At 38.3% G+C, this 144,179-nt stretch overlaps 2 protein-coding genes and 2 pseudogenes across 3 annotated transcripts in view; 3 read left to right on the top strand and 1 right to left on the bottom strand.

Annotated features, from left to right (window-relative positions):
* htatsf1 (HIV-1 Tat specific factor 1) overlaps positions 1-1,818 on the top strand; it is an 80,313-nt gene extending 78,495 nt beyond the window's left edge. For both annotated transcript variants that reach the window (XM_039766182.1, XM_039766183.1), the window contains exon 10: positions 513-1,818. In XM_039766182.1, the coding sequence (XP_039622116.1) occupies positions 513-827 (315 nt within the window). In that variant the 3' untranslated portion in view covers positions 828-1,818. The remainder of the gene's footprint in view (positions 1-512) is intronic.
* An 11,178-nt stretch (positions 1,819-12,996) lies between these two features.
* Positions 12,997-28,074, top strand: LOC120537317 (transcription cofactor vestigial-like protein 3). Its single transcript, XM_039766181.1, has 4 exons — positions 12,997-13,136; positions 17,649-17,917; positions 19,837-20,250; positions 27,242-28,074. The coding sequence occupies exons 2-4, from the start codon at positions 17,707-17,709 to the stop codon at positions 27,283-27,285; spliced, it is 669 nt and encodes a 222-aa protein (XP_039622115.1). The 5' UTR covers positions 12,997-13,136; positions 17,649-17,706; the 3' UTR covers positions 27,286-28,074.
* Positions 28,075-70,547: 42,473 nt separating this feature from the next.
* On the bottom strand, positions 70,548-100,151 carry LOC120538206 (annotated as a pseudogene).
* An 8,969-nt stretch (positions 100,152-109,120) lies between these two features.
* Positions 109,121-110,275, top strand: LOC120538205 (annotated as a pseudogene).
* Positions 110,276-144,179: the final 33,904 nt, after the last annotated feature.

Here is a 144,179-nt window from a genome sequence, read left to right as displayed (position 1 = left end):
GATTCATGAGGCTCCCAAACAAGAGTGGGAGCGGGAAGCCAACCTGCACCGTCACATTGAGTTACTGGGGATGTTATACCCGCAACTTATTCTCATAGGCTTGTGTGGCAATTGCCCATGACTTGTTAAGTTTATGCAAAATAAACGCTACAAATGATATTCTCTAGAAATGTCTTGTAATATGATGCTGGCTTTATGAGCATTGATAATACTGAGTGAGAGAGATCATTTTTCTTTGGTTCACCAAATGTGATTTTCATTTATGGGTGTTATCAGCATTGGAACAATATGAGGCCAAGTTGTTAGATTAGGCAACTCAATAAAGCATGAAATCCTTGCACAAAAGATTGAAAGAAACTGAAACCAATCAGAAGTGCTCTGTAATAGAAAAATTCTAATGCTAAACCTATAGATTTGTTGAAACATTGTACAGTATTAATCTATGCAGAAACTCAGTTTAGGCTTTAAGCATTTATACATCTCTTTATATTTTTCTATGATCTTTTATGCAGGTTGAAGAAACAACTAGAGAGAGAGAGGAGCGACTGAAAGGTTGGACATCATTCCTTGAAAGTGACGTTAAAGAATCTAGTACAGATAGTTCCCATACGTCTAAAGTAGAAACCCTGGCTACACCCATGAAAAGTGAAGAATTACATACCAACAAGAAGGATCCATCATTATTAAAAGGTTCAGATCTGGACAATGGTAACAAAGAAGAAAAAGCACAAGGAAATGGTGAAAATATTTTGTTAACACATGGTGCAGATTCTACAGATAGCAGTCTGGCTGGGAGTGAGGATGAGCCAGATGAGGAAACATCTTAAGACCTAAAGGAATATTTAAGAAGGATTATTAGTACCTGGCTTGAAGAAAAAGGTGATAGAAATGTCTTAAGGAGATTGTTGTTCTTAATTTAATATTGCAAAGCAATGAACTGCTAAACTAGGAAAACAGCTGCAGTTAAAAGTGAAGCCTAAAGTGCGCTGCAGAACAGAAATGCACTTCTCTGTTTCTGTGGGTGTTATTTCTTTTGCTGTTAATGAGCAATTTGATCATTGTAGTTAACATTGTAATGTTATCAATTGGAGTTTGAGTTGTATTTTATACATTTCTAAAAGTGTCAGTGGGAATTGAAATATATTTCCTGTGTCTAAGGAGGCTACTGAAAAGACCACATCAGTCTCTCTTTTTGATCATTGGGTAAGTATCATAAACTAGAAGTCGAAGGAACCATTTTATTTTTTAATTAACCTGATTCAACAAAGCATTGAGGCTTAAACTACTTCCTGAGAGTATACAGTTTATACTATTATTTTTTTTCTTTGTTGTTTTAATATGTCAATTATAAATCCACATGCTGGGTTTTATTAAAAAAAAAAATTAACATAAATGAATAACTTCACATCACTTCTAGGTCATGTGTGACAAAGGCTCAGTAAATATACATCATGAAATACCATAGTGTTTTTTAACTTTTATGGTAGCTATTAAAAACTTAGCCAGTACTTGAATTGTTTTCCATTGTTAGATTATTTTCACAGTGTTGTAACAGTGCATTAGATTAACAAAATGCTTTATATATCTAATGTTTTGCGTATTTTAAAAATGTATGCTCAACAAATTAGCTAGACCAGTACAGTGGTGCAGTTCTTAGAGCTGTTGCTTCACAAAGTTAGGTGACTGGCTTCAAATCCCCTCTTGGACATTATTTATGTCAAATTTACATGTTATCCTCATGTGTACATTGTTTTTTCCTGGGTATTTCATTTTTCTTTTTATATGCTGAAAGGTGCATAATACATTAATTGCCCTACATTTTTCAGATGTGAGTGAGTTTATGAGTATATGAGAGCATATCCTTATGCTGTACATATACCCTTGTCCATGACCATCTCCTGAATTGTTTGTGATGCTTCTTTGGATAGGTTTTAGTGGTGGTGACGCTAAGATGCACACACACAATCACAGGTTTGAGTTAATTTATATACCAGTCATATGTAGTTCATTTATGTTGTGAGCACCTTTTGCTTTGCACTCCTGCATTGGGTTTATGTGCACACAGGTAATCGGATTAATGTGAATAACCTGATAAGGGCAGAAACCTGGATTCTTAATAATCCATGTTTACATATGCAAGTAATCAACTAGAGTTCTCCTCTGGAAAAACATTGCAAAGTTATTGAACTGTGCAAAAAACAGTTAAAATGTCATTCTTGGCCACTGTGAATCTGAAAATAAGCTTGATGCTTGTGATAATTTTCTTGTGTTTAAGTATGTCATCATATTAATGCTTTATTCATAGGTTTCTGTTACCAGATTACATGTAGCAAACTCTTTTTTGCTTGACTGTACAGTGGAGCCCTACAAAGGACCTAGTATGTCAGTTTCTTCCCTTACACACAGTGCTGCTGCAAAAATAATAATAGTAATGCTGCAAGTATTTTTACTTTAATGCAATAAGTGTTAGTTTTCCTCTTTCTTGAAAAGCTAATTGGACTACTTAACGCGAATTACTTTTAATGTGAGATTGAGATTTTACTGCTGAGCTTAAGCAGTGTATTCTCTGCTCATCAACCCATAATACTGAGACTTCTTATTTGTGCCAGGAGAAGGAATAACACAATCACCTGAAGATTTGCCTCTGGGAATGTATTTTGTGGATGCTTCTACCTGTGGCTGCTGAAAGCACATGCAAACAAATACATGTGCAAGCCTGACAGAGAAAAATGGACATGCACAGACCACAAAATCCCTTAACAGTAACCCAGTTATGGGTTTACCTCTTGCAATCAGGTTTTTCAGAGACCAATAACACAATTTCTCTAATCAGAATAAGCAGTTTGCAGTGTCTTGAATGTACTCTTACCAGAGTTGTATTTTTCAGTGCTTGAATGCTTTTCCTCCACATTGGTAATAGTGCAGTGGCAACATTTTTGCACTAGGTCAGAATTGCATGGCTTGAGGCGTTTTTTTTCTAATGTAACCAACACTTCCTGAGCAATGTGTATTGCATAACACCAATATGGTTCTGTGCTTGTAAAATTACAAGTTGGTGGAGTGGATATTTTCAAATGAAAATCTGAATTATGCTGATATTTTTAGAAGTGCACAATAAGAATTTTTTGGCAGCAACAATTACAACTTTTGTTGGATAAGTCAATCTTGCATCCTTGAGAGTGACAGAATAGTTGACTGCTTTGAATGAAAAAGTATTTCAAGACTTGAAGACTATGATTATCATTTATAAAGAATCTTGGTGGATTTACCACAAAAAACTGCTACAGCTCCTCTGACAAGAGTGTGTGTCCTTTCTTTGTCTCTTAAAGCGGTATGGCCTTATCCTTCCACTATTCAAGCAAGTTTACTTTTTTCTTGTGCATCTTTATACATCATTTATCCAAGTGTTATATGGATCACTTCAGACAGTCTCTTCATTTAATAAAAAAGCAGTTCATTTATGCAGTTAGGTAATTAAATTGTGATAGTAGCATTTTTTTTTTTTTAATTATTTGTTCTTTCTTATTAGACCTTTGAAGCTCCCGATATACAGTGTCGTCTTCCTGCAACCCAGAGATCTGCATGTTAGGGTTAATTGATGAATCTGCTTTGGCCCTGTATGAGTGCATGTGAGGGCAGGCATACGTGCACCCTGAAGTGTACTGGTGTCCCATCCTAGACATATCCATACCTTATACCTGATGCAACTGAAATAGGCTTGTTTCATTATGAGTGGATTTTATTGAAAATGAAATGTAGGGATAAATAAAAACACATATGAATGATCATAATAAATGTTGAAAGTCAATAGTTGCTGATAACAAATAAGCAGGAGAACAAGGGTTGGTATTTTTTTTTAATCAGTACATTTTTCACCTTTATATTCCAAGGTAACTGTTCCTTTATGTTGATATTCTGAAAGAGATTTTAAAACATTGAAAATTATTTAAAATGTTGCTTTTATTTTAACCAAGCTTTAATGTTAACATTATGAGCTGCAGGAATCTGACAGAATTCTGCATATGTATTGTATGCATTGCACAGAGCTGCAGTGAGAAGGTTCTCTACAATTTAGAATTGCCAGACATCTTAAAGGCGAGTCTTTCTACTGTGGGTGGGAGATGCTGTGAGATTTAAGGAGAGCCAGGATTTACCAGCATGGAACCAGAATACAGCATTATATTGCTGAATATGTATAAATTCCAGGTAATGATTTTTCAGGGTAAAAAGCTACTATTTGGTATTTAAAAGAAAAATAAAAAACTCAAACACACTTAATCTATTTCAGGATTTCAAGGGGCTAGAGTTTATCCTGGCAGGAACGAGCCTTGTATAAGTTATGAATTCATTACAGATGCTTTGAGTGTGTATTAGTAAAATACTAATATTGATACAAGATTTAAAAATTCGAATACCCTGATTTTTTTACACTTATGTAGTGATGTGTAAAGGACATGCAGAAAGTGAATGGCCAAATATCAGTTTTTTTATACATGTAAAAAAATTGAGATAATCAACTTTCAGTTTTTGTATGTTAAAAAGTTACACATAAATCCTAAGATTTTATTAGCTCCCAAATTATACAGTTTAAGGTGGAAAGAAGAATACAATTTAAGAACACTATTCAGGTACTTTTTATTTTATGTGTCCTTGCTCATATACATTTAGTACTTTTTCAGATTCTGCTCAACACATCCATATTGTCAGTGTGAAAAAGCACATTATTGAAGCATTACTCAGTCAGACAGCCAGGAGTAATTTTAGAAAATGTCTTCCATCTTTGCATATTTCTTACCAAGAAGGATTTTGACAATTCTTTATGGCAAGTCACATGAAGATTGTTTGGATTTGTCTACTGCACTTTTATGTCTTGTCACAGATTCATTCATTTTTATAATTTAGTACCATGAGTTTTAGTACATTTTCAGTTAGTGTCAAATTATCAAGATGTCTATCAATGGCACTAGTACATTTTTGTTGCCAATGATGTTCCACCAAGTGGCATTTATCTTCAGTTATTGCTAATGGAACAACAGAATAAGGAATTTTAATTAGCATTGTGGATTTCACAAAATTGTTTTTAAAAAAACGTATACATATAGTACAGTGTTTTCCTCTTCTGTGGTACTTCTGTTACTGCACATTTATGATGGTATGTTTCAGATCTTTAGACAAAATGACATGCAAGTGAATGAATCACACTTTTCTTTTACTTCTGTCATTTCTTGAAATACTAAATTTATCCATCACCAACTATCACTGTATAATAAAGTGATTGCACCATCTTTAGCTGAAGTTTCTTCAACCATAAGCTTAATATACTTTGAAGTCAGTCTTTCAAATCAGTGTGGAGGAGTTTTAGCCTCCCAGTTCTCCTTGAAGAACTGTTTTAAATTACAAACACTAGTGTAGTGGCTGAGCATGAACTGGTTCAGACCCCGTTGCAGCACACGTCTATTGGATTTAGGTCTGCACTTCGACTAGGATAAACCAAAACTTCAATTTTGCCTTTTTTCAGGCATTTTTCTGTTGGCTTGCTTTTGATTTTTGGATTATTATCTTGTGGTTTGACCCAATCACGGTTAAACTTCAGGTTGGTTTCTTTACTTACTGTAAGTCAAACTCCTCACACTAACATCACCATGTTTGACTTTTGATTTGATATTCCTAATGTAGTGTGCTGTGTTTGTTTCATGGTAAGGCTTAATGGGACTCGTGTTATCCAAAGAATTCCACTTTTATCTAATCTGTACAAAAGCATTTTTTCTGAAATCTTTGGAGTTACCCAGGTGCTACTTGGCAAATGAGAGACGAGCATTTAAGATCTTAGCAGTGATTTTCATTTTGCTTCTTTCCAGCTAAATCGTTCTGATTACGGAGTCATGAACATTGACATTTGCTGAAGCAAGACATGCATTAAGATCTTTGGATATATTTTGGAATCCTTCAAGATGGTCTTGGAAGATTTTACTTTTTGCTATTTGAATTAATTTGGCAGGCCGCCCACTCTTGGGAAGATTCGTTGCTGTTCCCAGTGTGTTTCGTTTGGAGATCATGCCTGTCACTATGGTTTGGAGGATTCTTAGAGCCTTAGAAATGACTGGCTGATGCTTTTTGAACTTTTGGACTGGTCACCCTTACTGTGGTGACATTTATATTAAGCAGAGCTGTCTGTAATCAATCAGCTGATTCAATGTATCCCTTTCACTAGGGTCATTTAAATGGGGGCAGTTAGTTTTTCACACAGTGTAAGTTGGTGTTCGATAGGATGTGTCATTAAGTGAATTAAACAATTTAAAACTGTTTGATCAGTAGGGTGCCCTTTGTCTAATATTAGATTTGGTGGAAGACCAGAACATACTTGGTTTCAAAAATTTGCAAGAATCGGGGAAATCAGGAAGGAGAAAATACTTTTTCACAGAGTTGGACTTCTACTGCATATCTCAGACGTAAAAATCTAGCAGTGTTAAGTGAGGAAGCGTCTCGTTCTAATTGTGTATCACTGCAGATTGTCAAAATCGATGTTGGAAACCCACACAACATGCAGATCCTACACAAAGGGAATGTGAATGTGAGGTGGCCATGTTTCCATGACAAATACCTCATTGCTTGTTGTTTATAACCAGAATCTGCCAATGAATTGGGGGTGTGCAAGATGGCAGATAGTATGGGAGTCGTATCCTGCTCAGGGCACACAGCAAGCATTGGCATTTGAGGAGCTGTGCCATTCTGCCACTGGATACATTTTTCGCTAAACAGAAAGCCAGCTAAGAATGTCAAACTAAACTTGTTCTGTAAACATTAACAACAGTGTGATGTAGCAGCACTACCAGCTGCTCCACCATCTCTCTTCTGATAAGAAATATATAAAATATCAAGTAATTCAATTAAGATTTCTGAATTTCACGGTTAGTCCATTTTAGTAATTTGTCTTTTCTTTTGCTCATCCATTTACATTAATTTCATAGACCTGCAGATATTATATATCTTCTTTCTGTGCACTTTGAATATTCAATTCCACATAAGCACAGCCCATTTTCTTCAATTATACACACTTACAATTTTTATAATGCACATTAAATTGCTTAGTGCAGAAAACCATTTAGCGAGATCTATGTATGGCTAAAAAGTATAAGGAAGTCCTAAAAGCGAAGCCCACAATAGATGTTTTTATAAGGTTCCTTAGAGAAATCATGCTGAAGAGAAAGGGGATCGTTTTTTGGATATTTTGAAAGTGCTGCAAATAGAAATAGGTAACAAAGAGCTTCTTGTAATAAAAGTATTAAACATGATGGAATATTATTATTATTATTAAGACTCTAAACTGAAGGTCTATTTGCTCTTCTTAATGCAGCACGTCTCTTCTGCGCTTTGCTCACCGGTTGCTCTTGCTGACTTGGACATTCCTCACGTGGTAATGGCTGGGCCATTATCATAAAATTAATTCAGTACTTTTTGTGTTTATAAGCTCTGTAAGGTTTGAGGCCTTTTATTTCCTCATATGTATACACAATTAAGAATGCTAACAATTCTAAACATCTCAAACTTGTCAAAATGCTATTACTATAGTTACGGCTACAGAAAACACAAATAACCTGAGCTGTTCTTAGGAAGCACTTGAGTGTAAAGTCTAATGACGAGTCAGCCTTGTTATCGGTCCATGCTTGGTCTGAGAAAATGATCCTTTTTAATTCTGATGCAAATAGGACTACTCAATTTCATTTAAAACATTTCCTGGGGTCCCACATGCATTTTATCATCTTGCTTAAAATGTTTACATTTTTATGTAGTTTGCACATCACACCATTAGATACACAAATTATACCCTCACCTTAATCTTACATACAGTACGGGCCCTCCTAGACAACAGGAAAGAGAATTGTGTGTAAATGCTAATTATGGACTGTAGTTCTGCATTTAACACAATAAACTCCTCTGAGCTCATCATCATGCTGAGGGACCTGCGTCTGCGCACTTCATTGTGCAGCTGCGTTTCTAACGTCTTGACAGGCAGACTCCAGGTGGTTTGAGTGTGTTGGCCCCACTTCATCATTCCTCACCCTTAACATGGGGCCTCCACAGGGCTGTGTACTGAGTTCTCTACTGTGCTCCCTCTACACGTATGATGGCATGGCTGCACGTGACTCTAACATCATCAAGTTTGCTGGCGATTCAGCTGTTGGTGGACCAAATCTCGAATAACAATGAGCAGGCTTACATCTAGGTAATGGAGAGTCTGACACACTGGTGTCAGGACATCAGCCTACTCCTTAATGTCAGCAAGACAAGGGAGCTGATTTTGAACTTTGGGGGAGAAAAACTGCAGAGACACTCCCGCTCCCTCAGAATTAACTGATCAAATGGTGAGGATGGACAGTTTTAGCTACCTTGGTGTCCCAACAACAGAGGATCTGACCTGGTCCAAGCACATCAGCAACTTAGTGAAGAAGGCAGACAACATCTTTGCCACCTTAGGGATTTCAGGTTGCCCTCCCAATTACTTCTACACTTCCACCGTTGGAAATATCCTGACAGGAAGTACTATTGCCTCGTTTGGGAGCGCTGCAAGACTGCTGCAGTGAGCTGAACACATCGCTGAATGTGCAATCTCAGACATCCAGGTCATCTACACCAAGTGATGTTGGACCAGGACAGAGAAAATTACCAGAAATCCCAGCCATCCCTACAATGGCCTCTTCTCTGTGCTGTGTTCAGGGAAATGGCACTGCTGCCTAAAGACCAGGCCAGAGAAACAGAGGAGGATCTTCTTTCTACAGTCTATCTGCATCCTAAATGAGGACCGTGCCTAGCACTTCATGATGTCCTATTGTTATCTCTCTTGCTTTAAGTTATGCATTATTTATTTAGTTATTAGTCAATCAGTCAGTCGTTTTCCAACCCACTGTATCCTAACACAGAGTCACGGGGGTCTGCTGGAGCCAATCCCAGCCAGCACAGGGCGTAAGGTAGGAACAAAGCCCACCACAGGGCACACAAATACACCCAATCACACACTAGGGACAATTCAGAATTGCCAGTGCACCTGACCTGCATGTCTTTGGACTGTGGGAGGAAACCCACACAGACACCGGGAGAACCTGGGAAGTGAACCCAGGCCTCCTTACTGCGAGGCAGCAGCTCTACCACTGTGCCACCATGCCGCCCTATTTAGTTATTATTTATCACATCTTTTATATAGCGGTGCAGTGCTAGCGCTGCTGCCTCACAGTAAAAACACTCGGGTTTACATCCTGTGTCCTCCCTGTGTGGAGTTTGCATGCTCCCCCTGTGTCTGTGTGGGTTTCCACCCACTGTCCAAAGACACGCAGGTCAAGTGAATTGGCACTGCTAAACTGGCCCTAATGTGTGTGTGGTGTGTGCAAATGTGTTTGCCCTGTGATGGACTGGCAGGCTCCAGCCCCAAATGACCCTGGTGTGGATTAAGTGGGGTAGAAAAAGGCATGACTTATTTTAGAGTTCTGTTATAATGCATACTATTGAACTCATTTATCATAATCATTTTTACTGATGTAAGTCATGTACATGTTATTCTTTTACTTTCTTCTTACAGTCTTGTAGTTTAGCAACTAAGCATTTCACTACATGTTGTACTGTATGTATAATTTGTATATGTTAAATAAAAATGGACTTTTCACATTGTTGTATATGTATGTGACAACAAATGTTTTAATAGTGTGAATACACTATCTATTTCCCTTTGACTATCCAACACAATCTTTTTCATTATTTTTACATGCATTTATTTATTTTCTGTGTCTTATTATCTGATGTTTCAGGTGAAGAGGATACAAGTTTCACAATTATGAGGTAATACTCGCATGTAGCGACATGTCACATATTGAATTGGCACATGGAAGTAGACATTTCCCTAACACGTGACAATAAGGACCTTATAAATCTATCTAAATAGCTGTCTTGTACAACACTACTGGCACAAAATAATAGACACTGATTTTGCCATCATCCAGCAATAATAAAAAAAGTAAAGATTGTGCATCTTGGTTTAAAATCCTGTACCACAGAGTTGGCACGTTTTCCTAGAATTTTTTTTTTTTCTTTGTCCTCACGTTTTCCTCCACCGGGAGGGGAGCAGAAATGTACAGATTAGTTTCATTATTCTAAATTGCGACATAATAGCTTTTGAAAACTCCAGGAGGTACTTTTAATAAGCACAACAGTTAAGTATGTGTGTATTTGCATGTAGTTCTGCGTACTACTCTTCTGCAAGGCAGCACGGTACATGGATGTTGCATTTGTATATGGTGGAGAGCACTTCCATTCTTGAATAAAGAAAGCCTCATGGTTTTTTTTTTTTTTTTAAAGGTCACTTTTTATATAAATGTAAGTATTAGTAAATCTTAATATAATAATATAGACCTGTTTCCATACATACAGTATTTCACAAAAGTGAGTACACCCCACACATTTTTGTAAATATTTTATTCTCTCTTTTCATGGGATAACACTGAAGATATGACACTTTGACACAATGTAAAGTAGTCCGTGTACAACTTGTATAACTGTCCCTTCAAATTAACTCAACACACAGCCATTAATGTCTGAATTGCTGGCAACAAAAGTGAGTACACCCCTGAGTGAAAAATGTCCCAATTGTGCTCAAAGTGTTAATATTTTGTGTGGCCACCATTATTTTCCAGCACTGCCTTAACTCTCTTGGGCATGGAGTTCACTAGAGCTTCACAGGTTGCTACTGGAATCCTGTTCCACTCCTCCATGACGACATCACGGAGCTGGTGGATGTTAGAGACCTTGCGCTCCTCCACCTTCCATTTGAGGATGCCCCACAGATGCTCAATAGGGTTTAAGTCTGGAGACATGCTTGGCCAGTTCAGCACCCTTACCCTCGGTTTCTTTAGCAAGGCAGTGGTCGTCTTGGAGGTGTGTTTGGAGTTGTTATCATGTTGGAATACTGCCCTGTGGCCCAGGGAGGGGATCATGCTCTGCTTCAGTATGTCACAGTACATGTTGGCATTCATGGTTCCCTCAATGAACTGTAGCTCCCCAGTGCCGGCAGCACTCATGCAGCCCCAAATCATGACACTCCCACCACCATGCTTGACTGTAGGCAAGACAAACTTGTCTTTGTACTATTCACCTGGTTGCTGTCACACACACTTGACACCATCTGAACCAAATGAGTTTATCTTGGTCTCAACAGACCACAGGACATGGTTCCAGTAATCAATGTCCTTAGTCTGCTTATCTTCAGCAAACTGTTTCCGGGCTTTCTTGTGCATCATCTTTAGAGGAGGCTTCCTTCTGGGACGACAGCCATGCAGACCACTTTGATGCAGTGTGCGGAGTATGGTCTGAGCGCTGACAGGCTGACCCCCCACCCCTTCCACCTCTGCAGCAACGCTGGCAGCACTCATAAGTCTATTTTCAAAAGACAGCCTCTGGATATGATGCTGAGCACATGCACTCAACTTCATTGGTCAACCATGGCGAGAGCTGTTCTGAGAGGAACCTGTCCTGTAAAATCGCTGTATGGTCTTGGCCACCGTGCTGCAGCTCAGCTTCAGGGTGTTGGCAATCTTCTTATAGCCTCGGCCATCTTTATGGAGAGCAACAATTCTTTTTTTTTAGATCCTCAGAGTGGTCTTTGCCATGAGGTGCCATGTTGAACTTCCAGTGTCCAGTATGAGAGAGTGTGAGAGCGATAGCACCAAATTTAACACACTTGCTCCCCATTCACACCTGAGACCTTGTAACACTAACAAGTCACAAGACACCAGGGAGGGAAAATTTGTAATTGGGCACAATTTGAACATTTTTCACTTAGAGGTGTACTCACTTTTGTTGCCTGCGGTTTAGACATTAATGGCTGTGTGTTGAGTTATTTTGAGGGGACGGCAAATTTACACTGTTATACAAGCTGTACACTAACTACTTTACATTGTCTTAAAGTGTCATATCTTCAGTGTTGTCTCATAAAAAGACAGAATAAAATATTTACAAAAATGTGAGGGGTGCACTCACTTTTGTGAAATACTGTATATTTACTAAGACATGTAGTCGTGCAGTTCTCAGTGTATGCATTAATTTCTGAAACAACAAAAATCACTGAAACTTCACAGATTTGTATAATCTTGAAAGGGAATAAAATTCCCCCTAAATAATAATTAAAAGGGGGGTATACCATACAATGCTTTTACCAGCAAACACCATCCCAGACACTTTTATAATTAAAGTACATGGTCAAAAATAGATGCTTTATTTGAATAGAGTTATGCATTTATTTAGCATAACGGGGAACTGAACCTTTCCAGGTTTCCAGTGTACGTCCAGTGTATGGAGATCATATTGCATTTACTGCTGACATTCAAAACAAATCCAGAATGGATAACATCTTATTGGCATCTAGTTGCATACAGATGCATGTATTGGTGCAGTCGTTAATAAATATCTATCTATCTATCTATCTATCTATCTATCTATCTATCTATCTATCTATCTATGTATGATGTGTGTTTTGCACTGTTTTTTTTTTCATTTTGCAACTTTGTATGTGGCAGAAATGTATAGCAGTTTTTAAAATGCATACCGAATAATGCCAGTTGTCCTTTGATAATAAATAAAAACCTGGGATTAATATAAAAGATTATCAGGTCATTCAAACGGAATACTAAGTTGAACCGAAGGTGCTAAAAGAGCTCCAGTATGTATTCTTGGTTTTTTCTCGTGATTCCTTCAAAGACAAACTGACTCTTTTACGGAGATTTATCTAACTCCAGCGCTTAAGGCGTGACTCCGGTTTGTCTTGACACCGCCGCAGCCTGACCGACCTGTCCGAGTGCATTCTGTTCATACCTGTCTGCAGGTTGAGGGGAGGAGCTATAGTGAGCGGAGATAACAGATTGGCTCGGAGAGAAAGGAATCGGCGTCCTCTGGCTTCCCGTCCAATAGAAAAGGAGCTTTCGGATGCTCTCCAAACTGTCCTGAGAAACTAGAAATTCGACAGGTAGTGTGCAGAGGAAGACGCTTAACCGTGTCTGTACCTAATGTCGCAGGATGGCTAACGACGTTATGGGACAAATTTCAGCAGTGTGAGCAGAGAGAAGAAAGATTACCAGATAAGTGGCGAGTAAGCGCATGTAAGTTCATATTTTGTCACTTTGTTAGCTATTAGGATTTAGGTACAGTAAGGCTGACTACCACGTTCAGTTGGTATTTTTCATTTATGTTAAAATAAATAAATAAACATTTTCTATGCTTTCTTCCAGAAGCTCAATTACTAAAGAAAATTCGATTAAAATGACACGGCAAGTGAAGCGCGAGAAAATAAACGTGTACTGAAAATGCATTGCAACGATCTAGCAGTGTAACCAGTATATTTAACTGGGCTTGAGGAAACACCAGCTCTTACGACGGGACTGTAAATCACGACATGTCTAAAAAGAGAACAAGCATAATTTGTGATGAGACTTGTCGCTTGATTGACTTTTGCGTAGTGCGGTAAAGCCCGCATTTAAACTAATCTAACATCCTGGAAAAAATAAGCCCGGTAAATTTCCTGTTGGTAATTCACTATGGTTGTCAAAGCCATGCACCTTGTTATACAAGCCTAGCGACTTTTCAGATGTACTTTTAGTCTTAAGCGTTATTTTAGATTCACTTTTAGTCTTAGCGTTATAGTGTTGAATGAATAAAATGACTATTTAATGGCAAGAATGAGTGTAAAGCAGGAGTCCGTCCTAGCCGGGACGCCTGGTTATTCTGGCGACACAATCGCGCCTCTCAAGCTAACAAGCACTTTTTTAGGAAATCGGAGTGTGCGACAGGCACTACAAGAACACGCGGAGAATGGGCAAATGCCACACAAGCATTGACCCATCAAGGAGTCCAATCTGTGTTCCATTAGCTCTTTGGCTGTATAATCAATAAAGGTGTCGTCTATTTCCCATTTACATATTCGGAGTCAGTCAGTTTCACATTGCCATATTTGTAAGAATAACAACTCAGAGGAAATAAAATCCATCCACTTGTCCACAGATTTCACAATAATTTAACCAAAGATTAAGGCGGCCGTGTATCAGATGTGCTAAGGCGAACTACAGAATTCTTTATTTCAATAGTAAGTCCATTATCAGCTGAACATTTGGGAATGTTTATCCATTCACTTTGCCAATCCAGAGGTGCCTTAAGACGAATCATTAGGAAGGGAAAACCCATCCTTTACGGGGCAGCAGGGCATCTGAACGGAGACATACCCTAATTTACACACATGAATTCTGACATTCACCCTGCTACAGAGCCTTGTGACCACCTATACTCTGTCCTAAAACACGACTTTCGTTTTGCTCTGAACGCTGCACGACCATTCTTCAAATTGTAAATGATATCATTCACTGCTGCGAAACGGCTGTTTTATTATACTGCAATGTAGACTGACATTTCTTATTTCAATACTTAGTTCGACTACCATACATCAAGAACCTTTACCTCCTATATGGAGTAATTTGTCAAAAAGATTAAAAGCGGAGATGATTAAGTAGGCAATTGTGTCCTTTTGACACGCGCTGGTTCTCTTATTTTCTTATTCTCACTTATTTGAAACACTCAATGAAGCCAGTTATGTTTTTAATTGCACAATATCAGCTTGACAGGTCAGCTTTTATTATTATTTCCAGATTTCTTTTTAAATTTCCACTTATTTTCAAAGTAACAGTAAAAACAAATTTAATAATCATATATAATATTATTTAAAAAATCTCATCCAGATTATGAGGGTCAACCAAGCAGATGGCTTGATTTTAGTAATTATAACATGTATTTATTTCAACAGGTTTAGTTCTAGACACATATCAGCACTGTTAGGTTCTTCTAATTTAGCAGAAGTAAATATTTCAACATAAACAAGTATAACTGTCATTTACAACAATCTTATGAATATTATAGACAATGTAACCATTAAATAATATAATAAAGCACCATTTTGCAATGACTCATCAGAGGCAGCGTACTACAGCGATTAATATTGCTGCCTGACAGCTCCGGGGTGGTAAGTTCAGTTCTTACCCTGAAGTTGACATGTTTTCTCTGTAGGTGTGCTCTTTGTTTCCTAGTTTTTCATTCCACGCTCTGAAGGTGTGCTTGTAAACTGGTGGCTCAAAACTGGAGTGGCTAATTGTATTTGAGTGCCCACTGCAATTGACTGGTGCCAGTTGCAGGACTGTTTACTGCTGTGCCTTCATTAGGCTTTCCACAACACTTTAATTTAAAAATGTGGGTTCCAAAAGAGGATGGATGTCATTTAAATGGGCTAATGGGGAAGAAGATATATTATGAATATGAAAGGGGGAAAGCAATATTAGCAATCTCATGCATATTTTGTTTTCAAAGACACTGGGTCTAATCATTGACTAGAGCTAACATGGAGTGCTCACTTCATTACATACACATTGCAGCTACCAATCAGTTTAATACATCTGAATATGAAAGTAAAATACACACAAACACAGGGAGAACATACAAACAGATAATAGCCAGGCTAGGGTTTCAGCTCAGTCTCGTAATATTGTCAGGTAGACATATTAGCCACTATACTAAAAAAACAATATGACATGTCATTGTAATGTTTTAGCAGAGAAAAATGACAAACTCTGCAGTTTGGATTTGTGTCCAGCTGATTTGGGTGCATAAAGTGACATGCACTTGGACGGTCACTATAAATTTGGAATAATATTTCTAAACTTTTATGCAATAGTACAAAAACCTAATAGATGGATAGATGGCAGCATCAGTTAAAATGGCATAATGCTAATAATAATATTATAAATAGAATATGAAATGTTTTACTTAATTTGTACAGTTCTAAACTCAGACAACAGTGAAATATGAATGATCTCTATAATTGCTTTGTCATACTGAATGGTACAAAACTATAACCTTTCTGGCATAAACGGATTTATGGAAGTTGGTGAATTAGCAGAGTGTTTGTCAGCTTGCACTCTACATTACTGGAATGCTTCTTCAATGAAAGTTAAATATATAAATAATCATTGGGGTGACTGGGTCAGCAGACCCTCCATAGTAAGAGAAGGCCCTTTAAGCATCGGGTCCAGATAAGGCCTTGACATCCAGCTTGAGGGAGCCATAAGTTTAAATTTTAAAACATTTCCATAAAAGCTGTAAAATGATCTCTGATTCAACTTTGAGGAGGTACAGTAGTTTGAACTCCAGTTTTCATTCCACTTTATTAGCAAGTGGATGGCTCTCGTAACATTTTGTACTTCATTCTGTTGTTCTGTGCACTAACAGGGCGTACAATGGGCTGATACACACTAATTTAATATTGTTTCTTTGTATCAGTATACTGCTGCTGGATTATGTGAATTTCCCCTTGGGATTAATAAAGTATCTATCTATCTATCTATCTATCTATCTATCTATCTATCTATCTATCTATCTATCTATCTATCTATCTATCTATCTATCTATCTATCTATCTATCTATCTAGTACTTAGTACTGGCATTTCTGCACTTTTCACAGCAGTCTTTGTTTGTTATTGGCAGTGGTTCTTAGCTTATTAACATGCATCCCAGATATTTTGGTGCCGGCACTAATCTCAGATGAAATATAGTGGTACAAACTATAAGAGAGACCACATATGTTAGCATATTTCTGGTCTTAAAACTCCTAGGGTCTCCCCACCCTGCTCTCCAATTGAACTGAAGTATATATCGGCCGTCAAAATTCTAAGGGAACCAAATCTCCCCCTCCAACACTTATGTTTCTCTAAATTGCAACCATTAAGATACTTTCTAATATAGTTATGATATTATTTAGCAGTTGACAGGCACTACCATACAGAACATGAGCCTATGACCCCTGAAGGTGGAGGAGTATGAAATGTTGCCTTCTCTGAGTCAGCTTTAGAGGGAGTGAACAATGACTTTGTGACAGAAAGAAGATAATAAAATAAGATCAGATAGTACAAGGAGAGCTTGGAACAGAGAATTAAACTTCATTGAAAGACTGTTGCAGTCAGGGTACCAGGAGCCTCTTCATTCATATATTAACAGAACAAGATTGATATTTACTGGCTTCATGTGAAGACTGCTTGTATTCCTTTCTTTCCCTTTCTGTATGTGCTTTGGTTTGCAGTCACATGTGCATTTGGAAAAAGTGAAAAGGCGTAGGTACTGAAACTCGTATCTCGATATCATCCTAAAAGACGTGCAGGTTAGGTGAATGAGTGTGTCTTTTTAGCCTATGACTTAGACCCTGTCAATGGTTCAAATTCAGATTTATTGTCAGAGAGCCACTGGGTTAGGCTGTGGACACCAACCCTAAATTAGATTTAGCATGTTTGAAAATATATGTGTATATTTATTTTCAGTTTATGCATTTTAAAAGATGTAAAGGACACAATGGACACATTTATAAAGCAGTCTTATTTTGAATGCAGGGACACTATTTTATTTGTCTTTGGTATCTTGAGGCCACCTAAAGCACAAATGCAAGTTGCCCGTTTTGAATAACTGAATAGAGCTCTCCCAATGCAATCGTGTCATACTGAAGTTAAGGAAATGTTACTTTTTACAGTGTGAATGTGCAAAATGAAAATTCTATGGAAGATTATTTTCTTTGTTTTTATCCCAGGAACAGCAGCATCAGTATACTTGAGTAACCGACAGAGACTTCATAAAGAGTTACTGTGATGGAGGAAGACCTGCGACCATCTCCTAGTGGAGTTGAACAACTGGCAGACGCCAGTGGACAGTCCCGCAGTGTCCTCTTCACCTATTTCCAGGGAGACATCAATAGTGTGGTGGATGAACATTTCTCCCGTGCGCTCAACAAAGTCAACAAGCCCAAAGACCTCAGTATCAAGGGCAAAAACAGCAAGATGCCAGGAAAGGAAAGTACAAGTATGTGACATTTTCTCTTCTCCTGCTTTTCACTGAGTGGAAAATAATAATGGAGTGTTGGTTCTTAATTGACCTCCTTCTGGCCCTAAATGTGTTTCTAAAGATTTTGAGGCATTTTTCTAAACACAATTCTGTCCTCACATTATTTATCATAGCTTTAGAAAAAACAAAGCATTTACTTATAATATTTGTTTTACATTTAAACACATATTTTTAACAGGAAGAGGGGAAAACAACAGTGTCAAACAGAATAATTTATTTAGGAATAAGGTGTTTAAAAGGGAACATTCCTTCTTTTTTGATGTATGGCTCCTTCGGACACTCTACAGGACCAGTATCATTATTAAAATATGTTTATATATCTGCTCCTTGTCTAAAAAGATATGTTTTATGCTTATATACCCCTACCTTCTTCATGATCTTCCTTTCCGTTAAATGGAGTTGCCCTGGTGGAAGTGTCTATCTCTTTTCTCCACTGCATTCTGTTTCTGGACATTTCCTTATTACATCCTACCTCTTGCAGATCGTCCTCTGGCACATTATTCCATCTGTGTTTTTGTCTTACTCTCTTCTTCTTTTACCTGGCAACTCTCATCTCTATTACACTTCTTAGCACGCTGCTTTTCTCTTGTCCTTAAACATGTCTGATTGGAATTTCCTTCAACAGTATCCATTTTACTTTTAGGTTTCCCCTAATATGCCAGTTTTGTACCTAATTTTGTTAGGTTCACTCCTGCATAACCATTGCAGCATTTTCAGCTCTTGAACTTCCATTCTTTCAATCTTTCGTCTAGCAGTCCCCCAAGTGTCTGCACTAGGCAACATTTTTGGTCTCACTTCTGTCTTGTATATTTATTTTTCTTTTGTCACAGATTATTTTGCTACATGTTGTTAATTTTTTTACCCTGCTTGGATTGTCTACTTTCTTCCACTAATTCTCTGCCCCCTTGAATCATTGATCTTAAGTACCAAAAGACCTCCACTTCTTCCACATCATCTGCTCCAAACTTCACTCTCCTGTTCTTCTTTTCACCAGCGTAGGAGCAGAATGTATATTGAGTTACTGATATGGCTTCCTTCATCCTAGCCTCTTCTAATCTACAGCACGAGTTTCCTTAAATTAGCTGAGTAGCTCAAAATGTTTTAGTAATATCTAATATCTACATTTTTGAAAATCGGAAGTAATGCAATGTCACATTCAAAAGCGGGAGAGTTATTGAACGAATACACTTTAACAATCTGATTCTTATTTAATTTACTATGTAAATAAAATAAACAATATGGCCTTTGCTGGCCTCCTCTGAGTATGATAGTGAAATACAGAAATCTGATAGACTTGTGCAACCAAAAATTGGTCACTGTCTTAAAAATAAATCAATTGGGAGCATAATTTCAAAATTTCAGCCACTAATAGTGACATGATAAATTATAGACCTTTTTATTACATTTAAAGCCCTTTTGGGGTTTTGGAGGAAAAATTCAGATGATCAAATATTCAAGCAACAGGTATGAAAACTATATGAATTACAGACACAAGCATCCATAAAAATGAGTGATAATATCAAAAATTGCCCCTTTAAAGACTAGAACTAATTTAAATGGGCTTCATTTTTATTCTTATGATTTTTATTATAAAAATCAAAATAAGACAATAAAATCGACTCTTTTCGAATTGGTACTTTTTTTGGCTGTGCTAATACACTTTTAATGAGTCAGTTGGATATAGAGAATTTTCAAGTGTTAAAGGAAGTTGTCCTATTGTAATTTTTCTTATTACTGGGCCAGACATTTAGCGTCAGTTACAGTATCTTTGGTTTCTGTCATGTGTAACACCTTCTAGAGCATAAGACAGTCAAAAGAAAAACATGTAAAATATGTAAATAAGAATAACAAACATCAAATGATACTTTATCTTCTAGGTGACCCCTCAGTACCTGTCCCTTGGAGCTTCCCTGTACAATCTTGGATGGATAATTCTTACCCACCTCCCAGCTCTTCTCGAATTCACTTTTCATCCCCAGCCAATCTGCATCCACATTCAGAAGGGTTGCCCAGCACTCCTAATCCACCCCCAGGCCTGTGGGCCTTGCCTGGCAGGAGTAGCAGCAACAGTACCTTTGGAGTCCCACCAAGTGTGTATGCACAGGCCATTGGGCAAGACCACTCTGCGGTAGTCTCTGAGCGACAGTACGCTAGCTCCTTCCTCAATCTTCTTCATGGTGAGAAGGTGCCAGTGGCAAACAATCTCGACGCAGCTTCTAAGTCACAGGTTTTACCATCCTGGGAAGGAAACAAATCATCTGCTCTTGGGTCTAGCTTGACCCTTGATTCAGGTAGTAATAAATATTTTACTGTTCTGGGGGGAAATCTGCTAATGCTATAAAATATGCATCTCAGATAAGTGGTTCTTTACTGTTATACTGTAGTATTTAAAGAATTTATAAACAACAGTCTGTAGAATTGTATCTGATATGCCCAAAGTTTTTGCATTTGACACCATGATAAATGGGTGCATTTTTCAAAATAATGTAAAACAGTAAAGTTATGGTACGTATTTGAGTTATAATTTGATTTTTTTGTTAGTGTGAGTGCAGGAATGAATGTGTGGATGGTGGAAACTAGCACACTGTCAAGGGATGTATCCTGCCTTATGTCAGATGTTACCACGATTCTCGCTCAGAGTATGTAGGTTTGACTGAGTTCTTTTATATCTAATTTGATGCTTTCTGCAGTCTGACAGCAGCATTCTTTAATGATCATCACTCATTATATACAGTATTTACTTTCTTCTGATAATGTTTTGTCTTTCGCACTTAAAAATTCCTAACTTTTGTGGAAGGTAAGTGCATTCTTGGTCAAGAAAGCTGTTAAAATTACAAGTTACATATAAATATATTTGGAGCTTTGTAATATTTCTTTGAACAAAAAGTACTATGATGATGTTATAAATGGAGTTTTATGAAAAAAAAAATATAACCAGCTAGTTGATAAGCAATCAATCACAAGTTAACGTTGCACCATTAATATCATAGAATATCCATCCATCCATTATCCAACCCACTATATCCTAACACAGGGTCACAGGGTTCTGCTGGAGCCAATCCCAACCAGCACAGGGCGCAAGGCAGGAACAAACCCCGGGCAGGGCGCCAGCCAACCGCAGATCAGAGAATATTACAGTTCAATATCAATTATTTTAAATGAGCAATACAATAAAAACAAAACAAGAAAATTGAGGAGGTGCACCATTGGGAGAAGCTAGCAGGACCATGAAAGTGTTCTGATAGATTTCAAAAAGCAAGTTTGGAAAGGAGCTATACAAGTTGAGGACAGCAGTAATACAAGAAGAATCACAAACAAGAAGAGAGCATTTAGTCTGTTGAGCATGGTTGTTTTCTAATAGCCAAGTAGTCTCTATATCTATTTCTGGTATTAGTATAACATTACCAAATGAGAATCACAGCAACATTGATAAACAAAAAGGGTTTTACAAAAAGAAAAAGGATTGTACTTATCAAGCCCAACTACAATATTAAAGAACAAACATGGTACAAAAATAATCAAGGTAGGAGCAGCAACGGTGAAATAAATTCAGCTGAGATATTCAAAACTTGGTTTATGAACAATAGGAACGTAAGTTTTGGATGTCAATTATGTGATTAGATTCAGAGGTCTGCATTAATAGAGACCACTTAACTAACTCTTTTGCATTTGTTATCATATATAATCTAATCTAATATATGTAGCAAAGTTGAAGTGGAGTGAAACCAGGTAATTACAAATGTACTGTGCATTATTTTATATAAAATACTTATTCTATTGTATGAGTAAACTGTTTTATGTGCCAGCCGGTTTCTAATTCATTATTCTGTTTCTTGCCTGCCATAAAAAGCATGACTTCTTCTATTTTTGTGTAAACTGTTTCTTAAAACCTTTAGTTTTTTTTTCCAATATTTTTAAAGTGTCCACTTTGTTATAAACATACACCATTACAATTGATTCTCAATTAGCTGCTTCTCTATAAGATTCATTGTTATCTCCACCAAAGCATTCATTGTAAGAATATAATATATCAAAATCTCATACAATGAATGCCTTGTGCACAAAAAGCCCAGACAACAATAAACAACAGCGCTCATTTGTTTAGAAATGTAGAGAACTGTTAGGTGTTCCTGAATCTACAGAGTAAATTCAAGGACTAGGAAACATGATGCTTAATAAATAATAATGTTTATTTAAAGGCATCAGCTAGGGCAAGCAAAAAAATGGAAGGTCAAGAGCAGGGTTCCCCTTGATCGTGGATGGTTAACCCAGCATATGTCTTCAAAGCTCAGCACAACAGGGCATGCTAAACACGTACCCAATTTGGACTGGCAGACAGCTCTCTGTTAAATACGGGTCAAGGGTTCAGTGCTGGTCTAGATGGAGACTAAAATAAGCACCATTTGAGACAGCTGAGTAGTGTGTTGCTGCTGGTTATAGTGCACCCTGTGCTATTGTACTTACTTACCATTAAAATAGAAACTTAAATGATTTTAAAGTGTTCTAAATAGCTAAAATAGTTTCCAGTACTTATTTCACATTTAACAGTGAATCAATAGTAAGTAGCAACAGAAACATATGAAGTGCTATTCTTCCGTCAACCTAGCCATTCATTTTTATCACACTCTTTCAGGAAATCACAGCATTTTTGAAAAGCCACAAGAAGGATATCAAGAAACATACTTGGTAGACTTCCCATCTACTTTTAATGCCACTCAGTCCTACCTTACTGTAGAGCAGATTATACAAAACTTGAGATTTTGACAGGAAGGACACCAAGACTGAAAGGGAACCTATTTGACACATTGTCCTTGTAACCGAGTCTTTACAGGACTGTGACCTTTCCCCTTTTTTATGATTCGATCCACGTAGAGGTTCCCCTCAAAAAATGGAAGAACAATTACATTTAAAAATCATGATAATGATTGGCTGAGAATACTTTATGAGACTTACATATCTCATGATGTAGGGTTCAAGGATAATATTAGCTAGTGTGAGAAATGTTTTCTACAATTTAATGTGTCAAAAACTAAAGAAATGATAATCGATTTTATATGTGACATCATACCCCCACAAGTGACAGTCATTGGATTGTTGAACATTGTTGAATGAAGCAGACAGCAAGAAGAGGAAGAAACACATGAAGTGTCTACAGAAACGGAACCAGTTTTGATTTTATTCTAGACTTGTGACACCTTCAATAGAATTCATATTGAGCAGCTTTAAACTTATAAATTGCTGGCTTGGTTTGAAAATCTTAAATACAAAAAGAAGAAAGCTGTGAGAGTGAGCTGCGGAATTATAAGGAACCAAGAGACAACAAAGTACAAGTAGTGCAGAAGGCCCTTCAGTTGAGATTCCACTTTTTGCCATTAAAGTTAGGTGTTAAAGACACAGAATAAAAATGAGTGGGTTCAGAACTTTCATTCAAATAGCTGTTACCCTTAAAAATATTTATTTTATTAGGTAAGTGCAGGAGTCACTTTTGGTTTTGGAGAATTGATTTGTGTTGATAATTAAAAAGCTTTTGTTTGAGTTTTCAAGGAAATTTATTCCTAGATCTGAAACTCATTTTCATCAGTGATAACTTCCAAAATTTTATTGCAAGCTGGTTAATAGTTAAGAAGGAAAAATTCAAGTTAAGAGATAAAAACTTCACAGTGATTGAGATCATCAGTGGCATCTCTTTGTGTTATTCAGTGTGATTCACACTTACGTTAAAACATGGATGCATACTGAATATAGGCAGTATTTGGAGATAACAGTAAACTCCTGAGGGGGCCACAAACTAAATACATCCATCCATCCATCCAGTATCCAACCAGCTGTATCCTAACTACAGGGTCACGGGGGTCTGCTGGAGCCAATCCCAGCCAACACAGGGCGTAAGGCAGGAAACAAACCTGTGGCAGGGCGCCAGCCCACCGCAGAAACAAAATACATGCAGTACATAAAGATCACAAAAAAAAAAAAACACACCAAGATACCTTTCAAGGTAAAGAATATAGACATATACATAAAAAGAAAATGAATTCTGACTATAAACAGCTGATAAAGAATTACATTAAACAAGTCACTGAAAAACATGTGCCTGTCATGTCAGGGTCACTTGCTGCTTTCTCTACATGTCAGAACTCAATAAAAAGTATTTTGTTTTTTTCTTGTTTATTTTCTATTTCAACCATTGCTTTAGTTCTTTCTTTCTGTTTTTATGATGCCACTCACTGGTTGGTGTGTGGTCTGCAGGCGTACAGCAGTGTGTGTAGCTTTTCCATATCTCTAACCCTGCCCTGTTATGGTTCATTCAGCTTGCACCACCACCTTGGCTATGATTCAGTTTTTGCACTACAGAGGTTGGCACCAGAAGGTCACGCCGAGTGGACAACAGTCTCTCAGGGTGCATTCAGCCTGCTGGAGCCCCACATTAAATATTTACACTAAAACAATATTCAAATCTAGCAAGTCATGTGCAGAAGCAATTTAAAATATTTTAAAATGTTTGGGATATATCATATAAACTACTCAACTGTGCTCAAGCTCAGTGCTGTTATGGCTAGTGAGCTCAGATCTGGAATACTGTGTGGAGCTCTGGTCAGCACAACGTTTAAAAGACTGAAACACCAGAAGCTGTCAAAGGAAGTGAAGCCAAGTGTACGTCTGGAAGGAAGGACATGCCTTACCCAGACAGGCTAATGGAGGCTGCATGTAGACCTGCTCTAGCTCTCCAAGAAACATTCATAAAACAAATCCGGCAAATTTTTCCACATAAATAATGAAATATTTCCTCAAGGACAGTGATGAAATGCATTGAAAATGAAAATCAGTAGGGTGCCACGGTGGCGCAGTGGCCAGCGCTGCTGCTGCCTCGCAGTTAGGAGACCTGGGTTCGCTTCCTGGGTCCTCCCTACGTGGGTTTCCTCTGGGTGCACTGGTTTCCTCCCACACTCCAAAGACATGTGAGTTAGGTGCATTGGCAATTCTAAATTGTCCATAGTGTGTGCTTGGTGTGTGTGTGTGTGCGCACTGTGGTGGGCTGGCATCCTGCCTTGCGCCCTGGGATTGGCCTGTAGTTAGGTTATAGTGGGTTGGATAATGGATGGATGAAAATCTTCACACAATGGGAATATGGTAACAAATCACAGATAGGTAGCCAAATAAATCTGAAGGAGACAGTGGTCCCCTTTTGTTATGCTTTTGTGTCAACTTTCCATCATTTTGTATGTTCTTTTTGGGCTTTTTCCAATTCATCGGAATGCTGCCAGGTTAATTGTTGACTGAAATGTAGAATTTTGTGTGTAAACTGTTATAGACTAACATGCCATCCGAGTGTTTTTGAGAGTGGCATGCATTAAGGACAGGATGTAGAGTAGTCTAGCCCCACCACCATTCACTCTGTGTTTAAGATGTTATGAAATAAGGGATTCATGGATTGCTTACTCTGCGGTGGGTTGGCACCCTGCCCAGGATTGGTTCCTGCCTTGTGCCCTGTGTTGGCTGGGATTGGCTCCAGCAGACCCCTGTGACCCTGTAGTTAGGATTCTTAGGAGTTGGAAACTGGATGGATGGATGGATTGCTTACTACGTTTCACCTCAGGGCTTGTAATTCCTCAAGATGATAGTTTTACTGTTTTCCTCATCACGTGATCTTTGTAGTTTTTCACTGAAACTTTTTTTTGTGAAAGTCTTCATTGCCATATGTCATCACAAATATTCATCTCCGCGTAGTCTTGATAGAAATAAAGCATACTAATTTTAAAGATGTGTTTATAAAGGATTCATAAAGTTAATTTTAAGGTGAAATTAAATTAATTCTGAACTGCTGTTGCAAGAAATCCTTAAGATTTTTCATTGTGCTTGAGTATGCAAGGTGTTACCTTTGAGAAATTCTGCATTAGTTCTTAAATAATGGTTTAAATAACTTGTTGAAATTTTAATGTTAGACTTATTTCTTAATTCTTAATTATATCTTAATAGTAAATACTATTATTGATGTACTAAGTTATAGCTAATTTATCCAGGCTGACTCACTGTGTTTGAGATACCTTACTATATTAACTCTATTGATGCATTCCTTAAAATAATTATTTAACAAATGTATTAATTTTTTTTAGCTCACCCATGAAATAGTCATATAGATTTTAAAATAATAAGTCCTTTATTGTAGAATTGCATTCTGTGCTTAAATCAGACCAAGTAAAGGCAATTCCAACAGTAACCTATCCTGGATGGGCCTGAGGTCCACTGCATTAAGTTAGCTTTGCCAATAGTCTTAGCAGAATGTCTTTGACCTGTAGAAGGATATTTCTTTAAGAAGAACCCACTCTAATGCACAAAACTCCACAAACAAGGCACTCCAAACTGCAATCAATACAGGGGTCCACATGTACAGTAGCTCCAATACTTTACGATCCAATATCACATCGTCTACTAGAATTTTTGTGGTGATATCTTTTGCTTTTTCTATAACTAATAAGGTGAGAGCAACCAAAAAATCAAAGTGTTTTAGCATTTTCTGCCAATGACAAAATTGAGCTAAAAGATTAAAATATGATTGATGCCAAACACAAAAAATGTGCTAAAAGTTCTAGCAATATTTCTGCCTGTAGTCAATGCCAAAAATGTCATGGGGTCAATGCCTGAACCTAAAAGTGACATGAGAATGAAGTTTAAAAGCCACAGAGACTGAGCATTGGAAGCAGACAGTCACCTCCCAACCTCTGACTCAAAATGGCTTTAAATCTAAATTGTTGTTCCCAAACTCCAAGTTATGAAACTCACAAATCAGTCTCAAGGATGTCAGGTCAGACCGACCTCTAGTCCACTCCTACATTTCTTAAGAAGTATTTTTAAATCAGCCTTACCTGATGAAGTTCTAGAGACCTTGATGAAGGCCAGACATTTTCTTTTACTCGAGGTCATGGGAAGAAAAAAAATGGCAGTGTATCCTTTGAGATATCATTAAACACAGAAATTTCAGAATTATATTTGTAATGATGGTTACTTCGTATACTGCTCACTGGAAGCTGCTTTCTGCCCTCAGTGACCAGGAAATAGGATTGTTAATTTTAGTAAATGTTGCTAGGCTGTTAAATGAGTGGCTGTCAAATCCACTGCATAACATAAAGATTAGCTGAATTTGTGCATAAAATAAAAATTATACACTTGGTGTGGGGCCTCATCCAGATGGTGTATTAAGGATAAGACCCATAATATTAACATGTTAAGGTTGAGTAGAAAGATCTGGTATACATATTGTAAGTTGGTTTTTCTTTTGTTTTTCAGGAATACACTCTCCAGACAAGAGCAAAAATATTTATTGGTACTGAGTTTAGAAGTATGTAAAAACCATAAAATTCATCTAATATGTGCCATTCTTCAATATAGAATTCAATCAAAGGTTGTGAATTATTGTGCACAACTGTATCCTGTACTGAGTATCCAACTTTGGAATGTTCTTGCATCCCTGTGCATTTAGCACATTTTGAACACACCGCCTTTGTGGAACTGGTTCTATGGCAAGAAAACTGTGAATTTCTTTTGATACGGAGAACAAACACTAGGAAATGATTTTATTGGAACATCTGGATATAGAACAAAATTATGGAGCTCAGCAGCAAGATGTAGCTTAAAACAGCACTGTCACCAAAATTCTTGGTTGTCAAGCAAGACTGTTGTCACTAGTGGTGAGAATGGCCTGTGACTGAATGCACTGTTACTGACACCAAGACTTAATTTAAATTCTATAAGTATAAATTACTGGTGTAATCAGTTTTTCTTTAATTTCTTGGAAAAAAAAAATCTGTTTTTGATCAAAAGTCAATTGCAACCTCATGTGGCTGCATATAACCAAGTACAATATTGTGAAATGTAATTTGGGAAGAAGCTATCTGCAGTAGTAACGTGTATACGGTACCTTATGTATATTTAGCATGTGCATGTAAATAAAAATACATTTAGATTTGTATTCATATACTGTATACTGTATTAGCTGTTCGTATTACCTGAGAGCCTTTAAGTTCAATATGCATATCTTGATTTTTATTTTTTATTATTATTGTTGGTATTATTGGTTTGAAATTGTATGTTGAAACATTAAATGCACTGTATGCCCTTTACAGCTTCTGTTGTCCAAATATATGTTGCCTTTAAGGTGTTTTGTTTAGGAGCCATGATATTATGACATAAATAAATAGTTGTACTCTTGTTATAACCAGCGTTCCAGAAGATTCTAGCCTAACTCTAGACTCGAGCACAATAGAGCAATGTAGAGATGGCGGTGACACGGAGGGACAATTCTGTATGTGGTCAGGAAATATAGTCAAGCCCCTGGAAAATGAATTTATGTGACGCACATAATGTAGAACAGGGATTCAGGAGGGTTACCATTGCTGCAAGTTTTCAGTCTAAACCTTTTCTTTATTAGTGACCAGCTTTGTCTGCTAATTAATGTATTTTACTTTAATTATAGCTGACTTACTATTTAAGACTCAGATCCTATAATTAGTTAATGTGCAGCCTAACAATAATGACATACAAAATGAGCCAACACTTGACTAGCTAACCTGGGTTTATCCGACAATATTTGATCAAAAAGAAAGGTGAAGGTCTCAGTAATGTTTATCGGATCAGGACCACGAAACATTTTAGATAGATAGATAGATAGATAGATAGATAGATAGATAGATAGATAGATAGACAGATAGATAGATACTTTATTAATCCCAAGGGGAAATTCACATAATCTAGCAGCAGTATACTGATACAAAAAAAAAAAACAATATTAAATTAAATAGTTATAAAAATGAAAAATTAAAAAAAAATAAAAATAAAAAAATTTTGATGGACTGCTTAGAAAAAAGAAAAATCAACAGTTTTAGAAATGTCTGCTGTGGCAGAATAAGAACACCAATAAGTTATGGAATTACAACCTACATGGGATAATTAACAACAAGAATAGGATTGTAATTAAAAAACTTGGAGAAAAACTCATTGGAGTTTGAGGCCCCGCTGGTCATCAGTTGACTCACTTCACAACTCATCTGTGTTTGGCTGCCATTTAAGGAAATAAGAACCAAATTGACAGGAGCAACTCTTAAAGAACAAGAGAATTAAAATTAAGGGGAAAAAAGTTAATTAGCAGCAATCGGTCACTAATGAAGAAAGTGACAGGAAGGAAAACGTGCAGCCACAGTAGCCCTTCAGGACTGGAGCGGGACACCCCTGATGTGGAGTGAAACGCATACACTATAAATCCCATGTTGGCACAATGATTCACACTGCTTCTTTACAGCTGCAGGAGGCTGGGTACAATTTGTGGCCTGGTCACTGCCTGTGTCTGTCCATGTTGGAAAGGATTTTTTTTTTTCTCTAACGTATCCAAGATGTGGAGATTACATTCATTGGTGACTCTAAACTGGGCTCAGCGTGTGTGTGAGTGTGAACGCTATAATGGACTGGCCCTGGTTAGGCTGTAGCTCACCATGACCATCATTGGATTAAGGGTGTTTGAAAGTGTGTTAGACAGAATACTGTGGTTGTTCTATGATTGATTTTTATAAACTGTTTATATAATGGAAGTTGGCTCTTTAAACCTATGCAGTTCTTCAAATATACCAACACATGTTTTATAGACAGCAATCTGCCTGGACACATTGCCACAACAGAAAAATGCATATGCCAAAAATATCACAGCCTTTCTCTTCATGAGAAATTATTTTGTAAAGTTATATCAGCTTCTATCTATTGTTAGTTGATACAACCAAAAATTCACATAAAGTCAAAAAAGACTCCAACTTCCTAGAATAATGAACGTTTAGGATGTTTTCACGACAATTAAGTGATGAGGCAGTGTGGCTACAAAGGCAACAAATTAAAGCACAGCTTTACCTAAATTGAAGAGAAAGTTGGAATGAAAATCAGCAGCCATCAGTGTCAAGAAAACAGGACCTTAAGTGGGGTGGCCTGTTTTTATTGTCTATGTTGTTACCAAATCATGTGTCTTCTTGTACATTCTTATGATTTAAATTTATAATGGTCCCCAGAGCTTTTTTCTCTCATTTTTAATTTGTTAGAAAACAAAACTTTTAAAACTCACATTTGTTGCTGATGTATTATTTGTGGTTATGCTGAACCATCAGTTAACACAGAATTTAATTAATTCATAAAATTTCAAAAATGAATAAAGTGCATAAAGTGAGTCTTTGTTTTATTTCAGTGTGTCACAAGCTTGGTCATGAAATTATGTTTAAATGCTTGTTTAACAGAAGCCAGTGCAGACAAAATGTGTTAAAGAGAAGCTGTTAATTCACATTCATTCATATCTGTGAAACAAGTGGCTACAACAATTATAGATTTTTGAAAGAAATACGCTTAGCTAAACAAAGCAGCTCTTGGGAATAAAATTAAAAAATCTTTGGTAAGTGTACTAAAGAACTAAAGATATGGAATTACTCTATTGCCACTTTAACTATACAAAATGCTGCATTAAACTGGGAGCCCACTTAAAGGCAGGACATGGCCCTGATTAATTCATTTGTTGGAATGAAAACTAGGGGACTGAACACTACTGCAAAACTGAGTTTGCGAGAGGCTACACTTTCTGAACCACCTTATTCCAGTTCAGGACTGGAGCCCACCCACAACAGAATTAAGTGAATAGCACGAGTCCCCTGAGGCAGGTTACTTTCCTTTGAGTGGCACACTCATCTATACTGGACCAGTTTGGAGTCACCAGATCTTCTATCCAGCACATCTATGATATTTGGAAAGAAATCAAACTATTTTGACTGAAAATAAAACAAAACCAGATGTGTAGGGCTAAGAGGTGCGGATTCCACACATGCAATGATTAGGTGGAGAGTTGAACCCTCAGCCCGAGTGCTGCTTCTCAGCATTGCAGAGCATTTTTCCATTGTGCTGCTTTAATAACATTCAATTTATACAAATGTATGTTTTGTTTTTTATGCATGGTGTCCTGAAGATGGTTTAGTTAGTGGAATCATCCAAATAATTAGTCAGGGATAGGAGTCAGTCTTGACATATTGGCAATTCATTTGACTGTTTAATTGTGCAACAATAGGAAAATACCTTAAATGTGGCACTGGTTTGAGAAGTGGGACTTTTCCTTGTCAAAAGTAAATAATATGTAGGAAACTGATCATCCAGAATAGATGTACTGGTAGCCACTGAGGTGTATATTCACCCTTTTCATGACTTTACTAATCCAACCTTTAGGGCAGGAGGAGTGTATTTAAGGAATTCTGGTATAAAATGAGTGAAATCATGTAAGCAGTACAGATGTTATCCTCTGGAGCAAATCTACAATCAGTGTGTTTACATGTGCCTCAATACCCTGTATATGCACAGAAAACTGATCTCTAAAATGCCATGTAAACCTTTGGCCTCTACCAAACCCGATTAACAGAGGTACAGTTGATCTCTCTGTGAATAATCTGATTATGTGGCCACGTAAACCCTTAACCAGGTTACTGTTAAAGATTTTGTAGTCTGTGCATATCCGTTGCACTTTGTCAGCCTTCACATATATTAGCTGTACACAGGCTTTCTCCAGCAACGTGTACCAGAGGCAAATGTTCAGGTGATCGCTTTATTCCTTCTTCTCTCTGAAATGTATCTGTCTCAGTATTCAGAAATAGCTAAATTTATGTTATGTTATTGAGTTTTATGTAGAGATTGTAGAGTATGGAGGAATATTTCAGACAAAATAAAATGCGCAAATAAATAAAAGTTCTGTGAAATGTGAGCATAAATAAATAAATGTATCATGAAATGAGAGCCTAAATAAATTTGTCATGAAATGAGACCATAAATAAATGTGTCACGAAATATGTTTTTTGTTGCTCTTTATTTATATAATTTTGTCCGTAACATTCCTCCAAACCATCATGAAATATGACTTGAAATAAAACTGTCACTTTCACTCGTCAAAGTTGAGAGGGTGGGCTCTAACACACCCTCTGGTTCTGATTTATCAGAAGAAATTACAATGTTGGCAGCCCTTTTAGACTCCAATATTGATAAAATTATTTTTGAAAATATCGAAGAAGTGGTGGAACGGACTCGAATACACTCTTTGTCACTGATCAGAGCTGTAAAGTTGTTTGAAAAAGTAGCCTAACCCTAACCCTAACCCTATGCACCTGACTTTATACTCATAAAACAAAGGTCAAATACTCAGTTCAAAATATTAGTTGGCACTCCTTTGGGCATTCCATGTCAAAGTACCTAAACTAATACAGCCGTTGCAGCTTACCGTATATCAAACTGGCTCATTCGCCTTGTGATCGTCTTCCCCGATACACCATATAGATCTGCAATCTGTTGTACTTTTAAACCGTATAACAGAATGTGTTCTATTGATTCAGCTGGAATGTCAAAGGATGGACGTCCAGAGCAGGGAACTGTGTCACCTGAACTGGAGTGTAGTCAAGTTCCTTCCACCAGTTCTTCGATATTTTCAAAAATAGTTTCATCTATATCGGAGTCTAAAAGGGCCGCCAACATTGTAATTTCTTCCGATAAATGTTCAATTCTCTCTCTGAAATACGTAATATCTTTGGCAGAATCCATTTCATCGGCAGTAATAAGCATTTTTCTAATTAATTCTTGTGCTATGGATTCACCAATCAATAACTAGAGGGCGTGTTAGAGTCCACCCTCTCAACTTTGATGAGTGAAAGTGACAGTTTTATTTCAAGTCATATTTCATGATGGTTTGGAGGAATGTTACGGACAAAATTAAATAAATAATTAAGCAGCAAAAAACATATATACAGCAAGCTGTAGTCAGCCTTTCACAGTATAGAGTAGTGACCTGGTGAAGGCAGAAGAGCTCCACCCTAAACCTCAAGGTTTTTATTTTGGTAAGATATTAAAACAAGTTGGAAAACCTTTAGCTCCATTACATTCATTTCAAATCTCAGGCTGTTTTATAATCCATACATCCATTTTCTTAGCCCACTTATCTAGGGAAGGTTATCATTTTATAATGCATACAGTAATTAAAATGCACGTACAAACATACATATTAGATAGATAGATAGATAGATAGATAGATAGATAGATAGATAGATAAATAAATTAACTGCTTGCAAGCTACTTAGGGTTTATAGCCAGCAAAGACGTTTTGCTATAACGGCAGGCTATTCATACAGGCAGTAAGCTGTCTTAGGAAAATTTCCAGTTTCTTTAGGAATGCGTCTATCTGACACAAGAAAGATGACCTTTCCTTCTTTAGGGTCTTTCTAACAATTAAAAAAAAAATAAGAACAGATGGCCCTTTAGTGTAATAAAATTAAATGCTTAAGTAAATGATTTTATGCTTTTTGTTTAAGTAAGGGGAAGGGGGAGGATGAAGAAATTATAAAAAGCCAATCAAAAAATGGAACTTTTGAAGATGCTAAAAGGTAAGCAGCACACGTAATGACACACAAAACTGGAGACTGGCTGAGAAAACACAGTTCTCAAAATTTTCCCAACAATGAACCTCCCTTGGTGAAAGTCAAGTGGTCGAGCCACTCATATACATCAGTAAAAATTGTTACAAATTATTTTAAAAAAATGGAAAAAATGGGGATAAAGGAGAACAAAACATAAATGAACAGTAAAAAGTACAAATGATCAATTATTATAGTGTCAAAAGGTAGAGTGGTGACCAGGTCATGCATTACTTGTGTTGACAACAGTTTTAAAATCTCACAGCAGTAGGAACAAATGATCTTCTAAAGCGCTCTGTTCTACAGTGCAGCGCAGTGAGAGAAGATGATTGCCACGTTTGCTTCTCTGACCTGCCAAAATGCTGTAGAGAGAGTGACTGCTATTGTCAAGGATGGCCTTTACCTTCCTCCCCATAAACCTTTTCACCACCCTTGCCACTGAGTCCACAGTCCAGCACCGAGCTGGTGTTCTTCACCAGCTTGTCCGGCTTTTTTTTTTTGTTTTTATCTGTCATACTGCTTTCCCAACACACAACAGCAAAGATGAGGACGCTGGCAACAACTGGCTAATAGAACAAAGACAGCATTTCACTATGTGTACTGAATGATCTGAGTCTTCTGTGGAAAAAAAAGTCTAGTCTGCCCCTTCCTGTAGAGGACATCTGTGTTTGCAGACCAGTCCAGTCTGTGATCAAGGTGGACACCTAGATATTTATATGTCTGCACCACCTCAATGTCCTCCCCTCAGATGTTAAAAGGCTAAATGGGGAGCTTAGACACGTGAATGGCCACAGTCATCTCCTTGGCCTTCATCGTGTTCAGAAGCAGACAGTTCTTATAGCTCCAGTCACTGAAAGCTCCAATCAGATCCCTTCCTGCCTTTTTTTTTTTTTTCTCCAGCTTTTGGAGTTTTTTTTTGTTTTTTCTGTCCACCCTGGCCATCGGACCTTACTTATTCTATGTTAATTAATGTTGACTTATGTTTATTTTTTATTGTGTCTTCTATTTTTCTATTCATTTTGTAAAGCACTTTGAGCTAAATTTTTTTGTATGAATATGTGCTATATAAATAAATGTTGATTGATTGATTGTGCCCATTCCTTATACACGCCACAATGGCTCTATCATCAGAGTACTTCTGAATGTGGCAAAAGTCCGACTTGTATTTAAAGTCTGCTGTGTATAATGTGAAAAGGAATGGAGCCAGAACAGTACTTTGTGGGGCACCAGTGTTACTCACTACTGTCCTGGAGACACAGTTTCCCAGTCTGACAAACTGCTATCGTCGAGTGAGGTAGTTTTAAATCCAGAAGGTGAAAGTGGAATCCACACTCATCCTCTACAGTTTATCTTTAGGAACGGAGGGTTGGGTGGTGTTGAATGCACTTGAAAAATGAAACAATTAAATCCTCACATAACCACCTGGTTGATCTGAAAAGGAGTAGCATGTAGAAGACTGCATTCTCAACACCCATGCGTTCCTGGTATGCAAACTGTAGGGGATCCAGTGCATGCAATGCAGAAGCAGCCGCTCCAGTGTCTTCATGTTGTGTGATGTGAGGGACACTTGTCTGTAGTTAGTTATTTCAGTCGGTCACCCAACTATGGGAACTGGGACAAGACATGAATACTACTGACATCAAACTTCAGGGTATAGATTTTAACACCCTGGTTTTGAATCCCATGTTCAAGTGGGTGTTCCATACAGATCCACAGTGGTGTGCAAATTAGGGTTATTGGTCGGCCTCTTTGCAAGTCTGTGAGTGGTGGGTGAGTGAGTGAGTCCGCCCATTTCCACTTCTCTCAACTCCCCAGTACCCCAACCTCGGGACCCTGTGTGGTATTAAGCAGGTTTGGGAGAGTATTATGTAAGCCATCTCAGAATAAAAAAAAAAAGTTCAAATCTCACTTCTTTTGGCAGGCTACCAGCTTACTGAAGTCTCTCCGAGCTGAACGCGGCACGGGACGGGACATGAGCTGCGCAAATTCACACCAACAGGAAAACAAAGTGTAATTACAGTATACTGCCGCACACCTACACCTAGCTCAAGAATTCAGTACCGTGTCGGCTGCTTGTGTTTCAAAAGACATTTTATTTGCAATTACTTCGCCCTGCTAGAAAACAATCTATTAATCAGCAATTAAAATAACGAAAAAATACACTTAGTTTCAGAAACATATGCTTCTGTAAATTTATGAAAAGGTACAGTATCTCTGCTCTCAGTTCTTAAATTTCCTGTATTTTCTTTTGACGCCCCCATATCTTCATGCGCTATTAAATCTGGTCTTTGGCAGTGACCTGCATTTTGTGATGTTTGACCAGACCCTCCCGCGAGCCTACATTAAGCATGGATGGGTTATTCAGATCTCTTTCTTACTCGCAAAAGATGAGGACTGGCATTCGTCCATCATTGGACAAGGGAAGTAATGTGCGTCTGAGGAGTTATTTTATTGTATTTCTATGTTAAAATGAAGCCATGGCATAAGTTTACCAGATCCTGAAATGTATTAAGAGGATTTTTTTGTTTAGTCGTCCGCATTACTTACACGGTTTAGAAAAAAGATTCGGTTGCAGTGATTTTTAACAAGGGCTCAGCATGATTAGTTAATAAGAAGTGGTTTAACGCAGCTACGATGTTCACTTTTTTTTCTGCTCGGCGATGTGCGTTTTAAACTTATGTTAACCCACCTGCGTCCCTACTTGTTCACGGCCAAATTTCTCGTATCTGAATGAATTATGGGAAAAGTGCGCTTGAGATTTGCAATATGTCTAATGTCTCCATCTACTGATAAACATCGGAACGGCATTGCTTCACAGAGCACAGTGGAGCGCTAGATATTAAAATCGAGAAATAAACCCCACTGTATTTTGGTGATTTGAAGAATGAAGTCAGAATTTGATACTGGTTTCTAGCTATATACTCAAAAGACAATTGGCATTCTTTTTAGGTTCAATTTAGATCTAAAAATTACGCCATCACCCTAATCTGTGAGCCACACATTTTATAACGTAAATAATTATCTTTTTACTTTCTCGTATACGAAGCATAGGGAAAGTATTGTAATCGTCCAAAGATTCGATGTCGAGATTTTGACGTCTGTGTGTCTGTCTGTGTGTGTGTAGACAAGATAACGTGAGTAGGGGCCTACGCTTTCACTTAGGTCAGCCAAATTTTGCATACAAGTATTAGGTACAAAACGTAGATTTCTATCAACGTTTGGACTATTTCCGTTAACCGGGACTGCAGAATCCGTTTTGTTCAACTTTACTTTCATAATAATTGTTCAATGCATTATTAATTTGATTTGATTTGTTGTTGATGGTTCTTTAATATACATTATATAAAAATATAATCAGTCTTGCGGTTTACTCCTCAAAATTCCATCCCCATATCTGAGTATACCAGAAAGTCTTGGGGAGACCACTCCCGATTTTTTATCCTTATTTCTGCTCCAAATTTACAACTTACAGTCTTTAAAACAGATTCTCAATTAACCCTTCTTCTTCCAGAATTGCACTGACAGCTTGAAGAAATGTTCTTTTTTCTGTTGTGTCATCATGTCCAAGGTGAACATAAGAGAAATTCTACTCCGCTTTATTTGTTTAAATTCGTATTGTAATGTAAAAGGTTTTCAGATGATCACTGCAGCGCTGTTAAGTTGGCCACAGTTAGCTTTGCTGTTAGATCTGAAACCCCAATGCTGCAGCGTATGGTTTACCGTTTGTACCCAGCAAACAAGCCATAGCGGAGTCAAGGTGGACTGAAAGCGGTGGCCTCACTTAGAGGATGACACCGTGGCCATCTTATATTAGCAGCCAGCATGGGCAGCCCTTCTGACCCATAATTTGTATGTTTTTTGGAAGCCCACAGTGAGCCTCCATTGGGAAGTCCAATGAGCCCACATCTTGTGGTTTTTGGGGGTTGTCACAGCTAGGAGTCCCCCGTGGGTGGACCTTATGTTTTACCACATTTAAAATAAAATTTCAATTATTTAAAAAAATATTATTTGTAATATGGCAGCCTTATAAATACTACACATATATAAAAACTGTGCATTAATTAAAAAATTAAAACCATATATGCATGCATGTTTTGAAAATAAACTCTATAAATCTACAATACGTAAAATGTCAGTCAGTCATTTTCTAACCCACTTAGCCCTGAACAGAGTCACAGAGGCCTATGTCAGCTAGCAGGGGGCACAAGGCAGGAGCAAACCCTGAAGAGGGCGCCAGTCCATCGCAGGGCGAACACAAACACACAACCCCAACCACACACCAGGGCCAGCTTAGGATCACCAATCCATCTAACCTACATGTCTTTGGAAGGAAACTGGAATACGCCAGGCAGACACAGGGAGAACATGCAAACTCTACACAGGGAGGACCTGGGAAGCAAAATCTCGTCTTCTAACTGTGAGGCAGCACTGCACCAGTCTATATGAAATTTTACAAACATAATTCTATATCCATGCATCCATTATCCAACCCGCTAGAGCCTAACTACAGGGTCACTGGGGGTCTGCTGGAGCCAATCCTAGCTAACACAGAGAGAAAGGCAGTAAACAAACCCTGGGCAGGGCGCCAGCCCATCGCAGATTCTATAAACATAATATTTGCAATTAAAATTTTAATGAGTGTATACTGTATTCATCTGTTGATTTAATGGTGGTGTGTTTTCTTCCTCCTTCCATGTCCTTTGCAATTTTCACCAAAGCTTCAAAGAGTATACACTCCACTTGAAACAAATCAGTTCATTTGTATTGTTCAAATGTGTCACAGCTTACACACTTCAAGTCATTTCTCATTTTTGATTGTGCTGTTTTCTCACTTACAGCCCTAAATCCCTCATGCTTTGGTCTGTTTTTATAAGAACTACACACACACTCACACTCATACACACACACACACACACACTCACACACACACTCACACACACTCACACACACACACTCACACTCACACACACACACTCACACACACACTCACACACACACACACACACACACACACACACACACACACACACACACACACACACACACACACACACTCACACACTCACACACCACACACACACACACTCACACACACTCACACACACACTCACACTCACACACACACACTCACACACACACACACACTCACACACACACACACACACTCACACACACACACACACACACTCACATACACACACACGGACACACACTCTCTCTCCTACGTATTTACCATACCAAGTAGGAACTATCATTCCACATATGCAAAGAGAGAACCAAAGTTTTCATACACTTTCATGAAACAAGGCTAATAGAAACTCTACTTTTAAGCTCAGGGTTGATACAATTGGTTAAAGTAATTTTTTAATATTTCTGAAAATAAAAAGCCAAGTGAGGACCTAAATGATGTCTGCGTCACTAAGTGTGGACCTGTAAGGCTTGAAGCAGCATTCTCCCTTTACACTTTGTTTTACATTAAATATAAAATAGGAAACTGTAGTACTTTCTTTTACTTAATGTTATTTTATTCATATTGTATCTTTTACATAAGTGTTTATTAGTCTGTATCACCATAAATAAAAATGAAACCCTTTACAAAAGAATGTAAAAATGTACATTTGCCACTCATTTATATTTATATTTAAGATTGACTCGAAAAGAGTGATTTTCATCCTATTAGTTTATTTTTTGTATTCTACTGTTACATTGGGTTACAATTATAAATTATTTAATTTGATGTGCAGGTATTACTTTTACACTGTCTTACTGGAAATGTGTGCCATTCCACCCTACGTAACTGTGAACTTTATTTTATAAAGATACTTTACAATTTGTTGGTGAAGTAGCCATGTATTCTTTTCTTAAGGAACATTTAATTTTTTTAGAGAAACAAACAAACTATTGCTTCATATTGTTTGTTTGTACAGACAGTATTGTATTAACGCGACTCTGTGCTTTCCAAGTTATTTCCAGGGTCATACTGCGCTATCCAAATGTGGTTCATCGGTTTTCTGCCCCTCTAATGGGGGCTTTGAGTCCCAATCGGGTCTAACTGTGCTCAAGAATTCCAAGTTCATGGAAGTCCAGTGTAGAAGAAATACTCTTCTTGCTAAATATTTCAATTTTAATTTGTTGGCAAAGAAAAGAAACACTTTTACTACTGGTTCATTAATTTACTAGTTTGTTGAGGTTGAATTATGCTGTATTAATAATAAACTGTGCCATCCTGTGTTATCTAATTGAGGACCGTTGTAATTGTGTAAGAAATTAAGGAAAGCATTTGGTAAATATTGCTTATGTGTTTGATTAATTTGAATTCTTCATTTAAAAAGACCACATATTCAGACACCAATTGGTATAAAGGTTGGCACCACTGGTAAAATGTCTATTGTGGTCCATGGCTGGCTTTCTATCCCAGCCAATACTCCCAGGCCGCCAGAGGGAGCCATCCCTACAACATGGAGATGTTTCAGATTCCAGCAGGGCATCATGGACTGTGGAGTTTTCCTGTAAAACCCTGCTGGATAACATCGGGACCACCAGGGGTCACTCCAGGGAGAACCAGGGACTTCAATTTACCCTACGCCCCGGAAGTACATCCGAGTCACATGGATGGAAGGAATGACATACTTCCGGGAAGAAGAAAATGACTTTTTATCTGACCCGGAAGTGATAAGGAATCATGGACTGAAGGATGAGAAACACTTCCGGGTCAGGGACTATATAAGAACTTTGGGAACTCCCAGACAACGAGCTGAGCTGGGAGGAAAGGTGGCTAAGTTTCCGGGAATTGGAGGATTGGTTTATTGATTATTGTTTATTAATAAGTAGTGTGGAGTGGAGTGTGCTTTGTGCACATAATTATTACAATAAAGAAGAATTATTGGACTTTTACCTGGTGTGTGGCGTGGTACCTGAGGGTTCAAGGAAGCAATAGCGCCCCCTACTGCTACACTATGCAGCAGCAAAATTTTACTAATCAAAAAAAGTCATTAGCCATGCTTTACAACATGAGGCCCATGCTAGGGAGATTGACTGCATTACCAATAACAAACCTATGTCAAGGGAAGGGAAGAGAAGCTTGGCCCATTTATTGATGAAAATGATTTGTTGAGAGTAGGGGGCCAAATTAGGGAAGTAAAATTAGAGTCTGATAAGAGAAATCCTTTCATGATTTCTGGCCATCGCTACATTGCGTCATTAATTATACAGCACTATCACCATCACATCAAACATTCTCTCTGAAGTGCCAGCAGTACAGAAAATGACAAGTGCTAAATATATTATAATACCTTCGCTGTAGAGTATATCATTTGTAAGCACTTTGTATTATTTATTACTATTAGGGGGCTCTGCCCCCTGCTCGCTTTGCTTGCCAACTCCTGTGTTTAGTTAACCAGATATACAATTTTAAAAGCTTTTTTTTTCTTTGTAATTGTTTCAGTTTCATTATTTGCACTTTTACTTTAAAGCTTCATTAAAAACAATATTTGGAATTACCTTTTCTTCAAGATCGCATTGAATTTTGATTCTGTTTTTGGAGACACATTGTGACAACGCAACATAGAACTGCCCGTGAGTGAATATTGTTTCTGTTTCTCTAATAAATAATCCGACTTTTTCTAATGTTTGTCCCTGTGATTTAATGATTGTCATAGCAAAAGCTATTCTCACAGTAAACTGTAAACATTTTAATACGAATAGCATATAAAGATCTCCTTTGGTGTCTAATGTTATTTGCAGAAAAAGTACATTACCTTTCTTGTCGCCTGTTAAAATTTGTGTTGCTTCTCCGTGATCATAAATATACACCTGACCGAGCTGTGTTTTCTTTGAAATTAAACTTGTCATTGCTTTAACGGTTGCGGGACCACAGTTTCTCATAGCGTATGGTCCATTATTGTTTAAATCTACGTTCTGTACAGTGAATGATGCAAAAGGCGAAAAGAATTTGTCTTCTGCTCTTTGCCTTTTATTTCTGACGTCACTATTTTGTCCTGCTATTTTTTCAATTACACCTGGTTCTGATGATTAATTACCTTTAGTTTGCGCTAATGTGATCTTTACTGTCTTTTTTTTGATACTGTAGCGACTGATGTAATAAAGTGTCACAATCGCCAACTTCGTAATCCCAAACACAACTTTCTAGCACCCTCTCCAATCCCTCATCCCCCACATGTCGCCCCCCCGCCCCCTTACCGCATCAATCAATACCCCGCTATCAGTCTTCCGTGCTGTTCTCCGCCCTCCCCTTATCGGACCGACCAGTCACTTAAAACAAAAAAGGCCTCAACCTGGCTGGGACGCTACAATACTTTCGAATTTTACTGCTTTCATATTCTGTACCTTTCTCTGCATGTATATCGCGCTATCGTTTGTTTGAGCCTTTCAAATTCAACTGCTTTCATAATCTCTTGTCTGCCTTTTTTTCTCTCCAATGCTTTTGGGTCTGTTTTCTCCACACTGCTCTTTCTTCTTTGCTTAGTCATTGACGTTTCATCTAGAATGTATTGTCCTTATACAGCGACAATACTGAGAGCACATGCTCTGTGTGTACTAAATGCCTTTATACAACTGAGTGTTTTGCTGGCCATGCTCTTATTTGATATTGTTTGCATTTTGTGGGTCTTCTAAGTGTCTTCCGAGAACATCCGAGAAGATTACGTCTCATCACCCTGCTTTTCCTTTCCAGGACTTTTTTTTATAATAGAGAGATGCACATTGGGCATAGGAAAGGCAGTAGGCTATATAGATAAAATAAAGTATACGTAAGTCTTTATATGTGCATCTCAAAATGGACTTCATTTAATTTAGCTCCACTCAGACATCCTGACATGCCACAAAGGTTAGCACTCACTAAAGGAGACAAGTTATTTCTTCTTTGTCACAGTATGTGGTCTTAGTGTGCTCTGTCTTTTTACAGTATTCAAACAATGACATGAATTTGAAGTTTATTGGTAATAATTATACCGAATGAACTACAACCAGATAAAAAGTCCTTACATGTCAGCTTACCTTAAACAGATACTGTGTTTAACTGTCAGACTTGTTTTAAAGTGTTTGATATGTGCTGTATCAAGTGTAAGATAAACTGGTCCAGTGGAATTAAATATTTAGTGCATCAGTCAGTGATTGTGTGGTGCCACTCATTGTTAGCCCTACCTAAGATTTCTCAGCTTTATTGATTAATTATAATAAATGAAAAGACTGTGTCCTTTTCATTATTAAGGTAGGAATATCATTCTGTAATACCTCATGGAGCTCTAAAGTAATTCCTTCCTTTTTTGTCTACTGTATTTGGTAAGATTCCCCCTAAATACAAAGAACACAGTGCTTTACTCAATTAACAATACCACCAGATTGCATTTGAGGAGAGGATTAAAAAGTTGATTTGTATTCTTATTTATTTCACACCCATGTAGGTATGTGAGTGCTGCTCTACATACTGACTTAAGTCTGTATAGCTGCTGCTCGAAAATCTAGGTCAGAAACAAAAATTAAGAACTTTCTGAATAACCAATAGAAATGGCTAATGTGAGCATTAATAACCAGGTTCTAGTGTGTGAGTATCATTACACACTGTCTATGTGAAGGCTCTTGTCATTCAGTGCTATAGAAGACAAGACTCCTAAGGCTATTTAGTAGCCAATCTGGGATTCTGAACTTCATTCAGTTACTGTATATTAAGAAGAAAAAGAACAAGGATATAAACAAACTAATATTTTAACACTCTAATTCTTTGTTTTGTTGTTGATTTTATTTGAAGAAAAAAGGCCATTCCATACAATCAAGTCAAACTTATACAACAAAGAAAGTAACCTTACATACAATTGAGTCAAATTTAACAAACCAGAATTCAACTCTCCTTCAAATAAGCTGTCCAGCTGTACTTGAAATGTTTGTACACAGCAAGATTATTTTATATACAGTGCATCCGAAAAGTATTCACAGCGCATCACTTTTTCCACATTTTGTTATGTTACAGCCTTATTCCAAAATGGACTAAATTCATTTTTTTCCTCAGAATTCTACACACAACACCCGTTCCTTTTTGCAGCACCTCGCAAGCTCCATCAGGTTGGATGGGAAGAGTCGGTGCACAGCCATTTTAAGATCTCTCCAGAGATGTTCAATCGGATTCAAGTCTGGGCTCTGGCTGGGCCACTCAAGGACATTCACAGAGTTGTCCTGAAGCCACTCCTTTGATATCTTGGCTGTGTGCTTAGGGTCGTTGTCCTGCTGAAAGATGAACCGTCGCCCCAGTCTGAGGTCAAGAGCGCTCTGGAGCAGGTTTTCCTCCAGGATGTCTCTGTACATTGCTGCAGTCATCTTTCCCTTTATCCTGACTAGTCTCCCAGTTCCTGCCGCTGAAAAACATCCCCAAAGCATGATGCTGCCACCACCATGCTTCACTGTAGGGATGATATTGGCCTGGTGATGAGCGGTGCCTAACTAAGGAGTGGCTTCCGTCTGGCCACTCTACCATACAGGCCTGATTGGAGGATTTTTGCAGAGATGGTTGTCCTTCTGGAAGGTTCTCCTCTCTCCACTGAGGACCTCTGGAGCTCTGACAGAGTGACCATTGGGTTCTTGGTCACCTCCCTGACTAAGGCCCTTCTACCCCGATCGCTCAGTTTAGATGGCTGGCCAGCTCTAGGAAGAGTCCTGGTGGTTTCAAACTTCTTCCACTTACGGATGATGGAGGCCACTGTGCTCATTGGGACCTTCAAAGCAGCAGAAATTTTTCTGTAACCTTCCCCAGATTTGTGCCTCGAGACAATCCTGTCTCAGAGGTCTACAGACAATTCCTTTGACTTCATGCTTGGTTTGTGCTCTGACATGAACTGTCAACTGTGGGACCTTATATAGACAGGTGTGTTCCTGTCCAAATCATGACCAATCAACTGAATTTACCACAGGTGGACTCCAATTAAGCTGCAGAAACATCTACAGGATGATCAGGGGAAACAGGATGCACCTGAGCTCAATTTTGAGCTTCATGGCAAAGGCTGTGAATATTTATGTACATGTGCTTTCTCAGTTTTTTTATTTTTAATAAATTTGCAAAAATCTCAAGTAAACATTTTTCAAGTTGTCATTATGGGGTGTTGTGTGTAGAATTCTGAGGAAAAAAATGAATTTAATCCATTTGGAATAAGACTGTAACAAAACAAAATGTGGAAAAAGTGATGTGCTGTGAATACTTTCCGGATGCACTGTAATTACAATAGTTGGCTCCTTGTTCCCGAGGATAGGCACCGGCTCTCCAGAACGCTGGAATTAAACTGAGTTCTGAAAATGGATGGATAAAAGAACAGCATAATGCATAAAGAAAACTTCTACATTTTCTGAAAAGTTGAATAAACAAGGATTTATTAAGAAGGTGGCACCTAATACAGCTCTAAAAGAATAATGCGTGATCTATGTCGAAATCAGTCAAGCTGGTAACCAACCATTGGGGGCTTTCAAACTTAAAGGACCCGCTCACCACACCTTCACAAAGTCAGCTATAAAAACTATTTAAAATTTTTTTGTTCTAATTTCAGGATTTTTTTTTCTCCTGTTTTTCCAATATGTTGAAATTTGAATTTAGGTTTGCAGACAGATTAAATGCTTCCAGGGCATGATGTCCTTACTGTCACTACCTGGAGCACATAGAGAGAAAGAAAGAAAAAATAACATGTTAAATACATAATTCATTATAGTGACAGTGGTACAGGTAATCTTCTTTATGCATTCTCATATTTTATTAACTTAATGCAATTATGCAACCTGGTTATAATATAGAGTTTCTTGTTTGTGGAGGACATGGAGTTGGGGATCAGAAATTTGTTAAAACCCACATAAATATGGGGAAACAATTCAAATGTTTTGAAAAATGCTGTAGCTGGGATTTGAACCCAGTAGTCTAGAAGTGAGAGGCCACAGAACTAGCCACCACCAGTCATGCTGTAAAAGTCAAGCAGTTAATCATCTTTTTATTGCTTGTTTACCATGTGACAATAAATTTGAACTTAATGTGCATTTTATTGCTCATGTAAAACATAATGTCATGTGTTATATTTATTCTTGTTATTTGCTAACGCTGACAATGTCATATATCCACTGTCACAAACTCGACAATGAGGAACAAAAAGGTTTGGGGTAGCCATATAATATATTGTTTCCTGGCTGCAAATTTAGAAAATAATTTTACTGAAGTGTATAGGTTGGAGTCCAGAAGAGAACTGATTTGATTGTAAAAAGATGGCGGCTTTAAAGGAGAGCAGAGTAAGTGATGTCATCAGTAGGGCCGTAACCAGAAGTGGTATCACTGGAGCCGGGGCCGGAATTGATGTCTTTGTGGCCAGGAGGAGTTTCCCGTAACAGGTCTGCAGAGAAGTGAGAGAAAGAGTTAGTGCACTCCGCCACCCCTGGTCTGGCACAGAATTGCTCTCATTCAGGCCCTTTAGCTGCCTTCCATGCGCATGTGTGTGACATCACCCACTTTCCAAACCCTACAAGTGTGTTGTTAACATACAATTCTATTAACATAATACTATTGTGAAATAGAACAATAATTACTTGCAAAATAGTTTTTTTGAGAGTAGCAGAAAAAAGGTTCTGCATTTGATTCTAAATAAAATTCTGCTTTTAACTTAATTTGTCTCCTTAGTGCATGTTATTTATAACATTTTATATAATAATATGTATAATGTCTAACATCTAGCTCACAAACACTCAGAAATTACTGAATGTGATATTTTTTTACCACAAATTTCTATTCGGGAAAAAAACCATCATGATATGTGCAGAATCATAACCCCCCTTAAATTGCAAACTGCAACAAACATGGAATCACACACCACTGAAAAGGCCAGCAAAACAGTGTTCCTTATCAACATTGTTCGACTCAGTCTCATGCTTGCATGCTATTCCAAACAATCACGAATGCACAAGCTCACACATTGCACCTGACCTTCTGTGGCAGATAGGCAAACAAATCTGGTCATTGTGTGACTTACAAATTTAAAACGGGTCCCAGTTGTTGTTTGAAAAACATATTTAAGATATAACACTTGTAACTAACACTGACCAGAAAGCAGGAGACTGGAAGTGATGGTGACAGAGTTAAAGATGTTAAAATTTGCATTGGGTGTGACAAGAGTGGATAGGATTAGAAATGAGGACATTAGAGGGTCCGCACATGTTGGACGGTTGGGAGACAAAGTCAGAAAGGGTGAGATAGCATTGGTTTGGACATGTGCAGAGGAGAGATGCTGGGTATATTGGGAAAAGGATGTTAAAGATGGAGCTGCCAGGCAAAAGGAAAAGAGGAAGGCCTAAGAGAAGATTTATGGATGTGGTGAAACAGGATATGCAGGTGATGGTGTAACAGAACAAGATGCAGAAGACAGAAAGATATGAAAAAGGATGATCTGCTGTAGCAACCCCTAACAGGAACAGTTGAAAGAACAAGGAGAAGATTAAACATGGCCTAGTGAGCACACCAACTCTACTGACAGTCTTCAGGCTCAATGCCATAAAGTTATGTCTAGCATCTTAATCAATAGGCAGCAGTTACGTCACTAATTTACAGTTTCCAAAAATCACACAGTAGAAAAATCCAAGCTCATTAAAGGCAAACTTTAGGAGCAATAGTAAGAAAAATTCAGTTTTTTAAACCAAACTTTAAACTATTTTGTAAGTGATAATAAAACAATTTGCAAATCCTTGACATTTTCTAAATCTCTGTTGATAGTTTTTAAAAGATTATATAAGTTATAGTACTTCTAAAAACAATGTTTATGGCAAAGTGCACACTGAAACTAATGTTCTTGGCTGACACCAAAGTTTATCATTTCTTGTTTCTGTGAAGGAAGCGAATGAGCAGAAAAAAACTCACTGGCCTTGCCCTAAGCGTGAAAAGGCAATGCTACGAGAACACAACTTTAAGGGGCATCTGGAAAAACTATTGCATACAACAGGGTATGTCTTTGTTTATATTCATATGAATATAATAATTCTCTAGTTGTTTAAATTATTATTAGGAGGCATCCTGGCTGTACAGGAACACTGTGGTCAGTTTATTATTTGGAATCTACAAATCAAACCTACTTTTTCTGGTGTTTCATTTTTGGGTGAACTCCAACATGCCTCTATAAAATAGCAAATGAAGAAAAGAAATTCCTACCTTTCTAAGAAAATGCAACTACATCTTTTATGAAATAGCAAAAATCACTAATAACACAGTGTAGAAGAGGGGTTTCAGGGACCCCGGGAATGTGGTAATTCAATGGTTTAGCTAACAAAAAGCTGAGTGCAGGAGTCACGGTCAGATGAGTGGAGATGAGAGACTGGTGAATTCCAATATTTTATATTTGATTCAACTTAACCAACAACTGATAACAATAAACAAACAAACACACTCTAAGAAAACCAATATGGTGGAAAATCAAAGTCTGTTGGGAACAGGCAACGAATTCTGGTCGAGGGCGTAACCTAATTAAACTTTCTTACGCGTAGTATTGTTAGTGTCAATGAAGTAATGATACCATGCCTATAAAAAGTAGCTTGGACTTTTTAATTACTGCTCAGCTAAAGGACTTATAACTGGAACTTAATTACAAATTAAAATATGCAGTAACATATTCAATATTTTATCACAACCATTTAGTTGTATTTAATAGAATCATATAAAGCACCAATCACAGCTCTGAGACTATTCTTGTTTGTCTTGCCACTTTTGCTCTTCCATGCCCCCCAACATGCTGCAAAATCTAACATATAACAGCTATAACTGAACAGAATCTGAGACAATAGCAATACTTTTTTCCCACTTTTCAAATAAAAGAATGAACATTTTGGTCATATCTGACCTTGGCACATCTCAAAATGCAGTATACACTTACTCAGAAATGAACGTCACAGTAAGAGAGAAGTATAATTTTATTTTTTAAACCTATACTGCATCTTTAAACTCAAGTGATTAGATTAAACCGGGTCAGTCAAGAGAAACCCACTAGTACAATTATTAATATCAATATCATAAACCCTTTTATCAATATCAGGATCGCACCTCAACAATACACACCGGGTGCAAACTTCATCATATATCTTCATCAGAAAACCATTACAAAATTATATAGTGCCCATGCAACAGACAATTATGAATAAAAAAAAAAACAAACTATAAACCACCCACTTTACAGAACATACCAAAATCAATGCTATAAAAAGTAATACGGAAAAAGCAATAGCAACAGTGTCAAAAGACATCAAAAGAAAAATAAAAAATATAATCAGTCCCACATGTATTTACTGTGGAAGGAGCACTTAACGTAGTATGCCAAAATCTGAGAGTCCCAGAATGAGGCAAAGAGGACAAACGGTTCTTTTGCCCTAAAGTGTACCTCCTGATCCACAGTGTGTTTGATGAAACAAAGTTCAAAGTCCGAAGAGGTCTCTCTGTTTCTTTTGTTTCTTCCCTTCCCATGTGTTTCAGAACTGGTTTGGTACCTTTATCAAGGATTACCTTCACATTGGAAATGAAGCACTATAACTTAAAGAACATATTACCAAAACATAATGACCTTTACACATTATACACCACTACACACATATAATGAAAACACTCTTACCACGAAGACCTTTATTAAAAGACATTATTAGAAATTAAGCAGAGCAATACAAAAAACAAAATAAAAAAGTTCTAATATTCACACTGATATCTGCAAGTTGTAAAGTATCGAATTAGATTTCACTGGTAATGCTACCAATTAAATGGTTAACAGCTAGAATAAAAAGAAATAATAATAAATAAACAACAGATATGTGAGTCAAACATATACAAATATTAAACCGTATTGAATAAGGCTAAAACGGAAACATACATACTTTAGTATGTGACAAATGATACATTTAAGAGAACCCTATACATTCAGTAATTATCATAACTGGTATAGTTACAGATTATTGCATCCACTAATTCCTATCTTGCACTAAAGCAATGTTAAAAAAAAAAAAAAAACGTGGGTCCATGTAAGTGCATAAATATTAAAGGAACATTTTCTGATATTGGTCTTATGTTCAACTATATACCTTTGGACCACCCATTTTGTTTTTCCCACATAAAATAAAGAGCAGGGACAAAAAAGTAAATAAATGGCACCCTTAGTTCTACAATCGGATCAATGCTTCAATGTGTTATTAAGATTAGCACCCTTTATCTGATCCCCTTTATACAAATTGTTACATCACAGACAGGGGGAATGTCCAAGTTTACTAAATCTACTAGGCAAAACCAGACGACTGTTCTGCTTAAAGTCATACAATTTTACCATCATATCCTTAATATTATGATTATGTGCGAAGGAGAACACAAGCGGTAATCTAAACAATCAAAGTAATTGTAACACTTGTTAATGTTTAAGAATACTCCACCTGATTGCACTGGAATGTACAGAGTAGGTAAGGGTACACGTCATATTGTCAATACATTGTCAGGACTTGGTGAAGGACAACAGTATATCCTGATGGGTATAAAGGGCCCTTTTGTACGTTTCTTTAATATTGTTTTTCTTATAACCCCTATCCACAAATCTTTTGTACAGATCTGTAGCTAGAGAGGAGAAGTGCAACCTGTGAGAACAGATCTTACGATATCTCAAAAACTGCGAAGTAGGAAGATTATTAATCAAGGCTATGGGATGATAACTTGATGCCAGAGGAAGAGTATTCCTGTCAGTAGGTTGCCAAATAAACTGCAAATAAATTTGTAAGATATCAAGAAAAGAAATCTGCTGTTTATTGTAGTTTAGTGTAAATTTCAGATTTGTTTTGCACTCATTTAAAAAGGTGCGGAAGGTGGTGAGTTGTTCAATCAACTCTGCCCATACCAAAAATATGTCCATCAATGTTATCTAACCCAGTGTGTAACATGTGAGAGAAAAGGGCTAGAATCTATGTACACATGCATATCTTCAAAATTATCATACAGGTTAGAAATACTAGGACTAAACCCCTCTTTCATTGCTACACTGTTATGCTGTTGTAAACATTTTTATTGAAATAAAAAAAAATTCATTTCAGAGTCACATCAGCAAATTGTAGAATGTTACAATAAGATGGAATAAAAGCAGACCACTTGTACAGTGATTCCTAAATTATATCAATAGCCACCTCTTGTGGTATATTAGTGTATAAAGATTCTATATCTAAAGTGGCCAATTGGTAGTCTTATATGAAAACCTTCTCAATCTATTAATAAAGTCTGTTGTGTCTTTAGTTTTTGTCCCAGAGGAACTAAATGACATTTGTTAAATTCCACAATATGAACCAACAGCCAGAATAAAACTTTAAAAGTGGAAAAGAGGGTTGAAAATCCTTTTCGCCAATAGACAAAATTATTCTAAAATGTTATTGATTAGATCCTGCAAGGTTTTTCAAAAGTTTTAAACAGATCAACTAAGTGAGAATTTGAATTTTTCCAAATTCAAGTAGTACAGGTATATAACATCAGTTACTCAGTGACTTAAAAAAGGTCGGCTAGGATTCTTCCAGTTGAGCAAGATAAGTCTACGTGCTAATAGTGCAATAAAGGCAATTATAGTTTGATTGTCCTTCTCCATTTAAGCCCATCTAGGAGTACAACAAAGACAGCTGTTAGTGGATTAGGAGGGATTGTGACACCAAGGCTTCCTGAAAGGCAATTAAATAAGGTTGTCCAGAATGATGTTAATTTGGTACATGCCCAAAACATGTGGCACAATGAGGCTAGGGCTTAATTGCAACATTCACAGGTTGGGTCCAATGTTCCCTCTAAGCTGAGCGCGTGAGCGATCACTCACACGAATTCAGAACGTCGCTCGTACTTATCCCGAAAATTGGTGCTCATAAATTTTTGGCTTAAACAAAATGTCGCTCATAAACAATGTTTTTTTGCTCACTATATGCTACTCCTTAGAGGGAACATTGGTTGGGTCTTGCACTGGAAACATTATGGAAAATTTAAAACAATATAAATGTGCTTGATAAAAGATTTTATGCTGAATAATTGTATATTTTCTGCATGCGGAGCTAGAGTGAATTCTGTGCATGGCTGCCTTCCATTCCTTTACTGAAATGTTAAGTAAGAGATCCTTTACCCACTGTACTCTGGATCTTTGAGAGATAGGGACTAAAATGTTTTTACATATTATAGAAATGTTGTTTGAGCCCTCAAGACTGATCAGTATTTCTTGTGGAATACAAATAGGTGGGAGGTGAGGAAAATTTGGCAGATTTTGTTTAGCAAAGTTTCTAATTTTGAAAGAGTGGAAAAATTGTGTTGATGGGAAGCTAAATTTGTTCATAGGATGCAAAGACATTATCTATGCACAGATCTCTTAGTGATTTAATCCCATACATTTCCCAAACATTAAAAACTGTGTAATTATTGAGAGGGTGTAAAAAGGTGGTTATCATGTAGAGATGCCACATAAAAAAGCTTCTCTATCTTGATGTGCTTGCTTCATTGGTTCTATTTTCTGAGTGAAAGAAGGACATTTGGGTTAGTATATTGACGATAACTTGTATTTTCTGGGGCATAGAGCAAGCAATATAAAGAAGTACTGCAGGATTTTATTTCTATTGTGGACCAAGCCTGTGTGTGTTCATTTACATGTGTCTATGTCCAGGTTTTGATAGCTTGTATACTTGCCGCCCAATAATAAATTTGAAACTTAGGTAGAGCCAGGCCACCTTCTGCTTTAGGTCATTGTAGGGTAGCCCTCTAGATGTGCTGATGTTTTGAAGTCCAAATAAATGAGGGTATGATTGAATCTAATTTATTAAAAAAATTACTTCTTCATGAACGTATATAAGAATGCTTTAAAATAGAAAAGGAAGCTTAGGAAAGATATTCATCTTGATAGTGTTAATTCTCCCTGCAAAAGTGAGATGGAGGGTAGACCATCTATGCATGCCTTGTTTAAAGTTTTTTCATGCAGACAGAAAAGTTTTGCTGAAAAATAGCTTTATGATTACTTATGATGTTTACCCCTAAATATTTAAACTGATCTGTGATGATATAGGGGAGGTGTCCAATCTAATGTTGTGTGCTAGAGAGTTCACTGGGAAAAGCACACTTTTATTCAAATCAATTTTGAGGCCAGATATTTGAAATTCTGCTAGTGCTGTTAAGACTGCAGGCACCACATTTTGTGAATCTGAGATATATAGTACAATATCATCTGCATATAGTGATATTTTCTGTTCAAGCCCTTGTCTGATATCTCAGAAGCATTTCAAAAGTAAACAGCCAATGGCTCAGGGGTGATTGAAAATAGTAGTGGTGATAGAGGGCATCCTTGTCTAGTACCACATTCTAGTTTGAAGTAGTCAGAAACAATGTTGTTAATACAAACTGCAGCTTCTGGACTGGTATATAGTACTTTGATCCATGCTTATATGTTTGGGCCAAACCCAAATTTGTGCAATGTAGTGAACATGTAGTCCCATTCAACCAAATTGAATGCATTTTCTGCATCCAGAGATAATAAGATTTATGGGGTGTTAGAGTTTGTGGGTGAATACATTACATTAAACAGGCATCGAAGATTGGAAGCTAAGTGTCTGCCTTTAATAAATCCGGTTTGGTCTTTTGATATTACTGAAGGAAACACTTTCTCAATCCTTCTAGCTAGAACTCTAGAGAATATCTAGAGATTGGACTGTATGATGCACATTGTAATAAGTCCTTATTTTTCTTAGTAACGACAGTAGTTAATTCTTGGTGAAAAGTTTGGGGTTGAATTTTATTGTTTCTGGCTTCTATAAATGATGCTAATGAAAGGGGAGCTAACTTACATTTTTTTTATATAAAATTTGATAGTGTAGCCATCAGAGCCTGCTGCTTTCCCACTCTGAAGTGAGTTTATACTGTCTAGTAATTCTGAAAGTGTCAGAGCCTTATTCAATTCCTCTGCACTGAGAGTATCTGTAATTGTAATTGTGACATCAGTAATGAATTGAAAAATGCATTAGAATGTGTCTTGTCTTCTTTAAATATATATATATATCTCCGTTTTCATAGTAATAATGTTGTGATTTAAAAGTGAGTTGTTCCATTTCTTTTGTTGTCATGTTGTTGAGCTCTGATTGTAAAGCTTGTCTTTTCCTAAAAAGTGCCTCATATGGGAACCTAGCGTGTTCTTTTATTTATTCTATTCTGATAATTTCACTGATTAACTCTGATGCCTTCTTGGTTTCCGATTTTGTTTGTGTGGGAGAGATATGAAATTATCTGTCCTCTTAAAAATGCCAGAGTTTCAGAGTTTCTCAGAGTATTCCTGCAGAGACCTCTGAGGATGTATTTGTCTCTAAGAAAATCACAGCTCTTGTCAGCTAATAACAGGGGGTTAAGACACCAGCTGTGAGATCAATATGTGGGGCATAATGATTTGAACTCCAAGATCAGATAGGCATGGTTAGAGATAACAATTGTGTCATACTTGCAAGATTTGATCGTGGGCAAAAAAGTATCTATAAAAAATAGTCAATTCTTGAGTAACAATGATGTGTTGGTGAGAAGAAGGGATATGCTGTTGTGTTTGGATTTAGAAATTTCCAAGGGTCTGATAAGTTATGATCAATTACAAACTGTGTAATTGTTTTTGCAGTGTTAGATGTTATTACCCAAATGGCTGAAAACCTATCCTGGTCTGGATTTACAACACAGTTAAAGTCTCCTGCCATTGTAATTACAGTATATGAGTGTTCAAATTAGGAATAGATGAAGTCTCTATCATCTACATTAGGTGCATAGATATTTATCAAAATCACTTTATAATGAAATAAATTACCCATAAAGATTACATATTGCCCTTCAGAATCAGATTGTACATCTGATACAACCAATAAAATTGTTCTATGTATTAAGATTCCCACACCTCTAGTTTTCTTTGTATAGCTGAATTTGGTCAGTCCAATCTCTTTGCAACCGAAACTGAACCTTGCTTAATAAGTGGGTCTCCTGTAAAAATACTATGTTGGCGTTTAGACCTGTTAGGTGAGAGAATACTTTCTTTTTAATTTGTAATCGAGACCACTGACATTCTAGCTCACAAAGTTCACTGTTTGGTCATAGAGACATTGCTTCTGAACTGTTGTTGACATTTTGTAGTCTTAAATTAAGAGTGTACATTATTACATAAGATAGCCTTAACCTCAGTTTCCAATTTTGGCATGAATTACTGCAATGAAGCCTATTGTTATGTTGGCCCTTGAAATTATGGAGGTAAAAAGGACATAATAGAAATAGCTTCCTGTCTTTCTCTCCCCCCTCAGCCTCCTCATTTTGCCTCTCCACGCAAGGCTAGATCACACTTCATGAAGTCCCAGTCCTCTGACATACAGTACCTAGAGACAGACCAAAATAAAACAAGCCCCTCAGCAGCAGTGTAATTACGGCAAAAGTCTCATTAAAAATGGACCAAATTGCAGGTCTTCTTTTCCTTGCCAGAACATGATGTGACTCACAATTGAATTTCAAAAAGTGTCAGGATCAATTTTCGTAGTTCTTTTTCTGTTTCATCCAGATAACTAAAAATGTAGAACATGACTTTGAACATCTCACTCTCAATTTAGCAGGATGCAAGAGGCTGTATCTGATTTTGGCTTTGCATAAGCGTTGTTTAATGCTGTAACATGCGGCATGATTAGCAGCTGTTGAAGGTGAGAAATCAAGAAAAAAACAAATGTGTTTTTTTTCAAATATAATCTATCCATCCATTTTCCAACCCGCTGAATCCGAACACAGGGTCACGGGGGTCTGCTGGAGCCAATCCCAGCCAACACAGGGCACAAGGCCACCGCAGAAATATAATCTATTGTTTCTCCTTTCTCATGATATTATAGAACCAACTAGGTCACTGTGATTCTATTTCCTCAATATCTCTATTTACTAATCTCATAAATGTCTCCACCTCATAATGGTTAATCTGGTCAGTTGGATGAAAAGTAAATTTAAAAGGCAGGGTTGGTGCCTAAACATCCCCGCCATCTTTAAATAACATTTGTAACCATTATTTTCTAAAAAATTAAAACAGTTGAACCTGAGCTTTGAAGGGCTGATACCTCGGTGTAGGAACAAAGGACAGATCTTTCGACAAAACACTTAGTTCTGAGGTAGAAAGTAGTTGAAAGGAAATATTTATGATTGGAACCTCCCCTTTCTTGTTTTTCTTCTTTTCGAATGAATTAGAGCCTGGCACAGCGGCCTCCTGTTTCTTAATTTAAAAAAAAGATTAACTTGAGTCAGAGGTGGACAATAAGGTTGTAGAGACAGAAGATCTATCTAATTGTTCACTCCTTGTATGTCCTTTGTAGCTGTGAGAGTTCATGTCTCCCATTTGAGTTTAGCTAACCATTTATATACAAAATCTGAAGTATAATTATTATAATCACGCCAAAACCTAAGAATATTGACCTCAGGATAATAATGAGTTATGCATTCTACAAAAAAATTATGTAGTCCTGCAAAGCAGTCAGTGCTTAATTTGATTGAGTTTTAAAGAAAATTCCAAACTTTTTTTTGCATGTTTTTATCAAATGCAGTCTTTCTAACTTGTTCTTTGCTTTGAGCACCAATGAGTGATTGTCATCCTCATAACAGCCACGAATCCCCAGGAGTGAAGTGTGAGAGTGGAAGGCCAACAAATTGTATAATGCAGAGTGCAGAGACAGTGCTTGTCAGAACCAAGGCACTCATTGGAGTAACAATTAGATTCATTTGCAAAAACCCATGTTCACACTCACTCTAAACTAGAATATAACAATAACTCAGAACATAATTGCTTATATGTTGTACAATCATTTAATATGTAATTGATACCATGACCAGTTGTCATGGTTGGGGTACTGTCACAAAAACAATCACTTTATCATAGACTACTGCAGCCTTCCAATGCATTGTATTGTTAGTTGAATGTTGCTAGGCTACATTAAGCATTACATTCATAGTCAATGCTACTGTAGGCTTTTGTGTAGACATTTCTGGAGATAGCAAAATTAGTTTTTCTCGCTTTTTCTCTGTGTTTCTTCCAGGACCACGGATTGGGCCAGTTGGCCATTCAGAAGTTGCTTCTGGGTTGCACGTGGCCAGTGGGCCATGATTTGAATACACTGGGTCTAGACAATCTAAACAGTACAGTAGGCTTCTATGATCCTCTTTATTTTCTTTGATTTTTGTTTTGAGTCCAATTTAATGGCAGACATTACATATATATTTCCTGTTTGAATTCAGGAGAGAAAAAGCTATGTGTTGTAATGGCACATGCACTTATGCTATTAATTAACCTGGATATTGTAATGAGCATCCTGTGTAATTAGGGTGCCCATAGAGCACCTCAGCATGGTGCTATGGAATGTGTGGCCTCTAACATGAAGTGCAAGGCAAGCCCATAGGCCTTGAGCACATGACACTGTGATACTATTCCATCAGCCCACACCACTCTCATGTGCCACTGTCTCCTGCATGCCTGCCACTAGCTTATGAGTTGCGTGTCACTGTCCTGTGAAAACATAAAACATGATCTAACTCCTGCTGAAACATGATTCAGTATATTAAAATCCCTACTCGAGATATCGCATATTTATTTTATATTTGAAATGAGAGTTATGTGTGATGTAAATAAAATGGAAACATTATCAAGGAGATGTTTCTTTTTCTGCAACAACTGAATCAGCATTGATTGCCTTTATCTAGCATGCTTTGGTTGATTGGCCACAAATTACATTGGAGCATTTGTGTTTCCTTTCGGTACAAAGCCATGGTGCTGCAAACTGTTGTGGACACACTCACTGTGATATTTTTTTGGATCCAAAGTAACAAGAGCTTTATGTGTTTGTAATTGTCCACCCCAGCCCACATTTTGCTGACTTGGGTTCACTTAGTGCTTTTCTTTAAACTGCTCATCTTCCTAATCAGTGTGTTTCTGGCAAGTGGAAAACATAAATCCAAAGCAAAGCAGTGCTCTTCTACAATAATCCTGGGACTTCATGAAATCCTCCTCAAGGGCTATTTCACAAGACAAAAAAAAGAGGGGGTGTTGGTGCTCCAGCTTCATAGTCCAGTCCTGACACACACATTATCAGCGGCTTGTGGTGTTGGAAGGCCGTAAGCCCTTATGTCATGACGACACAGAACCTAAAACTAATAACATGAGCGTGTCAACAAAAGAGGTGTGCGACTCACACAGACCCAATACAAAAGAATAGACTGTGTCACGTGACAAAAATAGAATCTTTGGTCAATGCCCACCAGCCACATCAACTTCACAATTAACGTTACGTAATAAGAGTGAAGAAACAAAAAATGACATGAAAAAAATGATTCAATAGCGAAAAGAGTAACAGGACATTTCTAAACTGGACAGTAATTCACTAAGTTTCTGGTAGACACCTTTATTAATGAACCTGGATAAAAATCTTGCCCAACAAATGCCTTCAGATTAAGGAATTCTCTTCGAATTTCACAGGTTTAGTTGTTTTGTTTTGATAATTTCAGGTGATCTTTATATATTCTTGGGTGCTGAAATCAAAAATGGAAACTTTTCATCTACATCAGGTACCTTTTTTAAATAAACACATTTTTGTACCTGTAAATTCTAAACATACACTGTATACATATATTTGTCTTCACAGTATACTTAATTAAATATCAATACTTTAATAATTTGCTTGAATTTAATATTTCCTCATATTAAAACCTGAATTTTAAACAAAACAGTTTTTTCATCTTTTCTTTAAAAGTTTTTAAGTATATTGACCACCATTGGCTCATATGCATGGACCTCAATGTTGTGTGTCTCCCTGTGTCAGCAGTCAAGGCATACACAATTCCCACTTTCCCTCTCCTAACCTCCTCCTCCTCCTCCTCTGTGAGTGTGAAAGCAAGGCCAAGAACTGACATTGGGTTCAGGAGGAATGGCCAGCTACAAAAACGCTACAGTTTAGTGCCTAAAACATCATCAGACCTATCTTGGTGGTTCCATATAAAGCACTCCTGTAACCCCTTCATTTTGAGCTTGGCTTAATAAAGTGGGTTGTCAAAGCACTACTAAAAGATGGAGCCTGTTTGATGAATTTGTGCCTAAAGTTTCTGTGTTTGTTGGAAGCTAAATTCAAAGAGGGCATTTAGCTGAATTGAAATTGGAAAACTGATTTCTGATTTCTGATTTAGAGTCCTGCGGTGGGCTGGTGCCCTGCCTGGGGGTTGTTCCCTGCCTTGCATCCTGTGTTGGCGGGGATTGGCTCCAGCAGACCACCGTGACCCTGTAGTTAGGATATAGTGGGTTGGTTAATAGATGGATGGATGATTTAGAGTCTGATGGTGCTGTGAATGAGCCTGGAAAAAGAGGCTGGGGTATCATTCAAAGAAGTTATTTGAAAGTCTGTGGGTAACCTATGAAGATCCAAATAGGAACAAAACTGAAATAATGCATTTTTAAGTTTGAGGAACTGGGCTGCTACATGAGTGTCAAAGTTTACGATATTGATTCGCATTTGGAATTTTTTCTGTAGAATGTTGCAGTGATGAGTGGAGGGTAAGTTGAAAGATTCCATCAGGATGTCAAGGACATGGGAAGAATGCACCAGGGATATTGCAATATCATATAGATGGGAAACTGCTGCAGGATGATTCATAGGGACACTCAGAATAAGTAGGCAAAGACAGGCTGACATTTAAGATTTTGGAAAAAAATTTGGTAAATGGATTTAAAAGAATATTTCATACATAAAGTGTAAAAATTGGTCAATTTTACTTAAATTTCTTTTCAATTTCGTACTTAAATCTGACTTGATGGAACCATTTTAATTATGTGATTATTGTGGAATTCATGAAAGCAAACAACCACAACTATTAACAATTAAAACAATTTTTATAAGCTTAATTTTGCTGACCTGTGGTTTCTGTCGGCTATTAAATTGCAACTTTGCCTGAACACCTGCAAAAGCATATTTGAACTGGGGCACTTTCAGGTTTGTTTTTATTTCATGAGGGACAGCTGCTGTGGGGAAAATTATTTTTGATGCACACTCAAACCAGAAGTGACGTCAGCCGGTTAAAAGCGGAAGTTACATCATGGGGTAAAACCGGAAGTGACCTCATCGGGGTAAAAATCGGAAGTGGCATCATCGGGTTGAAACCGGAAGTGACGTCAATTGGAACCCCGGGAATTATGTCATCAGGGTCGAAACCAGAAGTGACGTCCGCTGGCACCCAGAGCTAACATCACCGTGGGTGTACCGGAAGTGACGTCATCGGGGCAAAACCGAAAGTAATGTCATTGGGTCAAACCAGGAAGTGATGTCATCGGAATGAAAACCGAAAGTGACACCATCGGGATAAAACCAGAACTGACATCATCGGATTGAAACACGGAAGTGGCGTCATCGGGGTGAAACCCATAAACATAGAATTACTAGACGCTGCAAGACCAGCGCAACGTACATCAACGTCACCGATATATTGCAAGTGGCACTGCTATGGAGTGAAAATCACGTTTTATAATCTTAACTTTAGCTACGCCAGGCTAAGCTAGCAAAGCTATGCATTTATGTGCTCAAATGAGCCTCCAAACAACGTTTCGGATAAACGTACTTAGTCACTATGTAGATTATTGTTAGCTGTTAACATTTCTCAAACTTTGAAGGTTTCCCAAAGAAATCCACCTCAGGAAGCAGTGGGAGTTAGCCCTTAGACGGGATTTTGAGAAAGCTGTCCTGTGATGTGTGCCGTGCTAGTTTGGTAACAGATGTTGTACCGGCATCATATGATCAAAGCTACCACTTGCTCACATTAAAAAACAAAGGAGATTTGATGATTCCTTCTGAGGGTACAGTCAAGGTGGTCAAAGTAGCTGAGCATGTTATCTGACAGTCAACATTAGGGCAAGGTGTCAGTGTATCTTTGATTGATCAGTTTGTTCGGGCTGAGATTGGTTCAGATGATGTGTTTTTTCTCAAGGAGCACATTGAGGAAACACAGTTTGAAATTGACAACCATCATTTTATGCTCATGTCTTTAGTTGTGTCTGTCTTTCACAAACTAAGGCTGCACCATATTGCTAGACTGAATACTCTCAAATTACAGGATCTGAGTGAGTGAGAGGGAGTGTAAGTCTGTAGGAGATCAGTGAGGTAGGAGGGAGCAAGACTATTGAGAGCCTTTATTAGTGCATAAATGGATATAAATAATTGCATTTAAACGATTCACCAAAATCTGTTGTATGTAAACGATACTTTTTTTCATCAGAAAACCCGGTTTCCATGTCTACCTGTATTAGTTTAAATGGCACTTTTGCCACTCGCAATATGGCGGATGCGCTGACGTATCGTGTCGACTGGGCAACACAGTGAATGTGACGTCTACCTATATATGTCTATGGTGAAATCCGGAAGTAAGGGCATAGGACTGCAAACCAGAAGTGACGTCATCAGGCCCAAAACCTGGAAGTGATGACATTGGGATGAAACCGGAAGTGGCGTCATCTGGATTTACCCGGAAATGATGTCATTGGGGTCAAACTTCTCCTTTAAGGGCAGATATGCTAACCACTACACCACCACTTCTTGTTATTTTTTTGGAAACAATATCACACCTTTCTATTTCTTCAGTGTTACACACTGGACAAAATAAAATTACACCATCGTTTGTAAAGTTATTCCACATATGAGGTCCACTTCTACATTTATCTTCCACCTTAATCCTTTGATCTTGTTCAAATCATACAGTATGATGTACAGTATCAACTGAGAAAGACCTCCTGACCAGGTTTGGTCGTAGCATAGTGGATAGCATTCATGCCCATCAACGAAGAAGCCTGAGTTCAATTCCCATTTATGACCTTAAGAAAAGGAATAAAATAACATATTTGTCAATATTGTACACTGCTGCTTGTCAGGTTTTCAATGATGCACACTTTGCTGCATATGCTTTATTTGTGTGAACAACAAAGTGATTCTAATTTTTTCACTTAAGACTTACATATTCAACAATTATATCTAAACTCTTGCTATTCAAAGTGAGAGGCTAAAGAAACACATTCTCTATAACATCTCTCACTAAGAGTTCTATAAACTAGAAACCTCTTGGCCTGATAGAAGATGAAAGACAGTAGTCACCAAACAGGGTCTATTAAATTCATGTCATTATGTTTTCTCAATATTTAAAAAGTTCAGACTTGCACTTGATACAGTTTCCAGGATGAAATGCATGTGAGTGACAATACATAGAGTACAGTGGCTCTATGCATTATTCTGCACTGTGGCTCCATTCACATTCGTTTACAGTTCTTTCTCACTTTTTACATATATTTTCTGAAACTACAGCTCATCTTATACAAACTCTATACACAATACCTACAAACGCTCACACAACCCAAAACACGTCACACACCTGACAACAAAGTACACACTGCAATCAAAACCATTCTCTTCGAGAAAAAGGTTATCTTTGCATCAGAACTGTACATGCAAACCATCACATGAATAGTCAACTACAGACTGATAGGATAATTGATAAACACTGCAATCCATTTTGCTATTTCAGTGTGCCCTGGCATTGTTGGCCAGTACCATACTTACTATTGCAATCTGTTGGTCTGGAGCAAGGAAAGGCTGCCTCTTCCTCTTTCAGGGTCTTTTTGCAATTCTGAAAATATACACATTTATTCATCTTATTGTATTTCTTGTGAAATGTGCCATATCTCGATCTACATTTACCTTAAGTTTTGCTCTACCATTATTGTACCCTTTTTAATTTTCAGAACATTACATTATACCAGCCACTGTGAAATGTGACACATGGGGCCACACACGTTGACCTGCTTCTCTCATGTTCAGGTCATGGTTGATGATATGGTCAACTAGTGTTGCCTGTATCTCATTTCACACTGTTGATCTCCTTCAAAGAGTCCTTTCTCTTGTTTTGAACCCCACCCCACTTGCCTCCATGGTGCTACATAGGGTAGCAGGGAGTCACTGAAGCATCTTCAGTTTCCTCTATAATAAGCTGACTACTCACATGGAGTAACAATGTGGAAACCCATTGGTTGAACCCTGTATGACAAGCGTGTCCAATTCATCCATTGTGTGCCTTTTCCCCTTATACCATACATGTACACTTCAAAGATACAATCTGTTGTGATAGCGATGTTGTAGCAGCAGTAGCCATAGCCTAGTGGTCAAAATACTGTAAAAATACTTGGCAATGTATGGTTTTTCACTATTTCTCCATTAAATATATTTAATGTCATTTCTACATAAGCACACCATACATGAGAGCACACATTCCATTTTACAGTTTACAGTTTAGGAACAGCCCAGGATCACAGCGAACCTATTTAAAATCCAAGTGATAAAAATCTACTATTTACTTGGTGTCCAAAGGATTACAATGATACTTTCACACTGACACCTCATACCTGCTCCTGCTGATAGATTAGGCCCCATCCACTGATAATATAGACAACAATAAATATAAACAGAAACGAATTTTGCACAGCCGGGAACTGAACCCATTACCACTGCTTTAAGGGCAGGTACCCTACTCACTACACCAACTTTACAACTTTCAAAATTTTTTCAGTCATAAAATTGCCTCCATCTGCACTCAAAAAGACTAAAAGTGAGGAAAGAACTCAACATACAGTAAATACGAGGTAAAGCTAAACAATTAGCTGCCACTTCGATCTCTTGTACTTTATTCAAGTACGATAGTCTGATGTACTGTATCCCTCACTTGTGTCATCACCTGCCTCAGCTTCTGCAGCCATAGAGACAGGATAGAGCGGGGCAAGGAGGTGGGGATCTGTGCAAGTGTTTTAAATAATAAAAAAGAGAACCCTCAACCAAGACGGCCTGCACAATAAAATGTGCCCAATAAGCATATGCTTCTTACAGAAATAAAAATAATCCATTTGAACAAATTACATAACAGATTAATAATTCGTTTGAACTGATTTTTTTCTTTTTTTGCCTGATTTCAATGGGGAGCCGTACTAAATCAATTTCACTTAAATTGCATTTTATAAAGGTGCCCAAATTGTTCATCAATGGCAATATGGAGCCTATGTCCAAAACAAGGAAGCCTCTTCCAGTGGTTAATCTGAAGTGCACTGACAACATTAGCCCTGCTGTCATTTGTCATGCAAACTATGCGGTCTTCTTGCAGCCATGTCATACCATCTGTTGTTTTTCTTGTCGTATGACGCTATTTTGCAGAATGATTCCGCTAAAGTTTGCTAAGTGGGTTTCTGTGCCTTGGGAGATTAAGACCTGTTCTAGACAGATGACTCCTGAAGCTTTTCGTATTCTTCATACTATGTGCGATGGTTAGTTTGCAGATATTGAAACAAGTTAGTTGTTGAGCTGTCTTTAATGGAAAACAGTTTCTAATATAGTTTACAGATTTCCGTGTTTTGAGCAACATCAGTCTTTCCAAAGCCAAACCACCTCCACATGAGTGATGATAATCTACGTCTTGCCATTAAATCTAATGACATAGATTGTTTTATCCCCTGGTGCTATTTGTTTACTCATTTTTAGGCAGCTATGCGGAGTCCGTATGTGCCAATGTACTCGCTATGCGCACACACAGTAGTCTATCCTGTTAGGTTAAACAAGACAGTGAATGCCTGGACTCCCAAGGCATGTTTTTGATTGTTTTTTTGCAAAATAAGTGATGTGGCTGAGAAGCAAACCCACACATGAATGGTCTCAGGATGCTTTACTGTTGGCATAAGACAGGACTGATGATAGCGGTCAGTGTTTCTTCACTGGACAATCTTTTTTACGGATTTCCTCAAACAATTGGAAAGGGGATTCATCAGAGTAAATGACTTTACCCTAGTCCTCAGCAGTGTAATCACTGTACCTTATGCAGAATATCAATCTGTCCCTGATGTTTTACTTGGAGAGAAGCAGCTTCTTGCTGCCTTTCTTGACACCAGGCCATCCACCAAAAGTCTTTACCTCATTGTGTGTGCAGATGTTCTCACACCTGCCTGCTGCCATTCCCGAGCAAGCTCTGCACTGGTGGTTTCCCAATCCCGCAGCTGAATCAACTTTAGGAGATTGTCCCGGTGCTTGCTGGACTGTCTGGGTGCCCTGAAGCCACCTTCACAATAATTAAACCTCTCTATTCCAACTCAATCAGCATGACAGAGTGATCTCCAGCCCTGTCCTCATCAACACTCTCACCTGCGTTAATGAGAGGATCATTGAAAGGATGTCAGCAGGTCCTTTTGTGGCAGGGCTGAAATGCAGTGGAAATGGGTTTTTTGGGATTAATTTCATTTTCATGGCAAAGAGGGACTTTGCAATTAATGACAATTCATCTGATCACTCTTCATAACATTCTGGAGTATATGCAAATTTCCATCATAAAAACTGAGGCAGAAAACTTTGTGAAAATTGATGTTTGTATAATCTGTATGAAACATAAGTCTTTGTCTTTTAAGTTTCACCTACTAAATGTATTAAAGAAACTAAACTAACCTTCCATCAGTCACACAGCAGCTTCAAACAACGTGTGACATGCACGCATCCTCACAGAAGAGCTGTGAGGAGACTAGAGTACAGACGAGCTGTGAAGAAGTGCAATACCACTTTTAAAACAGATGCATTATTAAAGTTAGAGAAACTTACAAGTAGAAGAGGATTCATTTATTTTACCAACTAAAAGAAAAAAAAACAATTATGAGAGCATTTAAAAGCCAGCCCTAAATAAATCATGCTTCGTTGGATGATTGTTTAGGCAACAATTAGGGAATCATATATTGATAAGTTTGTTCCTTCTTCTATAGAGAAAGAAGATAAAATTAAGTTAACATAGATCAATGTTTTGTGTTTATTGCCCTGTGTGTGTACGTATATATTTGACTATCCATCCATCCATTCTCTAACCTGCTGAATCCGAATACAGGGTCACGGGGGTCTGCCGGAGCCAAACCCAGCCAACACAGGGCACAAGTCAGGAACCAATCCTGGGCAGGGTGCCAACCCACCGCAGGACACACACAAACACACCCACCACACACTAGGGCCAATTTAGAATCGCCAATCCACCTAACCTGCATGTCTTTGGAGTGTGGGAGGAAACCCACGCAGACACGGGGAGAACATGCAAACTCCATGCAGGGAGGACCCAGGAAGCGAACCCGGGTCTCCTAACTGCAAGGCAGCAGCGCTACCACTGCGCCACTGTGCCACGATACATTTGACTATAATATATTAATTTCCTATTATCTTTATGTTAAGAATAAACCAGTATCTTCTTTATTCAAGTGAGTACCTTTAGGTTGTTATTTCAGTAGTAGTCTTATCATAACGTTTGAAGCACCAACAGAGAAAGTGAAGGCAAGTTTGTGTACACCTTCGCCCAATTTATTAAGAAACATACTTCTTAGAGTACAGAACATTATCTGAAACTCTGTACTACCCGTCTATTTCCATGCTAATGTAAAGCACAACATAACAATACAATGGAGTGGAGGAACAGCCAGAGATGACTGTATTGTAGTTTTATGATTATTACAGGTGTTTTTAACCCATAAAGTAACCACAGGCAAGAGTTAGAGACTGAACGAAATGTTGAACCCCCTTTAGGGTTGTAATTGCAGTTAATGCAAAGAGCAGTACTGTACAAGGCAGAAGAAAACTCCCAGTGGCATACAGTAACTGTGCATTTCAAATTAGCAACTATTTATTCATTGATAGGTAATATTAATGGTGAAAGGTACATTTTCTCTTTTGTAGTGTGATGGAAGGATAGAACATGTTGACAGTTGAGGAGAATTTTCACTTCTGCAGCTACAGTATGTAAGTTTGAGATGTTTATGCCATGATGATACCATTGGTTCAAGTGCCCTCGTTTTCTCCATTTTCTTTGTATTGAATTATTGTTTGCTTCGTAAAGTGATTTTGGCAGTATATTTGACACATGAACCCATATATAAAATAACAAATGGTTGACTGACTGATTGTTTAACTCAAGTTTGCAGTTACATTAAATGATTTGATTTAATTTCTATAAAAAACTTTTACTTAAAAAAATAAAGTACTTAAAAGCTGAAAAGTTCCATAATCATTATTTCTGTAACTCACCTCCTGATTTATTCTAACAGTACCTGAAATTACAACAAACTTAGGATAGATAAATTTCACTAATATCAGATCACTGTGTAAGTCCACATAGTTCTTTACCTTTTATAATACCCTGTCATTATTCCCTATACTGTATGCTGTATATAGTCTGTCATAGGACTGTGTTGAGAATTAAATAACATGGAGCCTCCAAGAAGAAATACAAGTACAGAAAAATAAAAAACACATGTCATAACCTTCTAAATATTTGATTTTACTATTGAATTTCAACCATTATACATATCAAGAACTTAGACAGAAAAAGAATGAAGACAAATCTAAAAAAAACCTCAAAGTAAAAAAAGGATGATCTTAGCTGAAAGAAAAACAGCAGTAACAGTGTACTGTTTTTAAGACAATAAAAAGGTACAAGTACTGATTGAATGTAATAGTTGTAAGGCCTTCTGTGTCACACGTCAAAAATTAAGGCTACATTTATCCAAATAATAAGGTGATGACTTTTTAAAAATTAATTAATTAACCCTTTTTATATGGAGTGTGCATATTTTCCCTGTGTCAGACTCTGATTTATTTCTGTCACACACATGCGCACATTGGAGGCAGCCAGCGGGCTTGACCAAATGTAAAATGCCAGGTCAAGGGTTGACAAAGTGCACTAATGTCTTTTCTCCCTCCTCTGCAGATCATCAGAAGGAAAGACTACCTAAACCCTAATCAGATTCCACTTCCAGCTCCAGTCCACACCCTGCTTCTGACTTCGTATCCGCCTGTATCCCTATGGACACTCCACTTTCTTCCCTCTGTCCATAAATCCAGCTCATTTCCTTCCCCAGTCAGTCCCATCCTGGACTCGATCTACTTCAGTATCATGTTCATTTGTGGGCTATTAGTAAGGAAAGGAACATGATGAAAAGGGTGTCGCGCCTCGAAAAAATTAACAAAGCAGCCCAGACTTTCCCTTTCCAGTCCAGAAGTGACTCAAGCCAAGCCAGCCTGTCTCCAGCTACCACCTGCAAGCTTCAGCCTAAGCAGGCCCAAAAATGGGGAACGGGCTTTTAAAAGTTCAAAATATGCACTACAAATGTAAACTTTAACAAAAATGTCTTACAAGGGAGAGAACCCATAACATCTCTAGGTTTTGAAGACAATCCTAGATTGTAATCTTTATAAAATGAGAGTTTATTAAGAAAAGGATGGAAATGTTTAAAAGAACGAAAAGGATATGTCTAAAAGGTAATCTGAGGCAGACCAGTCCAAAATCACCATCCGAAGGCATAATCTTAGAAACCTGGAAAAAATTCACAAAAAACAGTAAATCCAAACAAAGAAAATAATAGTTACTCGGCATTAGTAACAACAATAACTCCCAACAAATGCAATGCTCTGTTACCTGGGTTTCTTTCTGGATGACTTATAAAGCTAGAAGGAGGATCCTGTAGCAGTGACATCTGGGTGGCCCATCCTTTTGGGGTTCCTCTCACAAAATACATGGAATGACAACACAACATTTAAAGACACAGCATATAAATCTTAGCCAAATTTGGAGCCAATCCCAGCCAACACAGGGCACAAGGCAGGAACCAATCCTGGGCAGGGTGCCAACCCACCACAGGACACACACAAACACACCAAGCACACACTAGGGCCAATTTAGAATCACCAATCCACCTAACCTGCATGTCTTTGGATTGTGGGAGGAAACCGGAGCGCCCGGAGGAAACCCACGCAGACACGGGGAGAACATGCAAACTCCACGCATGGATCGAGCGAACCCGGGTCTCCTAACTGCGAGGCAGCAGCGCTACCACTGCGCCAACGTGCTGCCCATTTCTCAATTACTTCCTTTTAATTAATCTGCAGGCAAACATAATGAGATTCAAAACAAACCAACACAGCTAACTTGTGTCCATCATACAATATCTGAATTTAAAGAAGGTGAACATCTAAGTAAAGTTGATTTGTAGAGGTCCACAAAACATTTTGATGGTGTTGTTAGAAAACCAACAGTTTTGGAAATGTCTGCTATGGCAGATGAGAGCATCAACAAGCCATGGAATTAAATAAAGGGTTTAATTAACAACAGGAATCGGCTTCTTATTATTCAGCCCAAACATTTTACTTCAATTCTAAGGGAAGAGGGACGGAGCAGGATTGTAAAATGCTTTGAGTGCTGTGATTGTAGGCAGTCCTTAGAAGACATAAATAAGCCAAAAATGTAAAGTCCAGTGACTGTTGGAAAGACACACAGTGGTGTGAATGTATAATTATACTGTTCACAGTGTAACTAAACAATCTCCTCAAAACCACAAAGATTATCTTTGAAATGATTTGAAGTATTAAAATGTCAACCACCGCATGCAGCTGTGAATATTAACATATAGACACACATTTTTACTTCAACTATACACTCAAACTGCACATACACTTAAATGGCATACACTTATACAGATGTACTCCCACACAACAGTATTTAACAACAATTCATTGAAACATGAAAGGAAAAACACTTACCTCAGGCCTCTTTTCTTTTTGCCAGAGTCACCACTTCACACATTAACATATCTTGGAGACATTTGTTAGTTCAACAGAGCAATCAAACTAGACTATTTTAATTTTACATTCAAAAATGGTTAGAGTGCTTAAAACGGGGCTGGCTGCTGCTCCCAAATTACAGCTATGATCTTCAGACTAAGATAAGCATACATTGCACCACAGAGCTAGTCCAGCTCAGCACCAGTTATTCGAGATCTTACCACAAAATCTCTGCATTTCATTTCTCTTTGAGATTCCAGATTTTTTGCAGGTGTTCAGACTACTGCAAACCCAAAAGATGCAACACTGACACTAAAAGCGACCAGTTGACATTGTTTAAAGTGAATCTATAGATAGTAAACAGGCAGCTCAGGAACAAGTAAAGATATGAAGGTTGAGTAGGTGAAAGTCAGTGAACTAGCAAGAAAAAGCAGAAAAGCATGGAAAAAATGCTGAAGTTGAGATCATGGAGAAATTAAACACAAAACAAATGCCAGTAGAAGGAACTGTATGAGAACTTTGTGAATAAGTACTAAAAACAAGACAGGCTTATTCAAATGTAGCATAAGATGGTTTTAAGGAATTACAATGATGAAACGGTTAGTGTATCTATGAAATTAACATAAATGGACGCCCTGGAATCAAAAGGGAATACAGAGATCAAGTGGTGCATAAGTATAAAAAATGTATACATGCTTACATAACATACTGCCTGTTTTATACAAATGAGCTAAACCAAATGCAAAAGTCCTGTCACACTTCTGTCACACAGTCTAATGTGCTACTTCCGCTTAGATTAAGCATTTTAGTTTGACGTCCATTATTTGGCCTTTGTTTGTGTTCAGTGTGCATATTATCCTCATGTCTGCATGCCTGTGTAGGTTCTCATCTGGATACTCCAGTTTTACGCCCACATTCCTGTGTTTGGTTAACTGCCAACATGTGAGTTGACTGTAGGCATGTGTGTGCGTGGGTGTGTGAAAGTGGGACCTGTGATGGATTAGTCCTCTATCCAAGGCTGGTCCATGGCTTGTACTGATTGCTGCCAGGATATGTTCCAGTTCTCCCTGAACCTGAATTGGATTAAATGGGTTTGAGAATGTTTGGTTCTGCTAAAGTGTTTATATTGTATAATCTTGGGTTAAGATGTTGCATTAGTAGGAAAGATAGTTACACCTGGTCCATTTAACAATGTTTTCTTTAAATTATTTCCTAATTGAGAAATGGCTGTAGTATATGCCATTTTTCTATATGTCTAACATTTTGGTCTATACAGAGTAGAATAGTGGAATTCCCTGTACAACAAAGCCACATATGTTTCTACATAGTCATTTAAAGCAGGAATCACAGTGACATTCTAGTTATGGATTGTATTTGGTTCACTCTCCTTCTTCCAATTTTACCTTGATCTAAGCAAGCAGTTATTCTAGAAATATCTGGAATTAAAATAGACAATAGAGGAATAATGTAATTTAACGTGGCTTTATAGGTGGGGGATCAGTAGCTAGGAGCAAATCTTCATAAGGAAAGTCTGATGCTATACAAAGAAGACAAAGATAACATAAAAAAATAATAAAAACAAGTAATTCAATAGGAGAAAAAACATATTTAAAAGACAATAAGACCCTAAGCCAAAGATTCTTAGGAGAACAAAGAGTAGTCAACCAGAGGTAAATCAATGCTTACTTAAAAACTTAAGTGTAATTAATAAAACTGAGTTCACATCTACAAATACGTAATAGGTGATGCTGCCAGTAGGTGAAAAGGTGTGTAGGTTGAAGAGAATCCATAGAGGCACATGCCACTGCTAGATGTCACTACATCTAAACTGAAACTGTACTTAGTAGATGCTCATATTAAAATTCAACTACCATAATGCCTCCTAAATACAAGGTCACATTATACATAATTTCTTAAATAACTCCCCTCATGTGTAAAATTAAATTATTATCCCTTATATATATTTCTCTTCTGGTGTGTCCTGCTTCCTCTTCAAAACTGCCACACCCCAACCAACCCAAACCGCCCCCCCCACACACGGCATTTCTCGATATAGACTTATCATTACTAGATGCCACATGACCAGCAGCATCGTACGTCAACGTCACCGCTATATTGTGAGTGGCACTGCTGTGGAGTGAAGTAATGGATAAAGATGCCTTACACATGTGCTGCTTGGGATTGTACAAACCTCTGTATACTTAAAACCAGATACCGGGGATTACATTTCATAGGTAAGGCTGAACAATTGTTTTGGTTATATTTGACCATTAGAAAATCTCATTTTATAATCTTAGCACTCAAGGTCACCTTACAATAAAATTAAACAACATTAGTAAAGTTAAAACAAGAGAATGATAAATCAAAAAGCAATAATTAGCAAACAAACAAAGATAACTGGCAGTAACAGTGCAAAATTCACAATTGGAATGCCAGTTTGAAAAGATATGTTTTGAGGGCAGTTTTAAAATGTGTTATTGAATCGAGCTGATGTATATGAAAGGGAAGAGAATTCCCGAGTTGAGGAGCACTATGAGAGACGCTCGAGCTCCCATAGCACAGAGTTTGTGATGTGTGGTACAGAAAGTAGAGCTGCAAATGAGGATCTGAGTGATCAAGAGGAGTGCAAGTCTGTAGGAGATCAGTGAGGTTGTGGAGAGCTTCAAATGTTAAGAGCGGTATTTAGTATTGTATTCTGTAGTTAACAGGGTGTCACGTCACCACCCTATATCTAGCCTGACAGCGTGACCTTTCACTTCGGCCATGTGTGCGCTTGGGAGTCTTTTCTGTAGCCTGCTACAGGAAGGTACTCTCTCGACCATTGGCATTGGTTTTGCTCCTTGCTATTTTCATTGTACTGCGACAGTTGTTTCCTAAGCCTTTGTTATAAAATGAATGACAGTATCTTCTCTGTCGACGGCTTTTTGTACAACATCATCTCTATTCTGGGATCCGGCAACTGCCTGTCCCTATCAGTGGGTTATTTCTTGACACAAACGGTTGACGAAGGCAATGCACTCTCACTACGACATAGGGCAGTAGATTTCATTGCATCACATTGGGACAGATTTGGAGACGTTCTTCCTGTTGTTCTTTCTAACGCAAGTCGAGTTATCACAATAAGTCATGAGTACTATCAATACATGGCAACATCTGGAGTTTATGTATGCTACGGCGGCCGTCGGCTAGTAAGCTTATAAAACTATAAATACCGTCAATTTGAATATAAATGGCCACCTACTGTACATTCTGCTGGTAATAATCTTGACAGTTCATTGACAATATGTGCTAGTGCAACAGCTAGGTAACATATTTCAAAGATATGTTTAGCGTGTCTTTGTGTCATTTTGTGGTTCACAATTGTTAATATCATACTGAAAATAAAATAATAAAGATAAGTAACAAATTCCCCTCAAATTTTAATGAAAGAATGAATCAAGAAGTACTCAGCTTCTTTTCTAAGGCTGTTGTGCAATCAGGTTATTTGAGTAGAGGTCATCTATGTGTTATCAAAGTGTTTCACATGACTGAACGATAGATACACTTATCTATCAGTTGGCTAGTACAAATACTACCACCACCAACAACAACCAAAAGAAATCAGGAAGACAAAGGAATGTTCACAACTAATTCAGGATAAACCTAGTGAAAAGTGTAAGTGTCAGGAAATGTCTGAGGTCTGTGTCAAGAGTATTGTGAATTATGTGGCCAAGTGATAAAAAGGCTGTACAGAGGTAGAAAGGCAGACTCGCAGTCATGGCCAGGCATAAGTCAAAAACAGTAAATAAGTTCAGAGTAGTTTTTACTGCAAAAAAGAATCAAATTCAGAAAACTTGGTAGAATTCAGAAATCCAACTAAGCAAAAATGAATACCTAATCAATTAAAATTCAAGCTGAAGCAGCAAAGATTTGTGTAGAAAATCCTAAAACTATAATAACCTCTGTGCTGCACCACCATCTTTAATATGTTTGTGGTGATGATATCACATGTAACTGGGCTGGGGTCACATGATCAATAACGGTTAAGCAAGACTGAGATACAAATTATAGACAAAAATATAGCAAAATGGTCAGTACCACAAAATAATCAAATGACGGAGAAAAGGGTTTCGATTTGAATCTGCAGCTTCGCTAAAAAAGTTACAAACACCTGACCCTTTAATCCATATGTGTTAGTTACCTATGGGTCACAACCCCTGAGTTATTGTCCTAACAACAGGCATCCAAAATAGAACTGATTATTAGAATACAAGATGGCAGCCAAAACTCTCCAGATAATTAAACAGGTTTAATAGAATAAAAATGTAATATCGCCAATTAAATTTTCAGCTGCAGAAACCCCCCAAAACAAATGTAAAATCATACAAATTATGATGAAATAATCACATAAAAAATCTAAACAGAAAACCAGTCTTTACAGGCAGGAAAGTAACAGATCAAGTAATATTTTACTAAAATCAAAGTATTTATCAGCTTGGTTAGATCCTGAGATGTTCCAAAAACACAACTCTTAAAATTTGAATGCTGTCCAAAATGAGTGGCCATCTTACATATCATGGCCGCCATGATGCAGTGGAAGACAGACCATCTGCATGATGTGCTTAACAACTACACATCATCATAGCAAGAAGACACACTAACTGGCTTTGCATATGAAAATAAGTAATTATAAAATGGGGACAAAATAAATCAATAAAGATAAAATATTAGAATAAACAAAAGTAAAAATTAATAACATTTAAGAATGAAGCACAATTAATTAAACTGATGTGAAACACATTTTGGCATTATTCACTTTTATTAATAAACCACCCTTTTTAATTTTACCTGGTGTTTTTTCTGTGTTTTGAGTAAAATCATGAGTGCCAAACTCCAAAATTGAATACATAAAATTACATATTGTAAAGCAGTAAAATGTGGAAGGTCTGACAGAAGATGAAGACTAATCACTAATAATAATCATTAATAATTATGGCCACTGTAGCTTTATTAGGAGTGTTTCATCACTAAAATGGAAGTCCAAAAAAAAATAATGAACACAAAGACAACAATGCTATTAAGGCATGGGAGGCTTTGAATATTTTTGGTGCTTTGAAGACATTTTTTCTCCATGCTCTAAAGTACTTTTTATGAGTTTTAATCATGTAGATTTTGAATTTATTATTTTATTGCAATTATTATAAATTTTAAGCTATGATATGAGTAGATTTGTTCATGTTGCAGCACCATTAACCCTAAAAAATCTCTCGTATGTGTGTTTGTTTTGTTTCTCCAACTGCCCCCTGCTTTTTCCCTCTTAACCACAACTTTAGCTTAGCAGTTCAATTTGATAATTAGTCTTCCTGGTTTAGAGTTTTGGTACCATTTTCCGTTTATAATTTAATTTCTGCTTCTTCTTGTCCAGCATAACAAAAACAGTATAACAGTTTATGACATCTAATGAATTTTACTTAATTGGCAAGAAAAAAACAAATTTGGGTATAAGTATGGTGGTGTAAGCAAACCTACCATGAGACAGGCATATGGGATTGTTAGTACCGGTATACTGCATCTTCATTAAACTCAACGCATAATTTAATGAACCAGTGGCTTCTAAGTTAGTGCACATTTGAAACTCACCCCAATAATAATAATGAGAATCTTGCTGTAGCGGTAGACCTTCAACAACAGAGACAGAAACAAACAGAAAATAAAAAAGACAGATGAAATAGGAGATGCTGTTTGCAGTATGCACATACCTCTCCACTAAACATGTGGTCCCAGGACCTTCTGGCCCATAACTGCTCCAGCCCAAGAAAGGCGGCAACGTCCAAATAAGAGAGTACAGCCATGAGTCACCAATGCATAGCCGTGTCTTCCTGTAGTCTGACACATCGCCGGACTGTCATGTAGTGTTCATATGACAAGAGTGATAAAAACACCAGAGAGACAATGCCTGTAGAGTTAAAAAGACCCAAGAGCAAAACATCACTTAGCACACTATGATATCCTATCTTTTGTGACAGCATACAAGTGTCATTGGGGTTATTTTTGCCATTATTTCTACATAGTGTCTTGCTTCCTGGAATATGTTTGCTTATCATAATCTATTGTTGTCTGCATAATTGTTTTAAAAACTAACCACTGTGGTGGTCGCCTGGGGGCTGTGCCCAGTCGCGACACCTGAACGGACCAGGAGAGGGACTGTGCCTCCCAAGGACCACAAGAGGGTGGCCGCCCTGCCTGGTTTGGGGGCCACAGGGTCTGAGCATGGAAGCTCAACCCTGTAAGGGCCTGTGGCCACCGCCAGGGGGCACACAGTCGATTGTGGAACCTCAGACGGTAGTGCTTCCGCCACACCTGGAGGTGTTGGTGGAAGGAATACCGAGGACACGCAGAGTGCTTCCAGGAAGTCCATCGGAAAGCACCTGGAGTACGTCCAGGTGGATATAAAAGGAACCGCCTCCCTCCAGTCGGCAGCTGCAGTTGAGGGGAAGAGGACAGAGCTCGGTGGAGAGGAGTGATGGCGGTGAAGGACGTTAAGAAGGGCTCAAAAGGGTGATTGGGGCAGGGACACCGTGTGCTGTGAACTTTATTGTAATTAAATGTGTGCTTTTGTAGACATGGAGGTGTCTGTCTGTCTGTGTCCAGGGCTGGCTTTCACATTTGGCATCCCAGATGGGACTCACCGCCTGGTTCAAGGCGGGGACCCCATAACAAAATATTATTGGGGGCAGCCCGGAACAGCAGGACACTGCGCAGACGCGTTGTTGACTGCAGCACGCGCAAACCACGAGACAGCGACTCACTCGAAGACCGCCTGCGGTTGTGAGAATCATCATCTTCACCTGATGCGGGAATGACAAAGCTGGTGAGGTATGAGAGCGGTGGACGCCCTGAAACACGCCATCGCTGTGGAATCCTGGGTCAGCAACGCAATGGAGAACGCTGCACGGAGAAGGTTGCCAGACCTTGTTAATGTGTTTTAGGCAGGGGCTGCTTGGATCCTGCATAGGGAGCAGGAAAAATGAGATGGTGAAGAACAGGAAGTCCCTCCCTGAGTCTGGCACCACTTTTACCTAAATGCAGCAAGTTTAGTAAGATAACTTGGGATTACTGCCACTCCTCATTTTACTGCGGAGAATAACCTTGCAACAAAACTGTTACTGGTACCCAAAATATTACTTTTAACTACCATAGGTGAGGTATTTAGAGTCATCCCCATCATTACACTCTCAACTTGAAACTTATTAAAAGTAAACTGGAAGTCATCGTCAGTTGAGGCAAAGAGGAAAACATTATGTGAAAATTGAAGTAACACTAACCCTCCAAATACCAGAAGAGATGGTGTTCAAATTTCACCTGAACCTCAACATCCTGCTCTAGGGTTCTCTCATGGACCAATTCAAAGTATTGGTAAGAAGGCAATCATTTGGCAAGTGAACATAAAGCAACGAATATAAAAAAAGGTAAAATAATTTAAAAATTAAAAACTAAAAAAAAGAAAAATACACATAACCAAGCAATAATGTAAAATAAAAAATCTTTACAATGATATATAATATAATCAAAGATGTCTATCATATCATACATTTATATCATGTGCCTAGAAAGAAAAAGGCAGATGAGAAAACAATTTAAAGATCAGAAAATGGACACAACTAGAATCATGGAAGGGAAATACTCGAAGGTTAAGACTAAAAGAACCAATAATCCTAATTGCCAAAGCCCAATGTGTAAACTAAAATCGTATATATTTATGAGTTACATACATGATGAAAGATGGGTTGAGGCCTACAAACACTATAAAGGCAGGCCAGGACCTTCACCAGCCAGCCCAGTTGATGTTCACCTAGTTCAGCTAACTCCCAACTACCTTGAATAGGCCCAAGATAAATTTAAATGTTCCAAAATTCTTCACAATAGGGGAAACCATGGAAAACTTGAGCTTGTGACCCAAAAGGCAACACTACAAGAGTCCATGTTACATGACTACAGCACGGATGGAATCTGAAACTCTTGTAGCTCATGGTAGTAGGGAAGAACATTGACACCAGAGATATAGAAAATCCATCTATCCATCCATTATTCAACCCGCTATATCCTAACTACAGGGCCACGGGGGTCTGCTGGAGCTAATCCCAGCCAACACAGCGAGCAAGGCAGGAAACAAACCCCGGGCAGGGCGCCAGCCCACCGCAGGGTGCGCACACACACATCCACACACCAAGCACACACTACAGACAATTTAGGATTGCCAATACACCTAACCTGCATGTCTTTGAACTACTGGAGTACCCGAAGGAAACCCACGCAGACACGGCGAGAACATGCAAACTCCATGCAGGGAGGACCGATATAGAAAATACAACAACTATTTTCTAAAAACAGTGTAGAAACCATGCACACAGTCTAGTGCCTCTGCTAGTGCTTATTAATCACTCAGATCAAGTACAATGATTTTCCAAAAAAAAAAAGAAATTAAAAAAAGAAAAAAACTCAACCAAGTAGTGTCTTTGTCTTCCTTTCTTCTTAAAGGCTTCCTAGAAACAGAAATCTATTACAATTAAAAATTAAGAACTTTAAAGCCTCTAATCTCTTTTTTAATCTTTCTTCTTAAAGGTCTTCCAGACTCCCAGCACTGCACAACTTTCTGAGTGGGTCCACAGCATACCTCTCACTTTGGCTATTCAGCGCGACACTGCTGCACAGATAGCAAAGCAAATAGGGAGGAAGATGCGCCCTAGTGTATGTTGTGCCATATTAAACATCTGCAAGATTTCTGCGTCCAACAAACTTCACATCTATCCTTGTCAATGGGAGCACAAGCAGCCACCCACACATACAGTATATTTTTGGAGATTCAGCTATACATGCACATTGCATGCTTATGTGCTCGTGCAGGGTTTACCTTTCTGAACCCAATACATGTAACTTTCTCTCTCTCTCTCTCTCTCTCTGGGTCCATGGCTCACTCAGAGCTTCTCTCTTTCTGTGGCAGCAACTCACTTTATTTTTTTCTCCCTGCAGCTACGCTCATCCTCCACAGCCTTCTCCCATGCTTGTGCATATGTGAAGCCCAGTGGCCATGTAAACTCTCGAACGTAACCCTGCCACTTTGAAACACAACTCCATGCAACTCTACTCTGGCATCTCTTACATTCGTCCTAAACTGCACTGCTTCAAACAACTAAGTAAGTTAAAACCAAGAACATACATCTATAAACAGCTTCGTTATTAACTAAAGCAAAGGCCTTGTCCCATTGCCTTCTCAACAAAACAAATCCGTTATAAGTGAAAAATATTTATTTAACAAAAAGGAATAAGAAAATGATACCCAAAAGAACAAAAAGGAGTTGCTCATAACACTAGAATGACCAAAGCCTACAAAAAAACTCTGTCCCATCTTAAATCCCTTCACACCTCTCCATCAGCGTCTTTTGCCTTTTAAATGTGTCGATAAGCAGCAAGCTGCCTGCTCTCACATCCCCCCACCGTTGCATAAAGTTTTCTCAGCTCAAGTTTGTTTACCTGTGTGTCAGTTGCTTAGAATTGTATAGAGTAAATACTATATCGTTATTTGGAACACATGCATTTCATGTGTGTTTCGTTTCTACAACAATCTAAACATCGTTAAAACAGAAATGTTGTTCATGTTTTAGAAATAATTGACAAAATGTAGACATGAAGCATATAATGTGTGAAGCCTGAAGTCCAAATATCAAATAAACACTTTCACAAAAGGTACAAGTATAACAAAACAAGTGCGCTTTTATTCAAGAATATAACTGCAGAAAAAGAACCCGCATTAGGGTGCAACATTGACACATCTTTAACCTGACTGCTTTGGTGGCGTAATGGTAAGAGCTGCTGACTGGTAATCAAAGGGTCACGCGTTTCACTTCATTTTGAGAAGTGAGCTGCTCTTATTTCTACTATTTTAGAATAGAAACATACTGTACATTTGATTTGCGTCTGTAGCAGCCGGTGTAAATGTATGGTACTTGTAAAGGTTAGCGTTTTTTTTTTTTTATTCAGTTTTATTCTCCCAGTTACGTTATATTCCCCCCGATCTGACACTGCTGTTTTCACATAAAGACGTACTATAACAGAGGTGAACTCAAATGATCACGAGGGTTCTACATCGGAGAAAGAATGCACGTCACACTTTTGCTGTCACTGTACTTTGTATTTAAAAGCCAGGTCGAATGTTATTTACCTATTTACCTTGATTTATGTACTTATCTTCGTACAGTGTATAGTCACACGTAGACTGCAGAGCGTTCCGTGTACATATACAAAGTTTAAATAGCTAGCACAGCCTTATATATACATAACATAAAATGACACTTTCAGAATCACTTAATCCAGTTCAGCGTAACAGGGGCCTGGTCAGGGCTCCAGTCCTTCACAGACTACACTACACAAGCAGACATAATGCACAAAAGTATAAATTAAGCCAAGCAGAATAGCCATTTGAAGTGTAGAATTTTATAAGAGGGTGAGTGAAAAGAATTCAGTTAACCTAAAATATTGGAGAATAAGCTGTTGTAGAGATGAGACATCTTGATGAAGAGAATATCTGCACACCTGCAGCACTTTACAAGATAACCTTACTATTTCATCTAATGATAGAATACATAAAAGAGTCTGCTGGGGAGAAAATTAAGCTGTTAATTTCTGTAGCTTTAGGAATACACATTACTCTATATTTCCTCAACATAAATAAATAATTTATAAGAAAGGCAAATGGTTTTAATAATGAATTAAAAAAAATGGATGAAGATGCATTGTTATACTTCTTCTGAAAAAAATGGTCTTCACTGAACTTTAAGCATTAAGCTTTGAGATGTTAATTTCCAAGCTCAATATTTTGGTGACATAAGCTCCAAAATAGATGGAGAAACTGGTTATTTGGAGGGAAATGTATTGGATTTAATGTTTTGCATTTTCTTTTAATTAATGATGTTATCCCTATTTATGGATTTATGGATGTTATTGGCTTCCACCTACATTATAACTATGAGCAGACATTGCTGTTATGGACAATTATCAACTAGGACTGAAATTCACTAAAAGTTCTGTGTTCATGTTGAAATCAAGCAGACCTTTCTTTCCTGACTCTTCTTTTGTGATCAGTTTTTCATTAGATAAATAAAAAAACAAAATACAAGTAGTTGTAAAATGTTGTATTTTTAAAATAACAATATAATATTAATAATAACACTCGCCTCTAGATATCCATACACCAAGTTCCCACTCAAACAATGTATGACCAGGAGATGAAAGCTCACCTTAAGATGACTGTTGACAAGACTTGCATAGGTTTGCCAATTCAAACTGCTGGATGTACCACTGATCCATGCCATAAACAGTTATAATAATATGAGATTAAAAAAAGTTTTACAGAAATTCAGAGAAAAAGGAATTTCTAATAAGGTTTGATTTATTAGTGATTATATCCAGAGAAAATTGCATTTTTTGGAACGAGAAAAGTGACAGAGTTGCAACGTCATTTCTGATGTGACAGTTGATTTCTTCATGTAGTCCCACATTCTTAAGTGGACTGACTATAATTAACAGTTGTTAGCAACTTAGATATAAATAACAGCTGAGGTTTTCCTTTTTGGAAATCAGTGTTATATTGAGGTGACCCTCTCTTTTGCTTGCCTGGACTGCAACTGTATCACAACCTGAGGGCTTACACAAATCCATTTGTGAACCTCATGTGAAGCACATGCAGAGTAGGAAAATGAAAAGGTCCGATTTCACTTCCATATGAAGACACAAGTTGAAATAGTTCTAGTTTGAACATTTCAAGCTTTGTCTCTTTCCCACTAACTATATAACTAACTATGTACAGTAACTATAACTATAACAATATATATCTTCTTATATAATACGCTACCATGGCTGTCCGTTTGTCTGTCCAGGATTTTAAATCACTTGTAGCTCGCAAACCATTTGATCTATTGACCTGAAATTTGGTACACATATACTATGTGACCTTTATTGTCTGCTTTCAGGGCGATGATCTTTATTACTCTTTTTATTTTTATTTTATTTTATTGTAGAATCAACTCTCTGCAGTGGGCAGCAGGGTGGCTGTGCGGCATATTCATACGGGCGCCTTCTCATCCCTACCACCTTCGCCGTCACTTCCCCTACCTCTTCATATCTTAAATCATATTTGAGGCAAACTGGACACTTAAGTGCCAGCTTAAGTGAAAAATTAAGAAAAAGTAATTGCAACACAAAAACTGACTTAATCAGTTTTAACACAAAAAGATGCTGACGGAAGAAGAGAAGAAGTGGGCTGCTAGGGTGGGTTAAAGAAGAGTTGCTCAGGAAGCAGCAAGCACATCAACCTTTGAGCAAACAAATGCCAAACGTACAGAGAAAGAGGATGAAAACTAGGAATGCTCAAGTCAAGTGAATTCACTGCACGTTATCGTGCAGTCTGCCGTTACTGGTATAAATATAACTATATGCAGTAACTACAGTATATAACTAACCATTGTATACATTTACAGAAAAATGTGATATGGTTATATATTCTTTGAAATTTGTTAGAATAATTTTTGTTTCATTTTTAAAAACCAGAAAGTCAAACTGAGCACACAACTCTCTGTTCTCTAGGACAAAACATATTGCAGTAATATTGTTTTTTATTATTATTATTAGAGTAGTAGTAGTAGTACTGTTGCAAGCAGTACTTTCATTAAAGATCTCATTGATCCTGCATAGTCTTCTTTCTCCTTCCTCCATTTTTTCCAGGTGAAAACATGAAAATAGTCAGATGGTGTGAAAATCAAAAAATGGGGCAAAGTCAAAACTAGAAATCAGAAAGAACCTTTCATCAGAGCCCAAAATGCAATCAAAACGCATTGTGAAAAAACAAGCAGAAATGTAGGAGCAGAGATTCAGAAGAAAAGTTTTAGTTTGTTGCTAAGTAGAGGGCTACCGTCTGTCAAGCTTGGATACCTTTGATTTAAGTGGATTGAACTTTTTACCATCACTTATTTTGCGTCACTAATGACTGCACCCTGGGGGATTCTGAGACAGGTTTCCATGGTAACAGCCAGGACAATGTTCTTAGAATCTCAGTGCCTATGGCAAAAACAAAATGGCGTTGTGGTAGAAGATAACCAAAAATTCAAATTAAAATAGACATAAACAGACCACAGATTCTCTGTACTTCAAACCTGATAATAAACATATAACAGTTCTGAAATAACCCTATTATTTTATTTCATTTGCAAGTTATTCCAAAAAGACAGGTCTTAATACCATGATGCTGTTCAGTGCAAGTAGTTATCTTATATATCTTGATTGTCATAATGTCATGAGTCGCGTGGCTTGTTCTCCATATTTCTACCAACAATGAAGCATCAGAATGACCATACACATGAAATGGCGGGACTCATTAAAACAACCACAAAATGCACGTAACCAAAAAATACTTTCAAAACATAAAATAAAATTGAATGAAATTTAGAAACAAAATACATTTCTTTCACTTGACTAAAAATGATTTATATATATTTAAATAAATATATGTATATACAATACAATACAATTTATTTTTTGCATAGCCCAAAATCACACAAGTAGTGCCGCAATGGGCTTTAACAGGCCCTGCCTCTTGGCAGCCCCCCAGCCTTGACTCTCTAAGAAGACAAGAAAAAACTCCCAAAAAAACCCTTGAAGGGAAAAAATGGAAGAAACCTTGAGAAAGGCAGTGCAAAGAGAGACCCCTTTCCAGGTTGGCTGGGCGTGCAGTGGGTGTCAAAGAGAAGGAGGTCAATACAATACAACAACAACAACAACAACAACATTTATTTATATAGCACATTTTCATACAAACAGTAGCTCAAAGTGCTTTACATATTAAAGAATAGAAAAATGAAAGACATAATTATAAAAAAATAAATCAACATTAACATCGAAAAGAGTAAGGTTCAATGGCCAGGGGGGACAGAAAAAACAAAAAAACTCCAGACGGCTGGAGAAAAAATAAAATCTGTAGGGATTCCAGACCATGAGACCGCCCAGTCCCCTCTGAGCATTCTACCTAATATAAATGAAACAGTCCTCTTTGGATTTAGGATTCTCACGGAAGGGCTTGATGATGATGATGGTCACGTAGACTTCTTCCTTTTAATCCGTCCATCATTGTTGGAGCATCATGAAGCTTTGAGTAGGTGGAGGTGGCGCAGGCCACCACCACAAAGAAACCGGAAAAAGAAACAGAAGTAATAGTAGAGTAGAATTTAATAGTAGTTGATATCACATAATATGATTTGGATTTGTTTAGAGTCCTGGAGACCTCATCCATCAAGCTACATCCCCATTTGGCCATTCCACAGCTAAAATAGTGCTAATCTGATGAAAGGACCCCTCTTTCCCACAATTCCTGTGATCCTCCTGCGATGTATATCTGTTTTGACCACTAGGGGGCTCAAATACCCCAGCCACTACTGCCAGCACACAGTACTGGGTTCAGAAAAAGGTATTCTTTTTTTTAAACAGTAACTCAACAGGCTTCTTTTAATCAGCAAAGCAAAGTACACTCCAATCCAATCCTTCCTTCCTTTCTTTTTTTTTCTCTTCTTCCATTCTTTCCCAGCAAGCCATATCCATCACCTTCTGACTCCAACCTCTAGGTGAGGCAGACTGGCTTCTTTTATGCCAGATCTGGGAGTACTTCCAGCCCCACAGGATTGCACCCAAGACAGAGCAGCCATATAGTAGAGGAGATCTCCCATGGCAGCACAAGCTGGTGGCTCCCTGGTCTGTCCTCATGGATTACAGGACCTTGACTATGACTCTGACCAAGACACTTAACCCAGCTACCCTTCAGCTGCAGGAAAGTGTACTATGTACTTGTACTTGTATAGTGCCTTGTGATGCTGTTCCCTCTAGAAAGATACCAAATAAAATGTTGGGGTGCCCGTGGTGGATTTATGGGAGGAGGGCAAATAAAATGTTTAAACTAAGCAGAACACCATGTGATTAAAAACCAACTAAGCAGCAGACGGTTCTGCATATAACAGAGAATCCCAATGAGAAAGAGAAAGGAGTAAATGTCAACTTTGGCATTTTTGTTTCAAACAGTAATTACTTTTTGTTTGCAGTTCAAATCTCTTTAGCAACTAAAAAGCAAAGCACAGCTGAAAACACCTACACATAAAATTGGAAGTCTCGGCAGATTTGTCACCTCGGAGATCTTTAGGTCATCCCAATGACAATAAATAATGAAACCAAAATGCTGTTGTTTTCAATAAAACCAACTTGTGCTATGCACATTAATGAAATGTCCTTCTCTTTTTCTCAAAGGCAATAAATAAAAGTGAAAAAAGCAAACATAAATAACACCTATATGTAGCTAAATGGGCCTGTTTCAGAAGTACAGTATTTGTTACATAATTCAATTTAAATTCCTTGTGGGCTTTTCAACATGCCTGGCTAGCAGCATTTTTATTCCTCTCACACACACACACACTATGATGTGACAACAATCCAACATATCAATATTCTGTATACATCCCTCATTCCATTCAGCCTGTTATTTCCACAAGTTTTTCCAGACATGAATAAGCACATGAAAAACCTTGATAGAATGCCAGTCCTCGGTACATTAAGACTGCCAACAACTATACATTTTAGAGTTTCCATGAAGCTTAACAGCCTGTCCTTAAGGTTGGAGAGGGACCTGGGAGAACATGCAATCTCAGTGTAGACTGTCAAACAGGCCAAGGTATGAACCAAAGGCTCTAGGGCTAGTAGGCAACAGCCTTAACTACTATCAGCAGCATTTCTGCAGTAAGAGACACAGCCTGACTAGATATATCTCTCTATTATATAAAAAAATCCTGCGACGAGACAAGACTTTTTTGAAGAATTTTTCAAAACCCACGAGATCAGACTTTTTCAAGTCATGCCTTCCCCTCGACCATATTCAAGCAACGGTAATGTCACCTCTCATTTGTGTGAATGCTTTTGACAGACACAGTTGCTGCTCTCTCAGCTCTTATAAATTTTACCGTTTTCCTCACTTTAAGTTCCCAATTAAAGAAGACGTATTATGTCCAAATCTTATTGAAGAATTTCATCATGAAGGGTTATCTACATAAAAAATGAGTTCACGGGCAATCCTAGCACCAAGAAACAATGAAATCAAACAAATTAATGCCAAAAATGATGATCAGTTACATGGCAAATTGTTTAAATGTGTATCAATAAACTATGCTGAAACAGTTGGTGATGATCGTGCGGAAGATAAAAACATCAGTTTACAATATCTGAAGAATAACTACAACCATTAACACTGTCTGGCCTTCCGCCACACAAATTACTGTAGAAAGAAGGATGCATCCAAGAAAATATCATCCGCTGATAACAGTAGACAACAAAGGAGATCTTAATATGCCACTTGTATTAAAATGTTAACAGTTTCTCATTAGAATAGCTTTTGCAAAGAAAATTAACAAATCACAGAGACAAACATTCAAAAAAGTTGGTTTATTTATTATAGAGAAAGACACAAAATTCACTCACGGGCAGTTATACGTTGCATTGTCACAATGAAAGTCCAAACACAGAATCAAAATTCAATGCGATATTGACAAAAATGTAATTAAAAAAATAGTTTTTACTGAAGATTTTTAGTAAAAGTGTAAGTTTAAAAAGTATTTGCGTGTTAATTTCAAAACCAAACAGAACAAAATTGTATAACGCAATGAATAACTAACACAACAAGAAACATAATTTACTTTCAAATTATTACATTTTACTTTTTTATTATATGGTTAATTACTCGCTGTAATGTAAAGTAGTTAGTTCTATTATGAATATATAACAATTCCCATGAAAATAAAAATCTGTTTAAATTGTACATCCGCATCCCCATACATGAGCAGCAGAAATGCAAAGTGGCTAGGGGGCCCAGGGGTTGGCGAGTGAAGTGAGCAGGGGGCAAAGCCCCCTAGGTTTAAAAAAAAGGTAATATGCACCCCTCCAGTAATTTAACTTAATATTAAAATATTTAGAATAACCCGCCAGTTTATCTCTTTAAGCATTTTTTTCTAGTTTTTCATCATACAGTCAATGTTATTAGTAATCTAGAAAGAAACTTTGAATTTTGCAACATGTGAAACAGTCTTTGTGAGAGGCTGCTTCCAGCTCATGAAGTTAGCTAGCTCTATTGGCCCAGCAGTCTCCTAGGTTTACCCCTGGTTCTATACGCATGTGCAGAAAGCAATTTTCAGTTTAACAACTTGTGTTGAAGGCTAGAACCCATTATTTCAGCATTAAAATGAGGATCACCCTTTTTTCTTTTAATCATGTATTTGCACTTAACATTCAAGCTTTTCCTGGTCAATGCAGTGCAGCATAAGCCAGCAAAGAGATTGAAAAAGTTCAGTACAATTTGCTACCTTAAAGGTAGCAACAGTAATACAAAAAAACAACAAAACAAATTAGATAAATATTAGGAATGCATTAAGCACAAGATAGTGATCAGAATGACACTTAGCAGAACCTTGATTTTCACTCACCTCTGAGGAGGACCACCAGATGGTGCTATATTTGAGAAAGTCACCTATGAAGTGTTTGTGGAAAAGAAACTAGCAGTATGATATCCTGTTTCAGAGACGTTCAGTCCTGGTGCGGAAAGAACAGGTATGTAGATAAACATTTTTTCCACCGTTTGCCGGTTTTGCACTATACAAGAAACACCTGACCACAATGAGATTAGCGCTAATAGACACATCCAGGGCCTTATGTACAGTAGTGCAGTGTGTGGGGTATGCATGTCCTGTCTGCGTTTTTGTTACTTGTCCTTTTTCACTTCAAAGTAATAAACCTGAGGTTTTCATGCTTTAATTTAAGCAGCACATAGCCAATATATTTTCATGGACAGGCTCAAACTTTACTTAACATTTAAATCTGTATGACTGTAGCTTGTGATGATATCAGCAGGTACCAAAATGATTTGATGCTAGTCAACATAAGACCATATACAGTATTGTAAAAGAAAGCACAGACAGTATAAAGGGTTGGGGTTTTCTGGCCCCGTATATTGCGGACACTCCACAATAAGCAAACAAAAGGTCAAAGATATAAACAAAACAGTTCATGTGCGACGCCGTTCAGAGGCGTCGAAGGCCATTTTATAGGGGAGGAGCCGGAAGTGGAGGAATGCTGGGAAGGAACCGTGAGGGAGGATGGGACTGCTGACGTCAAGGAAGATGGAGGAGGAAGGGCGGAAGTGGACGTACTGCGGGAAAGTTACAATGGCGAAGCGTCTTTTTTCCTGAAAGACAAAGGAGAAAGGTTAGTACCCCACCACTCCCTACTGGTGAACGTCTTTCGAAGTGGTGCAAGGTCCGTCCGTGGCCTCCTACTCGCGCATGCGTGACACGACCCCCTTAGCCCAAGACCGCCAGGTCCGGCGGACCTAACTGAGAGGTCGTGATGCGAGTTGGCGTGAAGGCTGCCGCAGCAATAAGTAACCGCAAACTTATAGGGCTGAAAGTCCAGAAACCACCTGGTGACCCGCGGATTCGACTCTTTGTGGAGGGACATCCACTGAAGAGCAGCGTGACCAGTCACCAGAGTGAATTCGCGACCCAAAAGGTAATACCGGAGATAAGTCACAGTCCACTTAATGGCCAGAGCTTCCCTCTCCACTGCCGCGTACCGGCTCTCCCGGTCCAGCAGTTTCCGGCTCAGGTACATTACGGGGTGTTCGACACCTTCGATACTTTGGCTCAACACGGCGCCCAGGCCGTCGGACGGGGCCATTCCAAGATGTCTTTAACTTTGGAGCATTGGGGTCTCACCTGTCCTCGCCCCACCAGGTAGCCTAAATACTTGGATTTCTTTAAGCCAAAGAAACATTTACGGGGGTTAATGTGGAGGCCGGCCTTAGCCAGTGTCGCGAGGACAGCAGAGACCTGCAATAGATGTTCCTCTCAGGTGCCGGAATAGATGACGACGTCATCCAGGTAGGCGGCACTATAGGACTGGTGGGGCTTCAGCACTCTATCCACCAGACGCTGAAATGTCGCTGGGGCCCCGTGCAGCCCAAATGGGAGGACCTTGTATTGCCAATGTCCGCTAGGGGTGCTAAAGGCTGTTTTCTCTTTTGCAGATGCCGTTAAAGGAATTTGCCAATACCCTTTTGTCATGTCAAGGGTAGTCAAGTATCAAGCCGCACCCAGCCACTCGAGCAGGTCGTCAAGGCGTCGAACTTGGAGACCTGGTTTAGACGTCTAAAGTTGTTGCAGAATCTCCAGGAGCCATCCGGCTTGGAAACAAGGACGATAGGACTGGACCAAGGACTATGGCTTTCCTCTATAATGTCCATATCCAGCATCCACTGCACCTCCAGTTCCACTTCGGCGCGTTTTGCCTCCGGGAGTCTATAGGGCCTCTCCCGGACGATTACTCTGGGGTCCGTGACTATGTCGTGCGCAATCAGCGAGGTCCGGCCTGGTGCCTCGCTCACTACATCGGGGATGGCGTGGATAGTCTGGGTTATCTCCCGCCGCTGTATGGGTGTTAGCTTGTCGTCGAGGTTAAGGGCAAATGTGCTAGCGAACAGGGAGAGGGATCTACTAGTGTCGGGAGATTCCTCCCGGTCCTTCCAAGGTTTTAATAAATTAACATGGTAGATCCTCTCGCTCAGTCGATGATTCGGTTGCTTAACTAAATAGCCGACGAGCCCTTTTCGTTCCTTAACCTCGTATGTCCCTTGCCAATGAGCTAGTAGCTTTGAATGGGAGGTAGGGACGAGTACCATTACTCGATCCCCCGGGCGGAACTCCCGGAGGACGGAGTTGCGGTTGTAACATTGGGCCTGCGCTGCTTGTGCACGGGTCACGTGATCCTTTAGGATGGACCTGATTTTAGCGAGCCTGTCACGCAGTTGCACCACATACTCCAATATATTGGAGGAGGGAAGGGCCTCAGCCTCCCAGCCCTCTTTTAGTATGTCCAAAAGTCCCCGGGGTTGTCGCCCGTACAATAGCTCAAAAGGAGAGAAGCCCGTAGAGGCCTGGGGCACTCTCGGTAGGCAAAAAGCACGAGCGGCAGGAGCTGGTCCCAATTCCTGCCATCGGCGCTGACCACCTTGCGAAGCATCTGTTTAAGCATCTGGTTAAAACGTTCTACCAGCCCGTCTGTCTGGGGGTGGTAGACAGATGTCTTCAGGTGCTTTATTCGCAGTAATTTGGCAACCTCCTTGAACGTATCTGAGGTGAAAGGAGTACCCTGGTCCGTGAGGACTTCCTTGGGGATCTCTACTCTTGAAAATAGGTGGACTAATTCCCGTGCGATGCTTGTTGTATTAGCGAAGCGCAGGGGAACCGCCTCTGGGTATCGGGTTGCATAGTCTACCATGACCAATATGTACTTGTGGCCACGGTTTGAGGGTTCCAGGGGGCCTACCAGGTCTACCCCTATTCGGTCAAAAGGGATGTCTATCAGGGGAATCGGGACGAGAGGAGCACGGTCCTTCCTAGGAATCTGGCGAGTCTGGCACTCCGGACAGGACTGACAGAAACGACAGACCTCCTCGTTGATCCCGGGCCAGTAAAAGTGGAGCTTGATTCTCTCCAGTGTCTTCTCAGCCCCGAGGTGGGCGCCTAGGAGGTGAGCGTGAGCCAGCTCGCACTAACAACAGTTTCCGCACCTCCCCCTCGTGGGTTGCGACCCGATACAACAGATCATTCTCCAGTACAAAGACGGGCTCACGTGGCATGGAACCGTTAGCTTGTGAGCTGCCTGGAAGAACAATCGCATTCCGGGCAAACCGCAGGGAATTGTCATTCCACTGCTCCCTTTTAAACGAGGCAGGCGTGGACCGAAATTGATGGACCAAATTGCTTAAGGGGTCTTGTGAGCAGTTTGGGGGAAGGGTTCCCTGGCTCGTCCTTTCTCCAGCGGATGCTTCCGGGTCAGAGTCTGTCGCCTGAGAAACCTCCCCCGATGTGCCTGCGCCATTTTGGCTTGCCTCAGAGCATGGTGTGGAGACCGCGGGAAGGGTGCCTCGCCCCTTCATAACCAGACCTAGCGAGGCCCCGGGAGCGGTGTTCGTCTTACCGCTTTTCCTGTGTGACCAGTCTTGCCCCAAAATTACCGGATAGGGAGGATCGGGTAACACCGCAACCGTCAAGTTGGAAACTTGCCCCTTCCAGGCGATGTAACAGCGGGCGCTGCGGTAAGACTTGGTCTCCCCGTGTATACAAGTGACCTGAAAGTGCTGTGCCAGCCACTGTCGCGGTAACACGTAAAGGCGAGCGACAATGGTAATGTTGCTGCCGGAGTCAAACAAAGCCACCACCGAGTGCCCATTCAACAACACCACTCCCGTGTTTGGACTTGCCAGAGGGTGTGACGGAGTACAGTACCTTTTGGCGGCTGCCCAGGTGCAGTCCATCGGCTCCACTGCCGTGTTGAGGGGACAGGTAGGAAGAAGGTGGCCGACCTCGCCGTACTTGTAACAGCGCGGGGCGGCCGGTTTTTCTTTTGGCCTCGGGGTCGCTTCTGCCGCGCGTCGAGAAGGATCGGGGGTGGCCGCCCGTCCCTGTCAGGTCCCACGAGCATGCCTTTCCGACCCCCGCCTTGGTAGACCGCCAGCTGACGCTCCAAGACCTCCAGGAGGCCTGGCATATCCTTAAAAGGATGGCGCCGGACCTGCTGGGCAAGGGAGCTGGGCAGAGCGTTCACCAGGCCCTCGCAAGCCACCTACTCTACGACCTTCCGGGCCTGGGGGCCTTCGGGCCGTAACCAGCGCCCCATTTTGCCCCAGAAGTTGAAGGCCTGCGCACAGGCCGGCCTCTCTGGGTCGAACTGCCAGCTCCGCCATTCGGCCGCCTGCTGGCCTGGCGTGATGCCATACCGCGCCAGGATCTCCTGTTTCAGGAGGTAATAACTTGTGGCCTCCTCGATGGGGAGGTCGTAATAAGCCCGCTGCGCGGGTCCCTTCAGATAGGGAGCCAGATTGGACGCCCACTCGGACCACTGCCACTCGTTCCGGGTGGCCGTCCTCTCAAAGATCCCCAGGTAAGATTCTATGTCGTCCGCCTCCGTCATGGGTACCAGAGGGGGGGCGTTGGACGAGGCGGGTCGGGCCTTACCCTCTGGGCTTCCGCCAGTTTGGCCTTCGTCTCCTCCAACTCCCGGGTGGTGTTGGCTTGCGCCTGCTGCAGGGCCAGGATCTGTGCATTCATTCCCTGCAGCACCGTGTTGAGGTCTTGCCCTTCGGTCACTTTTTTATCGGGCTTTTACCTGCCGGCTACGCCACTGTAAAAGAAAGCACAGACAGTATAAAGGGTTGGGGTTTTCCGGCCCCGTATATTGCGGACACTCCACAATAAGCAAACAAAAGGTCAAAGATATAAACAAAATAGTTCATATGCGCGGCCATTTTATAGAGGAGGAGTCGGAAGTGGAGGAATGCTCGGAAGGAACCGTGAGGGAGGATGGGACTGCTGACATCAAGGAAGATGGCGGAGGAAGGGCGGAAGTGGACGTACTGCGGGGAAGGTTACAATGGTGGAGTGTCTTTTTTCCTGGAAGACAAAGGAGAAAAGTTAGTACCCCGCCACTCCCTACCGGCGAACGTCTTTCGAAGCGGTGCAAGGTCCGTCTGCGGCCTCCTACTCGTGCATACGTGACAGTATGTTAACATTAGGGTAGCCTACACACAAAAAGGAAAATTCCTGAATAGCTTCACCAGAATTGTCTGGTCAAAAACTGCACTGATGTGTGTGTACAAATGGTAAAGGAATGGACACCTCTGTGAGTTACCCTGATCTGCAACTAATCAACATATGCTTTAAAAATTCTACCTATTGAAAGCTGTCTTGACTTAATAGCAACAGTAAATCTTCCTTCCACTTACCGCCACGTAATTCTTTCAGATTGTCTCTTTGACAGTCATAGTCTTTCCGTACCTTAACCTCTAAAATTTATTTTAGAAGATGAACATTCATTCAGATCTGTTCTAGCTCCATTTCTGGATTTAAGATCGGACATACCACATCAATGTCCCTTCCACAAAACACTTCTTCTACAAGCTTCCAAGAAGTCAACTTTCAGGCTTCCAAATACATGTCTACCTCTTGTTATCTTGTTGTCCTGTTTGCCCAGTGTGCTGGATTCTTATATTTTCTTAATTACTCGCTAGCTCTGCAGCCTTCACATAATTTATCTTTACAATTATCTGCTACACTTAAAGAAGGAGTCTATCTACTCACACTGGCATTCATCAGGGAAGTTCCTATTTTTCTCATTAGTCAAATCACTTCTCCTACAACCAAAAGTTACCATTCTGTCCATGGAAAACCTCTTAACAAATAAGCTGCTGTAGTAGATAATCTCCAAATATGAAGCCCAAATCTCCTTTGGTGTAAGCTCCCAAGCTAAGGATATCAAACTGTACCTGATCAAATGGGACTTTGGTCCATGATTGATCAATGAACATTAGTATGAAGAAATGTAATTACAATGGAACCTCGGTTTGTGAACATAAATTGTTCCGGAAACATGCTCGCAGTCCAAAGCACTCATATAGCAAAGTGAATTATCCCATAAGAAATAATGGAAACTCAGATGATTTGTTCCACAACCCAAAACTATTCATATAAAAATGATTAATACAATATATAAAGTAAAAATACATAAAACAAATTAACCTGCACTTTACCTTTGAAAAGAATCATGGCTGGTGTGAGTTTCCAAACTCTTGTGGGATTCCAGCCAACGGAACGACATGTGGAAGAGTGTCCCAAAGCAATCGCAGTTTCCCAGCACTATAGCAGTTTGCAATAAAAGCGAATCTGTAAAGATCGCAGACATGCTATAAAGCGCCTGCCGTCGATGGGTGATACAAGAAACATTATAAAGGCACAGGGCACAGTACTACTTGGCAACGATCCTACCTGACTGCTGTGTAAGTGTATAGTAGAGTGTCAGATACTGCTACAATAAATAACCTTGCTGTTTCAAGCTGAATAAAGCTGGTGTTGTTAAAGTACTGAGACTCAGCTTTGTGTTTTGGGGCACAAGACGAGGACTCACATGTCACAGCACGTGCACACACGCACACAGAGTCATAATGCTGTAGTAAACAGTATAAGCTCCTACGGATGTTGACTATATGAGTGACTCAGACAGCGAATAGGAGACGATTGCCCACGAGTGAGAGAGAGAGAGAGAAAGACACACACACACGGCCACTAGAGAGAGACACACACACACACAAACGAGAGAGAGAGACACATACACGTGTACGTGAGAGAGAATTACCATCAGCTCAGTTGTGATCACATGATGCTCAGCAGACAAAGCGTAGCCATACTACTTGTATTGCAAGACCTCACTCATTTATCAAGTCAAAATTTATTAAAAATTTGGCGGTACGGTTGGCTTCCCGGGTCCTCCCTGCGTGGAGTTTGCATGTTCTCCCCGTGTCTGCGTGGGTTTTCTCCGGGCGCTCTGGTTTCCTCCCACAATCCAAATACATACAGGTTAGATGGATTGGCGATTCTAAATTGGCCCTAGTTTGTGTTTGTGTGTGTCCGGCGGTGGGTTGGCACCCTGCCCAGGATTGGTTCCTGCCTTGTGCCCTGTGTTGGCTGGGATTGGCTCCAGTGGACCTCTGTGACCCTGTGTTCGGATTCAGTGGGTTGGAGAATGGATGGATGGAAATTTATTAAAAATTTTAGCTCGTCTTACAAACCACTCAGAAACCAAGTTACTCGCAAACTGAGGTTCCACTGTACTTTTAAACTCTTGAAGTGATATATGTGATTATCAGTTCTGTCAGATTCAATGTAATGCTTTTGCATTTGAGGATGACTGTTTGGACTGCAATGGAGAAAAATAAACATCTGTGCTGGAAAAACCATTCAAAATAACTTTGGACACTGAGTCAAACTAGAAAACTTTTGATTTTATAATGGAAGAAAATTAGAAAACCATTACTAGGAAAACATTCTAATGCATTCAGTAACTCTCCTACATAAGATGTTTCAGTTCTAGTGTTTTCTAACATTCTAACCTGCGAGGTTAACATTAAGGTGAATGGATGCTTATTTTGCAATTATCATTGCTAATAAATTTAATTTGGAATCTTGTTTTTTACTTATGCTTAGTGTTTAGTAAGTAGAAGCATTTTTAGCTATGCTTGGTTTCCTTTTATATTCCTTCGCTTCCCATTACCCTTCCTAATAACTAATTAAATTAATTTCAAGGTGTTGTGTTCTCAGTTAAGGTTTCAGATGGCCCTGAAGTGCCTGTTAATAAGTTTGGCTTTAGGTAGTCACAAAACCTCCAACCTGGGACACATTTGTTAGCAAACAAGAATTTAGTTGGTTTTCTGAATTTCACTTGTTAATCAAAATGACATGACACTTCTGTAGTCTAATTCAAACCAAGAAGAGTCTGGAATGCAATTCATTTAATGTTTTCGTACCAAAAAAACTGGCCTCTTCTTTGCTCTGATGGACACATTTGAGCACCTAAGAGCAGATTGCAACATCTAATCAGCATAAACTTCCCCTCAAAAACTAGCTGTATCTCTTTCTTAGTCTCTAGAAACACTCCATGGATAATCAATTCTAAATTCATCACTTCCAAGCTCACGCTCTCAGCAACTGAACCATATCTGGGTGCAAAAGCCATGCTTTTTGAAAGAAAGATCAGCAGCTAAACTCTTGAGAATACAACTATCACATTAGTGTTGTGTCTTTAAGAGTCACTGTTTTTCTCAGTGAAGTTATAGAGGACACAGGGAAGAGTCTACCATTCACAACAAGCGCATGAGGACCAGACTGCAACCCAGACAAAGAAGAACATAGGAAAGACAAATGAGTGCACTGCAACAGAAGCAACACATTTCACTTTAAACCAGAGCAAAAACAATGTTAGTCTACACAACATGAGACATCTCCTTAAAGGCTTGTTCTCATAAAACTGCTTTATTTATGAAAAAGAGCAATGACAACTATAACTGGCTAGTAAATGGGCAGCTGAACTATTGCTTTCTCATGCTTAATTGTTACTGTGTGACAAGACCAGGGAGAAATGTATCAGGTAACTGTCTGGCGTTTGCCATCATTAGTATAGTATATATATATATATAGTATATAGTACAGTATAGTATATAGTATAACACTCAAGGCCTCTCTCACTTAGATCTGTGTATTCAAACAAGAAAAATTAAGAAGATGTACGTAATAGAAATGCTTGTAAATTCAAGACACTAAACTTCTGCCTTTCTGGATTTATCTATCTATCTATCTATCTATCTATCTATCTATCTATCTATCTATCTATCTATCATATGCAATTATCTTATCATAATACAATGCAATAATTATATTGTTTATGAATTTGTATTATGGTATTTCGTACACAAGTATGGTTCATTGATTTTATAGTCAGTCTAATGACCAGGAAACCCTATTTTGTAGGAAAAGGTAAAAAAAAAAAAAAGTAGAAGCCTTATGGACTTGTTTCATTAATCATCAATTAATACCAAATCACAGCAGACAAGGCTATTTTGCAATTACTGTATTGTGGCACAATAAAACATAACATTACATTCTCAAACACACTTAATCCAGTTCAAGGTTGTGAGGGTCTTTCGGGCACACTGCAGCAGCTAGCCCTTAAAAGGGGGGCAGACCATTTTAGTTATCTGAAATTAGACATGAATTAAAAAATCCGTTCTTTTTGTAACTTTTCTTTCAAGTGAGAATGAAAGCTACGTGCACCTTTAGGTTCCTTTCAGCCCCAGTGGGTCATCCCAATTCAGAGACTCAGATCCTCTTTCAGCCTTCTAGAAATCTGCAGACTCAAAGTTAGCAACTGACCTGACTTAGTCTGAGTGATTGTGTGACATTTGTTTGCATATCATCACTCACTTTTCAACATTCCCATTATTTCCTGTGCCATAGTTATGTTCATGTTATTTATTATTTAGATGAAAATAACTAAATTAAAAGTCTCACACTTGTCAATGCACGTGTTTACAATTTGCATAATTGGACTTGAAGATTTGAATGAATCTTTCACTTGGAGGATTAAATAGCCAACGTTAGTTAGGAAATTCCAATTGGAAATCAGAGAATAAGGCATTTAGGAAGCAAAGAATTTTCTTTTTTATTTAAAGTTGATGTATTTGTTTTTCTTACATCACCACTACAAAGTATTTACTGTGAAGAGAGGATTACTGATTCATCCAAAATGAACGTAAATGAAATTTGCTGTTTAAAGCTCTCTTTTCTGAATGTTTTACTTTGACACACTGCTACAAGGATGTTCTTTCATGCCAAATGCCTGATTAAGCATTGCCTTTCTCCTTTTCATTTATTCACTGACCACAAAATGTATAATCGAATGTATACAGAAGTGTTATGTTAGGTTTTCTTCACTCCTATAAGCAGTTATCAATTTGATTTGCATTATTCAAGAATGGCAGTTGAAGTGCTGCTTACTTTGTTGTGCTCATTCTGTACAAAACAGATAAGTGAGCGAGCAGTCTGTGCTTTCTATTTACATTTGAATTCAATAGTACTTCTTAGGCTACAATATCTTACATTCACTTTGGTTTAGTTAACACAGGATAGAAAATCTAAATAACATGTTCAAAATGCATGCGTAATATGTGCAATAAATTCAATCATGAATAAATCTCAGAACAAAAATGTAATGGCAACAGAGCATTTCTCCCTAAGTCCATAAATAACATCTTGCATAACATGAGGTGTTTTTCTCATTAAGTTTTATTTTATTCATTCGAGTATTGATCTTCTGTTTCATTTGGTACTTATTGATTTTCTTATTTTGCTTTGTGCACTGTATTTTTCAGATTTTCATTACTGGGTAGTACGGCTCTGGATGGTCATAGTCTGCACATCAGCTAAGGTAAGGACATCTTGAAAGTAGTCTAAAGGACACAAAGACAGGAAGAATTTCAGAAATGAGCCTTATCTTTATTTAATAAATAGCTTCATATAGGTAAACAGCAATGGGCTTGTTGGATGTAATTCAAGATTTCATGTGCCTTCTGGACACTTGATATTGCATATGTGCATTTTGAATTGAAGACCTCACTCTTAAAAATAAAGGTTCTAAAATGGCACTTTACTTGGGGTGGGTAGTTTATCATAGATCCATTGGTTGATAAAAACCTTTTCCTTTTTAAGCATTCTTTTCATACTGTATGAAACTGGATATTTGCACTTAGAAAAGGTTGTCAATATGTGGAAAACTAAGACATCTTCAAAGTATCGTAGGCTAACAGGAAACAGACAGATCAAGAAAACCTGGACGTAGCCTGTGCTATTGTATTTAGAAAGTGTTTTATTAAAAACCCCATTGGTGTTATATAAATTTGCTATTATTTATTCATAGCTATGGAGCCTCTTAATGACCTAAATAAATAAATTATCTTTCTGGACAGACATATGGAAATGATTTTCTATGGTTTCCCTATGGCATCACTCTGTAGAACCACTCTGGCACCTTTTATTTTTAAGGGTTGTCACGCACGAGAGCTTGGGGAGCAGCTTAAAGACCTAAAGAGCAGTCTGAAATCGCAAGGCAGGGGATGATGACGGTGTGCTGTCCTTTCTTTCTTTATTTCGACAGGAAAGATGAAAAAGTGCAGCCATGAATCCACCCGAATACTTTAGCCAGCAGAACAAGTCACTTCCGGGTTACTTCCTCCCTTCCCTCTGGTCCCCCTATGATGAAGTCACCACATCCCATCTACCTCAGCGGTTCCTTTCCCAGCATTCCCGTTCCATTTCCGTCGCCACAGCATTTAATGTCCGCCATTTTCATCTGAAACTGTCTGTACTGAGTTTTCATGCTTGACCCAAAAGTCTGTGAAACAAACCGGTTTACAGTATACGGGGATGGACTCCTCAACTCTTTGAACTTGTTGTTTGTGCTTCTTTTACAGGGTGTACACAATGTACACTTTCACAGATGATGGAATGTATTTAATGTTCAGGAGAATCCACCCGTCAAAGCAGAATGGCTTGGCTACCTCAGATGTGTTCATGTCATGTTTTCTGATTAATCAAATGTAATGGGATTAACAATGGGATTGCAAAATGTGGAAATAATGGGAGAACTAATATCTACACAGTCACATACAAATCGTAGGGTAAATGTATTCTGTTTATATCACTCAGCAGTAAATTATAATTTTGGTTCATGTCTGATCTTAGTTATTGATTATGAACTCATTATTCATAAGAACAGAGGTGAACTGAATGTTTACATCAAGGCTGTGTCCTTGGCCAGATCAAAACTATTGGTTTTGTGTGATTTAATCCATAAGAAAGTCGCAATACTGGTTGGAACATTCATTTAAAATTCTGTTTGGCTGTGCTGTACTGTGTGTCCCAACTTAAAGATCATGCATTTGACTTTTTTGGAACTTTGGATTCTGTGTTGTTTTATTAACCTTTGCTGCTTCAAAGTGAACATATTTGGTAAGTTTTAAGGCTTTTTCATTCAGTTATGGACTTTGGTAGCTTTCAGCCCCTTTGTAAGCTGCAAGAACTGAAAAGGTATTTTTAGCATTCATAAAAACACAATTTTATGTGGCAAATTAATGATTGTGAGGAAACACGTTTGATTTAAAAACACAAACGTTATCCTTTAAGTCGTTACAAAGAAAACAGGTAATGACAGTATATACATTTTTGACATGCTGAACTTTTCTGTGATCAGCACATACTTTTATAGGCACATACTCGGCTACAACTGAAACAAGTGTTAAAATGATTCATTAGACTGATTTTGGGAGTGCAATGTAAGCTTAAGCTCCTATTCTTTATGCAAACTTTTCAAAACCATTATCAAAATGTTTTTGCAAAAAAAAGATAATAGTATGCAAAAGAGTATATACATTTATAGATACATTCCAGGACTGGTGCTTCTGATTAATCTCAGTTACCCACATACTGTATAGGCATAAAAATGCAAATTCATTGAAGCTGTTGACCAAACTAACTTGATTTGGTGTGCAAATAGTATATTAATTATTTTCTGCCTGCTGTTCTGTTTTCTGGTTTAGTTTATATTTTTGGGAAGCAGTCAAGGCAGAAATGCCCTTTGCATCCCGGCCGGTTGTTGTAATGTTATAATATAAAAATATACTCCATGCACAGAGAAAACAAGCTTGAGTTCACTCTGAAAGCATCTAAAGCATATTACATTGTTGTCAGATATATGGCAAATACATTTTTGTTATTGTTAATGTCTAAAAGTCATGAGGGAATTCCATGGAACAAATGAGGGAGAAAAAAATTCGGATTTATATAATTAGAGGTCTGCCCATTCGTCTACCATCTAAGCCGCGTAGTCCTGTTCCACTATCGCGGAAGTCTATACTGGAGACGCCAGACCATCACGAAGTGAACTTTCGGAAACATTCAGTCTCACTCATATTCACAGGCGTCACTTTTACACACTGTTATCTGGCGTGTACGACCAAATATTTGCTCTTTTGATTCCTGGGTGGGTGGATGGATAAATGGATGAAGAAGAAAACATCTGTAATAGTCAGAATTCCCAGACTGACCCATTAATTAAAAAAAAAAAATCCACGAAAGTACGATACTTGATTAAATGTAAAGTTTTTACTCTAACATTTGAAGCTTTTGCCCTCCATATTCTGTCTTACCAAATGGTAAATGGTTCGCTTACCGAAAAGTGAATTGGCAAATCCGTAGAGTCTGCAGCCTCTGTTTCCTATAAGCCACCTGGCCGCGAAACTAAAGGGAGTTGCAAAGGTGCAGACGAGCATGTCGCTGATGCTTATATTCAGCAGAATAAAGTTAATCGGGGTACAAATAGCTTCGAACTTGAGAACTAAGGACTAAGAAGTGGTTCCGAAAGCCCAGGAGAAAAATGAGTCCAAGAAAGACGGCCACCACCAAGTGACCGGCTCTGCTGAGTTCCCCTCCCGCGGACGGATGCGACAGTGGCAGATCACGCAAGGAGCCATCGTCCGGAAAAGAGCATTCATTGGTGTTGAAATTGAGAGTGCAACACTGGGTCATCATCATCTAAATGCAAGGAGAAAAGGATTTGCTGTCGTTCACATCCCGCTCACTTATAGCGACATGCAAATAACGGTATGCTAACGAGAAAAGCGGGACTAATGCTTAGAGACCTGTCTCGTCTTCGACCGGCCTCACCAGATAGAGTATGGGGAGAACGTAAAGACGCGTATGTGCTCGGGCTCAAATCTGAAACAAAACTCCCAACTTTAGATTATTCCCCATGCTGTAATCTTGAACGGGGAGGAGCAAATTTGAGAACCGGGAAACAAGCGCTCACAAATTTAAAAAAAAATGCAGAATAATGTAACTCATACCTGTCAGCATTTGTGTGATTAACGGGTATATGAATTATCTTCGGTATCAAAGTAGCGCTTTAATAAGACATACAATAATTGCTATTTAAAACACAGCACACTTCACAATTATTAGCTTTGTTTCACTAACTTTCAAAATGGCACAAAATACTTGTTTTTTATGATAAATTAATAAAAATGCAAGGTGTACCACAGGGTTTTGAGTAGCTGTACGAGCATTGTCGGCATGCATGTGATTTCTTCGTTATGTCCAGTGCGGCTGGGATTGTTGCGGCTTCCTATTAAATAGGAATGCATAAGAAAATGGAAGAATATTGGAAATCGGCAGAAATTACTGAATCTGGCTTGCAATAAAAAAAAAAAAAAAAACCTTCTAAATCTTCCTTGTATGTCCTGATTTGTGTTCCGAGATTTTACCAGCAATGCAGTCGTCCACCAATAACTTAAAAATATGAAACAAATGCAGGACATATTTCAATGTACACTCTTAAAATTTAAAAAAAAATGTTATTAATTTTATTAAAATCAAATAAAATTCCATAAAAGCAAGTCAAGCTGAACAAAACTAGGTTTGAAACAAATCAACCCCCACCCATGAGAAAGAGAGCTAGGCCGGCAGAGTAAGACATTAATAATAGTAAAAATATGTAAATAAATCAACATAAATAGAATAAAAAAGAGGGGAGAGAACCTGCTTCATCAATTTAAATGCTTATTCTAAAATGTTATTGATTAGATCCTGCCAAGTCCTGAAAAGGTTTTGTACAGATCTTCTAAGGGAGAATTTTATTTTTTCCAGTTTTAGATAATAAACATAAGATCAGTTACCCACTGACTTAAAAGAGGTGAGTTGGCATTCCTCCAGTTTAGCAAGATAAGTCTGCGTGCCAATAGTGAAGTAAAGGCAATTACATGTTGTTTGTCCTTCTCCACTTTAAGCCCGTCTGGAAGTTCACCAAACAGAGCTATTAATGGGTTAGGAGGGATTGTGACTCCAAGGCTGTCTGAAAGGCATTTAAAGATTTTGGTCCAGAATGATGTTAATTTGGTGCAGGCGCAAAACATGTGACCCAGTGAGGCTGGAACTTGATTGCAGCGTTCGCAGGTTGGATCTTGCCCTGGAAACATGTTGGACAATTTTAAACGAGACAGACGCACACAATATATAATTTAAAGTTCAATAATTGTATGCTTTGTGCATATGGAACGCGAGTGAATTCTGTACACTCTTATAAATAAAGGTGCCAGAGTGGTTCTTCAGAATGATGCCATTGGGAAGCCAGTTTCAGTTCCAAAATGACCCATCCACATGAAGGTTCCAGAAAATACCTTTATTTATTTAGATCTGTAACAGGCTCTATACAATGAATTAAAACAAATAGATGGTAACAGATTTGTGAAATACCAATGGGTCCTGAGTTTAAAATGTCTTGCACTGCATACAATACTACAGGCTTTTAGGGAGCTGCACCCATTAATTCCCAATAAAGAACTATAAAATACCATTAAAGAACCATTATTTTTAAAAGTGTAGAGATATTTTCATCCATTCCCCCTATACACTACTAGCGCATTTTTCAACCTCCTCAGACCTACACTATGTTTAACTAAAATACTAGGAACTAAGACATTTAGAGATATTTATATAAACAACCTAGTTCCAGCTATAAGCTTTTTCCTATATATAAATTAGCAATCTTGTTAAAAAAACATCCTCAACCTTCCATATCTCACACCCACATCGATCCCAGAGGCTATACTGGTTAGTCTTGATGAAGACACAGAGAGCATTATAACAATATATAAAAATATTTTCAAGTATCTATCCTTTAGTGATCCTAGGGAACGGCTGGAAAAGGACCTTTCAATTAGCATCTCAGAAAAGGAGTGGAACTCATATAGCTCTAGTTCTCTAAGTGCCAAGCTTTTCATGATTAAACTAAAGGCCTTCATCAATCACATTTATGTTGTTTCAAATACCCAGGGCAGGGCCCGACCTGTAAGTGCTGCCATCTACCTCCAGCATTAGGTCAGGTAATTTGGAAACACACTAAATGAGAATCGTTCTGGACAAAAATCTTTACATACTGTACTTCTCAGAAAGCCTTGTTTCAAAATCACTCGTAATCCATTAAAGGTGATACATGGTGTACTCCTGGAAAGCATTAAAGTGCATAGTGATCTCGTGATTGTAATAGGCCATACCCCATGACTACCATGCAGACTTATGCTGCTCAACTGGGAGAATCTCAGCCCATCCTCTATAACTCAGTAAGTGAGTGACATTATCTCACATTAGCAAAATAATCTTATTCTCTCTTAGATGATAAGTCCAAAAATGTTTTATTAACATTATTTTAGAAAAAGCATGCTGTGCCTGTGATTGTCTTTTCATGTTATTAATCATTTTATTATAAAAAAAGATACCTGTGGCTTTTTGTTTTTGCCAGTGTTGCTCTTCTTTTTCTCTTTCTTTTGAGTGGGAATTGAATCTTGCTTTGCTTAGATTTTTTTTTCTTTGTAGTTATTTCAAATTAAATCATTGTAACTGTTATTATTATATGCTTGACTGAGTAGAATTCAATTAAACAAAATAAAAAAAGAAAATGTATATTTTAGATGAACGGTTGGATTATTTCAAACCTTGGGTTACCTTGATGTTTGCTTAAAATGTTTTGTATAATATTACCCATTTTCAAATAAGTGGCAGATCAGAGCTCCTTGACCTTGAGATGGAATCAGCACATTCATTATGTGAATGGACGGATCCATTATTTCAGTATAGGGATGAATAGAGCAATGCTTGTGAATCATGTTTTTCTAAGCAAATCTGTCACCATTTAAATTATATCACCTTCATTTACTGTGGTTATTTTTCATTTATTAAAGTCTCTTTATGGAAGCATTTTCAGAATCAGTGCATTAATTGAATTGACACTCCCTGTTTTTTATAGGATGAAAGATTTCAGCGACATTTGGACAAAAAAAAGTTATTTTCACATAATGTAACCTTTAGTGTGAGTCATGACGAAAACTTTTAATAATTTCTCTTATTATTTTCATGGAGATGCCTTTGAGGTCTGTCCAGTGAACTCTCTGTCTGGATCGGCTGTCTAAATTCATGTTAGAACAGCTTCACTGCATCTTGGAAATGATCAGGGACAGTACATCTGAACTTATTGCTAACAACATAAAGATGAACTCTGCAGTAGATGTAAGTTTGATCTCTTCTCTTCTCTGCCTGTCAAGGACATGTTGATGCAGTATGTTATGTGTCCCTGTAGTGTGTTCACCTAAGGTTTTATATAACACATAATCATTAGATCGACAGAGGGAAAGATTACGTTGTCAGATTAGACAGCCCAGCACAGAATTTACTGTACAATGCCCAAGAGGGAATTTGACTTTATCTGCAATAAATGACCCTAGACTCTCCCTTTGTTTTCTGCCTATTTAAAAAAATCCCCTTTATGTATACTCATTATGTAATTAGTCATTTTTGAAGTTTTCTTCTTACATCTACTTATGAACTTGTCACAGCACTTTATGTCCACACTCAGTAAAGCAGCACTATACAAAACTGAAGATATATACTGAACTCAACTGAAGTGAAATTAATCCTGATCAAGACCTCAGTTGTGGAGGAGTGGTACCAGACGTGATGGGTGGTCTGGATGTTCCTCTGATGTAACAGAGAAGGCCAAGAAAGTGGAATCTGTTACCCAGGACAGAGAGAAGGACCAGGCACTGAGGTTGTTTGATTGCACCACAGAGATCCATTTTTGGCTTACACCAAATAGGTTTGAGCAAACTGTTCAGAGGCTTGAAATAGGGCAGAATGAATGACACCTAAGCTGTTGATCAGAATATTACTTAACAGATGGAATGCACACTTAAACTTTGAATAAAATGTTCTGTAGACATAGTAGGACTGGGTCACTTTAGTAATTTAAAAATTCTCTAGTAACACACTTTCTTCAATATTGAACAAAAGGCAGAAACTGTCCAAATTAATTCAAGATGGTATGTTGCAGTCACAGAGGGATCACACTCTGGACCTTCTTGGTAAAGTCTACTGGAACATAAACCCCTGCCAGTAGTCAACACTTAGATCAAGGAGCAGCAAAGCAGATTCTGTACTGAACAAAGAAAAGTCTGGCAAGTATTTTCCTTTTACTGATATTTTAGGACTCTGGATTTATATATTATTTGTTAACACTGTGATGGTCTATATCCATAGGCACCAATTCCAGAGTGATGCCAAAGAAAACTCACACTGCATAGAAAATTGAGTTATATATCCATGCTGGATGTGTCTGAGTCTGAACATTGCTACAGACTACTTATAAAGGTGGATTTGTACTTGACATGTAAGTAAGCCTAACTGGCAGTCTACAGTGATGTTGACAGCAAAATCATAATGTTACCAAAGTGCCAATAAATCAAAAAGATACAACTTTAATTTAGATCCCTGAAATAAACTGACTTGCCCAACATAATCACAACCTTTTGATTCAATCAAAATGTAATAATCATCTTTAAACAATGACCCATGAAAACAGTTATCACATCCACAGTAGGGTATTTACAGAATGCAATATCAACATCTTCCCAACACACAACATCAACTAGTTTGGCAAAAAAAAAAGCCAGTAATAGACAACTGTTCAGTGAGGCGAGGCAAACATAAGGAGTATCATCTTTAATTTGTAGATAATGGCGATCAAGGCAGGGCGATATTTGCCAAATCTTAATGAAGGTTTTAATAAGCCAGTTTGAAAGACTTTATATTTTGACTTAAAAATTGTCTTTAGCAATGCACTCAAAGTGTTAGTCATGTTGTCTCATTGATTGTATAATTATATTCTTCCATATATGTGTCTTATCCTATGTTACCACAGCTGGAGGAGTATTAATATTATTATTGTTGTTGCTTTTGTCGTTGTTATTGTTGAGATTATTAGTTTTTGTTTTGTGAAAAATAAAACTCTACAAAAACAAGTTTCAAGCCATGAATTTATATCAACTTTCTTGTTATTCCAAATAGATTCATAAATATGAAGGTGCCAGATTCTTCATGAAGTCTTTTTAAAATTATGCTACAGGGGAACCATTTTTAGTTACCAAAAGAAGTTTCCAGAAAGAATCTTTATTTATTTAGATCCATAACAGAATACATAAATAAACTTGAATAGATAACAGATTTGTAAAATAAAACTGGGTTCTTTATTTTAAAAGACTACAGGGTAAATTTGAGTTTTCTTGATCTGTCAGTATCCTGCTAGGTCGCCAACTGTACATTAACATTTTTTATTGTGTTGTCCGCATATTAGGAACCTTTTTAAACTTAAACAACTAATTTAATATGCTAAGAACCCTTCTCAGATCTTAATATTTTTTTGTTAAGCAATGACTATATGAGGAACCGCACAACCCATTAAAAGTGATATTTTAGAACCATTTTTTTAAAGAATGTAGCATAAATATTTCCTAAAGAGAAAAAAAAAATCCAGTGTACCCAACAATGCTTTTCAACAAGCTTTCAAAACCTCTGCTCTTTTATATATAGAAGACCATTGAAGTTAATGTTTAGTAATATTTGTAAGCACTTTGAGCTACATTATTTGTATGAATATGTGCTATATAAATAAATGTTGTTGTTGTTGTAGTCTAAATAAAAACATTACAACAGTCATCTGCAGCAGAATCTTTCAAAGCCATGACCAATCCCTGAACTCAAGCAATAACTTTTTGCCCCCTAAATGTTTATAACAAGTCCGCACTCATAGCTGTTCCCATGTATTCCTGGTCGCATGTGAAAAATGACACAAGAGTTTAAAGATCAAGGGCCACTTCTGTATTCCATTCAGTTTCTGCATTTGCAGATCAAGATTTGATTTTATATACTTAACTTTAAAGCAAGTTCATTTAAAGTAGTACAGATCCTTCTTTATTCCACCCTCTTTATAATTTTCAGGGATAGGATTTCAAGGTGGATCTGAAGCTTGGAAAGTATACAGTTTAGGGGACTAAGAGTTTGTACCTCCAAATATGAGTTTATCTACTTCCAGGAAATGGTCACTTGCTCTGAGCTGGTTAGAGTGGAGCAGCTGCCTCAAGTGGAGTGTTTCAAGTATTTTGGGGTCTTGTTCACTAGTGAGGGTACAGTACATACAGTATTATCATGTGAATGACCAGCAAATTTGTACTAAGGTGGCAGTGGTGTAGAACACTGGATTTATAAAATATAAAATAAGTTATTGGATGAAGCTTTCTGCTTACTTACGAGACGAGATCCCCATCAATGCCTGTAATCAAGAGCTGGGAATAGTGCTGTTGTGCAGGATTGTTAGACTAACTTTCTGGGGTAGGATGAGGAAATCAACAATATGGATACATCAAGGAAGAACTATTGCTTATTTGGGAAGAGAGAAGCTAGTTGTGTTTTGGGGATGCCCTCTGAATGCTTCTTGTAAGAGGTGACCAGGTATAGTTAATTAGAGAAGATACAGAACAGACAAAGGGCAAAATGAAGGGAGTGTCTGAGAATTCTCTAGAAGAATTAGGAGATTACTGCTTGGAACAGGATATGCAGGTCTGTCCAAATCATTATACAGCACATTAACCTTCACCGTGGCAAGCAGGTGGCAAGTGAACTATATAAGTATAGAAAAATGCACAGCTTAGTTTGGTGATATAGATAAACACAATCATTATTAGTACGCAGAAGATATCTAAATTAGAAAGTCATTGACATTCACTGATTTCTCAGTATAAATTATTTTTTGCATGACAGTGCCAACAATACCTTTTTTGTGATAAAAGTTATGCTAAAGGTAAAAAAAACAATGGTCCTGAAAATCAATATAGATTAGATTAGATTAGATTAGGTTAGATTAAATAAAATGTATTAGTCCCAAGTCAAATTTTAACAATCAAGATAAGTAGTAAAACAACCAACAACATAGCTTTCACTCCATACTCATTCTACCCAAAACAGGTCCCTAAAAGATCAAAAGTCTTTGATGCCCAGGCACACCGGGAAAGAGGCACTATAGGTACAGTAAACCCAACAGAAGAGAAGAGCCACAGTAAAGGGATACTTTAACAAAAAAGACTGGGAATGAGACACAGACCTCCAGCAAACCACCCCCCAATCAAATAAACAGGGGCCTGACACTTCTCAGTATTGGAGAGACAGATTATCTGTTAATTCATGCTTCTGAAGTTAAATTCAGTAAAATAAATGGGATTTCCAGCACTTTAAAGAGAGATAAAATCAGAAGATTTCAAATTAGAGGCTGGAACAAGTATTGTAGCAATCATACCAAGGAAAATACTATACATGTAGCACCTGCTAGAAAACAGCGAAAATAATAATAATAATAATAATAATAATAATAATAATAATAATAATAATAATAATAATAATAATAATAATTTAATAATAATATTTTTACATTTTTATAGTGCTTTTCTCACTACTCAAAGTGCTCTTACAGCAGAGGGATCCAAGAGAAGGCAAAGTTAATGTTAAGAAAATTTTTCTTGGTTCTAATCAGTACTTACATACAAAATGTTCACATACTTCTAAGTAAATGTTGCATAAAAGAAGATGAAAGATAGACACTGTGACAATGTATGGCTTCTGGGTGACCTAAACAGCTTTTCTTCTAAAGAGGCAGGCACTGTCTAAGGAGAGTGTGGAAACCAGGAAACATCAGCCTAACCAAATGAAGCTTAACTTCTAAAAGATCATGTGTTTAAAAAGGACTGCAATTGGTCCTACATGACTTGAAGTGACCCCAGTGCTTAGGAGCTTACTTAGCTTTGTACATGATCATTAAATGAATCACCAGAAACATACCAACTTGGCAGAAGCCATGGAAGTTCAACTGCTGTGACATCCCTTTGTCAAAGAAGTACAAATTAAGTGTAGGCAGTTGTTGAATAATTAGTGTCTTCACATTGATGGCTATTAATGACATTTGGAGAATACAAATCACTACATGGTTCTAATTCATACTGTGTTAAAGTGTAATTTTATTTCCTTACTTCTTTTAGTTGTAGCTTGATTCCCAGCCAGTTGCTCCCTGCGTGGAGAGTGGATTTTCCTCCAGCGTTTTCATAGGGTTTTTCTAAGTTTCCATTTTTTCTGTCTTAGCCCAAACTTGTTAATTGGCAACTCTAATTTGACCTAACATGAATGAGTGTGGCTTTGGCATAGCTATGGCTTGCTATGGATAGACACTGCATGCAGTGTTAGAGGCTGTCTTCTCCATGATGTAATTAGAATAGGCTCCATATCAACAACACCCCTAACTGGATTAAGTGGGTTAAGAAAATGGTCAAAGACAATATGCCCTACACAGTGATATATTAAAACAGTCAAAAAACTAATCTCATGTATTTATGTTGGTACTTATGTATGTATTTTGACAAAATTGGTAGTAAATCTAAGGCTGGCACAAGATTAATATTAGCAGTTATTCTTCATTCTTCCGCCATTGCTGGTCCCAAGCCCGGATGGAAAAGGAGGAGGGTTGGGCATCGGGCCAGCACCCCGACCCCATAAAAATAAAACCCGCTACTGAAACGCCAAGAGAATCACAACAAATTCAACTACCCAACAACGGAGGCTGATCCCCTGTGATGGTGCTGGAACAAAGCCCATCTGTGGCCGTACTCGTACTATCACCACAAGCAACAGGAGCGCTCATGGAGTGGAAACTGGTCTCCGACCGAATTATCACCGCCCGCTTCTGATTCCGACAGGTGAAAGTCACAGTCATCCAGATATACGCCCCAACAGAGGAATCCGACGAAGCAGCAAAGGAAGCGTTCTACGACCAGCTCCAAGACGAGCTGACGATTGTACCACGCCACGATTTGCTCCTTGTCGTCGGCGATTTCAATGCTCAATTAAACTGCAACCGTTCGGGCTTCGAGGCGACAATGGGTTCGCATGGATCAGGCGCTTGAACAAACAACAACGGCGAACGACTGCGCTCACTCTGCGCCATGAACAATCTATGCATCAGAAATACTTTTTTCCAGCACAAAAGGATCCATAAGATGACGTGGCGATCTCCAGGAGGACTAAACAAAAATGAAATCAATTACATCTGTGTCAGCAAAAGATGTCACTTGTCCTTACTAGATGTGAAAAGCCAGGGAGGAGCGGACGTCGGCTCTGACCATAATCTACTAGTCGCCAAATGCCGGCTAAAACTTATGCGATCGACACCTAAACCTCAACGACCAAGACCCTTCAATGTTACAAAGCTCAAAGAGATGCTTGTAGCCCAACAGTTCCAACTCGAGCTCCGAAATCGCTTTGAAATACCCGCAGAAGCAGACAGCGAAGAATCGATTGATGATGACTGGACACTACTCCACCAGACTGTCATCGAAAGTGCCACAACTACAATCGGTCGAAGACGAGGCACATACCGAGAACGCTGGATAAAAGATACCACCTGGGACCTAAGTTGCTTGAAACAAGTTCGCGATCGGGAGCCCCCTGGACCTGGTCTCACTGCGTCAGAGGAGCACTACCAAGCTGTGGATCGAATGGTCAAACGAAGCTGCCGCCAAGATAAGCACGATTGGATCAAAAAGAAAGGACATGAGGCGCAAGAAGCCGCGGATAGGAACGACACTAAAACACTATACAGGATCGTCCGAGAACTGAGTGGCGCGCCCAGCAGGAGAGGTGTACCAATCAAAGCAAAGGATGGTCACCTATTGCTAACCACCAAAGCACAAAAAAAAAACGATGGGTTGAGCACTTTGCTGAGCTCCTGAACCAACCAGAACCCACATCAACATTCACAGACGATCTTTTAACAAGCTGCCAATCGACCTTCCAGTCGAAGTTGGACCGATCACACCAGCAGAAACCAAGTCAGTGATTACAGCCCTTAAGACTGGTCATGCACCCGGCATGGACGAAATTGCTACCGAAATGTTAAAACATGCAGGACAACCACTTATAGACCATTTTACATCTCTCTTTAATGGGTGCTGGGAAACAGCGACTGTCCCAGAGGAATAGAGAAAAAGGGTCATCGTAAAAATTCTAAAGAAAGGGAATCTCGCCGACTGCAACAACTGGCATGGAATTACCCTCCTTTCCATCCCAGGCAAAGTGCTGTGCTCTCTCCTGCTCCGACGCCTACGCCAAGCTGTTGACCATCTACTCCCTGAAAAAACAAGCAGGATTCCACAACGGGAGATCCTGTTCCGAACAAATCTTTGTCCTACGAACAATCATCGAACAAAGTACCGAATTGCAGCAAAAACTGTCTATAAACTTTATTGACTTTACTAAGGCCTTCGACAGTATTCACCGAGAGACACTATGGAAAATTGCCTATGGCATCCCAGTGAAGTTCGTTAACATGTTATGAAATATATACAATGAGTCGAGCTGCAACGTACACACGGACTACGGCATCTCCGAAGCCTTCCGGATTGACACAAGCGTGCGCCAAGGCTGTATCATTTCGCCATTTCTATTCCTGCTGGCACTTGACTTCGTCATGCGCCATGCCCTTGGACACGTCGACCATGGCCTTCAGGGCCGCGATGGGAGACGAATAGCAGATCTGGACTTTGCGGATGATATCGCTCTACTTGGCCCCACCCAACAATCCCTCCACGATCTCACTGAACTACTACAACACGAGGCGGCAAAAATCGGGCTCCGAATTAGTGAGGCCAAGAGCAAGGTCATGCACATCGGCTATGCCATGCAAACATCCCGGTCTCCATCGGCCAACAACAGCTTGAGGAAGTCAACCTCTTCACCTACCACAGCAGCACCATGGCGCCAGACGGGGGGACAGACATCAACATAGCCTGCCGTATTGGGAAAGCATCATTAGTAATGCGACAACTGTGACCAATATGGCAATCCAACGCTATTACACTGCCAAGGAAGATACAACTGCTAAACACGATCGTCATCCCTACGGCGATATATGCGAGCGAAACTTGGAAGTCATCTGCAGCGATCACGAGATGCCTAAATGTCTTTCAGCAACGTTGCCTACGGCGAATACTGAAGGTCCCCTACCAGGACCACGTCAGTAATGACGAAATCCATCAATGAACAGCTAACCAACCTCTAGCAAGCACTGTAGCGGAATGCCGCTTTCGATTTGCTGGCCACATCCTCCGGCAACCGATACATCGCCTTCCAACGATCGCTATGAGCTGGATGCCCACCCGTGGTACACGAAAGCATGGCTGCCCAAAACAAACATGGCGGCGTTCTTTCAACGAAGACCTACGTGCTGTAGACATAACACGGGACGAAGCCAAAGCCATTGCCGCTGACTGAATTCATTGGCGATCTCTTGGCGCCCAATGCGCCACCCGGCGTGGGAGGAACTAAGCCTAAGCTAAGCTAAATTCTTGATGTGCTTATAGGTCTAATTGAATAACTGTTAATTAGTGCTAACTGAATGATTAAGATAACTGTTTTAATTAAAGCCCATGTCACATCCCATGACTTTTCAGTCACATACTTCTTTGCATAATCTTAGTGAATTGGAAGCAGTAATGTAGTCTTGACATACCCTATAACTCATTCCAACCAGACTTCAGCTCAGCCCAACAGAGTCAGGTAGGTTTACTTTTGTCTTAAGCTGCTGGGATGGTCTTGTGTGTGCAAGAGTTGAGAACCAATAAGTGGTCAGCAAGAAGTATAATGTATATAATGTGACTATGAGCAATAAGGAATGTGAGTGATTTAGACTTTAAAAACAGAGGGGCTTGTGTGACTGATATCTTGTACCTTGATAGAATGGGAAAAAGATAAAAGGCCAGGGACTGAGGTGGAACTATCTATAATTATAACACTTCACATGGGCATCTGCTTTGTCAGGCTGCACATTATTAGCTGTCAGGAAAAGACTATTGAAATGTGAAACTGTATGTCTACTCTTGTAAACTGACATATTCAGCAATGAAGTCAACAACTACACTCATCAAGTCTGACATCCCCTTTGAAGAGAAGCTGAGTAATGTTACTTCCGTTTTAATTACATCATTTGAAACAGAGGGCTTGTCAGCTCTGTGGAGAAGAAGAGATAAAATGAATAAAAAACATTTTACAAAATAATACTCTGTAATCACATTACATAAAAACCATCCATCCATCCATTATCCAACCCGCTATATCCTAACTACAGGGCCACGGGGGTCTGCTGGAGCCAATCCAAGCCAACACAGGGCGCAAAGCAGGAAACAAACCTCAGGCAGGGCGCCAGCCCACCACAGTACATAAAAACCAAGAAGTCCAAAATAAGCAATCTGATTCTGAGCAATTAGCAACCTTTCCTTTTAGCTTTTTGAAAGCAATTACTCTTCTGGTTACAATGAGGCCACTAAACACATATTGTGACCTAAATGATATCTCACCACTCCCATCATAGGTCTTTTTCCTCCAAATTAGATTCAGTTCTGAAGTGCTGCCTGACATTCTTTTAAGAGCTTCTGTATCCTCCCACAATCCCATAGTTCCAATACATAACTCTGAAGATGTCTTTTTGAATGTTCTGCAAAGAACTGACACCCCATGTAGGACTAGTTCCTACAATAACAGGTTAGCTTTCTCATGCATCACTTCAACCTAGAATTATGCTGGTATCCAAAGGTAGAGCAAAAATTGCGTATTGTGCTTTACTAAAAAATAAGGCAGCGGTGAAAAGTTAAAACAAAATTAAAATAAAGCAAGTGCAATCCTTAGAAAACTACATTATACAACCTGCTTACTCATCGTTTGGTAAACAAAGCACTCCCTCTCACTGCTTATTTCACTTTCTCATGTTCTCTTTCGCACTGCCCTCTTACTTTCTACCAACTATCCCTAGGACCTCCAGCCATTAGACTCATTGCTAAAATGGTAGAAGTTCAGCATCCTGAGGTTACTTTTGAGCCAAACCCTGAAATCACATCTAAGATCAGGGTAGTCGTGTACAACGGCAGGTTCACTTAGTTAGAGCACCCTCCGGAGGACCCTGACAATACTACATTCCCAAACTATGAACAGCCTGGTCTTCAAGCAGTTTAATAATATTAATAATGATAAAAAGACATTTCATTTTTTTGACTGCCATCTGCCTTTTTAAGCAGTCCAATTTATCCTATGTGGGCTATATCTGCTGCTACCCGTGATCCTGAATAAGTTAGACTGGCATCCTACCAGTCCTCCAGGGGCTCTTTCTCAGTAATAAAATCACCTTCTACTAGTATACACATGGTTGACTGCCTTCTGATCTTCAGGGAGGATCATGCAGGATTCCTTCCAAGGTCAGTCAGTCAGTCATCATCCAACCTGCTATATCCTAACACAGGGTCACAGGGGTCTGCTGGAGCCAATCTTAGCCAACACAGGGTGCAAGGCAGGAACAAATCCCAGCAGGGCGTCAGCCCAAACAAGGGCAGACACACACCAAGCACACACTAGGGACAATTTAGGATTGCCAATGCACTTAACGTTCATGTCTTTGGACTGTGGGAGGAAACCGGCTCAGACATTAGGAGAACATGCAATCTCCACGCCTGGAGGACCCGGGAGGCAAACCCAGGTCTCCTTACTGTGAGGCAGCAGCACTACCACTGTGCCACCGTGCTGTCCTCCTTACAAGGTTCCATCTTCTAATTCTCTCTGTAAAATTTCCTTTTGAAGGCACACTCTATAATGGCAGGGCCTAGCAAACCCCCATAGGTTTATTCTGAGTCAGATTGTGATTGTCAATGTGAGTTACACTTTGTATTTCTTTGACGTGCCTACCTTAAATTAGATCATATTTGGGCTATTCAATCCTGTGCCAACTCAACATCCCCCTTCCATTAACTGGTATTGATTATTGACGTGATTATTTGTGTCCAAGCAATACAGGAGGATGCTGTGGAGACAACGTGGTTCCCTAAAGACCTTGACCCAACTATACACTCACTATAGATCAGGATTAACCTCTCTCCATATGTGCGTATTTTTGTATTGCCCAGGTATTTCTTTAGTCTGTGTTCTTGGATTAAAGCAGGTGCTTTTTAAACCCTTTGCAGCTCCAATGAATTACACCCTCCTAAATCCAATATCATTCACAAAATCATTTACATGGCACAGCATGTAAAGCCTAATGTTAATCTCAGAGGAACATCACTGAGCAACATATTAGTTGCAAATCATGAAATTACTTGAGGCTTTCTTCATATTAAGCATTTGTGGTTAATTTATAAGGTTTTTTAGCTACGTTCACTGACTGCTGCTGCTGCCTGCCTTACCCACTGATATACTATCAAGGTCAAATTCGAATACTTCTAGTATTTATTTATGAATACAGAGCCACTTTTTGGAAATACTATAATAAAGTGCAAGAGTATGAAAGCTTAAAATACAATCAAAAATGACTACTCACAACTAAATAGTGTACTTTTTACATGGTAACCACACCTATACTCTACAATAGTGGAATCCTGTATACAGCACATTACAGCATATCTAGTGGGCAGTGGCATCAGTTGGCATCTGGCTCTTGCCTGTGTTAGGGTTGTTTTGGTACATGCACCTGTGTATTAGCTTTGATAGGGGAGTCAGAAGATAGTCAAAAAATCTTTTAGAAGTTGTGGTAGTCATACTATTTTCATATGTACAGACTACAGGCAAAGTCTTAGGGTAAGGCTTTCAAGGTGGGGAAGGACAAATATTGACAGCTCTGCACCAGTAAAACTAACGTTTGAGGACCAAAGCTGGTCATGGCAATAATAATAGTAAACAAATTGATATTCTGTAAAAATCAAAGCTGAATTCAGAATATGATGGTTACTGAATCTTTACATATGTCAGAAAACCGGAGCTGAAAAATAACTATGTGATGCTGTGATTTATGAAAATGTTTTTTGTTTTAAATATTTATGTTTAGCATGTCAGATATGCTGGTGACATTCAATTGCAGCAGCTAGCAACCATACTAAATCAGAGTAGGAGTAGAGCCAAAATTGTGAAGTTAAAAAATATTCAATTTCATTTTGCAAAGGAAAGTTTTTAGCACATAAATAAAATCCTGAATCTAATAAACTGAGATAACCATCTTGATGTAGGGACAGCATCAGACATGTGTCTGTCTCACTGAAATGAGAGCACACACATCACAGCCCCTTTGCACCAGCTCTCCTACTGGAAAAGATGACTCTCAAAATCAGGATGACCTGACACAAGGACATATTGCGAAAAACAATAGTTCTTTATGCAAGTTCATAAACCAAAGAATATTTGTGAGAGTGGGCAATAAATAAAAAAAGATTACGTAAAATGGGATTTAGGACAGATACTGAAACATAAACTAAATGCAGAATCCAAAGATAGGCAAAAAAGGCCAAAAGACTAGAAAGTACATACATCTAAAAACACAGACGGTATAGGACAAGAGGCTTTAACAAAGGCAAAAAAGTACAATACTATAGTGCCACTGCCTGGCCTCTTCTATTCTTTCTCTCGCCTCTCCCATCACACAAGTACTAACTGGATAATGTTGTGTGGAAGAATAATTTTAGGGTAACAGATGTCTTAAAGAAATAGCATAAAGGGTTAAGAAATGTCGGACATCAGATAAAGGGCAAGTGAATAACAAAATGTACACTGAAACATAAGAATTGGTTTAGGAAAAATTCTGAGATGGTCAAGTAAATAAAGAATGTACCAAAAGAAAGGTTGATATAATATACAAAATGTACTGAAGGATGATTAAGAGATGACTAAGAAATCAGCAGATGTCCTATAAACGAGAATGGACAATTGTTATATGCACAGAAATTCCAACGGTGGTGGCGCAACTCAAAGGTATAAGAAGAACCAGAATATAATATTACAGACATTTATTTTATATACAGTAAATCATTTGGGAGTAAACCAATGAACCAACCAGAGTAAAATGTATGCATTGATTGACACTGTATGCAAATTCTGTAGTTTATAAAATTAACCTCTATTCTTTGTTTTTCTGACCATTCTGATCAGGCTGTAACAGACTGCTTTTGAAGAATGCTCCATCAAAGGCATTTTGTCGAAGAGTAATTAAAAGATACCTTGAACAGCTTTTCTCCTGCCTGATAACTGATTTGTCCTGTTAGAGGATGTTTCTTTCTTTAATAAGAATTTCGAGTTCAACAACAGTTGCCCAGCAACAGACACTGTTAGCAGGAGATAACAGCTATTTGTAGTAGTCCTGGTGCTGGAATCACAGTCCTGACAGTGGATTATCTTCCCTTAATCCAAAGACATGCTTAATTAAGACAATTGGTTATTTTAAACTGACCCAACCAAAGAGAATATGCTCTTGATGGGCAGGAGTCTCACCTTTTGCACAGTATTGCTACTACACTCCAAAGTGCAAAGTGCAAATCCTGCCAATTACATCAGGTGTATTATCATAAAATCACACCATGAACCATCCCAGTTTGAAAATTTGCAGTCCCGGTGGCAGCTGCGAACCTACAACATCTGAATACAAAGGACTTCAGTAGCAGTTCCCTTTTCTATGCTGTGAGTGATAAGAATTCTTCTATTAGCTCATAGAATAAAAGGAGCTGCTTCTGAGGGCCTTTGCTATGAGGACATTGTGGGTCCATGGCTGGCTGTGGGTAGTGTGATTCCACCAGCATACAAAGGTACAGCTCTAATGCATAATCATGTAAACTGAATTAAATGTGTAAGGACTGGCTTATAGATGTGTGTGTTGGCTTCAATGTCTACCATCATCATAAAGTAAGAATAGCTTAAAATATGGCACATGCAAGAATAGTGCACAGTCCCTGGCATTCTTTTACTAAATCATTTGCGTGTCAGTAATAATCTGATAAAAGTTTGTACATCTTTTCCATATTTATGTGGGTTTTTCTCTCTCATCTCAAAGTCATGCATTATAGTTGGACTGAGAGGTCTAAATTAGCCTTGTGTGAATGAGCATAAGTGAAAATCTGTTTGAGTGTCCTCTATGTGTTTCACCCATTGCTGTCCAGATATACTCCAAATTCTGCAACCCAGGACTGGATAAGCTGATTGGAAAATGAGCAAATGGATAATAAAATAAAACTGATTTCTGCATCAAAGCAGCTCTGCCAAGTCAATAGTTGTTATAGAATCTGCAGATGTGCTTGCATTTGGCTTTTGTACCTGATGTGACGTTGTACTGATGCTTGGTCTGCCATTTACTGCAAAGGTGGCTAAATGACCTGGGTTGGCTTCAATCTTCAGAATATTTTTTTTCTTTATTGAGAATAAACAGTAGTTATTTGTGTGCAGGGATGTTTTCTCTTCTGCTACAATAAGAAGGAAATTAGCAGATGAGAAGAGAACAATTTGAAAAAGTAAAAAAATAAATAAAAATTGAATGTTTAAAGGAAATTAAAGCATTCATGCTCAATACACAAACCATAAATTAAAGATGAAAACTCATGCAAGAATTGTGACTACCGAGAAAACTTTTTATCCACCAGCTTTGGACACAGAAACGTATTGTGCCACCATCTTATAGCGATTGAGGAAACAACCATATAAAAACAAAGAGGCAGTGATCATGATTAACAAAAATGAACAGAAATGGTGGCACTGCAATGTCATAACTTGCCAGTAAAATATTTTCATAATCATTTAATAAAGCCGCAAATAAAAAATAACGTGAGGTTCCTTCAACACAGTACAAAACCGCAGAATTGTGACAGTTTCTATCTGAAATCTAATGAATAGGCTCAGCTTTTACAACCCTGATATTGATTTAGCATGTTAAATCACATATATATTGATATATATTGTTAGATAAACATTATTTGCAAGGAAAGGAAAAACTTGTCAGTGGTCATTTTACCCAGTCTATTGTGCGACAACTGACCTCTTCCTTACTGCTCTCAGTTAAAAGCTGCAATTTACTCTTATTCATATGTCAGCATTCTGCAATGAATTATTTAAAAATATAACCCTTTAACCATCCCCTCGCTGCTTTAAGCAGTACATTTTAGCAGTAGCTTTGAATCACTTTCAAGGATTTTGATCATTAATGATTATAAGTCATGTGCTGTGCTCTCTAGTTGTTGTGAAGCTCAGTAAAAGGGTATCAACACACAAAATAGGCGTTAAAACTATAACAAGGCCCAGAAACATAAAGCAGGGCTGGCCCTTAAATTCCTAACAGGCTTGTGGTCCAAGCTTACAAATTCCAAAAAAGAGAAAAACCTTGAAAGTCCAGGAAAAAAGAATAAAGAGTTTCTTAATAACATAAAAAGTATTAATGAAAGATTCGAGGAAAATTCAAAATACAGAAACAAAAAATAAAAATAGTCAAGCCCAAAATTAAAATCAAATAGCACAAAACTGAAATATGAAATATGAAATATACTAGATTTCTAGGAGCTTTCAGAATCTAAAGAAGTCAAATTCAGAAATTCCAAAAACGAGAGTCAAACAACATGTACAAAAGCTAATGCCTCTGCAATAGGATGAGATGTCTCAGGTCTTTAAAGAAACAAAGGTTGGTCCCCACAACTGTAGAGTTAGATGGCCCTGCACTCTTTGGTTAAAATTTAAAATACAAGGACAATAACAAGATAAATAACAAACTAAATTAAAATGAAAGACAAAATAATCTGAAAATGAAGGAACACACCATTTTTTGACATCCATTGCACACCCAACCTACCTGGGTAAGGTTATGTAATGCCATGGGTGTGGTCATGTGATGAATATGTGCTGTCATGGGTTGTGGTTACATGACACCATATAGGACACTGTATAAGCAACAATAAAAGCATAGTCAGAGTAGTTCTTCTTTGATCTTGCTATTATTTGTATTTTCTTTGTTGTTTTGCATATCATATTAGTTAGAACCCTTAAGCACATTTGCTTTTTTGTACTCTTGTCAGCTTTGTTTGTTGAAGGCTGTTGCTTTCTCAGTTTTTTCAGCACTGCGGTGGATTATTGCTGATTTTAGAGCTAGTTAAAGTAGGTAGGTGCTCACACTGAATATGCAATAGTTTTATGCCTATATAGTCCATTTTAAAGCCACAGAGCACAATATTTTAAATTATAAAAAAATCTCATCTTCTTCTCTGATTGGATCTTACCAATGCTTATAGGTCCATTCCACACACCCTGGTCAAAATTGCTCTGTGGTAAAGGGAGGTCCGCAGCTCGTTGCCAAGTTTTTAATATATAAATAATGAAACAGCAGGCTCGTTCTCCATGGGTATGAACTCATGCAGCTGCGAGTGGTTAGTGAGATAATTGGGGTGAGTCGTATCTGCATGTGGGGGTGTGGTCTGTTCCAGCTGCCTCATTGGCTTTCTGTGATGCATGAGGGAGGTGTTGCACCCCATAGAGATAGAAAAGGAGAGCCAGTACGAGAAAGGGGAGGATGAACAGAAAACTAGAATGAAGACCAGGATGTGAAGGTTAGAAAGGATAGTTTCCTGCCAGATGGCTTTTAACTTTGATTTTAATTGATTTATTTAATTGAATTTTAACCTCCACAGTTCACTTTTGTATAGGATTATTTATTTATTATGGATTTTGCATGGCACTTTTGAACATTATTTGATTTGGTTTCTTTTAATAAAAGCACTGAGCACTGTTTCACCTTTCCCTTGCTTTGTGTGGTGTCCTCATTTGCTCGGCTCATCCCTCAGAAATGTTATCGGCAGTGGCTGGTTCAGGAGGCCCCTGATGGGACCTGTTAGTGTTGGCCCAACCTGCACCATCACATGCTCTGCACAGGAACCATGTCCCAGCAACATCATAGACCTTATCCTGATTTCACCTATATAAGGGTGTCTCATGTTGAAAGACCTGAAACACCCAAGGACTACAGGTTACATGACTGAGGATTCGTCCCACTGCATCTGTGAGATGTGAGTTAGAACACAGTTTCGTTTAGCAAATTAATGAATATAATGATTAGGCAAAAATAACCTTGACTTGAAAAACACTAAATGCATCCTTTAATGAAATAATCATTCAATCTGCTGAAGAGAGTTTATCATTTTATCTACAGGTCACATGGTAGAGCATAGGAGTTAGCATTGCAGCCTCACGCCCAAGACTACTGGATTTCAATCCCAAGCCTGGTCAATGTCTGTATGGAGCTGGTGGAGTTTCCTCATTTAACCATGGGCTTTTCTCGAGTTACTCTGGTTTACCACCATTTTCAAACTCATTTAATCAAATTCAGTCTTAGGTGCAAGGCACGCACCAGACCTGAATGGGATGCCAGATATTTACTGCATTAAAAACAGGTGGTGTGGTGACACAGTTACGCCCACACCCACATTCACACACAACATGGCCTATTTAGAGTCTTCATTTCAGCTAACCACACAAATATGAGATATGAGAGGAAATGTGAAAGCTTCAGTGAAGGAAGAGAGAGAATACAAAAAGTACCTTTGCCAGAGAAAGTTTTATTTAGATGTGACAATAAAGGAAGTACAAACTCAAAGGCATTGACAAAACTGACAAAACAACAATACAAACATCTTACTAGGCACAGAGATTATTTAGAGAATAATATACAAAGTTTATAACAGCCTCAACATTAAACCTTAAAAGTATTTTAATCTTCTAACACTTTGTATATTGTTGTACATGTCAACTAACAGCAAGAGAGAAAATGCACTAGTAAATAGGGATGAATTTTGCAGAATATTCCATTTCAAATTTCTTTTTATCTTAGATACTTTACCCTTTATTGACCTAGAAATTAGTCTAGTCATGGGCTTGAACAGGGGGATTAATAGTGACAAACCTATAAAGGCCTGCATAATGTGCTTTCCATTTTAAAAAGTGGATACAGATTTGTTTCACAGATTTACTTTATCTCAGCCTTTGCGTCTGATTTTGCATCTATTGTACTCCAACATAGCCCGATACTGAGTAGCTGTAACAGTTATCTAAAGCAATTATTTTACTGAATTGAATAACACTGGATGTGTGCCCCTGTAAATCAAGATTCAGATGCTGTCAGACTGAAGCACCTTTATTAAAAGTTTACACAACAGTAGAGTCATGAGGGACAAATATCGGGCTGACTATGGAAACTGGTAAAAGCATGTGTATTTAATGACTGTAAAATATATGTCTATGCTTCCATCCATTTGCTGAATTCATACAGGATTATCATTGGGCAGCCAAAGCTTCACCTTCGCTGCATCAAGTTGAAGATCAGCTCCAGCTCTGAGCAGGACACCAGTCTATCACGGGGCATGTAGCCACAATCTCCACAATCTTCTAATATTTATGATTTTAAATGTTTTGTTAAAAATGGAATATATCGTAGCATGAGTCTTTCACAAGTTTATATCTATATATATAATTCACTAAGGGCACGCAAGACAGTGAGCGCAAGCAAGACAGAGAGCGCACGCAAGACAGAGAGCGCACGCAAGCCAGAGAGCCACACCCGTCAACTCACAGAGCCCCGCCCACCAACTCTAAGACCATGAGATACGCTTGACAGAGCCCCACCCGCCAACTCTAACTAAGGGCAAGCAAGACAGAGAGCCACGCCCGCCAAAGCCCGCCCGCCAACTTTAACTAAGGGCAAGCAAGGCAGAGAGCGCAAGCAAGACAGAGAGACACGCTCGCCAACTCACAGAGCCACGCCCACCAACACTAAGACCATGGGATACGCACGACAGAGTCCTGCCCGCCATCTCTAATCCTACTTCCACATCTTCCGTCGCTCTCGATCAAACAGCAATAATTAGCAAACAAAGAAAGATAACTGGCAGTAACAGTGCAAAATTCACAATTGGTATGCCAGTTTGAAAATATAAGTTTTGAGAGTAGTTTTAAAATGTGTTATTGAATCGAGCTGATGTATATGAGAGAGAAGAGAATTCCTGAGTTGAGGAGCACTATGAGAGACGCTCAAGCTCTTATAGCACAGAGTTTGATGTGTGGTACAGAAACTACAGCTGCAGATGAGAATCAGAGTGAGCGAGACGAGTGTCAGTCTGTAGGAGATCAGTAAGGTTGTGGAGAGCTTTAAATGTTACGAGTGGTATTTAGTATTGTATTCTGTAGTTAACAGGGAGCCAGTGAAGTGAGAGACAATAGGTGTAATATGTTCAGTGGATTTAGAACAGCAGGTTATTATCCTGGCAGCAGAATTTTGAATAAATTGTATGCGATGGATACGCTTTTGTGGGATGACAGATAGAATAGCATTACAGTAATTTAACCATGAGGTGACTCGGGCATTAACCAATACTTTAGTACTGTGTTGCGTAAGAACAGGACAAAGTCTAGAAATGTTTTGGATATGGAAGAAAGCAGTCCGAGAAATGTTACTTATACGGGAGGAATTATTTAATAATAATAATAATAATTATTATTATTATTATTATTTAATAATTGCCATTATTAGTGTATAAATGGATATAAATAATTGCATGTAAACGATTTGCCAAAATCTGTTGTATGTAAACGATACTGTTTAAAACGTTATTGTTTTTTCATCAAAAAACCCGGTTTCCACGTCTAACTGTATTAGTTTAAATGGCACTTTTACCACTCACAATACGGCAAACACGCTGACTTATCGTGTCGACTGGGCAACACAGTCAATGCGGCGTCTATCTATATATGTCTGTGTTTTCCGTAGCCTGCTACAGGAAGGTACTCTCTTGACCATTGGCATTGGTTTCGCTCCTTGCTATTTTCATTATACTGTGACGGTGGTTTCCTAAGCCTTTGTTATACTGAATTCCTTCCTTTCTCACCGTTATCTGTTCCTATTCTTACACTGCCATATGCTACAGCGGGCTTCGGCTAGTTCTTTATATTTACTCAAATAGTTTGTGAGCGCATTTCTTCTAAGACTGCCATTTGCTGGTTCTTTGTTTCTGTTCAATGATTTCCAGACACTTCACCCTGTCCACACTTACTAGGGAAGAATAATGCTCTCTTCCCATGTATTATAGCCATCAGCAGAGCCCCTCTTTCTGGTAGATAGGTAGGTGCTCACCACAAGTCAGTCAGGGAGCTGGCTTGGAGATTGAGCCTAATTTGTGCAGTGAGGATGAGAACAATCTCTCAACTGAGTTTGCAGGAGAGTTGGAGGGCTCTTCACAGGCAGGTGCTGTGTAACACTATTATTTACAGTTTTATTTCCAGTTTCTTTGTTGGAAGATTTCTCACATCGCTTCTGGTTTGGCTGTCATGCCCCCTCTTCTTCTTCTGTTTCAAAACTGGTCTTCTGACAGGAAGCAGCCATTCATTGCAACATAACTTCTGAAGAAGACAGATTGTAACCCATTCCTAGAAGCAATTTGACTGTTGGAAATGCCATTTTGCCAGGTGTGACAATGATCAATTATTGCCTTTCCTTCCTTTTTCAATCAGTACATTAAATAATGTCCTCCTGAGCCCCAAGTCTTTTTTGTCTTATCTTTGTTTATTCACTATATAGTGTATGTCATTAAATCAGAAACACACTCAGGATACACATGTGGTTTTCAAACCATTTACGCCCCTACATACATTAACATTATGTAACAAAGCCAAGATCCACTACAGGTGCTAAGAAGTTACATTAGTAATATATGTGTATGTATGGAAGTATACTCTGTATATATGGAAGCAAAGGTCAGACTGAAATCCACAAAGGGAGAAAATGAATCATGTATCTTAAAATATTTTTTTATTCCTAAGCTTTTGTCTCCTAAAAGGAATCATCACAGGAAGATGATTAGGCTTGCAGGAATCCAAGACAATATATAGCAAATAGGGAGGGGAGGGTAGGTGGATATGTTTTTGATGAGGTGGGGTTTGGAGGGTGTTGGTCACAAAGTTTGATTTATTATGTGCATGTTCTTCTTTTCAAGCCTGCTTATGCTGAGTTCCTGTCCAAATGTATGTTAATGGCGTTTTCATTGGATACCCAAGATTCAGCCACATCTCTATCACTTTTAGTATTAGCCTTGATGTTTCCCTGGTTGAACTAGTATGTATGTAAGTCAGAGACCATGGGTTCTTCCTTCTGACCGCTTTGCAATGTTCCTGATAACATGTGGCAAGTGTTTTTGATGTTTGTCCCACATATACAGCTGGGCTGTAAATCGTGTTCTGTGTCTCTGCTGCCGATTTCTTGATTTTATCATTAAAAAGGACTATGTGCAGTGTGTTTGAAGGCTTGTACGCTATTTTGATGCCTGATCTGGACAGGATACATGCTGTACCTTCTGATACCCTGTGATGATAAGGAAATGTATGTGCCAGGTGGGATGGGGTGTTAGGATGGAGTCGATTGTTTGCTGGGGTCTCTGGCGTCTCCTATGTAAGCATTGTCTGATGAATGTCTTTGGTATATCTGACCCATAAAATTTTGTGCCAGCAGTTCTAAAAGCATCAGCAGATTTTCAAAAGATATCTGATCTCAAAATCAAATTGAAAAAAAGTGTGCTTTTTCAGTGAACTCTATAGCACATATCGAACTGAACACCTTCCCATTTATCTTAGTAGATCAGTTTAAATATCTAGAGGTAAATATCACAAGTAAATATAAAAATCTTTTTCAACAAACTTTACTATCTGCATGGAAAAAATTAAACAAGATGTGAACAGATGGTCCACTCTCCATCTTACATTAGCAAGGAGAATCATCATTGTTAAGATGATCATCCTTCCAAAGATGCTCTTCCTATTTCAAAGCATCCCAATATACATTAACAAATAATTTTTAAGAAATTAGATTCAATTATAACCTCATTTATTTGAAATCTGAAACATCCACATATCCAAAGGGCATCTCTACAATAACCTAAAGCAGAAGGGGGTATGACACTGCCTAACATTCAATTGTATTACTACAGTGGGATGCAAAAGTTTGGGCAACCTTGGTAATAGTCATTATTTTCCTGTATAAATCGTTGGTTGTTACGATAGAAAATGTCAGTTAAATATATCATATAGGAGACACACACAGTGATATTTGAGAAGTGAAATGAAGTTTATTGGATTTACAGAAAGTGTGCAATAATTGTTCAAACAAAATCAGGCAGGTGCATAAATTTGGGCACCGTTGTCATTTTATTGATTCCAAAACTTTTAGAACTAATTATTGGAACTCAAATTGGCTTGGTAAGCTCAGTGACCCCTGACCTACATACACAGGTGAATCGTATAATGAGAAAGAGTATTTAAGGGGGTCAATTGTAAGTTTCCCTCCTCCTTTAATTTTCTCTGAAGAGTAGCAACATGGGGTCACAAAACAGCTCTCAAATGACCTGAAGACAAAGATTGTTCACCATCATGGTTTAGGGGAAGGATACAGAAAGCTGTCCCAGAGATTTAAGCTGTCTGTTTCCACAGTTAGGAACATATTGAGGAAATGGAAGACCACAGGCTCAGTTCAAGTTAAGGCTCGAAGTGGCAGACCAAGAAAGATTTCAGATAGACAGAAGCGACGAATGGTGAGAACAGTCAGAACCCATAGACCAGCACCAAAGACCTACAACATCATCTTGCAGCAGATGGAGTCACTGTGCATCATTCAACCATTCAGCGCACTTTACACAAGGAGATGCTGTATGCGAGAGTGATGCAGAGGAAGCCTTTTCTCCGCCCACAGCACAAACAGAGCCGCTTGAGGTCTGCTCAAGCACATTTGGACAAGCCAGCTTCATTTTGGAATAAGGTGCTGTGGACTGATGAAACTAAAATTGAGTTATTTGGGCATAACAAGGGGCGTTATGCATGGAGGAAAAAGAACACAGCATTCCAAGAAAAACACCTGCTACCTACAGTAAAATATGGTGGTGGTTCCATCATGCTGTGGGCTGTGTGGCCAGTGCAGGGACTGGGAATCTTGTCAAAGTTGAGGGACGCATGGATTCCACTCAGCAGATTCTGGAGACCAATGTCCAGGAATCGGTGACAAAGCTGAAGCTGCGCCAGGGCTGGATCTTTCAACAAGACAACGACTTGAAACACTGCTCAAAATCCACTAAGGCATTCATGCAGAGGAACAAGTACAACGTTCTGGAATGGCCATCTCAGTCCCCAGACCTGAATATAATTGAAAATCTGTGGTGTGAGTTAAAGAGAGCTGTCCATGCTCAGAAGCCATCAAACCTGAATGAACTAGAGATGTTTTGTAAAGAGGAATGGTCCAAAATACCTTCAACCACAATCCAGACTCTCATTGGAACCTACAGGAAGCGTTTAGAGGCTGTAATTTCTGCAAAAGGCGGATCTACTAAATATTGATTTCATTTCTTTTTTGTGGTGCCCAAATTTATGCACCTGCCTGATTTTGTTTGAACAATTATTGCACACTTTCTGTAAATCCAATAAACTTCATTTCACTTCTCAAATATCACTGTGTGTGTCTCCTATATGATATATTTAACTGACATTTTTTATCGTAACAACCAACGATTTATACAGGAAAATAATAACTATTAACAAGGTTGCCCAAACTTTTACATCCCACTGTAGGTGGTAGATATACAAGCTATAAAAACCTGGACATTGAAACAAATTGATGAACATACACAGACCTGGTATGCATTAGAAATAAAATCTTGCAGTATTTCTTTATATTTCCTGCTCTGTGCCACAGTTAATACAGATTATCATCAATACACTAATAATCCAATTGCCCTTCATTCACTCTAAATATGGAACTAAAGTAGGAAGCACTTTAAGACAAAGAAGCTCTCATCTGTTACACCTCTACATGAAAACCACCTTTCTCCATCCTCTCAAACATACACAATATTTAACATTTGGAAAGGGGTCTGGGAATTAAAACACTTCTCATCATTACAATTAACTTCTCATCATTACAATTAACTTCTCATCAATACAATTCTTCCCGTACAGTGGCATAGCTACGGGTGGGCGGAGGGGATGGTCTACCTCAGGCGGCAAATTGTTGGGGGTGGCATTATTGGCCAAAACGCTCTGTACAATTCGTGTGTAAGCAGCAGTATTTTTATCCACAAATACTTCAAAAAATAATTTTGAGACTTTCCTTCTGTGATAGTATCAGACACAGCAGTTGAAATTTATGAGGCAATAACAAAAATAAACATAAACATTACATGATAATAATTTCTAGGAAGATAAACAACAAATTTACAATTTATAATTTAATTTCATTATCAATCCGAATGCGTTCTTGCTCTGCACAGAAAATATCCCACCTGTCACTTGTACACCACACTGGTTCTGGTTTTTGCAGCATAATTATATTAAACTAATAATTATAAACTAATTATAAACTAATACTTATAAATAATTATATGTGAAAAAATGATTGCTGTTTCTCTATATATGAATAAATCTATGCAAAATGTATCTTAATTTTTCTCTATATGTCATTTTAATTTTCTATTTAAATAGGTTAACATATTCAGATATGTTGGAGGGTGGCAAATTAAAGCACCGTGGCACAAATTCTAGTCATGCCACTGTTCCACTACCTTCAAAGTAGGAACTTTGCTAAATAGAAGCTACCTAATTTTCCTCTCCTCCCACCTAGTTCAGTCTTGAAAACTCAGATAGCATCTCTACAATTTAGACCCTTCCTTTCAAAGACCCCAGAGTACAATAGGGACAGGATCTTTTACTTCATAGTTCGGAAAAGGAGTGTAAGGCAGCCAAGCACAGAATACACTCTAGCTCCATATGCGCAAAGTACTTAATTATTCAACTTAAAATCTTTTATTGAGCACATTTATCTCAGAGTTTGCATGTTCTCCCCTTGTCTGCATGGATTTCCTGCCACAGTCCAAAGACATGCAGGTTAGGTGCATTGGTGATCCTAAATTGTCCCTAGCATGTGCTTGTGTGTCCTGTGGTGGGCTGGCACCATGCCCGGGGTTTGTTTCCTGCCTTGTGCCCTGTGTTGGCTGGGATTGGCTCCAGCAGACCCCCATGACCCTGTGTTGGAATATAGCTGGTTGGATAATGACTGACTGACATTTATCTCATTTAAAACATTGTTCAAAATGTTTCCAGGGCAATCTAGCTCCACCCTCACATGGCCACATGTTCTGGGCATTCACCAAATGAACTATATTTTAGACAAAAATTGTTGCATGCCTATCAGACAGTCTTGGTGTCACACTAACAGCTGTGTTTGGTGTACTCCCAGACAGCTTTAAAGTGAAGAAGGACAAATAGACGTCAATTGTCTTTACTGCACTGTTAGCAGGTAGACTTGTCTTATTCAACTGGAAGAATCCCATCCCAGCACTTTTAAGTCAGTGGGTAACTGATGTCCTATACAGGTACTTACTTGAAATTGGCGAAAATGAAATTCTCACTTAAAAGAATCTTTTCAAAACTATTTAAAAAATGGCAGGATCTAATCAAGGACATTTTAGAATAAGCTTTCATTTGGGGAAACGGATACTCTTCCTTTCTTGCTGCTTTCATAGAGTAGCTTTGGTTGTTGGCTCTCCTCTCTCTCTTGGGTGGGAGTTTACTTTGATTTGATTTGATTTGACTGTATTGAATGTTATCTGCTTCTAATTAAAAATCAATAAAAAATAATTAAATATAATAAATCTTTGCATAGCAATTTGATGTGAACAGTTGGAAAATTTACCGCCTTTCACATATACTATATTAGATTATTGCAAGTCAAGGCAGCAGAGGGCTGAGTTTTAAGTGACTGATGAATCATCTACGGTTGTTTAGTGGTTTAGCATAGGGGAAAAAGTGTCAAAAAATGTTGAGATTTATTTATAACTACTATTTGTTTACGAGACAATAAACTTATAACGTATATACGAATCCATTTGTCCATTACCCACCCTTTGAGTGAGCAGAGCTTCATCGCTCAAACATTTACATAGTTCGAGACAGATCTGTCATCGTCAGTTTCTTAAACAGTATTTTAAAAGAAGCACATGGTTCTATGAATGAGTCGGTTCCCCTGCCGCTTTTCCTGTTAACACCACACACGTCTCTTCACTGCTTTTTCCCCCCCCTGTCGCATTGTGGGGAAGACGCGCTCACGTGGATTTCCAGGTCTGCGCCATTCACCCGAAGGGAAGCGGTGGGAGGATTACTTTTAGTCATTAATCGTAAGAAGTCGCTGTTCTGTTAAAGCTCCCGCCTACGCAGTGTAAGGAGTTACTGACTGAACGATATTTGGAGAGAAGGAATACGTAAATGGGGAGGTGACTCAGGCTGCACAGATGCGCTCAGTACGCCATGGACTGCGCATTTAAATCACAACGATTAACAATGAAGCGGACAATCGTTAACACCCGTGTTTATCAACATCTGCAAGCAGATTTTATGTCAAGGGCTAACGTAAGCTAGAAAGAATCAAAAGTGAAATAAAAAGAGGGCATCGCCCGTTTGAATAATTATGAGCAAATAATAATAATAATAAAAAAAAACATTACCGACAAGATTCCACAAACGTTTTCTACGAGACATGTGTAGGACAAATGGGCATTGTGGCACAAAAGGCATGTTAAAACAGCAGATTTAACAGGGGTGCAGCCACCTGCATTCGAGTGAACACTAAACTGAGTGCCAATGCTGCAGCTGTACTAACATTTTCGACAGTTCTGCACTAAATGTGACAACAAATGTAAAAACACACACATTCATTTCTGCCTGTAACCTCAAACTGAACTCTGGTTGTCGCTGATGGACAAAATAAAGCATCTGTACACAGTCTCATGGTTTGCCAGTTAAAAAAAAAAACCTTTATTGTATTGGAGGTGGAAGCTCTGATTTTGCTTTAAGATCCACTCGTCCAATGCAAGCACAGTGCCAGAGACAAGAGCAAGGAGCCGAATTACTTCAAGACTGATCAAAATTTCCTCTGGAATAGAACAAGGTGGGAGGTGAGGAAAATTGGGCAGGTTCTGTTTAGCAAAGTTTCTAGCTTGAAAGTAATAGAATTGTGTAGATGAGTGGTTGAATTTGAAGTGTAATTGTTTGTAGAATGCAAAGGCATCGTCTATGCACAAGTCTCTAAGTGTTTTAATCCCAGACATTTTCTAGATATTAAATAGTGGATGTTTGAAAGGGTGGGGAAAAAGGTGTTTGAAGTGCAATAGATAAAAGCTTGTTTGTCTTAAAGTGCGCCCTACATCAGTTCCATATTCTGAGAGAATGAAGGGCAATTGGATTATTAGTGTATTGATGTTAATTTATATTAACTGCGGCACAGAGCAGGGAATATAAAGATTTACTACAATATTTTATTTCTATTGCAGGTCAGGCTTGTGTATATTCATTGATTTGTGTCACTGTCCAGGTCATTATAGCTTGCATATTTGCTGCCCAGTTGTTGTAGAGTCGCATAGATGTTTTGAATTCCAAATAAATTAAGTTATGATTAAACCTAATTTCTTTAAAAAATATTTGTTAATTTATATGAGGATGCTTTGAAATAGAAAGAGAAGCTTTGGAAGGATGGTCATCTTAGCAATGTTGCTTCTCAATGCTAATGTAAGATGGAGGGTAGACCATCTCTTCACATCTTGTTTAATTTTTTCCATCCAGACAGTAAATTTTGTTGAAAAAGAGCTTTATATTTACTTGTGATATTTACCTCTAGATATTTAAACTCATGTACTAAAATAAATGGGAGGGTGTCCCATCCGCGTGAGCTAGAGAATTCACTGGAAAGAGTATACATTTATTCAAATTGGTTTTGACTCCGGATATCTTTTGAAAACCTGCTAATGCTTTTAGGACTACTGGCACAGAATTTTATAGGTCAGCTATATTCAGTACCACATCATCTGCATATGTAATATTTTCTGTTCAAGCCCTCTGAGAATCCCCTTTATTAGCCAGTGGTTCAATGGTGATTCCAAAGAGCAAAGGTATTAAGGAGCATCCTTGTTCAGTACCACATTGTTAGTTTGAAGTAGTATGAAATAATGTTATTAACAAAAACTGAGGTTTCTGGACTATTATAAAGTAATTTGATCCATACACTTAAGTTTGAGCTGAACCCAAATTTGTGCAATGTGATGAATAGGTAGTCCCATTCAACCATATCAAATGCTTTTTCTGCATCTAAAGATAATAAGATCACTGGGGTTTTAGATTGGTGCGTGAATATATATTAAAAATTTAAGGTTAGAAGTTAAGTGTTTACCTTTGGTTTAGTCTTGTGATATTATAGAAGGAAGCACTTTCTCAGTTCTTCTGGCTAGAACTGTGGAGAATATCTTAACATTATTATTCAGAACACGGATTGATCTTTATGATGCACATTGCAGTAAGTCTTTTTTTCTTTGGAAAGATGTCAATTAATGTTTGGCAAAAGGTTTAATGTAGAATTGTGTTGTCTTTAGCTCCTATAAATGTTGCTAATAATAGTGGAGCTAACTTGAAAATTTTGTATAAAATTCCACTGGGTAGGCATCAGGGCCAGCCATTTTCCCATTTTGAAATGAGTTTATAGAATCTAGTAATTCTGAAAGTGTCAGTTCCACAGCACCAAGAGTATCAAACTGTGGTATCTGTAATGAATCAAGAAATTCATTAGATTGTGTCTTATCTTCTTTAAACTGAGTAGAATATAAGGACTTATAGTACTCTCTGAATGTGTAGGTTATATTTTTATGGTCATTAATTTTATCTCCGTCTGTGTTGTTAATTGCTGTTATTGCATTACGGACTTTGTACTTGTGAATTTGTTGAGCTAAGATCTTATTGGCCTTCACTCTGTGTTCAAGATAATGATGTCATGATTTAAAGAAATGCTGTTCTGTTTTGTTAGTAATCAAGACATTAAATTGTAATTTAATGTGATTGCAAAACCTATCTTTTCCTAAAGTCCCTAATTTGGAGACCTAGGGCCTCATGCATAACGCTGTGCGTAGAATTCACACTAAAATTTGGCATACAGACAAAAACGGAAATGTCCGTTTGCACAAAAAATCCACATGCATAAATCTATGTGAACGTCAATTTCCACGTTCTTCTGCTCCATAAATCCCAGTCAACATGAAAAGTAATGCTCGTGCACACGCCTGCGGCCTCACTCCGACTCCTCCGAGAATAACACTTCATTGAATATGTAAATGAATATAAATAGCCCCTTATGTTTTGCATTCTGTGAAAAGACAATGGCAAAAGCACAGGTAAAAAGAAGAATTTCAGCGAATTCCAAGTAGAGGCAAGGAAAATGTACTATTTATTGGCTTAAGCAGTAATATAAACAACAAAAGGAAGTTGATCGAGTGACACAGTGGGGGAGAAACTCGAAAGTTCAAGTTCAGAAAGTCGCACAGTGCCTGAAATAAATAAGAAGTAGTCAGATATCAAAGTCGCCGTGAAAAAGCGAGTCATAGCACACCATATCAGTGTCATATGGAAGCGTATTAGGGTACAGAGAAAAGAAAAACACTGAGACACAGTGTGAAAAAAGGTTGAAATTTCCATTTTAATTACTAATTTATTTTGTCATTAAAGCAGAACGTCATAAACTTCATCTTAAAATTGTTTATTTGAATAGCTTCTCAAATCCCATCGTAAGTAAAGTGGCACGTTAAATGCTTTGTATTCTATGTGTTATTCTATGTACTTTTATGTGTGTGAATTACTACGTGCTTCTTAAACGTGCTTTCTCTTACATGGACAGGATACAGAAAACATTACATTCATGATGTTACGGATCTCTGAACAATTTAAATACTAAGATTTATGCTTAATATCATTTTCATGATGGCAGAAGTTAAAGCATGTATAAAACATTGAGGCACATTGGCGCAGTGGTAGCGATGAGTTGGTGCCCCATCCAGAGATTGTTCCTGCCTCCCACAAGATACTTACTGCACTGTGCACAACTCTCAGTAAAATAATTTTTTACAGTAGTACTGTCTCTTTCAAACGTACTAACCCCTGATTCCTGTCCTTCCTTTTCTTTCTCCAAGTAACCAATCACCACACAATCAGCTATTTAATAAATGTCAAGCCATCTGTAAGCTTAGAACGCAGATTCTTCAAAACTTTTAAAGAACTTTGAAATATCTTTGTAGTACATGTTTAATTATTACGTCCATTTATCCAACCAGGGTCATGCCAGTCCCAGCAAGCATACAGCGCGAGGCAGGAACAATCCCTAAATGGGGTGCCAGCTCATCACTACCGCTGCCCACTGAGTCCTTGCATATTTAATCATTAACAATATACATTATTTAAATGAAGTTAAAAATGTATCTGTATAATGTAATATATATACTTTACTGCATTTCATCTTAAAAATGATATCAAGAGCTCCAAGAAGACAGTGACTGGAAATCTAAATTGACTTAGAAGCCAGTCGTCATCATCTGTAAATACGCGCTCTCAATTGAATTGAATTCCTTTATTGTTATTGTATGATACAATGAAATTTCAATATGCAAATCCTCCATAAACTTATTTTCCTATAAAATGGTAAAATAACAACAATAATAATAGGATAAAAAGCAGTTAAAATATACAATATGAAAGCATAAGTGGCTCAGGTTCTGCAATATTACAACTGTAATGCAAGTTTACAGTGAGGTACAGTAGATGTACTTATAAGTACAAACAGTTCTACCGGGAGCACTTGATGGACTGATTGAGTGCATTTATAGCTCTTAGGATGAAACTGTTCCTGAACCACGAGGTCCGTACAGGAAACGCTCTGAATTGTTTACCGAATGGAAGAAGTTCAAATAGCATGTGCTAGAAGCTGTATCCCGATATTTCTCCCACTCTTGACACAGTATGCCGTAAAGTTTTCCGATTAGCTGCTGTACAGCTGTGATTCCACACTCAGATACACTGGGTTAGAATATTCAGAGTGGTGCACTGATAGTAACAACGCTAAAGTGGCTATGGTATTTGGAACAGTTTGGCTATTCGGTGTACAATTATATGGTTACAGGTTAATTACAATCAGATGCCTTCAGCTCAAAAACAATATGCAGTTACTTTAAGTATTTGATAAAGCCATGTCAGGGATGTGAATCTAAAACAGAAATGGAAACCACACAGGAACAGTAGCACTGTTTTGACACTGGGTGCCACCAGTTTGCAAAACTGAGCGACGAACTTGCATACGAAAGGGATTGACCTGGCGTGAGAGTGTGCGTGGCTTCACGCCAAGTTTAGTTTTAATACATCACGATGTGAGTGTGGAAACGGGTTTACACACCATTTTTGTGCATACGCACCATTGATACATGAGGCCCCTGGTGTATTCTAGATGTATTCTGGTAATTTCACTGATTAACTCAGACATCTTCTTGGTTTCTGATTTATTTTTTTTTAGAAAGATATGAAATTATCTGTCCATTTGAAAATGCCTTCAGAGTTTCCCAGAGTATACCCACTGAGACCTTTGCAATGCATTTGTTCCAAGAAAACAATCAATTTGCTTGGATATGAATTCTGTATAGCTCTCATCAGCTAATGACAGGGAGTTAAGAAGCCAGCTATGAATTTAGTGTGTAGGAGGCAGTAATTTAAGCTCCATGATCAGAGCGGCATGGTCAGATATAACAATAGTATTATACTTACAAGATTTGATAGTGAGCAAAAAATTGTCTATGAGGAAATAATCAATTCTTGATTAACAATTTTGTATGGATGAGACAAAGGGGCATGCTCTTAGGAAATGATTTGAAAAACTCCATGGGTCTGTTAAGTTATGATCTGTTACAAACTGTGCAGTTGTTTTTGCAGTATTAGATGTTATTTCCATTGTAAATGAGGATCTATCCAGGTCTAGATTTAAAACACAATTAAAGTCTCTGGCCATTATAATTTTCTGAGTGTTCGCATTCAGGATAGATGCAAATACATTTTGTAAGAAAGCTCTATCACCCATATTAAGTGCAAGGATATTAATCAAAATCATTTTAGTGTTTCATAAATTGCCCGGCACCATGACATATCGTCCTTCCGAATCTGATATTGCATCTGACACTACAAATGGAATAGTTCTGTGTATTAAGATTCCCACACTCCTGGTTTTCTTTGTATAGCTGGATGAAAAATTTAGCCAGACCACTCTCTTTGCAACCAAAACTATTCCTTTCTTAGTAAGTGGGCTTCCTGTAAAAATACTATCTTGGCATTTAGACCATTAAGTGCGAGAGTACTTTCTTTCTCTTTAATTCATGATTGAGACCCTTGATATTTCTGCTCACAAAGTTCACTATTTGGTCTTAGGTTAAGAAAGTACATTACATATGATATGTTTGACACATACTTCATATTATTGCCAAGTGATACAGCTGTGGAGTGCATTGTTATATTGGCACTAGAGGTTATTGGGGTAAAAGGGAAAAAAATGAAATAGCGTTGCTGTCTTTCTCATTCTTCCCTGATCTCTGTAGGTGGACTTGCGAGTTCAGTGGGCAAGGATGCAACAGACTCACTGGAGATATTAGCTGAAGTTGAACGTGGGGATGAAAAGGTCACGCTCTGCTCCAATAGTCCTCCTGGCATCAATTAATACTCCTTGCCATCTTCACTTGCAGTTTTGCTCCCACTAACGCTGTCAACTGGAGCCAGCGTTGTAGCGTCAAATCTTGGTAGGTCTGTACCTTTGCTTGACTGTTCCAGGTGTGTATCTGGGAGGTTGTACCATAAACATAAGGCCGGTTTAGACTTTGTCAGGGCTTTTGCTACCGTATCCCTTTCCTTTTCCTTCAGAGCCCTTTGTTTGCTGTTCATACTTATTTGTACTTGTGTAAATACAGGATATATCATAATGATATTTTTAAAATAAAGGGTAAAATAACACCGCTGCTAATGGAGCTCCCCACTATTCATCCATCTCCAACAACAGATAAGACCAATTCAAAAGAAAAATAATGCTAAACTGAGAAGCTTGCAAATCCAAGAAGATTTAGAAAACCGGTAAACAAACTGGGAGTGTCCAGCTTTGCCTCAGTTATGTTAGCCTGTCTCATATGTGCTGTGACCCATCTATTATATCATTACCTAAGCATCTGTCATATTTCTATAATTTTTGTGTTTATGAATAAATTTATCATTCTGTTTTATTAAACAAGTGTTCTGTTGACTTTGATGCATGTCTAATGGCGGGAAATCCTACCTACAGAGAAAAGTAAGGAAAAGAAAGCGGGAGCCTTGCCAAATCATTTGGTGGATCACTGGCACTGTCAAATTAACTGTGTGATTAACATCAATCAATCCATCAATTCATCTTCTTACCTTAACTTCCCACACAATCATTTGGGAAAAGAATGAGTTAGGAAAAAGTTGTTAGCTTCACATACAAATCCTTCTCTATCAGGCAAGACCTTTTTAAAGCACTCGTACAGCCTCAATATTTAATCAACTAATACATTGTGAAAATCTGAAAAACTTACAGCATCGCACACTTAAAAATAATAGTTCTTTAATAGCACTTTACTGGATTGTGAGATTTATTGCTTGACAAAGAACCTTTTCATTTTGTGAAGTATTCTCTGCATATGAAATGGCGTCTTTGTACATGTATAGTAGGCTACCTAGGAGGAATAGACAAAACACAAATCTTTAATGCACAGTAGGCTACCTAGCAGGATATGAACAGATCATGAAATCCTGAACTTAGCCTTTGGTACTGTACAATGGCTGGCATTCTACAAATCTGTTATTGTGTATTCATGACTATTTATGGAACCTGTTAAAGATCTAAATAAATAAAGGTTCTTTTTTAGACCTTATATGTGGATGGTTATTTTGGGACCAAAAATGGTTCTCCTATGGCAACACCCTGAAGACCCACTTTGGCACACCTTTATTTTTAAGAGTGCAGAGTGAATTTTAGTTGACACTATTTCAGCAGAGCTTGTGTGGGTAGACTGTTCTTCATATTACACCCCTTTTCCCCTTAACATTTCATAAACTGACAGTGGCCACAGCACATTATTCCCTTCTGCTAGCTGAGTTTCCAACAGTCACCAGGTCTTCCCCTAGTTGCCAGCTGCCCTGTTTACAGACTTCACTAGTGAGACAGATTATACAATACACAGAAATATAATGTGTCTTATAAACTATGATCTCTACAACAGATAGACTGTAGTCCCACAGGAGCTAATTGTATTAATTTAACAGCCACTATGCCTACAGGCCACTTCTCATCCCAAAAACTACAATGATGTTGTAAAAAATACATTTTATCAACCTGAATTTAAAGCCTGAGAGTAGTCCCTCAGCATTACCACCAGGATGGACCTGCCTTTTGAGATTCCATACAGAACATGGGGAATGTATTCTAAGAATATAAAACCACAGTACTTACAGACTAAGTCATTAAAAAATACAACTTTATAGAATGAATTAATAACAAAATACGAAAAATTATACACCAACAAAATTATTAAATAAACAAGAAATAAACTTAAACCAGGGAAATAACAGAAGTTGAACCAAAACACAGGGGATGGAAGTCTGGTCAAGAATGATGGGAAGGTAAATCCTGCCTGAAAGAGACAGAGCCTTTGCTCTGCCAGTTTGACAAGATGGCAATATAATTATGAAGAAGGATCAGGAGATGAAAGAGGCAAAAATGATAGCAGATAAACAATGCAAAGGGTCAAACCAAACAGTCAAATAATTATGTACTTTAGACTTAACATTAATCCAAACTCAAAATACATAGCCCAAAAATCTCTTTCGAACACTCACTCTCATAAGTGTTTTTAGGTATCCACAATCTTGAACGATGTGAGATCTAGTGACACAGACCTTTACACTGTTGGATTATTGATGCCACAGGTCATGTCCTTTGAGGCCATGCCCCCCAACAATCAGTTCTTGCTTCTTAGCATCAACACTACAAAAAGGTGGTGCCTGCTAGAAAGCCAAAATGAAACATAAAAGTACATTTAAGAAAGTTTTAAAAAGCATCTCTTAAAAACAAAACTTAATATGCATTCCTTATATTTCAGACATAATAAAAATCATCAGACCTTAAAACAACCATTAAAGCACAACAAAAATGTTACAATGAATCATAACACCCTGGATGAAAACCTGCTCCCCTTTGCCAGAAAAATAAAACTGGCAAGGACGTTTGTCTTTCAGCAGAACAGTAACCCAAAGCACACTGCCACAGTTGCAATGCAGTGGTCTAAAATAATGAAAATTGATGTCCTTGAGTGGCTTGACCTTAAGTCCATTTAACATCTTGTGGTGAGACCTAAAAATTGCTGTGAACCCGCAAACTTCCTGAGCAGTTTTGTAAGGAGAAATGGATAAATCATGTTCCATCACACTGCCAAACTAATAGAAGCTTATTCAAGAAGAATACTAGCTGTAACAGTTTTGTATGGTTTATAATTTTCTTTGTTTTTTTGACAGCACTATGAAAAGGAATGTTAATTTAATCAAAATCCCAGCTTGCTTGTGACAAACATTTTTGTGAAAAAAGGTTATACTTTTCAAGGCATTCTATCTATCTATCTATCTATCTATCTATCTATCTATCTATCTATCTATCTATCTATCTATCTATCTATCTATCTATCTATCTATCTATCTATCTTTGTTCATTCTTCAAATTCAGTCTACTTTTGTATTTGAGTTTGTATAAAGGTCACTGCTTTTGATCATTTGTTCTTTTTTCAAAGACAAAATAAATAAGGTATGGTTTACAGCTTGCAAATTATTTCAGGCGCCCCTTTAAATGTTGGCTTTACTTTCTTTTTCAAGCACATCACAAACATGTAACTGATGTAACTGATGGCCAGACACCTGCAAACCATTTCCTGTTAATAAAAGCTGCAAAGCTAATTGAAGTAGTAACATTAAAAAATAAATAAAAGAAAAGCAGATGTGCAAGAAACAATATCAACCAGTTCATGTCTCTATGTTGTGAAGGAGATATGAAGTTAATAAGCCTGCAGGGACAAAGAGAGTGTAAAAATAAATTATACGAATAGATGACCTTGAGGGGTTAAATGTATATAAAAATTGAAATGAGCTGAAAGGGACAGTAGTGCGCTTGGCTTGAGAGGAAAGAGACGTGCAAGATAAGAAAACGGAAATAACCCATGCTAACTTGTCAAATTGTAATAGATTATGGGTAAAGAATAATCTTATGAAACAGAATAATTAATTTGCAAACAACATAAAGCTGAAAACCACAAATAAAGAATCAAATAATTTGGGCTACAGCAGCAACCACAAAAATGCTAACGAGAACCAAAAACAAAGCAAAATGGAAATCGAGTGAGATGAGTTTAATCGGGTATATTTTTCATGTTTGGAAATGTAAGTACCCCACTTGCCTTATTTTTAATAACTGTACTTTATTTGCTTGTGTTGTTGTGGTCAGATTGAGCAGCAGATTATACATCTACAGTTTGGCATGGCATGCCATAATAATTCAAAATGCAGCAATTGTAAAGGCACTACATGAAACACTGAAAATGAAGAAGAGGCCAAATGTCTAGTTGCACAGTCCTGCCCCTTTCTTGTCCGGAGGACCTGATCTAGGACTTGAGTCCAATATGCAGGGGCTGTAAGGTAACATCACTAACTACTGTGCCACTCTGTGTCCCATCTACAGGCTAAGATGTGCAAAATAAGAAGAGAGAGTGAGAAATTAAGGAGAATTGTATGGGGTGCTATGAACCAAACATATTGAGGGAAAACCTACAAATACTGAGGAAGGCAAATGGCAGCTGCAGCATTTAAATTTGCCTGCAGTAAAAAATAGAAATTATAACCTTTGAATTAAAGAGCCACTGTAATGGGAGAGAACAATCTCCTGGCTTCTCTTCATGATCAGAATCATGACCACCATGCTGGTTCTAGCAAAGCAGTTGTACTTATTTCAACAATAAAACACAGAAGAGAAGGATACCTAGGAAGAACATAAGCTACTAATACAAGACCGAAAGCAAACGCCTGCTGTCTCCCAAGGTCTTTTTTGGAAGTTATTTGAACTTTTTTTTTACATTGGATGGCTCAGCCACTAAATCTCAGATGCCAATCTCATCCTTTCCATTTCAATTCCCATCTTTCTCTCTTATCCAGCTCTGTTTCTTTCTACTGATAGAGACCTTTTTACTTCATCTGTCTTTCTGACTTCACGTTTTAAATCCATAATCACTTCCAGGATTAGAAGTAGCCTTTTTTGGCAACAGGAACTGAAAGCTAAAGTTCAGCTACTGGCCCTGGGCTGCCTGTCCTAGGCAGGTAATATGTCTGCTTCCACTGCACTCATTCAGGTTCTATAAATTGCCAGATAACAGAGTGGTGAATAATGGCTGGTCTCCGAGCAGTTTTTGAAAACTTAATTTTTATTAGTGTGAAGACATATCCTTCCTAGCCAGGCACCTGATGCTGCCAGTTGATGGCCAGGAGGTCTTGTGGCCCCTTGCCATCCCTTCAGACTGGTGAAAATAGATTTATGGGCTTTATAGTTATTGTCAGCTGTACAAAGTACAATGAAATTCTTACTTGCTTGTGTTAGTCCACATGCAACACATTTCCACTCAGTGGCACCACTGAGAGTAAAGAGTAGAAGGGAACTAGAACCATATTACCAGAAAAATATACTGTAGAACTGATTATCGGGAGATGACATGGAAGGAGCACAAATAAGTAAAACCAGGAAAGGCCACAGATGAAGAACCACAAGAAATTAATGATGGTAGGCATAGCAAGTCATGGACTGTGGTGGCTGCTAAAAAATGAGAAGTGACAGCTATACTTAGAGTGGCATTTGGGGAGATAATGAAGTGGGGAAATGAGGAGAGAGGTGTTCAAAATCTACAGTGACCAGCTGCAGAACACAATAACTGAAAAATACAAAAATAATTGAAACGAAAAACAGCATGTTGAGACTTTGTATGTCTTTCACTCTATTTACATTTAAAATGCCTAACACAAGTGCCAATAAAACCTTACAGTAGAAAGACATTAAGAAGAAACAAATGAAAGCTTTGCCATTTTTATGTGTTGCAGTGGTGTAATGTTTAGCCCCACCACCTTGGGAATCTGATGTCCTTGTTCAGAACTTTTCTGTTTCTGTGTACATTTTCCTCGAGATATTCCAATTTGCTTCTCATACTCCAAAGACATGCATGGTTGGTGACTCTGATGTGGCACTGAGTGCGTCCTGCAGTGTATGGGTGTCCTGTTCATGTTTCTGCTTTGCAACTAATGCTGTCAGAATAGGTTCTGTGACCCTGAATTATGTTTTGTTATTTTTAGTTTATTTTTACAAGCTGATGTGGTTTGACAAAAATGTATTAACTGTACTGGGGAGATTGCAAACAGGTAATATGAGAAATATTTTTAGTTAAAAATTAATTTCATGTCAGTTTATTGCTGTTATACCTTAAAATACAATCAAATGCATTTCCTATGGCACAATAGCATAGTGCAGCTGAATGTAGGACAATAAATACAACAATGACAGTAATAAGAATCGGCAACTTATTTAGGTTCTCATTTTTGATTTGTTTTCAGTTTTCTCTAAGTGAAGTGTTTTATATTCATTAAACAGCAGTGACGAGAGATCCTTGTTACAAATACGAGTGTCACAGCAATGTGTGAACATCAACACTCACAGAATTAGGTTAATTGTAAGTTAAGGGAAGCATGTAGTGAAACTGGGGGCCTCATCTCCAATCAATGCATGAAAACAATTGGACTTTTCTGCTGAAATAAAAAGGTGGTAACAGAGCTAATGGGCTTTCCTGGGTGGGTTTACAAAAAGGTGTTACAAACAAAGATTCCTTGTGATGTGCTTGTATCTTGTGATTCCTTAAAAATAAATTTTAGAGAACACATTGAGATTGCTTGGTTGATTCTTGGAATGATTTGCAGCAGCATTCTTCTAGTCCAAGTGTTCTCACATTTAGTCCTGGGGCCTCCCCTATGGATGCAGGTTTTTGTTTCAACCAATATCAGAATCAGTGAGTCATCTTTACCTGTCATTGATCTTAGTGTTTAACTACCTGACCTTTTTTCTTTCTCTTATTTTGAATTCACAAACTGCAGTAGTGAGAGGTCTACATTTACAAGAAATTACGATTTTTTTTCTTTAGCTTTAAATACTTAACTCAGTTTCATCACTTCCGTTTTTTTATTCCTATGGAGTTCACTGTCCTAATTGTATCTGAGTAGTGACAATTACTAATCAGTGTCATGAACACGGGTGGAAATAGTTGAATACTAAAGGACAGTAGTTACTTGAGTGGTATCTACTTGTGCACTTATTAGCAAATGATGGCACAAATAACCTGAATATTAGCAAAGGAAGAAAAAAAAGAATGAATTCATCCCCACCGTGAGCATCCAGTAATCCTATACTGTAGCATAAACTATTTGTAATTTCTGGAGTAACAGAAGAAAACATTGAGATTGAGATATGACAAGTTGTTTATTTAATGGACAAGTTCAATCAAATGAAGAAATTGGTTTTCAATGAAAAACAAGAGCCACAGTGGAGACCAAGGACTAAATTTGAAATTCCATACTGTAGTAGACAGCACATTCCTGTAGCATTTTACATTCTGGTTATAATTCCATTTTTCTGTCCTCCGACCTCATTTAAAAAGTTTGTGTAAACATAAAAAGAGGCTTGAAATGTTTGTGTGGAACTTCTCACAGAAATATCAGGATTTATAAAAGATAACTTGATGAGAAAGCTTGTGTATATTTACTGGAACACTGACCCATCCGTACACAACATTTCAGAGAAACTGGTAAATGACAACACCCTTGATCAAGTAGGGGAATACAGCCAAGCCAGCACATATAATAATTCATATGACTCTGCCTTTATTAGAATGTGCATTGGCGTGACTAACATATTAAACCTCAAAAGTGATGAATATGATACATGAACTCTATTTTAGTTCCCTCTAAGATAGCCAATGCTGTGTATTTGCACTTAATGACTTTTTGAAATTTTTCATCAGTTTGTATTGGCTACCTGATGTCACTAAGCTGTTTCATTCCACTAATGCACAAGCACTATGTGCTGGCAAAATGAGACTGTCTCCATGGCAAACTAGCATTGACAAACATGACAGTGCTTGACATGGCGGATGGCTTATTGTTAAGGTAACGGGCTGAACCCTCAGTGTTTCATATAGCCCATAATATTCATAGTATAAGCAATCATGTGAATACAAGTGTCAAGTGATAGTATCTACCTGTTCAGACACTGGCACCTTACTCTTTTCCCAGACCCCCAGAATACAGAGGAGAGGTGCTATAATGCAATGTATGATCTTGCGCTCTCTGTTGCGGAGCACAGCCAGATGCTCTTGAATGCCGATGTTAGGGTCTTGACACGTCTGGAGGGAGGCTGCTCTACCCGCCAATAAACATCCGCAGCCTTGTGATTTGCGAAAGTATGAGGTTGATTAGCATCAAGGATACGTTCACAAATACACTGTGTAAGTAATGTGTGTATGCTAGATTTTATAAATCTAATTTTTTTTAGAGTTGGCATTTCCCTGCTTTTTGCTTTGTGCATATATTCACAATCAAATCCAAACAAAGTTTTATAAATGATTCCCCTGATGAGAGGAGCTGTGATAAAAAAAAATGAGAAGGGCAGACCAGACTTTCCTTTTCCCATCAGCAGTTTTTATTTCTATTTGAGATATTACGAAGCACAGATTCGTAGATTAGTAAATCTTCCAAGCACATAGTCCATTGAGCATCTTAACTAAACATCCAAAATGCCAGCAATGCCAT

This window comes from Polypterus senegalus, chromosome 10 (genome assembly GCF_016835505.1).
Source record: "Polypterus senegalus isolate Bchr_013 chromosome 10, ASM1683550v1, whole genome shotgun sequence".
NCBI classification, from domain to species: Eukaryota; Metazoa; Chordata; class Cladistia; order Polypteriformes; family Polypteridae; genus Polypterus; species Polypterus senegalus.
Note: the sequence above shows the minus strand (reverse complement) of the source record. Positions and strands in the feature narration are given on the sequence as shown.

Coding starts and splice junctions, on each gene's coding strand:
- LOC120537317 (XM_039766181.1), top strand. CDS start 17,707: ATGGAGGAAGACCTGCGACCATCTCCTAGTGGAGTTGAACAACTGGCA. Junction 17,918..19,836: donor GCCAGGAAAGGAAAGTACAA/GTATGTGACATT, acceptor TTTATCTTCTAG/GTGACCCCTCAGTACCTGTC. Junction 20,251..27,241: donor TAGCTTGACCCTTGATTCAG/GTAGTAATAAAT, acceptor TTTGTTTTTCAG/GAATACACTCTCCAGACAAG.